This window comes from Sesamum indicum, linkage group LG7, assembly GCF_026168435.1.
Source record: "Sesamum indicum cultivar Baizhima isolate 11 linkage group LG7, ASM2616843v1, whole genome shotgun sequence".
Classification (NCBI taxonomy): domain Eukaryota; kingdom Viridiplantae; phylum Streptophyta; class Magnoliopsida; order Lamiales; family Pedaliaceae; genus Sesamum; species Sesamum indicum.
In genome coordinates, this window is record NC_142663.1 from 5,432,894 (window position 1) to 5,535,327 (window position 102,434).

Below are 102,434 nucleotides of genomic sequence, written 5' to 3' on the forward strand. Positions count from 1 at the left end.
CATTTATAACTAGGAACAACATGTATACATAGGTTGCATTAATTCACTTTAATTTGTAGAAAATAGAGTATCTATGTAAGATTATTGCAATCTTACCATGAAAGTAATTAAGGTAATTATGACTGCATATTTAGGGGAAAAAATGAGGTATTTATGATTAAAGACCAACAGAATGTCTGAACTGAACTTTTTGTATAAAAATTAACAACATAATGCTTGGATTACGCACTTTTGGTTCTTGTAATCTTGTCCAGTTTTGAATATATATAGTGTAAAGCGGATTGGGTTTGATATCTCAAAATTGATGTACAGAGATTAGGTCATTTATTTTATTTTAAAAAAAAAGATATTAATTATACACATGAACATATATGTATTAAATGAAACACAAGTTACAATAGGATTTGGAATAAAACTTTCAATTCATGTGTTCAAATTCAGGCAAAAATAAAATGTTTTACTTGTGTTTGCTCATTTTATTTTTCGATCTTGTCGGTGATTACATTAATTATATGCAGGAAAAATTGTAAATTTACTCGTGTAATTTAGGGTTGGTATTTTAGTTCTGAACAAATTGATTTTCACAATTTAGTCCTGTAACTTTATAGTTTTGACAATTTTAATCCTTTTCCGACTAATTTAACCGAAAATTACAATTTACTTGCACTTTTTGTCCTGTAAATAAATTCATGAAAGATCAAAAATGTCAACTCTTCCAAGTTATAGGACTAAAAATGCCAACGCCCTCTAAGTTACAAGACTAAAATTGTAATTTAATTAGGTCATGTGCAAATGATATGCAATTTTCTAGCCAAATTGACCTGAAAATGATGAAAATTGCCAAATTCTTAAAGCTATCAATTTGTGCATGACCAAAATCGCCACACCCAATAAGTTATAGGACTAAAATTACATTAATTAAATATGATCAGACATATAAAAGAACTGTAATTAAATATGATCTGACATTTTCAATATATATATATCTCTTGTCTCTCCAAAATTTAAAATTAAGTATAGCATTTTCTTCAAATATCTAAATCCAAATATATATGGCCAAATAATTTTGTAATAACTTAACTTTTAAGGTTGTCCTCAACCTCTACATGTTCATAAAGCAAATAATTAAATTCTTGATTAGGGTTTTCCAAGACAGCTTTTTCCAGAACGAGGAATAATAATAATTCTCGAGTTTTTCGAAGATTATTCAATAATCTGTAATTAAGTAATTAATTAATGACATTAGGTATATGAATGTGGTGATGATGGTTGACTAATTATTGTAATAGTTCTGGAATGACTTGAAAAGTATGTGTGGAATTAATGATGAGTGTCCTGGGAAATCTCTGTAATGTAACCTGAAGAAATCATTACCCCAATATACATTCATTTTACCTAATTAAGACATGTTTAAGACCTAACATTATCGAATTTTAGCAGTGTTTAATTACTCTCTCTCTCTCTCTCTATATATATATATATATATTCATTCTAGGGTTTGTTGCATAATAATATTGTCATACCCAAAAGGCTGCTGGCTATTATGATCTTGTCTCCAAGCTGATGGTTTAAGAAACCCTACTCAAGTTTTAAGGAATCTTGGTTCTGGTGTCCACAGAATATAATTAAGAATGTTATCATAAAATTACAATTTATTTTTAATTATAGAGATAATTACACCGTGCTCTCATAAAATTTAATAGAATTATATATAAAATTCTATATAATTTAAAAATTGCATCTAGTAACTATGACGTTTGTTTTCGTCTAATAAATAGATCTCACAGTTAATAAAAAATTCAAGAAATTTGCTGAAATTAGCAAAAATATTGCATGAAAATTCATATCTAAGTCAATGGACTTATTATAAGTTAAATAATTTTTTTCCAATCAAACTATCCTTTTGAGGGTCAAGATATATCTCTTCACTGCGCGTGAAGATGTATAATTGTAGTTTGATGAAAAAAATATTTGTTGGATCTGCAATAAGTCAGTAATTAGTCAATTCGAGCAAATATCTCATTCAATTTTTTACTAGTATCAACGAACCTGGTGAATTTTAACTAATAAATAAATTTATTTTATTAAATAAAAATAAATATCAAGAATATTAAATATAACTTTTCAAACTATAAAATATATATATATATATAGATTTATTTCAAACCTCGTAGAAAGGGGCAATATAGTTATCCCTTAATTATATTCATTAAGTGATAATAATAATTATTATTATGACTTTTAGTATTAATTGAATTCGTGGTGATAAATATCGGTATTTACTCTTAGATTAGCGGCGATATAAACAAATGATATTTTAATATTATAATTAATTATATATATAGTAAATTTTTATCGCAATAATGATTCTTTTAATATTAATAGTCATTATCGTTTCGTGAAAATTATCATTAGCCATAATTAATATACAAAAATTGTGTAATAATTACTAAAAGCAAAAACTAACACATGTACAGTGGCGGCCTAGTAACATAATTAATTGTTGTCACTATATTTGTATTGTCACTACAGATGTATCACTAATTATTTATATTGACAATTTTATGTACAAATTTTATCACTATACCAAAATTATTATCACTTAATGTATAGTTTTAGTGACAATTTTGAAATTTTTATTGATATTTTATTGCTAATATTATATTTTTATTATTTGTGAGCGTCTAAATTTTCATATAATAACAATAAATTTGTCACTATAATTTACAATAAGTTATTTTTATTGTTATATGTGTCACTAATTTATTTACTCTGATAATTTAAAACATTTTGTATTATTAGACATGTCAAAGGTAGTATTAAGATAAAATAAAAATTTTTATCATTTGACATATATAATTAATTTTAACTCGTACTTACATTTAATGTTTTAGTATTAATATTATTTTTCTAACATATATTTGATCCAGTAGGAGGTCGAGATCGTTCCAAGAGTATTTTAGATGAAGTATGAAATCTGAGAACAGAGAAGATCGTTAGACTTGTTGGGAGGTCCTCAATTAAGATCATTCGATACTTAAGTCAGCTCCAGATTGAGATAGAATAGTTCGAACTGAAAATATTTAATGCTGGTAAATTGTAATAAATGTGCCTTATCATAAATAAAACATAACGAATGTGTTTATAAGGTCAAATGTGCCTACTTGCCTGGTCCACTTGACATCATCTTCAGTTGGGTGTAGTCAGATAATCAAAGGCCCTAATTTACGATTATTGGAGTGGGTTGGGTCGGGTCGGGTCGGACGACCAGACCCAAAATCAATATTGGCGGATCCTATGATGTATGTAGTATTTTCTTTAGGAAGAAGGTAATTATGTCCTTTTATTGATAATTATAATATTCCCCTACATATCAATATTTTGTTACAATCAAATCAAAGAGGTTTATTATTATTATTTTTTAGCCATGTATAATTTATTATTCATCATGCCTGACAGCTACATACCTCGGAAAGACCGGGAGTGAGCAGCTTGTGGACTCAGCCCAAACAGTTTGCATGGGCTCAACGTCCGGCCCAAATTGCCTAATCTAACCGACTTTTCTGCCTGATAATAATGGTTTGCGCAGTTGGGCCACTGAGTATTCAGACCGCCAAATCCAGTCAGGTAGAGATTTGAGTAATAATGATTCAGTGTAATTACATATAAACCTCTTATAGTTGGAAAATTAATATTTAGTACTCTTAAAATTTGCTTTCATATAATAAATATAAGTTTTTTATTAATTAAAATTTATTGATACCAATAAAAAATAAAATAAAAAATTATATTTATTTTAAATTAAATTATTATTAATTTATTGTAAATCAAACATATGAAAACAAAATTGAGATGGCATACCAAATGGTCAACGCATTTGTTAATCCAATTGAATCTCAGTTGCAACTAATTCTAAGTAAGATAGTTAGCTGGCCGACAATGACAAATTTAATATTATTATGACTATGTGATGAGCTCTTTTATTTTTTAAAAAGAAAATAATTTTTGTTTCAAATTTTATTACACCTTATATCTTATTTAATATATATATATAATATATTTCTAAATAAAATACATTATATCAATTTTATATATTAATTAAAGCAAAAAATGTAATATGATTTAAAATAAAAAAATCAATATACATTTTCCCAGTCTTCCACGACCAAATGATTCAGTAGTATTAATTTATTTGTATTAAATGTATTTTGTATTATAATTGTATTAATGAGAGAGAGAGAGGGAGAAGCCTATTCATTCAGTCAGAAGTCGTGAATCATTTTCTTTATCCATACTATAATTGCTATTTGCGTTTTTCCCAAGAGCGTCTCACGTGCTAGTAGCAACTCTTGCAACTTGCAACCCATACATTAATATTTTTTTATTTTTTAAATGATCAATATCTTAATTTAAAAAAAAAAAAGTTTCTCACAGTATAATTTTAATATTTTTTAATAATATCGTAATTATAATTTTGTTTTCTTCTGAACCTAATGCTCTCACCTATCTTTTCCATGTGTTCTTTTTCTCACAAATCGTTATATATTTTTTTGTTTCATCCTTACTCGATGTTCTTTTTCTTCTTACAGATTTTTTTTTCTTTTTTATCCTCTCACATTATGATTGTTTATATATATATATATATATATATTTTTCATTTCACACCACAGTTATTTTTTATATGTTTGTGAAGACTGCATGTGGAGACGACTAATTAATACAAATATAAATACATATTTGATGATAAAATATATAAGTGTTCACATCTCAAGCCTTAATGGTGGGAAGGAGGGGACCTGAAAATTGATATTCATTACAGTGATGTCTGCATTCAAATTGTCAAAGCAATAATAATCAGGACAGAAGTTTCATAGATGACAATATCCTTCATTGATGAGGATGGGGTGGATAGTAAGTTTAGCAACTACCTCATTCTACCAGGGTAAATATCACTTTTAATCCTTCAATTCTATTATTTATTTGAATTTAATCCCCTAAGTTTCAGATTCATCACATTTAATTCCTCATGTTGAAAGATTCTATCGAATATGGTCATTGACATTAAAATTTCGTTAAAACTTATGAATTGCCAAAGGAATTGAAAATATATATATATATAAATCCTCATGCCCATGGAAGAGTAATACGACACCAACACACCGAATATATATTTATTTAATTTTTTTATTCACCAGAATTATTATATATAGATGTAACACAAACTCATTACTTTTATGCACTACTATAACGGATTTTTTTGAAATTTATCGTAATTAAAATATCTCATCATTGTTTGAAATTACAAATATCCGTCTAAATTAATGCCCATCAAACAAATATATTTTCGTGGCAGTACATTGTAGAGGGTATTTATTAGATAATAATTAATTTAAAAAAAGTATTTATAATTTTTTGAATAACGATGATATATTTGTAATTATTATAAATTTTAGGAAAATTTGCTGTAGTTTACCCTTTTTTTAATTGTATATTAATATTGCATATGATGTTTTACTTAGAATAAAACATAAAATGCAAGTGAATTAATAATAAAAGACGGTGACCAAATTGTGTAAGTTAAAGTCGTTAATTAAAGCTGCTAAGATTCAAGCGCTTTGTAAATCACCACAAAGCAAGGCAGAATCGCCCTTGCATTGAAAACGTACAACTCCTCTAAATTCGAGTATATCCCTGCGTAGCCGGCGACGGAGTCGTAGGCGCCTCCAGCCGGCGAGGCCGCTCCATCTTCATCACCCGACGAACACTTCACCCTCCCCGCGATCACACGGCACACCAGCATCGCCCGCCGCGTGCCGGAACGGCCGAGGCAGTCGTGGGCGCGTCCGCTGCTTGCGGTCGTGCGGATTCCGTTTATTTTATTACCTTGGAACCCGTGTCTGATGATGGTGCAGACGCCGCAAGCCGGTATGGAGCCGCACAAGCTGGAGGAGCCGCGGTCCCCTAGCGAGCACGTCAGCGTGGCGGAGTGGAACCTGAGTAGCTCGTTTCCGTCGGCGGCGCACCTGGCGTTTCTCTTGGGGACGTTAGTGGCGCGTATCTTCACGGCGTCTCTGTAGTCCTCGAACCGTTGGATGGTGCGCTGCGTGTTGTGGACTTTTAGTATCCGTTCGATCTTGCAAATGGGGTTGTCCTTTTTGAGCCAGCTCGACTTGAAAATTATTTCCACTATGTTGCGGCTGGAATCCTCTGCTCCCAACTCAGATACTGCAACAATTATCATTTTTCTATTTCTTATTTATTTTCTATTAATAATTGCAGAAAATGTAACTAAAATGGTAATATTTTTTATCTTATATTTATATAAAAATTATGTCTATTAATAATCTGTAGTGATGAAAATCGACAATTTTTTTTAAAAAAGAGAGTAAATTATAATTATTTATTTAAAAATTTGACGTAATTATAAGTATTTATTTATTTAAAAAACTATAAATAATAAAAATATATTTCTAATGAGGTTAAATTTTCAGAGAGGCGCCTGTAATTTATAAACTAATAATAATTGGTTTGGGTTAAAAACCTGATCTCCTCCTGTCGGTGGGGTACCAGTACCTAAAATCTAACAATGTAAGGGCCACCCAGGGAGCGACACGTGGTGCTGAGTGGTACTTTTCAGTTTTATGATTGAAAGCTGTAATAGAAAACTGAAGTGGCAGAATAGAGGGACAGAGAGTGCTTGGAGAAAGAAAGGCAGAGATTTATGGGAGATGAAAGTAATGCACCAGATAAAAACCCGCTTTTCATCTTTTAAGATTGTCTAAGTTGCAGCGTAATGCCGTTTTGCCTCCACTTTCAATTTGTCTGAACTTTTTTCCTTTTAATTAATATTTTTTATTTTTTTTTATTTGGTTTCTACTGAGATTTTTTTCCTTCAGTAAATTTATTATAATTATATAATAAATTTTATTTATTAACACTTAATATATATTAATTATTAATATTAAATATATACAACTAAGCAATCACTATTTATAGACTAATAACTATTATTAAAATAGACGAATATTAATACGTTGGTGAGAGTCAAATCTATAATTTTTAACCATAAAATTTCAAATCGATAATTTAAGATAGATCTCATTAACAATTTGTTCTGAAATGAGATATTGAAAACTGGCCAAAATAATTGAAAATGAAAAAGAAAATGAAGGGGGCAGCTAGGCCATGTAATGATGAAGCAACTTGCAAATAGTCAAACATAGATGGCCCTTCAAATGTTTTGGTCATTAAAGGAGAAAATGAGAGGATAAAGTGGTAGTGAAACTTGTAAAAACTACACCAAATCCTTCATTAATTAATTACTCAATATCATGTAATAATTAGTTAACTTAATTACCATTGGATAGTTTAGAATGAACTTTTTTACATGTATCAGGTTATGTTGAATTAAACCAATAATTATAGAATAAGTGTAATATATATGTTATATGATTAATTATTTTTTTAAAATTGTATGCCAATCACACGACAATAAATATATTGCACTTATTGTATAATTAGTTTAGATTCAATTAAATATGATATGAGATAGAATTTTCTATCATGAACCTCACCCATTATTTGTAATTAGATGATGAGGGTAATTCGAATTCAACCAATATATGGATATTTATTTCTATAGTTAAATTAAAACAAATTGTTCACAATTTTATTTAAAAAAAAAAAAAAAAAACTCAAGAATCTGAAAAAAGAAGTTTACCTGCATGCCTGACGGCTTGGTGATGCTCCAAGCTCTCAATTTTTGGGAAAACCTCTCCACATTCAGAGCAAGCACATACGGTTGTCCTTGGCAATGGATACCGGGTAGGATCAACAATGGCGTGGCACTCATAACACCCAGAAAACTTGCGCAGCTGCATGCCTCGGCCGGTGTAGGAAGCAGCGCCGGCACTCGATCTCAGGGAGGCGGAGTTAATAGAGCGAGAAGACGATGATCCAAGGCTAGTAGTGGTAGTAGTCTTCTTGGGGAGCAGCCGGGTCTCCTGGCCGAGAGAGGTAGCGTCAGTGTCGGGTGAATTGTCGGCGCGGTGTACAACCCTGGTGTTGCCGTGGACAACATCCCTGAAGGTACAAATGGAGGTGCAGGAGGAGTAAAGGTTATTGGGGTTTCGTGAGGGGTCGTGGATTTTAGAGTCTTGAATCTGTTTGCAGGTGAGCAAGTTCTTGATTTGATCCCATGATGAGGGCTGTTTGTGTTTGGCTCGTTGCTTTTTCTTGTTCTTGGAGGGGTTGGAATAAGCCTGTTTCTTGGGCTCTGGGGTGAAACTCAGGACTGCCATGAAAAAGGATCAGTGCTAGGAATTGGAAGAGGAGTGCTCGTGCAGAATTACTTCTCTCTTTCATGGAGAAGAAAACACACACATTTCTGAGTGTGTGTGTGTGAGAGAGAGAGAGAGAGAAGGGGGGTCTTAAAATTTGGGAGGTGTTTTTTAATGTGGGGTGGGATCCGAGATGGGGAAAGGAGTTGGGACGGGGTCTTTATGTAATTTTGCTTTTTTAATAGGTATGTTTAGATTAATTTGTCATTACCATATTTAAGTCTCCGCAAGCATATAAAAATAAACAATAGAGTGAGACAAAAAAAAAACAAAAAAACAAAACTATAGTATGTGATGAAGAGAGATTTTTTTTTATAAAAATAAACAATCGTGGTGAGAGGAAATAAAAAATAAAAAATAAAAAAAGTCCGTGAGAGAAAAAGAAACATAGAATGAGGTGAAACGAACAATATAAATTATAATTGTAAATTTATTAAACATTTGAAAGTTTGTGAAAAAAAATGAACAAGTAAGGTAAAAGAAAAACGTAAAGTATTGGATTGAGAGAAATATATATATATATATATATAACTGTGAGATTATTTAAAAAATATTAAAATTATTAATCTAACAAAAAAAACTATTGAAGGAATTAAAGAAATTAATTAATAAGTGAATTTGGTACTCGAAAATTAGTACGATAAAAGATGTTCTTTTATAATAGTATATATAATGTCTTAGTTTAATGGTTAAGTTTGAAATTTTATGATTAAGTTTGGATCATGAATTCGAGTCCCATCAAATGTGTGGTTATTTGTCACATTAAATATGTGTTTATTATAATCTCAATTTATTAATGGAATCGATGTATTATTTAATTTATTAAAAACTAATATAATTATATAGTCACAATAAATTATATATTAAGGAAAAAAGAAGTATCTTTTAAAAAAAAGAATGAACTAATTAAAGACATATAATAATCTACTTTACAATAGTGTCTGCGAGTGGAATAAATTATGATGGAAGTCGGTGAAATAAAACCAGAAAAGTGAATTAAATTATTCAAACAAAATTAAGATTTTAATTGTGTGCCTGTGCAGTGTTAAAATCAAGACAAAATGTTGGTCTAGTACCAAGATGTCCAAGTCCAGATTAATATACTGGTGGTCTTATCTTTTCTTAATTATTTGAGGATGCTTTCATTCTTATCTATCAACCAATTATTTCACACACAAAAATAAACCATCCATAATATATAAAAGATATGATAAACTCTATTTATAATTAATCACACAAACGCACATATGTATGTCTACTGAGACTTTTTTCTCAATAATTCCCATCTATATATAGAGAGAGAGGAAATACCATTTTTAATCTCATATTTTAAAGTTAGTAGAGTATTTTTTGGGTAAAATGCTTTTTTAGTCCCATAAAATAAGAATATAATTTTTTTTTGTACCATAACTATGGCAAGTGACGCTTTTAGTGAAGAAAATTATCTGTTCTACTTTTCATTGCTGGTAATCTAGCATTGACTTCGGTTGCATATATGTTTTTCATCGGATTTCCTGGTAGCACATTCTAGATCTGGTGAATTTTCCGCCGTTCTTCTTGTTCTTCCTCAGTAAGAGGTTTAGGATCATGTTTTGTGGCATTCTTTAGAATTTCTAAGACGAAATTCTTTCTATGCTTTTCCAAGATCTGGAAATACTCATCGTTGTCACTCGAACCATCATTTGATGTTTGGAGGTAATCTTCTCCCTTTTCTAGAAATTCTATAAAGAAATACCATCTATGATCTTTCAAAATCTGAAAGTATTTTCTGTTGTAACTCGAATGTTCGTTCGATTGCATTGTCTTAAAAGTCTCATCCTTAGTGGATAAAATATCTAAAAAAGTAATATTAACACATATATTTTTTCAATAAACCTAGACTCTGATACCATTCTCAAGCGATGGAACTAGATATGTGAAAATCCAAACTTTTTGGGACTGAAATGATATTTTTAAAAATTAGGGCATGATATTAAAAGTGTCAGATCAGAAACTAAGATATTATAATTGCAACATTCGTAAACTATGGTATCAAATATGTTCATTTTAAGAAGTATGGTACCTGAATCGCAAAGTGGCCTATATTCTGGTACCAATTAATTCTGCATTTATCCCTATTTTGATAGAAAAGATCACATGGTTGTTAACTTTTCAGCGTTCAGGATAACATCCATGTAATCTTTTTCGTTAAAATACTAACGAAAGAAAGGACTAAAAGTGAGAATTTTTTTAATTTTTGAGATCATTAATGAAAATCTTATAACTAATGAGATGAAAAATGTACTAGACTTAAGATACAAACAAAAAAATGCAATTTAATCTATATCTGTATGGAAAAAATTGCCCTTTTAGTCCTGTAACTTAAGGGGGTCGCATTTTCGATTTTGTACGAATTAATTTTGGCAATTTAGTCCTATAATTTTATAATTTTGAAGATTTTAGCCCTTTTTTGACTAGTTCGATCGAAAAACTGAATGTGACTTGCACATGACAATTAAATTGTACTTTTAACCCTGTAAATCAATTCATACAGGACCAAACATGCCAACTCCCCTAAGTTACAGGACTAAAAATGTCAACGCCCCTTAAATTATAATTTAATTTGATCGAGTGTAAGTCACATGCATTTTTTTTTGGCCAAACTAAGAATAAAAATACCATAATTTACATGGTTAAAATTAAGTTTTATTTGTATGTAGGTGGAAGTTGTGAACTGATCAGACTTTTTCTCTGTAGGGCGATGTTGAGAGAGCATCAACACGACATCATCAACACTGTGCTTGTACTCTTCTAATAATTAAATAGACAAGAAAAGAAAACGAAAAGAAACCAATCAACATCTGATCAACTTGTGATCATGCTTCACTATATATTTGCAGTAGCAGGTCACGAATTAGATTTTTTTATTGCAATTTTTATTATATATATATTACCTATATAAAAATTAAATCATCAATTTTACTTAAAAAATTTTTTATACGTATTACGTGTATATTAAAAATAAAATAAAAGATATATAGAAAGAAATTACAATAAAAAATCCAATTCGAACCGGTCAGGCTGGTTTTGAAGCAGTAAAGATTGATGTAGTGAACAGAGAAATTGGGTCCAAATCATGTTAGAATGAATGGAAGTAACATGGGATGCATGTTGGCTGGATTGGAGTTATTGTCTTGTTCCTTCTCCTTTCTTTTTCTCCCCCTAAAGTCTGTAACTTAGCAAGCTCAAATTGTGTGCTCCAAACCCTAATTAATGCCTTTCTAATTTTAGTAAAGTGAAAGTGTGGGGTAATATTTCTGTACCACCACACTGGCGTTTGGATTTCACAATATCAATAATTTTAAAATTGTGAAATTATATTTTTTTTAAAAAAAATTAAAATATATTTACACTTTCTACGAAAATTTTTCATTTACATCTAACCCCATTTTATTATTGTTTGAACGGAAAAAATACTGATTCTAGCAAAAAAATTATATAAATTTTTAATTTTGCCCTTCATTTAACATTTTTCATGTATATTATATTTATAAAGAGATTAATGCAATACTTATATATAAAGTGGGGTTAATATCATTATATTTTTCTTCTTATAAGTATAAAATTATTAATATGAGAATATTAATATGGTGTAAAATTGGGAATTTATATAATATTTTTTGCTAATGTCAGCATTTTCGTTTAAACCCTTTTGAAAGATGGTTAGATGTTAACAATGATTTCTTGGAGCGGTTGCAAGTGTAATTCTAAAACTTCTTTGGGGTTTAGTGTAATTTGCATTTTTCAAGGGGGTCTATGTGTAATTAACCCTAATTCTAAATAGGAATAATTATATTTATACTTCATGATCTATATTCTATTTATACAAATTATCTTTGTCTTTTGTGTAATTACATAAACCACCACTGACAGTAAAAAAATAGGGTAGTTTGTGTAATGATGTCGACGTTTATGGGGTGTACGTGTAGTTTTTTTTTTTTTCCAAAAATACTATTGATTTGTGTAAATGATATTAACATTTTTTTTGTAGATGTATGTATGATTTTTTAAAATATAGGATAATTTGTATAAATGGACCAGACGTCAAGAGGTGTACATAAGTGTAATTATCCCTTTAAGTATTGACAACTTAATTTAATAGGAATTAAATTATAACTTATTGAAAGCAAATTTGGATATTTTTAATTTTTTGATCAATTTTGTTGATGTGATATTTTTTTCCTAATAACATTTGAACTAAAAACGATTATTTTATTTCAGGAATGATTACTCTTTCTTCCTCTGAGGTATGGTATAATTATACATAGATTCCCTATAGTTTGAAAAATTACATCTAATGCCTCTGAGGTTTGTCTCCGTCTAACAAATAAGTCCATCCGTTAGTTATAATTCACTGGATTTGCTGATGTTGACAAAAAAATTAAATAAAAATTGATATTTACCCTCGATTGACTGATTACTGACTTATTGCAGATCAAACAATTTTTTTTCGAATTACACTACTCTTATGATGGTGAAGATATATATACCTCCTCATATGCATTAAAACATGAAGACGTATAGGGTAATTTGCCCATAAAAAGATTTTTTTAACCTGCAATAAGTCAGCAATAAATCAATCAGGATTAATATAGATTTTTTCTTATTTTTTTTGTTAATATCAACAAATTCGATAAATTTTGACTAAAGGAGGGACTTATTTATTATACGGAAGCAAACCTAAGGGGTGTTAGATGTAATTTCTCCAACCACATGAAATTTATATATAATTACACCAAATTTCAATAGAGAAGGGTGGAACTATCCCATTATTTGAATAATAATTCTCAATTGATAATTCAATTGAGCATTTATTTGCCTTCTATGCTTCAAGTGATACAAAAAAAAAGTTAATTTTACCAGAATCTTGTCTGAATCTCCCATTTTTACTCAAAAAGGCATAATCGCCCTTAATTGAGTGTTGAAGTCTATTTTTATCTTCACCTTTTCAGCACTTTACTATTTGTTTTTATCAAAATTTATCGTAACAACGCCTAAATCTTTTGGTATAATAATTGTAGTAGTTAGAAGTCGGTATTGGGTGGCCCAACTATTCCTTTGGCACATCGTTGTGGTCTGTGCTATGACATATGTTTGTTCTAACAATACATGTTGAACAATTGAGTTGGTGTTGGTGCCAACACCAAATCAGAATCTAATTGACTAAGATTTTTGTCTCTCCTCCCCTTCACATCAAATACATCTTTTAACCCTTATCTCATTGAAACATTATTAAGATTCTTACATATTTTTTAATATCTCAATTGGTAAGAACGAATAGCTTTTGGGCCGTTGGTTGTGAGTTTGATTCTTTATATCGATGTGAGATTATATTGATGGATAGTTTATAAGTACCAACTGAAATAATTTATAGTTATAGAGGCATCCTCTGCCCCGTGTTGGTAATGATAGAGGGAACCACCAGCATTTTTGTACAAAAAGAAAAATAAAAGATTGCTTTGATAAGTTCATCGTGGTTCTTTCAGTTCTCTGATTTCGGATAAGTTTTGGAATATATAATTTTTAAAGAATGATTAAAGTTGATTTTTCTGACATCTTTTTGGACTCAAATTAATGACCACTCTTTCACAGAAAATAGGTGCCGTATGACCCTAATTATTTGTGAACATTGAAAACATCATAGATTAGGGGTAATTAACAAAAAAAAAATGAATAAAAATTAATATTTATACTTGATTGACTGATTACTGACTTATTGTAAGTTAAATAATTTTTTTCGGACTAAACTACCCTTATAATGGTGAAGACATACCTCCTCGCATGCGTTAACGCGTGAAGACGTATGGGGATGATTTAATTATAGAAATATTTATTTGACATGCAATAAGTCAAATTGGGGTTAATATAGATTTTTTTTTTAATTTTTTTATTAATATAAATGAATTCGGTGAATTTTGACTAATGGAGGGACTTATTTTTGTAGGTGAAAGCAAATTTTAGGGATGTTAAATGTAATTTTTTAAATTATAAAAAATTTGAATTTAGAGACGGGGGTTGTAATTATCTCTAAAGGTTAATTTGCCAGTAGAAAATTAGGTGAGATTCTCTTATGTTAAAAGGTCTAGTTTGAAATGGGTATAAGCTTCTATGGAAATAGCTCAGTGACCTCTTTCTCCATCTTTTTATGGGCTTCTCACGTGTGTATTAGATGGGCCTCTTCTATCGAAGCGCAAATCCTATTGGCCCATTTACAAGACGCTGTCGTTTATGGCAGTTACCGTTTCTAGGGTTTTAACTTTCAAATTTCTGCGCCTAAAACCCTTGATTCAAGTCCAATCTAATTGATCGTGTAATCATCTAAAGTTGCTCTCTTTCCGTAAGAAACAATACTGCGATAAAATCAGGAATGTCTGCTCAGAATTCAGAAGAAAGTTTGAGCAGGAGTCAAAACCGTAGAATCACCTGGGACGGCTGCAGTGTCCTGCTCGACATCAATGATGGCGATCGAGTGCTTTTCGCTCGCCTCACCGCCGGCTCGTAAGCTGTTAGATATTCACGTTATTTTTACCTGTGCAGGATGAGTGTAGTAAATTGACATTAACTTTTTTACTGCTCCAATTTCGTGTTTTGTAGGAAAATAAAGATAGGGAACAATAGTTGCTCTCTGCAGCCCCTAATTGGTTGCCCGTTTGGATCGTCGTTTCAGGTAGAGGTTGGAGGAGATGGCCCGTTTCTCGCTCGAGTTATTCCCTCGACAGAAGGTTTGTAATCTCTCTTTAGATATTCTGGTTGATGTTAGTTTGGTGGACGCCAGATATTTATCATTTCACCTTATATGAACTCTCTTTGAAGTATGCTGAACGGTAAAGATCAATTTAGCTAATTCATTTCATGCACGTGATGGAAACGTCAGGTAATAATCTTGTGGAGAAAATGGATAGCCAAATTATGGAGGAGAGCAGAGATAATCGTGCAATAGTCGATAATAACACAGCCCAGACCCTCACTGGTGAAGACATAGATGACATGCGGAGGTAAAGTTTTGCAGTTCCCAGGCTAGAATAATTACTGTATACATTCTTACACCTAATCTGAGATGTTCTTTACATTTGGAACAGGAACTTATTCCATTCAATTTTCTGACTGTAAGATTGTTCGCTCTAAGTGTTCCTGTGAGGAACCATAAGAACATGGATATTGAAGACACTTTTGTGTGTTTCAAGTTTGTTCTAATTCAAGTTCTTTGCTGTTATATTCTCGGATGGACTAATAGGATGGCATTTGAATGAGCTTAGTGGAGAGGTTATGCCTTTTGCATGCCTAACTTAAACTCCTAACTGTTGCCACTGGTCCATTATTAATTGATGTATTTCTGCTGCTTTGTCTAATAGGCGATCAATTGCTGATAACACAATTTGTCTTCTACCCATCTCTAGTTGATTGAAAGATTGAATTGCATACTGAGTTTATTTTTTAAGATGATAGGATGTCACAAAACTTAGTAGTTTCATATGAGGTTAGGGATTGAAATTTGATTTATTTTTCTCGTAGAAGGGAAAAGAATGTGGAGATTTTTATCTAGTCTTTTGCTATGAATGAACCATGAAAAATTGTGGTGTTAGTTGAGTCAAATTTGACATGGCTATTACATATGATGAACCTAGTCAATTTTGTTTTGATTGGACTTTTCCTTGTCCTTTATTTTACAAATTGCATTGCAATATTTTGCACTATGATATTCTTTTATATCAATCAATTTTTGCCTCTTGTCACTGGATGGCATCCTATGTATGTCTTGTGTTTGACAGTTTATATTATGTACAGAAAGGGAGTAACTGGAGATGAAATTGTTGAGGCCCTTATTGCAAACAGTGCAACATTTGAGAAGAAAACAGCATTCTCACAGGTGCATGACTAAATGTAAAATGAGAATAATCTATTCTCAAAGCAAAACTAAATATCATTCTGTTTTGCAGGAGAAATACCGGATCAAAAAGCAGAAAAAATATGCACCCAGGGTACTTCTGAGACGTCCATTTGCCCGAAGGTCGGGTTCAGGATTCTTGACCTTTTGTAGTTGGTTTATAATTCTTCTTATAATCCGTATTACAGATTCTGTTTCTTTAACCGAGTATGTTTTTTAATTAAAACTATTGATCTACTTTGCACATAAATATGTAAATTAGAGGTGCAATCCACTAATTTGATTCAGAGAAGTGTTAGGTTTGAGGAAACCAGGATCTGCAATCACTGATTATTGCATTCATCTCCTTTAACAATGACATATAATTGGAACTGTATCTAAATGTGGTAGCATTGTAGGTTTTATTGTCTGAGGCAAAATAGTTCAGTTTCTGTTTTCCTGTGCTTAGCCAACTGTAACTACCAAAATCAGAAAGCATCTGTCACAAGGCAGCGATTGATTTGATTTATTATCCTCTAAAATGTCACTGACTGTATTTTCCATTAGTTTCTCATTTGTTGGGGCGCATACAGGAGTCTGTTATCTACTAGGCTCAAATGTGGTGGACTTGACAAGTAACTGATACTTAGCTTAAACTTGAGTATCTCTAGTTATTGAGATCACATAGACATATTTAATGCATAAATAGACCTTGTTGCTCTCTTTTCTAGCTAAGATAATCTACTGTCGATGTTTACTTTTCTGACTTTTAAATGTTCTCTATTTTCATTTTCTATTTCCACTTTTTTACCCTGATGCTGTGCTAATGTATCGTGTCTTGGTCCTTTCAGCATATGTGAAGCATACTTCAAAAAGCACGCTGAAAAAATTGGGTAAATAACTTGTGTCTTCTGATGATTAATTAGTGTAGTAAGTTGCAAATAACTTATCTTCTGTTTTTTAATGAAAAATTTTGCTGCTTTTTAATTTCATATTCCTTTCTCGGAGAAGTAAATGGAAATTTTTAACCAAATGTCGAAGTACTCTTGTAAGGAAATTTATCGTGTTGAAGTCTCATTCACTCCTTGCAAAGTGCTGCTCCTATTTTCCACTTTAGGCAAGAGATGCTTCATGCTGAAGTTTTCTTCACACGGAAAATAGTTTTACACTTGTCCTGCAGTAGCAATTTTATTTTATTACATCTCCTCCCATGTGCTATCTTCCTAGTACTAATACAAAAATCCTTTATCAAGAGGAGTTATTCTCATTATTTTTTTCTGAAGTCTTGGAAGTAAGTTTACATATGTTAACTATAGAAGCATTAGATATCTTCTATTGTTGTCAGGTTTTTGCGGGTGGACACATTGTCTGTTATGCTTTCCTTGGCTAATGTTACCGCGCACTCAGATGTACTTGTAGTGGATATGCTTGATGGTATAGTTACTGGTGCTGTCGCAGAGCGCTTGGGAGGTATCTGAGTTCTTTAGTTCAAATAAATTTATGTCATACTAGCTTTAGTTTAGGCTTTTCTATTTCTACAGAAGAGTTATTGATTGCTGTCCACAAGTACAAATATATTTCCAGGACCAAACAAGATTTAGATGCACTGCAGTTAATCTATTTTGCCGTTTCTATTCCAAGTAAACCATTCAAACATAGTTGTTGCTATGAACTCAAGAAATTTCGATGCGGGAATTGAGTATTGGCGAAATCATGCCAAAAGATAATATACTGAAATATATGTGTAAGGACTGCTGTATAGATGGATATGACCAATCTAACGTGTTTCAAAGTCCATGCTAGAGAATTACATTGAAATCCTTCGCATTCTTAACTCATTATCAAGTTCTGAAATTTTATTCTCTTTACAGGAACGGGTTATGTATGTAATACATATTGCGGAATTACTCCATATCCCATTAATATTGTGCGAATGTTCAATTTCAGTGATCAGACTTGCAAAAGGTGCATCCTATTATTGTTGGACTGAAAATTGTTGCTTTAGTTAAGTGAAGAAGTGTCTGATATCTTCCTAAACATTGATGATGACTCATATGCAATTTTTGCGGTGGTTTGAGTTAAACATTATGACGTTTGTGGTCTCTTTCATTGGTCAAGGATATTGCACGCTTCACTTGCTGAATTACGACCCACCCCTAGTGGAACTTCAGCATCCATTGATGAGGTCGAAGATGCCTGTAATGCCAACAGACAGCAAAATGTGTGATGGGTTTTTTTTCATCTCTATTTGTTTTACTTTTTTTAAAGCTAACAATGAAGATTATTTTGATGCAGACAGAAGCCTTGTCCCCTTCTTCTGCTATAGACTTGGTCAGTATGGAAGAAAGCTACAGCGGAAATATGGAAACTGCAACAATTGTCGCTGCTTCTCCGAAGTCTAGCAAGAGTATCAAGGCTGGTGAGAAGGCTCCCTTGGAGGCTATTAAGTCCTGGAAGGAAAATGGCTTTTCTAGGTAACTGCGGTTTTTCATTTTTTCTTTTTGTCCTAAATCATGTGAAGATAAGTTTTTGTTTGGTCTTCTAAAAACTCTAACTTCTGTCCTCTCTCTGATACTTCTATTTTCAGTTTGATTATTGCTGCTCCAGACTTGGATGTTTGGGGCATAGCAAAAGAACTTGTACCACTTTTATCATACTCAGCCCCATTTGTCATTTATCACCAGTATCTCCAGGTAACTCTTTGAATATGTCAGGATCTGTCTTCATGGCTTGCTCATGGGTTCTTTTATTCTTCAAAGGTGGGCTCAGATTTACGTATTGAATGCAAATGAAATCATCCAATTCTTTTTCTTGCAGCCACTGGCCTCATGTATGCACAATCTTCAGATTGAGAAAATGGCCATCGGCTTGCAACTTTCAGAACCTTGGCTACGCGAATATCAGGTTTGCTTAATCTTCCATCCATCAAACACATTTTTTGATGTCTTACTGGAGACAGGTTCATCATCTGCAATGTATGTGTGGTTGGAATATGACAAAAAGGATAAAGTTTACACTCAAATGTTGTAAAAAGTCATTCAGCTACCAACTAATTCAAGATTTGCCTAATGATACAAGATCCATCAGCATGCAATCCTGCTTGATTTTATATTCAGTCAACTTTTTTTTTTTTATATTCAGTTATTAGTCACAAGTATTGGTTTCTACATGATATTTCTTGACATTTCCTCACGTTATCATTGCCTGAGCTATTGCGGATATTTATTAAAATTTGCAGGTTCTTCCATCAAGGACTCATCCACATATGCAGATGAGCTCATCGGGGGGCTATCTATTGAGTGGCACTCGGATAACTGGCAGTGATCAACCCCAACCAAATTAGTTTATCTCGAGATCTTTACCTTTACCAAGTTTTGATTTTAAACGTATTCCAACGTTCATTGGCAAGAAGTGTATAGCAATCCCAATTCTCCATCATCGGAGTAAATTATTTCATACGTGCAAGTCCTTTTGTATCACTAAACCCTGCCATTGCTCACAAAAATGACAGAACAACTTTTCCAATAGTTTTTCTAGACCACTATATTACAAGTTTTTCATTTGGTAGATTGTCTTTTAACTTCTTCCTCTACTTGAGTAGTTTTTAGTGTGTGCGTTTATCAGATTCACCCGCACGATCAAGATCTTAGCAATGCTGGGGGCCGGGGCCTAGGTAAGTAGAATGTAGTTTTAGAGAACGATTCAACGTATTCTAACCTATATTTCTGTTATATGTTGCTACAAATAACAAATCGAGTTTAAACGTGGAACATAGCTGGGTCTTTTTTTTATATATATAAAACTAGTCGTTGTGGCATGTTGTACTTTTGTATGGATAATAAATAATCTTGCATATAAATTCCAACTCAATGAATATATAAACCAAACTAGATTAATACCAAATCAACATCAACTCAATTTATTTATACCTTAGTCCAGATTCAGTAGTAGTAGCATTGCAAGTAAGAATTTTTAAGATAAAATTTTCGATTAAAAAAAAAAATTATTGTACGAACTCAAGTTCTATAGAGAGGAGCACTGGGTCAGCTCAATCGAGGATCATATTGTTGGTTCAGTTCAGGCTTGCTTGGGACTGGGGGCTGGTCTCCAGTAATGGTACCTGAGATCGGCCCTATCTCGTGGCCCAAGGCCATCTGGTCTCGAGTCGGACCAGCTGTCCTTTTTTTTTTAATAATAAATGACATATAAATTTTATTTTATTATTTTAAGTTGACTATTCTAGTATATTTTTTTTATACTTTCGAAATTTTAAAATTTTTATTTTTATTGTTCAACTTCTAAATTTTTAATACAACTTATTTTATTTTTCTCGAAGTTTATTTTAAGTCTTTCTGAATATGTTACTATCTAAGTTCATTGTTGTATATTTGTTAGTCAAACTATTATTTACGTTTATTATATAGTCTTAATTTTTTTATGTCATATTTCTTATGTATTATTTTTATTTTATAAAATAATTATAAATTTAAGTAATAGTTAGAAGACCAGACACATTCAGATCTGGTCTGGGCCTCAATTGGACCGATCCAGGGTTTGGGTCTAAGTTTAAGAAATGGATCTAATTTAAACCCATTTAAAATGGGCTGAGGACCGGCCATGAACAATAGATGAACCATGAATTAGACTTTTCTGAGCTGGTTGGTGTCAAAGTGCAGCTTGATGTACCACTTACAGAAAAGGAAATATAAACAAAATATTATGCAAGGGATTTGTCATGTTATTGAAAGCACGTGTCATAGGACGAAAATAGGCCCACTGGAAGTTGAAGCCCAACGCCTTTACGGGGATATGAGGGCCCACTTAAGGCCCACACAAACCGAATAGGAATATTAGTAGTTGGAGAAATTGAAAAAAGGGCAGGGGGCGGGCGGGCCGCGCCGCGCTGATTCGAACTCACCGCCTCCGCTCCCGCTGTTCTGCAGTACAAAACGCCAAAACCCCTCTTCACGCACATGTTCTTCTCCTATTAGGTTTTCTTTACTTCTCCTCATTGTTTGCTTCAACCCTTGTACCTTTTTTCTTCTGCTTCCACACCAACACCGGCATTGAAGTCAAGTGGTGTTTCGGTGGTAAGTTAAATTTGATGATATGTCGACTTCCGGTGAGAATTTGGACCTGAATCTGAGCCTCAATCTACCGTTATCGAGAATGCATTTGGCGGCACAGTCTCAGTCTCAGTCGCCGGTGCCACGCCTCGGGTATGTGCGGCAGAACCCTTTTGCCGTCCTTCCGCCACCTTCCAGCCCTCTTAAGCTCCCCTCTGATAAGTTTGTGTACAAGAACGGTGTGGAAACTCCGGCGTCGCTATCTGTGCCTTCTAAGCTTATCTCTGATAAATTTGTTATGGATTACAGCAATGGAGTGAACACTCAGCAATCTCGCACATCGCTTCCGAAGTTGCATTTGGTGCCTCAGAACAATGCTGTGCGTACTTTTCTAGTCATTCATGCTAAATTTCTGGATCGGTTCCTTTTTATTTATTTATTTATTTCTTATGTATGTATTGTTGTTTGCTAACTGCAAAAATGGATTCTCTAAAGTATGAATTTCACTTCACTGAGTGTTTATGGGTACATGGGTCACGAGGTCTACTTTTGGAATGATTATCTAAAGAATGCTGTTTTCATACTGTTGATATCAATGAATTTGAAAGTTTTTGGAATTTCTTGCACAGGAAAACAAAATCAGTGCAAACAACTTGTATTAGTTGTTAGTGTTTAAATATCTCAAGATGACAATATGATCCTGCATGTCAAAGTTCCTGAGTGTTGCAAATAAAGGGTGAGTTTCATGGACTATTTCTCTGCATGACCGGGCTTAATGGAGTGTTACCTCAATTATCAAGGAGGTCCAGCGTTTCCCCTGCTTGATTCAAGATTTTGATGATTCGCCTTTTAAGTTATCAACAGTTATTGACCCAACCCTGCCCCAACTGGCATTTGTTGAAATCTAAAAGTTGCACTATGAGCTTTATATTGTGCTTCAAGCGTAGGTGCAGCCTTCAGTTGGATATGATGAATGGAAGAGAGTGGTAATTGAGAGTTGAATATGGACCTTTTACCATTATCTACATGAGAGGGAGTATGTTGCTACCTGGAATAGAATATCTATAGAATGGGTTAGCGTCTGAGGCATAAATTGAAAAAGCTAGTAGAAATCTATGTTAGTGTCTCCAATGTTCACAGCACTTGTGCGTGATATAGGTGCAATTGCATCACTTATTTTGGTCATAATTTGAATAACTCACTTTTCTTGGGTCAATTACATTTTTTATGTTAGTCTCTTTAGACTTATAGAAATCAATTTATGAGTGTTCTTAACTATTCTTGAAGCAGTCAAATGAACTTGGAAGTATTGCGCGTAAGATAAGTGGAGATGCAAGTATCCAAGTTCCTAAACAGGAGGAAGCTGTGAACAGTTTTTCACCTGGACCTGTGTCTTCTTATATGGGAGCTAGACGCAGCACCAAAACTAAATCTTCAAAACATACCAAAAATGTTGTTCAGCAAGCAAAGTTAGGTGAAGTGATGTTACAACCTGTCGCTGTTTATGATTGATTACAAATTAATTGGAGTAACTTTCTCACTGATATTACTTTCTTGCAGAACCAGTTGATAACTTCAATCTAACTGGCTGCTGTCGGTATGACAGTTCTTTAGGTGCGCCCTCTTCAGAATCGCTATAAACCAGCCCTGTATTCATCTACTGTTGTGTGAATGAAATTTCTGCTGCAACTATTTTTTGTAAAGTGAGATGAATAATTAATTTTGGCAGGCTTGTTGACAAAGAAATTTATCAAACTGATCCAAGAGGCTAAGGATGCTACTCTTGACCTAAATAGAACGGCAGATGTGTTGGAGGTAATCTATTTTGTATTATACAGATACAGACACGTCTAAACCTGAATCCAGTCATTGATGGTCGAAGACTTGATTGGGATGCTTGTCCAGATATAAATCTTGCTTATTGCTATTGATTATTGTACAGGTCCAAAAGAGGAGAATTTATGATATTACAAATGTTCTTGAAGGAATTGGATTGATCGAAAAAACGACTAAGAATCATATACGTTGGAAGTATGTCACTATCATCTGTGTGAAACTTTTATTATCCTTTCAATTAGTTATGTTCTTAATACATGGAGCTCCATTGTGACAGAGGATTTGGGAGCTGTGGACCTAAACAACTGGATGACGAAGTCTCTCGCTTGAAGGTGCAATTATAGTACTTCAATTGATGGAGTTTTCTTTTTGATGAACAAGTGTACTTTTAATCTTCTCTTGCCCTCGTACAAGATAAGCATATTGTTTTGCTTATGATTTTTAAAAAGTAGGTCCATAGAGGCTTTTGGTTTTTTGGAATAATGTTTCTGTTTCTTAGTGGGCTGTGTATATGGAGGCATTGTAAGATTTGTATTTACCAACTCACTATTATTTATTGCTATGACAGGCTGAAGTAGAACATCTATGTGCAGAAGATTGCAGGCTTGATGATCGCATAAGGTTTGAGTAATTGAAAGGGAGAAAAGATCCTTCATAATTGAATGTTGAATAGCTTGTGGTGCTTTGCTAACACCGGATTGTTTCTCAGGAACAAATTAGAGAGCCTGAGGGAACTAATGTTCAATCAGAATTCTCAAAAGTATGTGTGGATGTTTTCTTATATTAGTAATGAGATTGATTTCTTTCTTAACTTTCTCTGAATTTGGAATTCTGCAGGAATCTTTTTCTGACTGAGGAAGATATTATGAGCCTTCCACGTCTCAGGGTATGCAACTTGCATGACTGTAGATTTGTTCTTATACCTCATCCATGCTCTTCTTCTAACTATGCATGTTCAACTGTCTCAGAATCAAACTGTCATTGCCATTCAAGCTCCGCATGCAAGTTTTATAGAAGTGCCAGATCCTGACGAGGTTGGTATCTTGAAAAATCGTGCTCCCAGATTTGCTTTTTTGTTGGTCTTTTACCTGTATTATTTCCACAGGACATTGTTTTTTGTCAGAAGCAGTACAGACTTATTGTGAGAAGCACCACTGGACCAATTGGTGTTTATCTACTCAGGTATTGATCTTGAAGTTATGAGATAATGAAGCTATAACTTAAAAACATTTTCTTGAAGCATTCTATTTCTCCATATGCATGTCTATGTCTGGGTATCTCACATGATGCAAAAGAGAAACTACTAAGAAAACCTTTGCCCTTTAGATGAGAACAAATTACTGAGTGCTGACTCATGAATTGCTGTGAACATCTCAATAGAAGGATCTCATACCCAATTTATGAACCTTTCAGCAAAGATCTAAGGAAAAGCAAGGACCCATCTGTCAAGCGTGCAAAACTATCAGATCCATTAACTTGGACTAGTAGCAGAAGAGTCGATGAAGGGGACCTGTCTTCAAGTCCTTCTGATACTCCAACAAGCTCAAAAACATCCGGGTTCCAGAAAATAGTCCCCTTGGATGGTGGTGTAAGTTCATTTTAGGACTTGACTGATTGCTATACCTCGCTCCATGTTAAAGGAGCTTCTACATTTCTAATCGACGATGTTTTTTCAACGTGCAGATTGATGATGACTACTGGTTGAGATCAGATCATGAGGTAAGTGCATCAGATTTATGGAGCACAGGAGAGTTGTAGTATACTTCCTGATGAAGTGCTGATACTGGGAGTTTCAAATAATCAACCCACAGTAAGGAAAATGAAGGATAGATTTATTCAGGCATTGTATATAATTTATCTATAGTTGAAAACCCTGGGTTGATGTTCTGACATATAACGGTTTTCTAGATAGAGAATAAGCAAGGCTTTTGCTAGAGCTTTCCCAATAAGGGCTTTTTGATTTGAGAAACTGGAATGTAAATTTTAGCTACTAGTTACTTACCAATTTTGCCATTATTTTCGTGTCTCAAATGTTCCAGGTTCCGTTTTTGCATATGGAGTACTTTATTTGACATATCTTTGGTGCCTTATTGCTTAAATATGCGATGTTTTCGTGGAATAAATTCCACATCTGAGAAAATCTTGGAGCGTTGTGGGTCATAAATAAACAAGTAGCTTTCAAAAGGAAAATCAGGGTTCCATGTTGACGTAGACCATTGAGCATTAGCCAATCTGATATGGCCTTCTTTGAGCATGAACCGTTTGGGTCCATTGTCGTGCGCTCTATATTATTATTTCTATTCAACTATCATTTTCACGCCCCCAACATGGGACCCCAGACAAACTCGATTGTCGCAATCACTCATAAGTAAATGCTGCATCTTCCCCTGAAAAAAAATCACAGGTCTGTTTTTCAAAGAACTAAGGATATTGGTAACTGAACGTATCATATTTTCGAGTGATGAATCATGAAACTATAGCAAAGTTGGAATTGACAGTATGTACATTGGCATTAATAATCCACTTATCTATTCATCTACCTTCTAAAATACATGTCGCATCACCACTCTTTATTCAGCGACCTAATGCAGCACGTGTTCTCCTGGACCTTGCTCGTGTGACTACTCTTACGGCATCTTCCAGTGTCAAGTCTGGTGGAGGAGGTTGAGGATTTTCATTTGCTGTAGGAGGCACTGAATCAATTTGCATTAACTGCACTTCACTGGGCCTTGAAGTTTTGCTGCTCTGGACAAGTGATGGTGTTGGTGTTGTTTTTTGTTCGTTCAAGGATGCTGGAGCAGTAGCTGCTTTTGGATCTTCTGAAGGAGCTGTTGCTTCCGTTGTGTCGTCCTCCTGCTCACTTGCAGAGGTACTAGAAGCAGGAGAAGACGGTTGTCTATCCTGGGGCTGTGTTGTAGCAGCTGATCTATGGTTTGGTGGCACACTGGGTTTCTGGACTCTACTGCCTTGCTGTTGTGGCTGCATCATCAAAATGCGAAAATTGAGGAAAAGAAAGTAAAAAGGATGAAACAAGGTCGGAAAAAGTTTGAATGATCCGGTGACAGGAATCTAAAAATAGAAAACAAAGAAAATAGTAACTTTAGACTTATAACTAGATGACAGTTATGCTTGGAGCGGTACAAAAGTTACAGATTAGAGTGAGCTCCCATGAGGCTTTAATTAATCACAATCAAAGCACCTTGAATTGGAGAAAAAGAAAGGCAAAAGCAAGTGACTTGCATGATCTAATGGCAGGTATAAAGGCAAAAGCAAGTGACTTGCATGATCTAATGGCAGGTATATATGTACATGCTGGAAAAAGAAAAAGTACTTTTTACATGGTTAGCATGTATTTTTAAGAACCTAATTGCCACGAAATGGTGCACAAAGTAACATTATGATAGTTTAGAATGAAGAAGTATCGTATTGGATCACAGAGAAACTTCATATACCTATTGAAAAGATTGTGAAATTCACCAGCGCCAAATCTAGAGACGGAATAGCATACTTGAATATAATATACTTGTATTCGGATGCATACCTGAGCTGGTCGAGTGGGCGTAGATTGTGAAGCAATATACTGCAAAATCTCAAATATTCTTGTCTGACCATAGTTCGCCGCCTTCTGCCAATACAATACTGCCATATCTCCAGCTCTTGTCCTCAGTTCTAACAAATTACGATCAATTTCTGTCTCATGCTGTGCAACATAGGGTCTAAAGAAGGAGTCATACACATATGTTGTTCCCTGAAATCAATTAGTAAAGAAAACATATAATTAGAATATGCAATGAAGATACTAACTGAACTCCACACTAGGATCCATAGAAGAGAACACAGACCTTAGTTTTAGGAAACCACAAGTATATGAAGAAGGCCACTTTTGCTTCAGCATACATCGGAACCCTTCATGAATTTACAAAACAAGATCTTTAAAATGAATATAAAGGAAAGCACAAAGCTTTTAGTATGTGAGCCATTTGAAATATTTACCAGCCAATGAACATGTCACCAATTCTTTCACAAACTGTCAAAACAGCCACCAAAATCCTGAAAAGTTGAAGATGAAGTTAAACCTGAAAGCTTGCAATTAATCATCTGAAGGATAAGTAAACATGTAATATACCAATACTGGCACCAAAAGCGAAGTTGCTCAATGTCAGGCTTGTTCATTTCCACAGTTTTAAAGCATTCATAAGCAGGATAAGCATAGCCAAATATCAGCCTGCATCAATTAAAGAAGCTAAGAAACTTGCAATGGAAATGATGGAGACAAATTTATAATGGACAAAAAAATGGATATTGCACATACAGAAGCCCCCTAGTGATTAGAGATCCAATCATCTTGAATTCCTGTCACAGATATAAAACAATTGTTAGGTCAAGTCAAGCACTTCACTGAGTTAGGAAAGGTAAGAAAAGTATATAAGCTTTTCTAGCATTGACTTTGGTCATGTGTAGACTTGTATTTAAGTAGGTTACCAAGAGTATATAACCTTTACTTGTTACTAGAGTCAGGGAGACATGATGTAAATAGGTGCTATATGTGTAAAAAGAACAGCAAGTTCACAAAAACAAACATCCTTCAATTTCCTCTGATTTTATGCCTTTTATTATTCTCATTATAAAATTAAAAATCTAAGACCGTGCTCAAAACTTACATAGAAAATCAATTATCATCTCCTCTACTCTCCTCATTCCATCACTGAAAACCAAGACCAAACAAAGCCACAGAATATTTCCATTTCTTTTCCTCTTCAACTTGTTTATATTCAGTTGTCTTTCCAACTACAATTCCTAACTGCAAGATAGTAAGGAACAAGAACACAATATCATTTCTAATATATAGTTTGTAAAAGAAAATGATATTCTTTTACATGCCGTCCCACTGTATCAAATAAATAATCAACAATTCTCCCCTTTGCTTAATCTAGACCTCAATTTTCCAAAGCATGATTAAAACAAGCACATCATACAAAAGACCAAATAAAATAAACCCCACTGAACCAGAGATTTATACATTGTGGATGAACATAACCTCCCTAGAAGGAGATGGAAGAAAAAGAGAAAGCACTATGCCAAACCACTAAGCTGCAATTTACAAAATCATGCCAGTCTAACACCATAAACATTCATGAATTCCTCACGAAGAGGCACTTAGTACTCATTTTTGCAAAGAAAATATCTCCACAGATTTATCGGAAAACACACAAAACATAAAAAAATGAAAAAAACAACAATAAAAAAAAGAATCAAACGGTAACAAAACAGTAAATAAAGAATGAAGGCTCGGTAACATATGTGATCAGTACCAACGCACAGCAAAGATGCTACGGCGAAAAGATAGGAAACAGCCGTTAATCGAGCTCCGCCGAGAAAGTGCAGAGCTCAATAACTGAAGTCGCTTCTGAGAGCTTTGGACGATTCTACCTCCGCACGGACAAGCGGCGTCGCCACGGGACGACGGTGAACCGTTAGTGCGTCGGCGGAGAGAGTGAGAAGGCAATACGGGGATTTTGCAGTGGGTGTTTTCTATAATTTTCTATTTCCTCGGTCTTGTATTTATTTGAGTTTTAGAGGAGACTTATTGTGCGGAACGGTGCACGCTTTTAGCGTGAGCTTTTGCGTGTGTAGCCGTTGGATATTCATAGTTCAGCATAAAATATTTGGAGGAAGCAAATCTTATCCGGTTATCTTCGAACGGCACAGCTGCGGAGTTAGGTGTACAATCATCTTGCCTCAGAGCGATCCTTTTTACAAATTTGCCCTTGCGGTTTGAGAATTTCCAACTGCATCCAAATTTCCGGTATATATTTACAAATTACTCCTCAATTTATTCCATTAATAATATGCAAATCCAAATCCAAATGACCGTTAATTTTGGTATATATCTCATTTCAAGAATATTTATATATATATATATTATTTTGAAAATTATCAATAAAATTATAGAAGCATTCCACTCCAAGTCGAGCATAGAGACTAATAACTTGTTGAAAAATAACCTAAAATATTGACAAGAAGATAAAAAAAGTGTCAATATTTCTCCCGACGAAAATATTTTGACGACCAAATTAGTAAGCTATTGGTGGAATGCATTCATTTACACCCTTTGTTTAACATTTGCCAATATTTTATTTGGCAAAACAATGAAATTAAGTCTTAGTCTTGAAAAGTTTTAGTTTGGATTAAATTACTAATTACAGAAGCAAGTGTAATACACTTATTATGTAAATGATCATTTTTTTTTAAATTGTATACTAATTGTATAACACTTGTCATATAATTAATTTCAAATTAAAATTTCGAGTGTCTTATGGGAGTATGTGGGTATGGTGTATCAACACACCATAAGCATACTGCTATGCTTATATTTTGTTAATGTGGTTGCTTTTGAAATAAGATTGACTTCCTGGAGAAAAAGAGATAATCATTTGATTTGCGCGTTTCCTTTCCCATCACCAATAATTACTGCTATTTCTTAATAATAAGACTGCACATGAGATTAAATGATATTTAGTTGATTGAATGTAAGGTGAAAATGGCACAGCTTGAAATTGAATCAACTTCATTATGCCAAAATAGTTGCAAACTTTGACCAACATAATTGAGTGCAACACCACAAAATTCTGAATTCAGAGCCGGGGTCATAATGATATAATCCCAGAGTTAAAGTAAAACAAGTCAAATTTCAAGATTTTATATGATTTAAATGGGGGTTGAGGTGATTTTAAGGATAACTTGACTCAAAGATAATTGGAATATGAGAAAGACTGACAAATCGCTAGATTTGTTGGAAACCCTCAATTAAGACTTTTCAATACTTAAGTTAGTTGGGCGCGAAATCAAGAAAAAAGATGAATAGTATTCTTTAATTGGTAAAATAATGTGCATTAGCCTAAAACAACTCTGAGGTATTTAAAAGGGCCACTAACAACACAAACACAGGTTCACATATTGTGACTCAACCTTCCAAGTATGAAGCAGTTGACGTGTGTCCCAACTAGCCCAGTAAAAAAATGCACGGACCACTGTCCTATACTTACTCGTATTTTTTGTTTCTTCATTATTTTTCTTTGGTAGATACCCGTCAAAACCTTTACAAATTAATTTAAATTGCATAAAAAAAACTTAAATTTATAATTCTTGAATTTTATAAATTCTTATAATTAAAAGATTATAAATTCGAATAAGAAAACAAATGGGTAGATTGAAGCAATGATAAGGTAGTGTTTAGGTATGTAATAGAAGTGGATGAGGAGCAAAGTATATTATTTAACCAACAAAAAAGCAACACAAACTGCAGATTCTCACTTTAATAAGTTGTCTTAAACAATGCCAATCCTTTGCACTTTATTACTTCCCCTTCTGCTTGCTTTCTTCTCACTCTTTCACCTTTAATATTCTATGCCCTCCCTACATGCATGCACCACCTTTTCCCAAACCCTTCAAAACACAAATCATACGGATACAACCCTTATTTTATACTTCCATCCTCATCCATTCTTCATATTTTAATTTTCAAACTATTTAATGTGATGAATAATTTTTAAATAAAAAGTTTTTTGGGAGCAAGAATATTTAATTTTAATCATACTATGATACGGGAATTAATGAAAGGAATTCATTCAAGAATTACACGCAAAATTTGATGCCAAGAATTTGAGGGACTGTTTGCAAAAGCACTTATCAGCTTATCGTTGGAAATACGCTGAAACGAATGTTCTTGTTCTACATCTTCTATTTTTGAACCGTTTAAACTAAATCAATTTATGTAAAAAATTCAAACAACTCCCAGTATTTATTACTGTTTAATTTACAACTTATTCTTACCATAAAAGTAGAAATTATTGCAAAGACGGATTGTGTCTCTCTTTGACCATTAGATTCTTTTAATTAATAGCAACTTTAATTTTTATTTGGTTGGTTTTGATTAATTTATATAGTTATAAGTTTTGGTTGATGGGGACCAAATGACCCTAATTTTATAGAGCAAGAATCTTCATTGATTGTCACGCCAGACCATTGTGGCATGTTATACTATCGAAGTTTGTGGGCCTTTTTGTAAATTGTTAATAATTTATAGCAACGGCTATATGGACTTTAGAACCACATTGGTGGGCTAGGAACAAGGTTTCACTATTATTATTATTTTTTACTTAATTTAAAATTAAATACTAAGTAACAACAAACTATGTTTTATCTTAAGAGATGAAACTCATAATAAAAATAGTATATTTGTTGGGATTAACTATTTTGATCAAAGTTGGTTAACAGTCTTCCTAAATGATAAAATGAAATTTGGTAAGTGTACGATTAATATTCCGGTCACCAAAGTCTACCAAATGTTAGAGGATGCAAAAAGAATACCAATTACATAACTTGTCATGTGATTGATCACTCTTATTAAATTGTACGTTAATTACAAAATAAATATAATATAATAGATTTCGATCTGACCAGAACGGATGAAGACCCATGAAAAAAAAGGTTGGCCCCAAAGCCTCGGATTCTATGTTTGTTCAAAGTGTGAGGAGAATTGTTGATGGGCATTGGTAGCCCCTTTGCCCACATGCTGCACAATCATGAGAGGTGGTTGGGTTGTCATTCTCATGCCCGCTTCACGCTTACACACCCATTTTAAGTCCAGTTTCATTGTGGGGTGGGGGCATCCTAAACTCTTATCTATCTCCATGTAATAACGTCTTATAGAGTTACAACATATTCTCTACTGCGACATGCATTTGCTTGTCTGTTTTTAATGATTTTATTAGGTAGAGTCCTTAATTATGTCGAGTTTGTACTTGTACTTTGTCGTTTGTTTATGATATATGAGTATGAACAGTTCATCGTATTAAATTTAAGTGTTTGTTTTTATTTAGAAATTATAGCAATGTACTACTTATATTATTTAATAGGCGTACGATTCAAAATCAAAATCTCTGTTATGTTTAATTCAAAGTTAGCTTTAGAAAATGAAATAATTTAAAAGTGAAAGTGGAGTTTGAGAGAGAATAAGAGTAAAAAATGACGTACATATTTGAGATGGCGTGCAATTCGATTGGTGCTTTATTGTATGAGCATGGTCGACTCTAGTTGTATACATTATCATAATTTTGATATGAAAAGACGCTTCACTTGGAAAAGGACAATTGGAACTTATGCAATGGATGTGGAACACATGATAACATTCATATCCATTTTTGTAACTGATGGAATTGGATCCGGGCCTCAATGTGGGAAGAGCTTACTAGTTATATTTGGACTGCCCGCTGCTCCTAATTAGTTCGTGGGCCTACTAACGTTGGGCTATAAGCATTACATGTAGCCCACTAGTTAAGCCGAAAACCCAACTTGTGGGTAGTCCAGAAACTTCAAAAACAAGCCCAACAAGAACAAAAAGGCTGAGGCCCAAATTGGCATCTCTGCAAAATAATAGGAAATTTTGAAGAAAACTCTGCTTTTAATTACCTGGTGAAGAATGAAGCTGAGCCCACACAATCCAAAATCCGCCATTGAAACAACAATACCAGAAATTCAAGATACTCTCTCTCTCTCTGATTCGAATTTTCTGCCACATTTGAAATATATAATTCCCACAAATATAGGGAGGGAAAATTAAGGAAAATGAAAATGTTAGCTGCGCCTTCAGCTTCAGTTTCAGCTTCTCGCCTCAACTCTCCATTTCTCTACTGCCCACTTAAGCTTTCTTCTTCATTTCGTTTTTCGAGGAAGGCCCTTAAAATTCAACGCTCTCCAGCTTCATATCCATGCGTCAGGGCCGCTGATCTTGACCAGAACACAGTAACTACCCTTTTTCTTTACATCATTTAGTTCTTTTGTTATTTATTGGTGTTCTTGATTGCTAATTTTGTTTTCCAGATAGTGGCGATAACAGTTGGTGTGGTCAGTGTTGCAGTTGGGATTGGGATTCCTGTGTTCTATGAAACCCAAATTGACAATGCTGTAGGTTTTTTTCTGGGTTGTACTTTCTTTCTCTCTTTCGTCTGCTTTGTTATTTAACATATTCTGTGGAATTATGCACTATCTGTTTGTGAAAATGTGTTGTTGAATTGAGGCATTAATCTTACGTTTTAATTTTGTCAGTCCAAAAGAGACAACACTCAGCCATGCTTCCCCTGCAATGGCAGTGGTGCTCGTAAGTACCTTCTCTTCTATTCTGTCGGTGCAAATTGGTATAATATTGAGGTGATGCTGAGATGATTGCCTGTCATCAAAGATGTGCAAATGATAGGTTTGATGTTGTTCGGATAGGAAAAATCAAGAGGGATGGTGAAAATGATTCTTCTAGTAATCCATACAAGAGGGGAAGAGATAATGTTTCATCAAAGATGGGAGCCTAGTATATATGAATTCATTTTTAAAAGAAAATGACTTGAAGATGAGTCTTCCGAACTGAATAGTTAACCGGAATCTCCATCTCGTGAGTTACGCTATAGTGAAGATCCGCGTCATCCTAGAATCACATCTTTATGTATCTCTTAATGGTTGTACCTTATGTTCTCGTTTTCCAGGAAAAGATTAACTAAGACACCTAGTCGCAGTGTTTCTGTAATGTAAATTGCTTATAATGTTCATAAACCCCTCTGGTCTTGAATTTCTTGGCACCATAACATAGTCCTTAAACATAAGAGCAACTTTCTGTCTCTATATCACAATCTGTGTGCTGTCTCTCGCTACTCTCTATAAGTTCATTTTTTGGGTTCCCGTTGGTGTCTTCCGCAGATATTATTGAAATGAATACCTCAGTGGTTAGTAATGATGAACCACGGACCCTTAGTTGCAACCTGGCTTGCCTATTTTTACGACTGTAACATAGTAGGCCGTAGAAAATTTAGACAAAGAAACACATTATTAGATGGATAAGATGTGTCCTTATATCTAGGAATATCAATTGAGTCTATTTTTTCTTCTACAGTTTCATTATGGATATATGATGAAAAGCATGCATTGATGCTGGAAATTTGATGATCGTGGAAATGAAGGGTTACGAAAGATTTCAAATGATGAACACGAGCTATTAAAACTTGATTGCAATTTACAAAATGTTCTGCAGAGAAATGTAGATTTTGCATGGGTACTGGCAGTGTGACAGTTGAACTTGGTGGAGATGAGAAAGAAGTCTCCCAATGCATCAACTGTGATGGGGTTGGTTCTTTGACATGCACCACATGCCAAGGCAGTGGCATTCAACCACGATACCTTGATCGCAGGTCGGTCGTTTAATCTCATCCAGCCATTAAATGCTTCCCTGTCCAAATAATGCACATCAATGCAAAAGACACAATTCATAGAATTGCCTTGTTCTTTTTGTTAATGAATGCTTACATAAATGTTTTGTGTGAAACAGAGAATTCAAGGATGACGACTAAACGCTCTAGACAACAGGGCAACATGTGGAGGAATTCTATGATGCCTTATTAACTTGTCACTGAGTTACGTCGGTGGGCATTAACACGTTCTTTTACACGCAAACAGCTTCTTCTATTTATTTTCTTGCCTTAGATGCGGAAATCATTCATTACATGTATCAATAACAAGGAAATCCATGGCAATTTGTCAAATCCAGTTGTTTACTTGAAAATAGTTGGTGTTGATGTATGTTGTTGGATTCCAATAGAAAGGAAGATCAAGCGTGTTTCTATCTGTGAATGAGAGAGTGGTTCTAATCTTTCTTCTCCATTATTGATTTTAAGGGAATAGTTCACCAAAAGAGAAGTCCGGTATATTTCAAATTCTATTTACTTTTAATAATAAGCTGATTACATGTATTCTTGAAGTCTATGTACTTGTAGAAAAATTTAAGCCTAAGACTTGTTTATTTTATTTTAAAGCCGATTTTAGTTCTTTACTTTATGGTGTTAAATATTATATATTTTAATTTAATGAGAATATATATAAAAATAATATATATATATATATATTATAGTTGTATTGATGTCACAACGTATTATGATATTTTGATATTTTCTATATTATATTGATCACATCGTATCTGTATTATTATGTCCGTGTTCGTGCATCATAGTTCGAAACGCGTTTTGATTTTTATTTCTTGCAACAAATCAAGTCTGCTCTTTCTCCTTTAGATTTGTGGAATTCTAATTGTACGTTATTCATATGTTTAAGGTATTTCTACCCAAGAAAAAAAATAAAAAACCAAATTTTATCTAAATAATAATTCAAAAATTGGCTGTTAAATAAAGAAAAGGGATAGTTGCATTTGCGCCCTTGATTAATGATCTGCTTACAAAAATCACTTCTACTTTTTGCGTGATAACACAATCATCTTAACAACAAAAATTGAGGGGTAATTTGTATAATAATATTGCCATTCTTTAGGATAATAATTTGCAAAAATAGAAAAATTTGTGTAAATAATATTGACATTTTTTATGAATATATGGATAATTATTAAAAATAATATGTATAATTTACGTAGGTTAGAAGGTATAAGTATAATTATCCATAAAGCAACGGTGATGTGAATGTGATATAAGGATGAGAGGACAAAATTTCCGAACGAAAGAAGTAAAAAAAGGGATCGTCGACAGCAGGGTTCGAACCTGCGCGGGCGAAGCCCAACAGATTTCAAGTCTGTCTCCTTAACCACTCGGACATATCGACTTGTTGACAAATATTAGATGTCGAAATTGTTGTTTCCCAGGATCTGGACCAAGTTGAGCGTGATAATCTCCAGGCAAAAGTCTATGGGAAACCAATTCTGTCTGCAGACAGCAAAATGCTAGACAATATGTTGTGAAGTCTAAACTATCATTCATAAGTCTACAGATACTGAAATTGAGATGGACTTTGTTAGCACGAATTTTGCATATTTCAGCAAATGAGCTGATGATTTTAACCTGGAGCTACTTGTAAGCAAAGCTCTCTGGGTTCTGAAAATGATCATTTTTCACCACATGCCAAGATGGGCGGAAGAACTACAACACGGTACATTCTGATCAAACATATGTTATCTACATGAATCATGACCTAAACATTTCCAAAAACCACCTGAAGGTGTAGCGATGCTATATACTTGTGTTTATTTTGATCCCTAAAACATATTACTGCTTTCCACCCTCATGTGCCAAAAGACTAGCTACAATTTACCAGCAACTGATCCCCTCCGTCAAAACCTGTACTACTAAACATATGAAGACCTATATGTCAATTGCTATAATGGGTATAACTGCCACACTTTCCCTGCAACCATGTTAAGCGGACATAACTGCTATTGAGTGAAATGAACATCTCCCTAAAACTAGGATTCTCGAACAGATCCAAGGCAGCATAGTATAGATTGTCTTCAATGCCTTCGATATCATCCAGGGCTTTTATGCAGCTGCTGATTGAGAATCTTTCATCAACAAGAGGCCCTGTGACTTGTCGTGACTTTAAAGAATTGATCATATCCCAAATGGCTTCTGCCATCGTATCACTTAATTCTTGATTCCAACTGCTTTGTTCAGGTGTCGAGCCTGCTTCTGATGGCCGCTTTCTCTTTTTATCAGCCATGTTCTTGGTCACGTTTTGGGGTGAAGATTCATTCCCTTCAAGGAGTTTTGATGTTGATGGAGTTTTTGGATGTTGGTTTACACCTTCTGGACCTAAAGGATCAAAACCTGCAGGCTTGTCCAACTCTTCGTAGTGGCTAGATTGGGCATATTTTCCATCCACGCCCGTATCTGCAAATATTGTGCACAGTTGCTCATAAATAGGACACTCTTTGGTCTTTGCTGGTTCGATCTTGGATGGTGCCTGCAATATGATTCAAAACGTAAAATTGTGTAATTTGCTGTCTCAACAGACATGCGTTGCTTCAGCTATACAGATGAAGAAGCAGAGGAAGAGTGCTACCCCAATGTCTTCCCATAGATCAAATCCCACATAGCATGGATCCTGCATTGCATCATTTTGGATAACAGTTGATTGTAGATTGTGGTAACGTGTCCGCAGAACATCAAGATGTTTCCTCAGTTGGTTGTTATTGAAACTGAGGTTGGTCTGTCTATTAAATTCCTCCCGGATCTGGTTCCACGTTTTCTTATCGAAAACATTATTTGGTCTGTTCCCTTGTTGAATCTGCTCCACAACTATGTCGACAAAAATCTTATCAAGAGCTGGTGTCCATCTTGTCCTCAAACGCTCTTGCTTGGCTTGGTGGTCATTAGCGTCAATATCCATCTGTAGAATAAGGCAAAGCATTTAATAGAATCACTTACTACCATTAAAAATTGCAGGAAAATTTTGAAGAAGATGAGCCAAACATTAAGCTGGTAAGCTGGTACTACCAAACACAGAATACCATTCAGAGAAGAGTCAATATGTTTCATTTAGGAGATACTTGAGAGAAACGTACCTTGGCTTGATCTTCACCCCAGAACTTGCATATGCGATCAAAGTGTTGGCTCTGCTCCTCAGCAAGTGTGTGCCACATCACACTAATCTAGTTGAAAGTATACCTTATTAATTTGCTCATACACTTGATAGATTAAATTTCCTAGTGACATTACAAACATATCATTTCGAGGAAATAACAAGAGAAGAAAAATATAAAATTTCTTATTGCATGTATTATCAAATGCAAACAATTAATTAGTATCCGCAGGATATTCATAGTTTCTTTTATTTCATGACATATCGTGAAGGAGCCAAAGTGGGCAGTTGATTGAGCTTGAAATGGTAATACACTATTATGCACATATTTCAATACACTTTCCAAATAATGATCAATAATTAGTCTATAAGCAATGAATAGTGCTGCTAAACAAGACACAGATCACATAAAGTGGGTAGAGGACACAAAGTATGATAGTGTCACGATGAGAACTGTGCTTTGGCATAGGCTTTAAATCATTGCTATTTTCTTCATGAGAACACCGACATGGTTATCTTGGCTGCAGGCTGATAGCCCTTCCTAACACTTCAACACCTCAATTCCTTGCAGTTCTCCTGTTCTTAACCACTAATATATGTTGGTAAAGAATCAACAGGTTTACAGCCTCCCGTTTCATCAGATAAAGATCACATGCAGAAAATTTAAAGCTCTTGCTGTTCGTAACACATCAGTTTATGCATAAATTGCTCTAGTGTGGAAAAAACCCTTATATTAGGTCAGAAAAGACTTATAACTCTGCTTCTCCGAGCAAGAAAAGATAAATTTCATTTCTTGGTTTCTCAGTCAAAGTATTTGTATTTCTCTTCTCCAAAGGATTCATTTTTCGGACTCAGAAGACTTTTTGAGAGTATAATGGGTATCGCTTTGTGCTTCTTCTAATTCTCACAGGATATCAAAAGGATATATGAGACTTGGCTTGGTCTCCAACTCTGCTTAAAAAGATTCACCACGTGGTATTCCCGTAATCGCTCACCAAAACTTGCTTGTAGTACCCATAACGAACAGCATAGAAATAAGACACGTGCTGCAGACTGGGAGGGCCAGTAATAACGCGATTTCTTTGACTCACCCATTGCCTCATCTATAGACTATAGTTGAATTGAATTGCTAATTTTTTATCTTTTGTCTGAAGGAATCACTTATTTTCCATGTTATACTGCAGTTTCCATATCGGACCATGATACGGACAGCATCTAGAACTCCCCAAAGTTGAGTAATTTGATTAGATACTTGCCTTAATAGAAAATAAAAAGAAAAACACACACACCCACGAACACACAGACAAATCACACAATCCTTGCCACAAACCAATCTCCCTCCCACAAAACAGAAAATCGGTACAAGCAAATGCCTCACTGTTCACTAATACTACATGCAAAAAGCACATTTTCTGCACAATTCATACCAAAAATACTAGTAATAAAACTTGCATTCTACCCTACATCCTAAAATTACTGTGCCAATGTTTTCTACGTGCATGTTCTTTATTCAAATTAATCATTCACACACAATTTTCGCAATCATAGAACAACATTCACTCTTGAAATAGACAATATGAAAGTAAATAAAGAGCAAAATTGAAAATGCGGGAAAAAGCACAAGAACATATACCTCATCGGAGGAAGCCCACGGAAGATCGAAATTCCAATACAACGGCGACTCAGTCGAAAATTTGAGATTTTAGGTTTAGCTTGAGAGCAGTGAGATTATGTGTAAAACAGGCAGAAAATCCCAGAGTAAGTGCATCAGATACGTTCTCTCTCTCCTTAAAAGAAAATTTCCTTTTCGTATTTTGGATTATTGGGCTTTGGGCTCTACAAAATAGAGTGTCAATGGGCTTATTGGGCCACATAGGCCCAGTTAATTTTTAATAAGGGATGAGGCCCAATTTTTAACATTTCACTTTGGAGATGTTGGATTCACAATTCATTAGGAGTGTGTGTGAGTTGGTGTGTGACGTAGGGTTAAAAAAAGATTGCTTAAATTTGGTTGTATCATGCTTGAATTTTTATTTTTTTTTACTAATAATAATAAATAAATTATAAAACTTTAAAAAATACATCAATATCTCGATATATTGAGTAATATTTTGATGCACTGAGCAATATATTTGTTCAATTAATGCATTAAGATGACTAACAACGATAAAGAAATTATAATAATTAACATAAAGTGATATAAATACCCACACGTTTGGTGAGACTCGAACCCATAACATTGAACTTGTTCATAGGATCTCAACTTTGGTCTTTATCACTAAGCTAAGACATCATTAATGTTTGAATTTTTGTTTAACACTTCAAAAAATTTATTTAATTTCTTATTCATTCTCTTTTATAAATTAATAGGATTAAATTCATTTTGACCCCCTATGATATGTAAAAATATAAAAAATCCCCTATAAAAATTTTAATATCAAATTCACCCATATACTATGAATAAATAATCACACTGCCCACTGGTCAATTTGAGCCTATTTTTTAGAAATAATAACTAAAATGTCCCTCCTAATCAGTCGGTCAAATTAGACGTATTAATATATAATTATTTTAATTTATAATATATATAATTTATAACTATTAAATATACTTATAATATATAATTATAATTCATAAAAAAATATTATTTCAAAATTAATCATAACCTACACCCACCACCCCACCCCTTACCCACACCCCCCTATTGCCCCCTACTTCGCACCCTCCCCCCACTTCCACGCCCAATCTCTTTTCCTGCCACCCCCACCCAACCCGACTTCCTCCCTCTCCCCTTCCCACCCTCCAGCCGCGCACCCTAGGCTTGGGAGACGTTGGTCGCTCGTCGCCCTCACTGTGTTGGGCAACTGTGTCACCCAGGGATGAGGAGGGCATGACCACGCCCTCATCTGTTTAATATATTAATTAATTTAATTAAAATAATATTTTATGAAATGATTATTATATAAAATAATATTTTATTATTAATAAATGTATATCATATTATATATATTAGATGTGAGAGAATGACAAAAATATTAAAGAAAATGTACTTTCATAGCCGATTTGTAGTCAAAGGGCATGTGGCCCAATTTCTGTATGGAGGAATTTTTTTAACTTTATTTTATATCACAGGGGGAGTAATTGATACTTTGATTTTCATAGATTTTTTTTTAATATTTTTGTTATCATGGGTCCCTGGATTATTTCCTAAATTAATATGCATCTATATCAAGTATGGTTTGATCATATAATGATTCATATGCCAACTACTAACTCCTAAGGAGAAGGAATGCCAAAATGGGTCGAGTTTCAAGAATCAAGACCATCTAATTACCTAACTTAACTACCTTAGTCTTCTCACAAAAACCTGCAAGAAAGGAAGAGAAAAGAAATCATCGTTCATCGGTTGCTCTGTTTTCCCGCCGCATAATCCCTCCCTATGCCAACATCTTTACATTTTTCAACTCACCAAAACCATCCACATTTTCTTTCATACCTTCCATTTTCCCATTTAGATTTCACCCTCATTCCCCTCTATAACAAGACTCCATCTCACCCTACCCCACCCCTCTCCCCGCTCCCATTCAAATCTTTCAAGAAAGCTTCAGTTTTATCAAACCCCTCCATCTATTTCTTCTCCCATTGATCAATGCGGGGGCGTTGTATTTTTTCATCTAATTTTCAAGAATCAATCTTTGCATGAGATTCTAATCCGGGCATTAGAGAAAATACTCATTCGTCCTTGAATTCGCATACAAGAAATTTCCTTTGATTGTTGTGAAGAAATGAGGCAGAAAAAGAAATCAAAAGGCGTGTGTTGTTGGTCTATGCTAGCGTTGGTTGTGTTGGCAATTGTAGCTGTAATTTTACTGGTTGTGATGGTCAAAACAGATGAAGGGTCTGGCTCTCCAGGCGCCCCCGTAAAGAAATACGCTGATGCTCTTAAACTTGCAATGCAGTTTTTCGACGTACAGAAATGTAAAATCTCTCTTTTTCTCTTTTTTTCGATACCCTTCTGATTTGATAATGTTTCTACCCTTTCATTATTTATGATCTTGCTTCAATTACGTAATAACCAGTTGCATTTTCATTTCACAGTTTGTTAATGTAATTTATATCTGTGCTGCATGTTTATATTTGACAGTGGATTGTCTAGTTGTATCATCATATCTTAAATGATAACGTGGACATTGATGAGCAATGGTTGTTGTATTAATTGTCAAATTTTGTTCTTTTATTTTTTTCCGAGAAAGATGATATTTTTAGGACGAAATGGGGTATAATCTTTAGTCGACCTTCATTTTTGTGTTTCTTGATTTTATAAAGAGATTTCACATTGTTGTGTTGAACTGTTGAATATTGCAGCTGGGAAGTTGGAGAAGAATCAGATAGATTGGAGAGGGGACTCGGGATTGAAAGATGGAAGTGAAGCAAAACTTGATCTTTCAAAGGGAATGTATGATGCCGGCGACCATATGAAGTTCGGATTTCCGATGGCTTTCACTGCCACCGTGCTGTCATGGGCCATTCTCGAGTATGGGGATCAAATGCAGGTTGTTGATCAGTTAGAACCTGCTCGCAGCTCGCTGAAGTGGATTACCGACTACCTCATAAATGCTCATCCTTCAGAGAACGTCTTGTATATTCAGGTTAGTTTCTCTAGTTAATAAGCTGGCGATAAGATGTTTGTGCACACACTTTGATCTTTGCAAACTATAGAGCTAGTTTCATTTGATTGTATGGAAAATTGGCAGGTAGGTAATCCTAAACTAGACCATAGTTGTTGGAACAGACCAGAGGACATGACGGAGAAAAGGCCTCTTAGACAAGTCAATACCTCTGCTCCAGGAACTGAGGTTGCTGCAGAAACAGCAGCAGCTCTGGCATCAGCATCTCTCGTCTTCAAGTCTGTCGATTCTACATATGCAAGTTCACTTCTCAAGCATGCCAAGCAATTGTTTGCGTTTGCTGATAAATACAGAAAATCTTATAGCATCAGCATTCCTGAAGTCCAAAGTTTCTACAATTCTACCGGCTATGGGGACGAGCTCTTGTGGGCAGCTGGCTGGCTGTATCATGCAACAGGGGAGAATTCGTATTTTCAGTTTGCAACGGGAAAAACAGCCGAAACCTTTGGTAATTGGGGAAACCCCACATGGTTTAGCTGGGATAACAAGCTAGCTGGAGCTCAGGTCAGATATTTCTCTCAAATTTACTTAATAATTGACTTGTATATATGTGATCTTAATTTTAAACATATTTTTTAGCACAATCAATTGGAACCTTTGTTAATTAGAACGTAATTGAGTGATCACTACAGGTGCTGCTGTCAAGAGTAAGCTTCTTTGGGTCGAAAGATGTCTCAAACAATGATGTTCTTGGAAAATATAGGGAGACAGCAGAAGCTGTCATGTGTGGTTTCTTACCAAAATCTCCGACTGCCACTGAGAGTAGAACTGAGAGTAATCCCCTTCTGATGCTTGAATTTATCAAAATCTCCCATTTTCTTTGTCTATGCTCTTAAGCTTTGCTTCAAATTATAAATACAGATGGTTTAATATGGGTAAGCGAATGGAACGCTTTGCAGCAATCAGTATCATCAGCCTTTTTAGCTGTCGTTTATAGCGATTACATGCTTACTTCTCGAACTGCACATATATCGTGTAGTGGAAGCACTTTTAAGCCCTCAGATCTCCGAGATTTTGCAATCACACAGGTACACTTGCTACCTTTGCTACTTACTATTACAATTAACGTTAGAACATACTGATCTCTCATCAATTTGCTCATCTTACCACATTTTACATAGGCAAACTATGTGTTAGGTGACAACCCTATGCAGTTGAGTTATATTGTGGGCTATGGCGATAACTACCCACAACAAGTCCATCACAGAGGAGCATCTATTCCAGCTGACGAAAACCCTTCATGTAAAGATGGTTTCAAGTGGCTTGAGGCGGATACACCTAATCCCAATATAGCAACCGGAGCACTTGTAGGCGGACCATTCCTTAATGAAACGTACATAGATGTTAGAAACAACTCGATGCAAGGCGAGCCAAGCACGTATAATAGTGCACTCCTCGTTGGGCTTCTTTCTGGTCTAGTGACCACGTCGTCTGTCGTGCAATCATTCGCATAAGGTTCCGTTTCGAATCACATGTTAACCGATGGTGCGTATAGGCCTCAAGTATGTATTGTGGCAGTATTGTGCTGATATATCCAAACCAAGTGCGGCCATAATATAATTTTTGCAGCGTTGCTCACATTTTTCACACATTTATTAACGTTCATTTATATCATAAGTAAAAAGTAAATGAGGCCTAAATGAACTTCAAATTATTCAAGTATTTGATTGGTATGGGTAGAAAAGCTAGACATATTTTTGAGCTTGGGGTTTGACTTTGGAAGTGAAAATTTGATATGATTATTTTGGGCAATTGACACTTTACACCCTTCAAATTCCAATGTATATAGCACTTTACACCCTTCAAATTCTAATATATATAGCACTTTGCACCTTCAAATTCCAATATAGCACTTTGCACCACTGAATTATATTCATGTTGGTACATTGCACCCTCTCAATTATAATGTGAGTGAACTCACTTGAAGAGATGAGTGGTGAATTAGGATAAGTTAAAAACATTACCAAAAAATAGACTATTTTTTCGTATTATAAATGACAATGACTCTCATCACGAACTAATAATATCCATCATGGTTAAATAAAACGATGTAAAAGCTTAATCTCGTTTTTACCACGATTAATCAACTTTGTCATGTTGTTAGTTATGATCTAAATAAATGCCATGATTTTTTCAGCTACAGTTAATGTTTTGAAATCACCTACAAAAACAATATTTTTTTTAGGTGAAAACAATAAATTGTAATTGAAATAAATAAATTATAATCATTTATGTCGAATATCTATATCTTTATCCCTTCAGTCAAAGCCCCAAAAAAATAGGCCCTAATCAACTATTACAGATTTGTGGGTATTTCAAACCCTCAATAATACAAACCACTTTTACAGAATGAATAATACAAGAATTAAATATTACAACAGAAAATAAACAGAAGCAGTAGAACGGCTCAGGATCCGAGATCCGAAGAGGCAAGACACGGACACAAAGGCCAACAACCAATCTCATGGTTGCTCCAAGTATTCTCACCAAGAAATTGCTAGGATTGTTTACAAAGAACCTATCACTTAGGAACAAGAACCAACCACTTAGGAAGATCTCAAAACTCTCGACTTTTGCTTTTTTTTCTTGTATATTTTTCTTTGATCGAAGGAAAATTTATACCTTAGAAATATGAGTGAGAGAGGTTAATTGGGGGGCGGATTGTATTTCAAAAGCTATTGAGAAATGGAAGAAAGAAAAAAACAGAGAGGAGGAATGCGCCGTTGCTGAAGACATGAAGAAGAAGAAGAAGAGAGAGAGAGAGAGAGAGAGAGAGAGAGAGAGAGAGAGCAACAAAAGATGGTATATTTAGGAGTTTAAAATGGGACCGGGTCAGGTCGGGCTTTTGGGCTGGATAAGATAGTGGGCTGATTTTGTTAGTAGGCCTAGCAAATTTTGGTAAATACATGGGAGCCATCCAAGTGAGAGAGATGGGCCTTGGGCCTACCTAAAAGGTCATAGGCCACTCAATTTTTAACAATTTTTCCCTTGGACTAAGACCCCCAGAAAAAAGAAACCAGGCCCAAGGCCGGATCTCGGCTATCATCATAGCCATGAACTTTTTCCTGCAAAATAGATGTTAGTAACAACATTTGAAAGATGGTATCTCAAGCACAAAGTATAACACACAGCACATTTAACATTTTTGCACACAACAAGCACCTTTAATATTTGCACACAACAAATAACATTAAGTTAATAATAATCAAGTTATAGCCCATTTCCACCAAAGCACATTCACAAAGACTCAACCAACCACTTAGGCACAAATCACAAACACACACTCCACCAAGGTGACACATAAGCTCAATCACAAAGACACTTAGCCACCAAGGCTAAGTCACAAGGACATACAAGCACAAAGGCTAAACCGCACCAAGGCAAAGTCACAGACTCGTCCATAAAGGAACATTTTTAATGCACTTAGCATAAAATTGCACATAGCGATCCAAAGCAAAAAATTTATGGTTTGATACAAACTCAATAAACCATTAATTCTTCTTCAGAAGTTTCCTCAAACGCTATGTTCGCTTTTTCTTTATTTTATTATATCTTTTTTGGCATTTTACAATCCTTTATAAAATGATTATTTTTACCACAATTGTAGCACCTCCTATCTTTATGTTTTTCATCCTTAGTTCCTTCTCATCATCACTTGATTCAAAACCACTTTGACCTTTATTCTTTTCTTTACTATGTCTTTTAGGAAAAGAATTTTTATATTTTATTCTTTCTTTAATAAAATTAATCATATATTGGTCCTGACTAGGTTTATTAGCATTCAAATCTATTTCTTTGCTCTTTAAACCACTAATAACAACTTCTAAATTTATATTGTCTCTTCCATATTTAATTGCAGATTTAACTTCACTATATGCTTTTGGAATTGCATTTAATAAAACTATGGAGAATAGTCATCAATATTTTTATCTCCAATCAACTTAATGTCTTGAATCAGTTTTGTAAAATCATCAAGATTATCCTCAATATTTTTTTTAATAAATCCAATTTGTATCTGAAAATTTTCTTAAGTAAAAACAACTTACTAGACAATGAAGTTTCAGAATATAATTCCTCCAATTTATTCCATAAATCTTTTGCAGAATTTCGCTTTCCAACTTTTCTCAAAATAGTGTCTAACAGATTTAAAATAATAGAGGAACAAGCAAATTCATCATTTGCAAGCTTTTTCTCTTCTGAAATATTTTCTGTATATTTTTTATCTATTGCTTTAAAAATTTTTTGTTGAATTAAGAATACCTTTCAATTTTTGTTGTCAAATTGAAAAATCAATTTAACCATCGAAAGGTTGCAAAATTATAACCAGTCATTTAACATAGACAAAAAATATATAACAGAAATATTATCAATAATTGACAGAAAAAATTAATAAATCACAAATTATAATTTTACAGTGAATAACCAAGGATTCTCAGGCCAAATTTCGACTAGATACCCAATGACCTCAAGGGTCCGGCCAGGTGAGGGATTAGCAAGGAGTTAAGCCTCGATTTTAATAAGAAATTTTTACAGTCAATATTTCAATAGATGCACTTAGCAGAATAATATATTGCAAAAAAATATTTTGCACCAAGCGAAAAATAATAACAATATTATCAATAATACTCTTCAACAGTTAACTAAATCCTCAAGGAAATATTTGAACACAATAGGAATTTTGATCTTAGCAAAATTATTAACAAATTTTTTTCACTAAACAAAAAGCAATTTCAGAAATATTTCCCACAATTTTCAGAGAATAATATCCAGAAAAAAAATCCGCACAAAGCACAGAACAGAAATTTTAGCAGATTTTTGACAAAGAAAATAATCAGAGAGATATAGCAATTTCACAGATATAAGTACAAGGTATCAACAGTAAAAACTGTAGAAAATTAAGGAGGAGGAGTTTAGAGGTTACCACCACTAAGGCGAATCAGAGACCAAGCTCTGATATCAATGTTGGAAATTTATCCCTTCAGTAGAAGCCCAAAAAAATAGGTCGTAATCAACTATTATAGATTTGTGGGTATTTCAAAACCTTAAAAATACAAACCACTTTTACAGAATAAATAATACGAGAATTAAATATTACAACAGAAAATAAACAAAAGTAGTAGAACGGCTTAGGGAGCCGAGATCCGGAGAGGCAAGACACGGCCACAAAGACAGGCAACCAATCTCACGGTTGCTCCAAGTATTTTCACTAAGAAATTGCTAGGATTGTTCATAAAGAACCAACCACATGGAAAAATCTCAAAGCTCTCGATTTTTGCTTTTTCTTCTTGTATATTTTTCTTTGATCGAAAAAAATTTATCCCATAGAAATATGAGCGAGAGAGGATGATTTTGGGCGGTGGATTGCATTTCCAAAGCTATTGAAAAATGGAAGAAAGAAAACAACAGAGAGGAGGAAGGCGCCACTGCTAAAGACGTGAAGGGGAGAGAGAGAGCAGCAAAAGATGGTAGATTTAGGGGTTTAATGGGACTGGGTTGGGTCCGCCTTTTGGGCTGTTGGGTCGGGTCGGGCTTTTGGACTGTTGGGTTGGGTTTCTTGGCTGGATAGGATAATGGGCTAGTATTGTTAGTAGGCCTAGCAGATTTTGGTAAATACATGGGAACCATCCAAATGAGAGAAATGGGCCTTGGGCCTACCTAATAGGTCATGGGCCACTCAATTTTTAACAAAAACAACTATAACAACTTTACTCGAATCAACAATATTAGATAAATTATATGTAAACAACATTTACTATTATAATAAAAAGACAGCACTTACTACATAATAAAACAACATCCCATACATTCACAATCAATTGATATTCGCCATGCTTTTTTACTTTTGAGTTTTGACCATGGTACTTGTCTATAAGAACACTAGTTTGTGACCCCCAACGTTGCGACAGTCTCATTATATTGGTAAAGTTTGACAATTTTTAGGGAAAGTTGGAAGCTACTACAGTACTAGGAGCATCTTAAGTTGCATCATGCGTTCGTGCGTTTTCTACCAAAGCAAATGCTGCGTGTGCACATGCAGTAATTGCACTGTAGTCTGTGTTCTTATCTGGTTAAGAAAGAAACTATATATGCATGTGCACAGAGCAACAGGGCCACTATTCCCACTTTTATCTGTTCTTTCATGCGTTTGCACACTCATTGTTGCTTAGCTCTACAAGTGCGCTTTTTGACCATTTGATCGGCTCTCCACTGCTCGCCTTAACAACCTAATGTTCACTCATCTTCAACGATTTAACTATTCTTTTTTTAAAAATTTAACTATTACGATGAATCTGGACAGAATCGTGTATTGCACGCATCTTGTGTGCGATTTTATTTATTTTTAAAAATAGATTAAACAACTAATTGGGAATGTCTTTAACACACGGACGCACAACGTTTGGAGCATGCATACATTAAACTAGTGGAGCTAGCTAGCATAACGCACGGGTAAATTCTAGCTCGAATCGAATTCTGTTGAATCTAATCAATAGTAAGGGCGGCAGTACACTTGCTGTGTGATTGTTGTACAATTTAAAAAACGTGATCAATCATATAATAAATATAAAGTATTTATTTTGTGACTAATTTAATTCGATAAAATTTAAACGCACCGAAGTGTGTAGTCTATTTTGTGTACTTTTGTACTGCTGCTAAGTGCTAACAAAAGAAAGTGGACCTTTCAATATTAATTGTGCCTCATCCATAATGGAACACTTTCTTGGTTCATTCCTCCTGGACCATACACACACATTCTTAATTTATCCACATGTTTATCATGCACGTGCCTTTGTAGAAAAACCTCAATAGTCACTATCACTGTTAAATATTAAGTTATATAAAAGTGAACCCCCCCCCCCCTACATATGTTATCTCGGCTGTGATGGTCTGAAGGTGGAAATCATTGTCTGAGAGTACGACTACTGTAATAAAGTCAAAGAAAATATCGTATTAAGGATCATACGACGACTAGTTCTTGGACAAGTAAGCAAATATAGAGTGAGTTGGTTCATTATTTTGAAGTTTGATTCATTTTTGGATGTAAAGACTGTATTGGTAAATTATTCTAAGTACCCAGATAAACAGCTTCATTCTATACTTTGTAATAGTAATTGCAGCCGAAGCTACTCAGACTTTTCTGTACCAAAAAATAATAATAAAAGAATTACTTCACGTTATGCATCAGCAAATACAAATGGGTAAACTTGTTTGTTTTGGTCCCCTAGGTTTGAAATATTGCATTTACACCCCAAATTGTCGGCAAGGTCAACTTGTTCAATTTTAATAATCTCGACCCCATAGCTTCCAACTTGTACGTTTACACTCCCATTTGTCGGCAGCAGGTTGTCTTGGTTTTGGTGATATTGTTTTAGGAGTATTAGATATCTGTTAATTGGTTAAGGTTTTATATATGTTTGTAAGATTTTTGAAGTAATTATGGTGCAATTAATTAACTAATTTTCTTAACATATCCGCACTATTTGATATTTTTTAAATCAATCGAGTATATATAATTCTAGTAATACATCAATTCGACCAGTCTATCTATAAACACTCGTCAAATTGTAAATAAGTAGCAATATATACAAAAAAATGTAGACAAATGTCATCTAACAAAAATTGAGTCCTCGTTGATTGAGGTTAGCCCTAAAAATGGACAAATCAATCAAGGGTTACATAATTTGATGGATAAATAACATGAAAAATCTGCAATGAATTATGTTGTTTTGTTTTGTTTTGTTTTGTACCACACTGACAAAAATGTCATGTATATACGACGTCGTCTAAATACTTCAAAGTTGCAATGGATCAAGGTCAACGAGCAATATCTGACTTTGCAGTATAGCCCAGTTGCTGCTCCATTTCCCAACTCAATTTGGTTGCAGACTCATTATGCATCGGATTATAATCCTGTACCAAATAATGAGATGATCATGCAATAAAATTATTAATTTTGTACTAGATATTTACTAATTTTTTTAAGAAAAAAGTTAAAATGTGGGGCATATACTGAGTTATAATTTTGTAATAAAAAAGATTAAAAATATAAGGGTTCTAACGATTTTTTAATCAAAAAGTAGTATATAATCAAAAGTATTATTTTTTAAAAATTAAGAAATAAAAAATAATAATTTTATAGATACTAAAATAAAAATTAAGAATAGTCTAAGTTAGGGAACCAAAATATTATTTTGGCTTACAAGTGAAATATGAAATTAGGTGGTGAGGGAATTGACAAGAGTAGTAGAATGTTGGGAGGATGTAGTACCTCAAGCTTAGAGATGAGGTCATGGGCAGTTTGGGCAGAGACAATAATGTGACGGGCAGATGGCGTAATGAAGCCCTCATCAACAGCCTTGTCTATGAAAGAGAGCAGTGAGTTGTAGTAGCCATCCACATTCAGCAACCCCACGGGTTTGTCATGAATGCCTAGTTGAGCCCAGGTGATGACTTCCAGCAGTTCCTCCAATGTACCATACCCACCTGCAACACATGCCCAATTTGTCAGTAAAAATTAAGCAGAGTTGAACATGAGCAGTTAAGATATATGTAGTAGTACCAGGCAAGGCTATAAAAGCATCAGCTTGTCTGGCCATTTCAGCCTTCCTCTGGTGCATACCAGATACTGCTCTTACTTCTCCAACAGGCTCTCCACTTATCTGAAAATATAATATATATCTCAGCTGCCTTTTAATTTAAATATAGAATAAGGATAGATCAAATGGTAATTAATTATATACCTCTCTGGGCATTAGAGTTGTGGGAATAACCCTACGTAGAAAAAGAAGGTTAACTGATGATCATGTGTGTTAATTAAAATGAAGCAGCAGAAGGGTATGTAAATAATGAATATACCCTAAGACGTGGCGACCACCATCATAGACAGCTTGAGAAACGAGACCCATCAACCCGATGCTCCCACCTCCATAAACCAGGTCTATCTGCCTTTCCACCTGTACGTAGAGTAGAAATTCTTGAAGATGCAAACAGATTAGGACATTAATGAATTACATGCAGCAGGAGCTGGTAAGTACCAGTTGTTTTGCAAGATGTATAGCAGCAAGGCGGTAGGTAGGGTTCTTCCCTGGGCTGCTCCCACAGAACACACATATTCTCTTGAATCTTGATGATGCCTTTCCGCCCTCCTGCCCCTGTCCCTCTCCCTCTCCCTGCTGCTGCACATTAATGTTCTGATCCATTCAACTCTAGCACTACTACTTGGAATCAACTCTCTCTCTCTCTCTCTCTCTCTCTAGTGTGTGTGTGTGTGTGTGTGTGAAGAATTAATAGAGAAAGTTGTGTTGATTCTACTGATCTCTGCTGCTCTGTTGAATATATAGAAAAATGAAGAGAGTGTATGGAAAGGAATGAGGAGATGATGATGGTACTACTTGGGTTTATATCCAAATGCTCTTGCCCACCTCCTATTCACCACCCCCCCCCCCCTACCCCCGTTGTTAATTGTGAACTTTGTCTTATAATTATAGATGCTGTCCTTTCGCATTTCTTTTTATTTGGTCTTTTTTCTGTTCACGGGATTATGGATTTTGCCTGCCCAATAAAAATCATTCATATATACCGAGGTTCAGCCGCACCATAATATTTGAAGTATTTTTACAAAAATTTTAAAATTAATTAAAAAATAATCAATTGCAAAATAGAAGTAAGCTCTTCGATATTTAAGTGATTAATGATTTATTGTGAGTTAAATAAAGAGAAAATTTGAGAGAATGTGAGAATAATGAGGAGTATGATGATAAAATGATGAAATTCGTGCGGCGTGTAAAAAGTAAGTTAAAAGTAACTAAAAATCGAAAGAGAATTAAGTGTGTGAGTAAGAGATACTCGGTTACCAAATAACTAATTATATAAATTAATATTTTTAATCTTAAAATTTATCCCTATTATATATTGATTCATCTTATTGGATTAGACTCGTTAATTTCTTGGACTGTCGAATAAATAAGGATAAAACAAGTCATGGACTTAATACCTTACTCATGTGCTAGCCAGGCCCGACCTGCACGGCTGTTTGGTAGGGGCTCATTTCCTTTTTTGTGAACTTTAAAAGAAATATTTGATGGGCATCAACCATATATATTACTTCTTATATATATATATAAATATATATATATATATGTACATGTGATTCATGATCATATTATTTGATATATTTAGATATACTAATAAGTAATATATAAATTAATATTTTAAAATCTATAAATTTATCTAAATAAAATACTAAGAATAAGAAATTAACTATATATATCAAGAAGCAGATATATATTTACCCACATTTTGTATATAAAATTTGAATAAAAAATCTTTTGATTTGTAGTTTCGTTAATTAAAAAAATTAATAAGTGGTGGGGCTATATATATATATATGTGGAATGAGCAAAGAATAAAGTCTTTCCACTTTATTATCTCCTCTCTCTCTTAGTAATTTAGGGTTTTTATAAAATAATGCCATGTGTTTTGTGTTACTATTCTGGAGGCATACATGAAGGAACATTTTTGGAGTAAGAAATCCCTCAAACAGAATGAGAGAATTGATACTAAAGTAAAATCGCATTTCAAATGAAACGATAAGTTATAATATATATACATACATATATATATATATATAGGGAAAAGTATTATTTTAGTCCGTTAAGTATGCCTAATTTTAATTTTAGTCCGATAACTATGTTCATTTTTGTATAGGTCCAGTAACATACAAAATTGCTTACTTTTAGTCCTCTGGCAGATTTTCGGACAATTTTACCCCTATGAGTGCATATGATCTAAAACTGTCTTTCAAAAAGTTGCATAGGGGTAAAATTGTACGAAAATCTGCCAGAGGACTAAAAGTAAGCAATTTTCGTAAATTATTGAATCTAAATAAAAATGAATATAGTTATCAGACTAAAATTAAAATTAGACATATTTAACGGATTAAAATAATATTTTTCCCATATTCTTTTTTTGAAGTTTGCGTGCAAAACAATACAATCACATAATGTGTAAGCAAATATTTTAGGACAAGTGGAGTCTACTTTGACTGTTGTGTCCATACTCTACGGTGAGAATCAAAGTCATAAACTTTAATTTGATGCCACCAAATTGGAACATCTTTAGGCCTCTTGTAAAGTAGTTCTAACAACTCAATTTTATTTCTTAAAGAAATATGAAAAGATAATATATAGAGTTTGGGGTAAATGACGGAATTTTTTAAAATTTAACGTAATTATAAAAAAATATTTTATTATTTAAAAAATTATAAATACCTTTTGAAATTAACGGCTATTTAATATATACCTTCTGTATTGGACTGTCACGATAGAGTATTTATTAAATGATAATTAATTTTAAAGGGCATCTGTAATTATATTAAATTTGAGAAAAAAATTATTATAATTTATTTTAAAAATTATATATATATGTGGCGGATGATATGATTTTATACTGGGTCAAGTACTACAATTCAAATGTGTGTATAGTTGGCCACTCGAAAATTATGAAATTTTCAGCTAAAGAAAAAAAATTATATTTTGGTATTATTTGCAAAAACAACAACGGATAACTGTTGCGGAGTTATTAAAATCATTACAATACTTATTAATCATAATAAAAATTCATATTCTTTTATATGACTAATTTCATTAAACCTGAACTATGACATCAGGGTTTCAAAACTCTTATGAACTGTGGAGAATTATCTATTTTGACTTATATTAATTTTGTTTTGAAAAAATATGTTACTCAAAAGAAGATGTCTTAAAACTTATAAACCTCAATCTTTTGTCTACAATGAATGGGAAAGTTGGCTGCAAATTGACGCACCTCATCACCCAAACAAGACTTGGAACAGGGAATTTTCATCATGTAATGGGACTGGACAGGAAGGGGTGGGGTAATGTGAGATGTATAGAGGTGCACGTGCGCCCACACCCACACCTTTGACTGGACAAGCCATGGAATTAAAATCCCTTCAAAACTCTCCTCGTCCCACCGCTTCGCCATCCAAATATCTTCTACATAAACCATTTTCCCCCTTTTTCTTTTTAGATGGACTATAATAAAATATATTATAAATAAAATAAAATAAAATAAAATATGCTATTAAAAATATAGAAAGAAAAGAAAAAAAATAGTTTATTAGTTACTTGAAATTTAAAAAAATTGAATAAGTTAGTTATCTTATTAGTTGAAAGACATTTTTGTATTCACATAAAATTAGTGACGCGGTGTCATTAATGGTCATTTGTGAGTGTCGAAGGCCTTTCATTTTTATATTACTATAGATTATAACAGGTTCTTTTAAAATCTAAAATATTATGAATATTTTTTGTTATTTTGGAAATTATCAATATCACTTTATATTTAATAAAATTATGTATTTTAGATGGAGACTTGAAATTATCTAGTTTGTGTGCAGTAATTTTTTTTTAAAAAAATTAAAAATTATAAAAAAAAAGCCTGAGGAGGTGGATAGAATTTTTAAAAAAAATAAATTATAAAACATTGTCCACTTAATCATAAGAATTTTTTAAAAAAAATAAATAAAATTATAACTCATAATTCGTAATTGCATTTCAATCAATTCACCACAAAGAAATAAATCAAAACATCACGGAAATAATAACATAGGCCAATTGTTAGATGATCGTTAAAATTAGGATGGTATTAATGATTTTTTCAAATAATAAGAGAAAATTTATAATTATACCAAACATCAAAAGAGCTTATTGTAATTTACCCTTTCTTATTTGCAATTTACACTATTAGCTGGAATTATGCACAAGTTAAAATTGCCCATAGTTGTAATAACAAAAAAAAATTCATCAACGGATGTGAAAAATCTTGATCAATTAAATTTATATACTCATTATATGTTCACTATAAGAAAAATGATCAATAGCTACGAAAAAAATTAATGCTAAAATTAGCGTCGAGCTAATCAGCAAGTAAAAATTTTCGTTGCTAATCTCATTATTTAATATTTCTTTTAAACAATTTATTGCTAAATTCGTAGCAAGTTAATTTTTTCATATATCTTTAATCACGGGTATTTTTTTAGGTAAGATCGTGTAAAACAGTGATTTTGAATGCATCAGATCAAGCAGAAAATCTTATGTTGTAAAATAACATTACATTCTATATTTCATAAAATTCTAAATCCGGTCGGATTTAGCCAAATTTAAACTAAATAAGTGTAATATGCTTGTGATGAGACTGATATACATTTTATAAAAGTGATTAATCACATGACAAGTATATTAAATTTTATATTTAAATAAGAATTTTTCTATATTTTAAAGACAAAAGCTTGTGGGAAGTTGAAAGTGTTGGGGTCAAAAAGAGAAAATAAAATTGAAATAATTAGAATATGATATGGAAACTTAGAAAGAAAGGTACTGAGTTTGGTGTAAAAATTTGAACCCAAAAAAGTAGCGAAAAATAAGGAATATTCTGACCAGTTCTCATCTCTCTTTGCTTACTACAACGTCAGACTTTGAGAGGATATTCCAACTGAAAAAAACTTTTAACTCTTTTTCCATCCTTTATCAACCTTATCTTAAACTCAATTTGCCTTCTTTTTCCTGACAAAGTTTGATTATGAGTTTAGGGCCATTTGATCCTTGCAATTCTTTTTTGTCAGAAAAATCGAACTCAACTTTCTTTTTTTTTTACCCCTTGAGGGATTGTGTTGTCTTTTTTTTTTTTATTTAAAATAATTTTGTATTATTATATTAATGACAGCAAAATTGATGAGGTGGGGTGGAATGGAAGTAGGTGGGGGCAGTTGATAAGAGTGTGCACGTGGTGATATCTCTGTCTGTTGGTGTTTACAAAGTGTTGTCTCCTTCAATGCAGCCCACCCCACCCAAATTACTCGCATCTCTCTCTTTTTATCTAATAATAATAATAATTATTATTATTATTATTATTATTCTTTTCTTTCAGTCATCAACTTTGAATGTTGCTTCCTTCCCTCCTCAATTCAAAGCTTCTTATCCACTCATACTCCCACACGCTTTTTCGACCACTGATTTTCATATTTTTATTTGTATATTTTCTATTTTAATTTATCACCACTTATTAATTATAAGAATTCAAATATTGAACTGCCATCCACCTCGTCTAATTTTTTTATAATTTTTATTTTTCTTGGAATGAAAAAAATTCAATAAGAGTAAAATTGACAATTTCTAAATCTCTTATCTACAGATTACATAACTTCGTCAAACATCGTATGGGTATTTGTAATTTTTTTAACAATAAAGGGGTATTTGTAATTATACTAAACTTCAGGAGAGCTCATTGTAATTTTTTTTTTTTTTTAATTTGTCAATGTTCAAAGTCTTAAAAATCTTGAAACTTAATTATATTTATTATGACGCATGGGTGTCAAGATTTTGAATCCCGTAGACTATTACAACATGAAACTTTAATTAATTCTTATCCACAATATATATATTTGCAAGTGTTTGTTTTCTAATTAATAACCTATCAACTATTAATTTATTAATTAATTGATCCCTTGGTTTGCTTGTGAAGTTGATCATTTCCTTCTCGTGGCCTAAAATGATGCACATAAGCATGAACCCACATCATCCATCTCTCTCTAAAATATCTACATTATTACATGTAATAATACATACATGTGCATACGTATACGTATACAAATATGTACGGTGACTCACTCATTGACAAAACTTTCACAGAAAGTGGGCTTTGGTCAGTCTTTTAGCTAATACACAATTGATTATCTTGTGATAAGTATTGATATTGTGTGAATATTTGTTGGTTTAGTCGGTAAGAACGAATTATTTTTAGTTAAATTGTGGGCCCATTCTTTTATTGATGTAATGATTGTATCGATAGATAATTTAAAGTATCCCTATAAATATTATATAATTCCAAAAATATGTTCTGGTACATTGATTGCAGTGCTTGAAAATAAAATCCCTCAAACTTTTTTCTACTAATATAATGATAATGTTAATTATTTATTGTGTGTGATATGGGTAAAAGCACATAGCAATAGAGTAGCCGTTTTGTCCCCTTAAGTTAGTAAAATCCCTTTAAAGGCATAGACCTGCATCTTTTTTTGTTGTCGGATCGGACTTGACCTGAATACCTGTTATACGGATTATTATTGTGTGACACGTGGCATCATCTGAGAGTCTCAGAATGACAGTCGTACAGTAGATGGTGCCTATCAGCCTATGAAAAAAAGATTCATATTAAATATCAACAGTAGTTTGTTTATTAGACATGTTTATTCAATCTCTTTTATAATACTGTTCATAATTTAACCTTTAGGACTACTCCAACATCTCTGACTCCTATTGTGAATTTTAGACTTATATTTCAAAATTAAGTGTGGTTAAGAAAAAGTACACATCTTATCATCTTTTAGGATATAAGGTAGAAGAAGAAATCAAAACCCCACCCCAAAAAAAAATGGAAAAAGGAAAGAAGTTGGAATATTCGATGGGATTACATTAATTGGTGAGTAGAATAAATGACAAAATGCTTTTGGAATATTTGATGGATGACATTTTATTGTATTTCATTTTAGAATAATTATTTTAGTAGAAACTAATTTTGAGTAATCTTAAATGTAAGAGATTTTTTTGAATTTATGTTTGATAATTATCTTTTTTTGTTTTTTATACTTTTTCAGGCACGTTGTACATTTGTAATTGGTTGTAGGATTTATATCTAAAACTTGTCAAGTCATCATCTCTTGATCAAATGTATGATGTTTCTTGCACTAATTTGACTAGTTAGTTCGATGTTTCTATCACATAGTACTATTATTTAATTATCATCAACATCAAAATAGTCAATGTATGTCTAAAAAAATTATTTGAATTAAAGAATGACCAATGTAACAATCATTAGGGATGGGAGATGGGACGGGTAGATGTGGGCTTTGACTAGACACGCTCCAAATAATGTGGGTTTAGGTCTAAATTATTGGGTTCGAGTCCGATGATGTGGTTCTAAAGGTGTACTTGTGAATCAACACCCAAACACGAAATAGGCACAAAGAAAGAGCAATAGACCAAATCAGCTTACAAGATTCGATTATTTCTCTATGATTTCTCTTGTGCTAGACTTATTTTAAACCCATCTCCTTAATGTTTATAAAACTCATCCGAACCCGTTTATTATCATTCCTAGCAATTCCAAAGTTCTCAACACCGTAAAATATTTAATTTGAATCATAATTTACATATTAATTAAAGAGACAGCCCTTCATCAACTTCCACATTATCTCATTAATTTAATTTTCTTAGTTTGGAGAGATGATGAGGCAAGCAAATTAAATTAAATTATGCTTTTGTTGTTCACCTAATCTGTAACATTCTTGTCGCCATTAAGAAGTAGTTTAATTCCTCGTCAAAGAGTAGATGCAGGAAGGAAACAGCTGCTACGCTATTGGCTGCCTAACAAAATTATGTAATAAACACAATCACATTACAACAAGTTTCCTCGTTCCTGACATGCCAAAATTTTATGTTCCATGATATAAAATAATATATTTCAAAATTAATCATATAATTGCACGATATATGAATTCGCCAAGCAAAATGACCAAAATAACCCTGTAAAGGCAAAATATCCAACAAATTCAAGATTCTTGTGTTTTTTAGTTGATGGTTCGGATTCAGAACCATTAATCACTCTATAGTTGAAAGCTCAAGGTCACGTCACGTTGATTTATATGCTAATACAAATACAATCTCACAACTATTTCAGGCCATAGTACGTCAATTTATTATTTTAAAAAATCAACTTAAGTATCAAAAGATCTTTATTAAGACCATCCAACATGCCTAACGTCCAAAACCCTCGATCTTTGGAGTACCTCAGCACCCGAACCTGATAAAAAATAAAAATTAATGAGCACTTTGTATTGGTCTCGAATATTCATTTATTAATTTAGTAAAAAACAATGCGTAAGCTGTGACTTCACGTACGTATATTATTAGAACATGAACTCTTCTGTTTCACGTCTTTGTGTTTATATTATAATTTTGTTTTTAGATAGGAATAATATGACCTAACTTTTACTAATAATTAAATAGTCAAGAGAAATGAATTGGGGCAAGTGATGGAAATAGATTTGAATTATTTTCTTTAAAATAATAATTATCCCCACTATAAATTTACCAACACATATAAACAACAATTCACTTTTATAATAAGTCCTCTTACGTCTGCTAATAGAAACTTCGAAAACTTCCCTCCAAGAACAGATAAACTTGAAGCTATGTGAATGCATAAAACTAAAACTCTTGCGGATGAATTTTCTGGCATTTTGACTTCAAATTATCTCACCTTTTATATTAATTACAAGTTATATACATAGTTCTATTTTTGGTTCTGTAACAAGACTGATTTGGACATGACAAGATGCATTATGGCGGTAGATTCATTATTTGATTAAATCCATAGCTCTTATCGAATATTTCATAATAGTGGGAGACTATCACATTCAAAAAATATTATTACGATGCTCGTATTTTCTTTATTAAACGAATTAAATTTGAACATGAAAAGGTATATTGTGGAGATGGATTCATCCTTTAAAAAATAATTGCAGTTTAAATCTAATATTTGATAGTAATAAATGACTCGTATGAACACATTATAATATATATATATATATATATCACCATAATCATTCTTTCTCTATTTCTTTTAAGTATAAAAATAATAATAATTTGGATATGAAAAGGTATTTCAAATTAAACATAAAGTAGAACCTTAAAATATTCAAAAAAACAAGGGATTTTTCACTAGTAACATCGACGTTGACTAGTATCAGGTGAGATGCACATGCACACGCTTGGATGGTATGTAGGAGTTGGTCCCACCCATGTTGTTTCCCTTTGACTAAGGAGCTCCCCCCACCTTCATTAAATGAACCTCTCCATCCTATTTTTGGCTTTTTTCTCTGTTTCTCACAACTTTTTTGCTGCATTATTTCATCCCTCTTTGAATTCTTGCAAAAAGGGTTTGGAATATTCAGAAAGATGACATGTTTTGATTTATCAACGTAGCTTGGTCCACTCTATTATTGATTATGCGCATTCCATGTGTGTTCATTCATTCACCTGCACCTAAAAAGAAAGGGCGATTAAGTCCAAACATCATAATGTTTTGGATTCGAGTTGCATCAGAACATGATTACTCATCTTGTAGTAATTTTTTGGATTGTTCCGACTGTTGTAATAGTCGATTGTTGATATTTATGGCCAGACAACAATGTGATGAGAAACTGAACTATTTTAAGCTTGGTTAAGTAGTATAATTGAAATGGAGGTTTTCTTGCCACTACACTTGATGAATTTGTGATATGAACAATGGGCTCACCTTGTTATGATATGAAGTCACTTACTTTTAAGACAAAGAACAAACAATGAAATGATAAAGTTCCATCATACTACTAGAATTGAGTATATCGTAATCTCTGTTTTCATGTTTGACGATCATTACAGCTTTCTCCACCAACTGCAATTCCCTCCAATTATAAATAATTGATTACACGAAATTACTTTTGTTAGAGTAAGGCCGTGATTGAATAAGTGCTCCAAATTTTTAACTTTTAACAAACCACAAATTAATATATCAAACCAACCCGGAAACAACTAAAAATTAAGTTACCAATTGCGTCCTAAATCACAACTGATGAGATTATTTTAATATAGATCATCACTAAACGCCCTCTCACCATTATTTAGTTTCAAAAGTAATTTTTACAAACTCCAATCCTACAACTTCAAATATTTTGTTCTCTAACCGGGCAAAAGATAATTTCATCTCCAATGTGGGATCAAAAACTAAAAAATGAAAAAGGAGAAAGTCACACAACCAAACACAAGTACACATCATCTGGAGAATACTTGACACACACAAAGAAAAATTTGCAAAGGCTTACAGGTATATTATACAACACAAGGGAAAGAATACATGAATCTAACACAAAGAATTAGAAAAAGGCCAAGCTATTCCTGAGTATCAGCCACTCAATCCTATAACTGACTTTGGCTATAACCACTGTTGCAGTAAAGCTGTCCCCTAATTAACCGAGTCCGGCCTAATCTACAATGTCGAAATACCAATATATGGCACCATTGAACTTCTATACCTTAATCTTGTACACTCTTCACCTTCGTGACAGCCACAAGCTAAGTCAGGGAGAACCAACAATGCCCCTATCTCCGGTTATCTGATTGTGGGGCTCGCCTGCCTCCTCCCCTACCCAAAGCCGAGAACTGGTTGCCTGATTGGCGAGGATGGTTGAATCCTCTGCCAGCATTTGAGTTAACTGGGGGGGCCCAGCTACCACCCCCCTGGTGATGACTACCCCCGTAGGATCTATCAGCCTCTGCATTATTGTATCCACTGGATTGGTGATAATAAGCACCCTGGCGAATTGGTACTTGAGGAGGATACGGAGAGTAATCACGCCCTCCATGTTGTGGTGGACCCTGTGCATAATATCCAGGTCTGGGGTTATCCCTAACATGAGGGGCAGGCCTATTGTTCGACTCATGTCGAGGATTTTGGAATCTATTATATGAGTTGTTGTGAACAGGTGGAGGATATGGTTGTCTGTAACCCATGGAACCTGAAGGTCTATGGTGAGGATAGCCTGAAGTGGCTTGCGGCATGGCATGTTGCGGACCGGGGTATGCATGGTTCAGGTAAGGCTGATAGTGCAGTTCATATCCAACGGCATGAGGAGAATGTGGAGGATATATTTGACCAGGATGGCCGTTCCTCTCTCCCCTCGACTGTAAACTATTAACAACAAGGCGATGAGCAGCCTCTCCAAGCTGTCGTCCAGATATGCCTCCATTTGTCTTATTATTGTTATTATTGTTATTATACCTGCAAAGAGAATCATAAATGAATAACCACTTCATGTAATTACCAAAACTGTTGCGAGTCTCTATTTATCTGCATCATTAATATCAAAATCAACCAATTTACCTTCCATTGTCAAATGGCCTCCTTCCAGAATCCTCATGCCAAAGTACAGGATCTGGTTTTAGATCACCAGTTGTCACAGTCTGCACGTAATACAGTAAAGAAGTCAGAAAGCAGATCCAGTTTGAGTTCAGACATGTAAACTTCACTACATAACTGCAGAACATCCATTCCACCAGACCACGTGAAAAAAGAGCATAAACCAACAAATTTCTCAGGCAAAGAATTAATTGGAATTTTAACTGCAACAAGAGCATTTGTCATGCATGCAAATATTACAGTAGAAATTGATTCCATAATTTCAACCGTATAAATGCATGTAATCAATCCATCAAATTACAAAAAGAAAGAAAAAAGAGTTTGGCACCAATTCAGGCAAAAGCAAGGATGTGTCTTATGAACTGACACCCAAATGAATCTTCAGACAAGATATGCAGAGCACAAAATACAACTCAAGAACACATCCGAAAATACATAAAGACAACATTATTCAAAGTAAAGACAAACAAATTCAACTGCATTCACCTTCTTTGGAAAAATTACACCGGGCGGCGGTCGAGTAATGTGGTTATGGATGTCTGGAAGTCTATATATAGCACATCTGAATACGAAAATATTAGATGTCAAGGAAGCTGATGGAAACAGTTTAAACATATTAACTTCATATTCTGATGGTTTTTTATGCCTAACATAATATTGGAGCTTACATGACTTGGTTGTTCATAATGTCTTCCATCCCTTGAATAGGTGACCTGAAGACAGGAGGGCAAGGGTCCCCAGCGCAAAGGGAAATATAGCCGTTCATTCCACCACTGCATGTAGCCCTAATTAACATCAGAACAGGAGTCCAGAGAGGATTTCAACTTATCACTGGATTGCAAACTCATTTCACAAGTAGCAATTTACTTCCAACATTGGCAACGTTAAAATTATAGATCAACCATATAATATACCTTAATTGCTCCCAACTATGTATCATTTAGATCTTCCTAAAACACATGCAAACACTTGGCCATAATGTACCTTATACTTGCTCGCGATTATGCATCATTTGGATCATTTCTAATACATACTGAAACTGCCCAAACATAATACACCTCATAATTGCAGGCATCATCTAACAACATACATTAGAATTGCTGGCAATTGTAATTCATTTGAACATTTCTAACACACACCTAATGCATGGGTCTTACATACTTAGTAATTACTTGTAATAATGTATCATTCAGGCAATTCCTAAGATATGCTTTGTAAGTTTGTAACACAACCAAATGCCTGTCTATTATACATCTCAGCCGTCGACTATATATCATTCAGATCGTTGTAGAATATTCCTCACAATTCCTGGCAATATTATGTATGCCCAAACGCCTAGCTATAGCATACCTAGTAGTTAACAGAAATGTATCATCTGGATCACTTATATAATATAACTCAGAATATTTGGTGATAATGCATTATTTGGATCATTTCTAACACATAAAAAAATATAGCTACAAATAGAGCTTACAATTGCTTGCAATTATGTCTTGTTCGAATCATATCAAATATCACATCTAATTTCACACCAGGTTGAATATGCAAAATAAAATGGTCAAAGACTCTGTTCTTTTCTAAATTTTTTGGTTACAGGTATGCCAAACCATATAAAAAAATACAAATTAGATTGGGTAAATTACATCTCCCAGAAATTTGATTTGGTAACAGCAAATGCACACCTGTAACATTACCTAACTCCAACAGATGTTCTCCAATGAAACAAGTAGTTTGATTTCAAATCATGTAAGACATAGTGTAGATATTGATTTTGTAACTTACTAATATTATCCTTTAGGTTTTCTCTATCCATATAAATTTAGTTGACACGTATATGTATCATATCAGCACAATGATTCCCAACCTCCTCAAAACTTTTGTTTGTCTACCCATATGCCCCAATATTCATGATCACCCAAATCTAAAAAGACAAACCTGGCTCCTGGATCAAGTCGTTCCTTAACCTGCACTCTTTCTTTATCAGGCAGCTGCTTACAACGATCATCAAGAGAGAATATGTATGGGGATAGAGTATGAGATAATGACACAAAAAGCATGTCAGACATCACACTGTTTCTCCGTGCTTCCTCTTCCTGCATAAAGTTAATCTAAGTATTGGCAGATATATTTTACATACCAAACTAGGTTATAATCCAAAAGCGAGTGAGTTATCATACAGTAAGTGTGTGCTCAATTTTTGCCACTTCGGCCAGTAGACGGCGCTCATCAATGAAAGGCAATTTGGCAATACCCTGAGACCAGGAGAAGCCAATGAAATATGGTAGCAAATTCTTGAAGTTATAGTCACTTGTATATAAAGCAAATCTGTATCCTAGAAATTATTTATACCTACCTGCCAAGAGAACCGCTTACCATTCATATCCACTTCAAAGTCTGAAAGAGCAAGACAGTAACAGCATTATCTACTTGACATAAGGATAATAAGAGCATATGCTCATCAGGTGCAAAGCATTTAACCATACCAGTAGGATAAAAATCAATTATAGGTGAGTTCGGATCAGTCATCAGTTTCCTATACTGCTCGGGTAAAGCATGAGCACTGCAGATAAACCCAGTTAGAGCACCAAAATGGCACAAGAATGAACAAAGCATACAAGATAAATTGGCAACCTTGCAGCCGGGAAGACCCCCAGCAACTGATTGAACGGTTTAAATGGAGTCCCTAATTCAAAACTTATGCTCAACTGTCCAAGATCCTTTAGATCTGAAGCAAATGGTGCATAATGGTATGGATAAAACCTGCATAGAGTATATGCCATGCTGTTAGAATGATATAGGCAAGAGTGAGTAATTTAAACATCATCGCACATGTAGAGATGTGCTTGGGAGAGGGAAAAGAAAGCAAGTGTAAGAAAATAATTGTATATACACAACCAATCAAGAGTAATGTTCCCATGGCAAACAATTGGTCTGCATGCGACAGTTAACCAAGTGATGTTTTTGAATTATCAAACTTACGCTCCTAAAACTTAATGATAAAACATTTGCAGGTCATGGGTCCATGGGTGATCCTTCAACACGGAAAAGACATGTACATATTGTGTCATTATTCAAACACATACATTTAGCAGATACGAAAGTGGAAATAAATTCTTTGAACCATGTGGAAGGAAGGGAAGGAGTGTCTTTTAGAGATCAAGAAGCCTTTAGGGGGAAGATGAAATTTCCAGACAAATGAATTGTTTCTTGAAGTATGTAGTCCATCTCAAATCTGAATAAGATTCCTAGATAGATTTCTGAACGAGTTCCAAATGTGGCAATTCAAGCAATCATTCTGGACTTGAACATAAGGTGCTACTCCAAATGTGATTAATAGAAATTTTAAAACAAGTGATTCCTCAGATCCACAGTTGCGAATGAGAAAAATGAAAAATGGTAAGTGGACCAAGGATCGAACAGAAGGGAGAAAGGAAAAATGGTAACGGGACTAAGAATCAAACAGAACAGCTTCTTTTTGTTTTTGTGTTTTTTTTTTTGGGGGGGGGGGGCGGGGGGGGTTGCTTTTCTCAATTAGGAAAAAGAAGGTAGAAACAAAACCAACAAAGGGCAGAAACTTTCCATTGCCATGAACAGACCCCTTCATAGTAGTAGTGCATAACCCAACATAACCCTTCGGTGTATTTCAGAACCTGCAAGAAACCAATTCGCCAGTTAAGTCATTACTCACATGACACAAGTAATTAATCATTTATGATCAGCTAGGTGCAAATACAACAAAAGGGAATCCATATAGTTTTATTATACATGCACATAAACACACATATAGGTCAATTGTATCTTGTATATCTATTTATATACAGCATCTCTTCCAAACTTCTTGAACCTTAACTGTTAATATTATATGATAATAGAACCTATTCCTCATTCAACAAGCACTTTTCAGGAAAGGTAATAAAGTTGAACAACTTACTACATCCCTTCGTACTGCTTCAAGTTCCTCTGGAGACTTTGCAGAAAACTTCTCTTCATAGTACCTCTCCTTCCAACCCGGTTCACCCAATTTGACCTAGAGAGGGAAACAGCAAATTAATTCTCAAATTGATCCCTAATACCATTGGAAAATCTACACTTTATCTTTAATTCAAGAGGGGGTTTCAATATCATAGGAAAAAGATAAATATGAAAGGCGAAGTTGTGAAGCAAGTTTATCATCCATGAAATTGGGAACAATGACAATAGCTGCTTAAAAAATAAACTCCTAATGGTTATGCATGAACTGAGCTTTCAGTTATGTTCTCATCAAAACTGGATCTCTCACTATAAAATTCATCAAATTCTTTCTTCCACCTAACAACATATTATGTGCACCCTATCTCATCTGGTAGTTCACACAATACATGTACCAAAAATTCTCATCCACAGAAGAGGATTTGCATATACACCGACTCATATGAAGAAGAAAACAGGAAAGTGTAGCTAATGCTTAAACCTTATCCTCCTCTGGATTGTCCATATTAAATACATCGGACTTCTCACGAAGCAATTCCTTGAGCTTAGACTTCAACTCTTCTTTGTTTTCTTGTATCTGATTGGCAGCATGCATAAAAAACCAGTTAATGAGTAATATATTCTGCATAACAAATTCTAAATTCAAGAGAAAAGACTATCCAAGTGATTAGCGTATATAAACACAACACACGCATATATCTCAGTTCCTAATAGCAAAACCATCAATGAAAGTGATCGATAGAAACTAATCCTAGAAAACGGATAGAACAAAAATTACATTAAACTGCCTCTCCCTAAGCAGGAAAACATACTTCAATTTCTAGATTGTTCTCAGCTTCAACAATAGCTGCCCCTATAGTGGCTCCAGGATCCATCCGTGCAACTTTTTGGGCCCTGATGTAGGTTTTCTCGGTTGTAGCAGATTGTTTGCAATTAATGTCAAGAACGGAAAATCTTGAGGTAGCTTGGCCAAGTTGATCGTACCTAACAGAATTTGAAAAGTCCTTCTGTTGATAGGGTGAAGGTGAAGGACCAGAAGCAAGGCGAGAACCATGGAACCGAGCAACTGGAACAAGCGATTCAGGTCTATTTGTAGGTTCAGAATCATCTCCTCTTTTAGCTTGAGACTTGTCACGCTTGATTCTCTCAGCTTGCCTCTGTATAGAATAGCAGACCATAATAGTGACTAATGCAAGTCAATTGAGATCAATAGTGCATATTGAATCTCGTGCTAACAGTCTATGTTAAAGTAAAGCAAAAGGCATACAATTAAGACACAAGTTCTAAATAAATAAATAAAAGCAGAAACCCACAAAGTCAACCATAATCAAATTTCAAGAGACGACCTTTTTCCTACTGGGTTAATAAGAATAACAGAAAGATTTAGACAATTCATAGACTCTGCAAGAAAAGGATCACCAAGGCTCGCATTTGTATTCCATAATTTACTTCCATGAAAAATCAAAATTAATGACCTCATTAGATGGATGCTTAAAACATCAAATAAAGGAAGCAAAACCGGAACAGTAAAAGTGTAAATCTGTAAATTAAAGTTATGCACCATCCTAACCGCCTGAAAAGCGTTCCTATGTCATCAAATAATCATCATTACAGAAGTACAGAGGATAGGGCAGATAGTCCTACTATCATGGCTATTCACATGCCAAAGTTCCAACTCTGGCTGTGGGAGGAAAATTAGACTCACTTATAAGTTGGTACAATGGATTCCTAATGGCTAATCATTTTTGCGAAGAGGGGGCAAGCTTGAAGCAGTTGCTAGCAAAGCTCATTGCACTGTCTTGCAGGCACCACATGTGGGCCCGATTTGTCACAAAATTGTATCAGAGCCAACCCAAGAACGCTATGCGCAAGTCCAGCCTCATGTGGATTGGGACAGTGACAATCCTTGAAGGAGAACAATACTACTGGCAGCAGGTCCAGCTAAATGAGCATGGCAGGTCCACATAGGGTGATAATGATATCCCACATTGGAGGAAATTGGAATATTTCTGTGTGTAGAATTGACTTCTCTAGCAAATTAGGTTGATCATTTTCATAAAACAAGGACAAGAGCAAAGAGTCCTGCTTACAGGGCCCCAGCACATAGCCGAGGCATGATACTAAGTAGCAGCACTAAGTTACTGTAGCATAAATCGTAACTTGTGTGCATTTCTTGGTGCACAGAAAAAGGCTGCCACTCATCACCATGAGTTTGTTTCGCATGTTCATCAAGAATCGACTTGGGTGCATCATTAGAAAATCCAAGTAATAAAATTGAAGAAACACATTCTAGTTGCTTGCTGAGTGGATCTCGTGAAACAAGATTATACTGAGCATACACTTCAAGCTCACACTTTAATGCAAAAGAATATAATGTGGCAAAACCCATGGAAATAATAACTGCAAAGTGTAGGACTAAAAAAGAAAAAGAACCAAGTTACCGACAAGCAATGAACAGAATGAGGGGGAAAATAAGGGAAGAACCAACCTGATGTAATCGGGCCCTTTTAAGAAATATTTTATCTTCAAACGATCCCACAGCTTGAATAAAGTGCTCGACCCTGCTCAGGTTCGGCTGAAAAAGAAAGAAACAGAATATAAGATAACAAGCCTGAAACTATTAATAATTAGGAAGATAACAGCACTAAAACCATGTTTATCCAAACAATATCATGCATACCTTGCATCCATCAGTCAAATACCCACCCAAAACCCTCAACTCCTTTTTATACACAGCCATCAGCAAGTTGATTGCACCCTGTATAAGAAAGAAAAGAAGTACATTAAAATCAACAGCACCATCAACAATTTTGTCTCTTGTAAAAAGCAATCGAACACCAGAAATCCAGCAAGTGTACTCACAATATTCCTAAATCAAGAAAATCACACTGTCTACTATAATTTCTACCGATTTTACTAAGAAATTCTGGATGCTGGAAATCACATAGTAGAGCAGATGAAATCACATATAATTCAACAATAGTTCCAATAACATGTTGTACAATCATCAATCAATTTCACATCTTATGAAAACGTGAACACTCGCCAACCACATATAAGAGTTTGCCAACATCAATGCCCTATACATAAGGAAATAGGTTACCCAACCCTCAACCAATTATTTACCAATTACAGTCTGCAGAGTAACTCTTACCCACATCTTAGCCAGCTTTTATCAAAACATATCTGTATTTATTCATTCAGCTTGATATTACAATCCTCACTTGGTTGTCAACATTATGCAATGCCTCTTCTCTGACAAAGGGCTGCTTCTGGAATTAATTTCAGCTTAGCATGCATTATATTGGCAGCATTGATTGATTATTAAAACTTAATTAAGCCACCTAAAAGATTCAAGTGTGGTTTTAATGTGGTTTATGGCAAGGAACTAAAGAAAGGAGAACTCTTCGCTCTTTAAGTTCCTGCCTTTGGCTCAGGCTAATTTCAACTCTGAACTGTCAAGTAAGAATGCATGCCAAGCCTACAGTAACTCAGAAAGTCGAAGATTAGAATACAAGAGAATAAACAATACTACCAAACAACTGTAAACAAAAAGCATCTCTTAGACACACCTCACGAATCTCGAGCGTGGGCATATGCGGCAAAAAATCATTACCGACAAAGAAGCATATGAAAATAAAATCATCAACAATGCGTTCAAAGTCAATCTCGAAAGGCAGGTTAGGAATCCTCATCTCATATTCCAGATATTCACGAAGAGTCCAAATGTTTAGAAACTGCAAAATGAGACAAGTTAGCTTTAGTATCAAAAACACATATCTCTGTTTAATGTTCTTTCATATATGTTATTATTACCTGATAAGGTTTTTTAGGCACAATTTCAGCATCACCTTTCTCATCAAATTCACCTGCCTTTCTCTTCGCTTTCCCTTCACAATCTGCAGCTAAATGACCCATTTGACCGCAAAGAAAGCATTTGTCTTGTTGCCCTGGAGTAAATACAACCTTGCAAGAAAAATTAGAAGAAACACCTGTCATCACGAAGAAAGTTCAAAGTTGGGGAGACACCAAGCAGAATATCCAAATCTCTACATAACCCCATCCATTGAAGCATAAAATTTGACTCAAACTCCCACCCCCATTTGCCAGCAATTTTTTACATGAAATCATTAGTTCTTTCTAAAGGATCCTGAATCAAAAGACCCCAAACTACTAATGAAATAAGAGTTGGGCAATGTCACAATGCCATTCAACAACAGGTATACCTCTCTAAGTATTGAAAAATGAACTTCATGAGTGGCCAAAGCCAACATGATCAGATCAGCATCCTGTACACGCAGCACAGATTAGTCAATAATTGTGAGAGTGCACAAGAAAGTGAAGATATACATACAACAATTTCAACATATATATCATCTTAACACCTACCAATCCATACAGACAATGGCGGGTGTTTGGATCATAACCAGGAAGATTCCTTTGGAGACGGATGTACGACATGATCTTGTGTTCCCCTTCACCAGGAACATTTGCATCAGAAAGAATAACCTTCATGAAAGAGAATAGTTTGCATAAATTGATGCAGGAGTTGAACACGTCTAGACATGCTAGAGACCAATACACATTAAAATTTGCGGTACAAAGTAATTGGACTAATCTAGAAAAAGAACTGTCGTTGAGGGCCCACAGAAACAATACCTTGACATTTTTCCATCCAGGGTCATTGTTCAGTCTGAGGTGAATGTAGTATTGCAGAGCAATGGATAGAACAGCCATGAATGGTGTTCCAGGTGTAATAACATTAGAATCAAAAAGCTGTGATTGCTGTTTGGGGGGAAGGTTCCTGCCTTCTTGCTCAAACTCCGCACGCAACCTTTCCTCTTCAGCCGCCTACAAGCAATATTGCATCCATGAAAATAAAAATATATTATTTACGCATTAACTGTGTTCAAAGTGAATCACTACAAGGATGCACACCGCATCAGCTGCATCTTTGGCAGCTCTGAAACGCCTTGACCGCTGCTGATTCATCTTAGCTCTTGGCGCCACACCATCTATCAATCAATACCAACTTGAAGTTAATGAATTTGACCCATGTCAGCTTGCATTAACTTCCATTTACTACTACCATTGTTAACCTTTTACCCACCAATAGCCATGTAAAGCAGTTTCCGTGGTCGCACCATAACAAAGAGCCTATCAATATAATCAAATATGCATTGAAACACCTCATCAAAAGTGGTTGGAGAAGGCTGCATAAGAAATTAGGTTTGTCAGCACACTTATCTAGACAAAATGAGGATATTATATTATGTAGAAGACATGTCACAACTCATATTCAGTAAAGCCTAAGAAATCAGAAATGAATTCTCAAAATTGCATCATATTTTCAAACACCTCTCCTGATTTGGCAGCCTTCAGAACTAGTCTTCTGAACTTGTGACAAAAACATAACAAGGAAATTGGGATAACTGTTCAATGCAGTCCATAGAAAAGGAGAAGCAGGAAAAACCTTATAAGTAAAATGCCAATTAAATTCATAGATTATAGTATATTTAATCCAGGGCATCGCAACAACTTGAAGAGTGTAAATCTGAAACACCTTATCAAGTCAAGTATTACCAATTAATAATTGCCTTTTTAAGACTCTTCCTTGCTTCCTGGAATAGCATATTATTTCAATTCCTTTACAATAACAACCCCAGCTATTACTTTTTATCTTATTATATCTAACCCATCAACAAAATATTACAACCACAAATCTACCATTCTGCATGGATATACTAATAAAACAAACTATATGACATTTGGAATGTTCATCAAACTTCAAAAGTACCCTAACATGTCTTAGACATCACAATTTCTTCATCTAGCAGATTATCGCTCAGGGCACATGACCTATAGTCATAAAGCTTCCTCTTTTTTCCCCTTAAAATCAACTATCACTCATAAATTTCGATACAAGTTTTATGCCCGTTGTTTTTTTAAGTTACCAAGACAATGTTATAATTTGAGGTATTTTACAACCATGCTTTTGAGAACAATAGAAAATCAAAATGCCAATAAATTTGAGATCTGCGACATCCCATAGTTCACAGAAGATTTCTACGAATAATCATAGTCCATCCAAAGCTAGTCCAAATTAAGGTATACCATGATATTAGAAGCAAAATTTCAATGCAGTAATAACTACAAACTCACCCACATCATATAAAGGTGGGTAGTGAGAAATGAAGAAACATTGAGATGGAAACTAATGAGTCAAGGACCTTTGAATAAACATCCTTGAGACATTGACAGGAACTATGAACATCTATAGATTGACTTACCACACTTTCTGGACATGAAATTGCATAAAATATGTAGGTCGTTATGTCTCAAGTAAGAAACCATCATTGGATTGCCAGCATCACCATGATTCACCCATCACGTTTTCCCCCATATGAGAGACAGTAAAGAGCCCATATTGGCTTAATATTAGGACAGACACAATAAGTTATCAGCTCCATGAAGGAGGGAACTGAAGCATAGACATAGTGACCATAGAACAGTGCTGCCACTAGAAAACATAGAGCTAACAGCACAAAGTGATGTTCTGTGGAAGCTGCAATTACCAATGCTTCACAGTATCGAGTTTGGATATACTTATCATAACTCTAACTTACTCAAACAGCAACTAACACTAGTGCCACACTGACGCTGGAAGCCCACACTCTCATTCTTAGTGTTTGTTCTTGTGGACAGATAATTCAGTCTTCAAAATAGAACCCCAAGACAAACTTACTTTTGTTGTCTTCTTAGTAGAAAACAACATACAACCACAAGCTCCATCTCAGCACTAGAAACATGAAATATATACAAATAAAACACACCCGAAAAACCATCAAGAAACAAGCATGCAAGTAGCACCACTTGTCTAAAAACAGAAGTACTAAAACAAAAAAAAAATACCAGACCAGAAAATCAAATGGTGCAATTCAAACAATAAAACCACCAAATCCACGAAAAAAACTTAATGAAAAGCAGGTGCTTGAAAACTTACGCGGTCTTCAGGATGAAAGCAAGGGTGAATAATTCCATTCATATCCAGGTACAAGTTATCGTATTCGATGTTGTTAGGATTCGGCTTGCTCGTATCCACCGGGATTTTAACCCCTTCTATAACCACCGCCTCTTCTTCAATCACATCCACCACCACCATCGGATACTTCTCGGCCAACCACCGGTAAAACGCCGGAACTCCCATTCTCAATCAAACAAGACAAAAATAAAAATGAATTGCCCCCAACGAAAAAAGAGATTTATCAGAAAACCAAAACCGTATCAAAACTAAACAATAAATTCAGCTAAAATGCGGCCAGACTGGCTTTCTGCAAATTGCAGTGCGGGAGCTTCCAAGTACACAACAACAGATCGAATACAGTCCAGAATATCCGAATCCAAGAGAAGAGAATTAGGGCACGATTTTAGGCCAAGTGGACGAAGATACCCTCAGATTTGAGGAGCTTTTCGGTAATTCCTTCTCTTGCCCGATTTACTGTGTGGGAAGATATTTGAAATATCCCAAGATATTTTTTCATGTTCACAATTATTATCTAAATAAATAATAACTGACGGGCCGGGCACAAATTCATCGTATACAGGACCAAGTTCATCTTATCGAGGCCCACACTTATGAGCCCATACAAATCAGTAACATTTTATACGGGCTTGTCCCTTTAGGCCCAAATTGGTAGGCCAATGGGCTCATATGTAAACTATTTGTGCCTGGACAGAACAGTAAATGCTGACAGCTTCAAGCAGTTGAACAGACATCCTTTCAGTCTTAAATTGCTGCGCTATCAGCCAACTACCCCTTTTAGGATGCAGACACAGAATTCACTATTACTTCAACTGCAAAATTATGAAATCTTTGACGTATATCTAATTATTTAATTCAAACTAAAAAGTTAAAAGTTAAAAATTCAATATTGTATACTATATTAGTTATATTTCCGACACTTATAATGAATATTTTTGTACATAAAACTCGACTTGTTAGATATTCAAGCTCAAACTCTGCCTGCTTCCCATTCTGACTTTTCCGCATTTGAAGTTGGAAGAGAAGCTCGAGAAGGAATACCAAACACTTGTCGGGTTCAGACCAAAAATTAACTCATTTTTAGAGAAGAAGAAAATAGTACGTTGTTTTATGTTCCGGTAAGAGGATGAATTATATACGTCAATAATAATTTTAAGCCAAATTACATTTTTTTGTCATGTAACTATAAACCGTTAATATTTTTTATTATGTAACTTTCTTTATTTACATATTTAATCCTTTTTTACAGAATTAATTCTGAACATCTCACATTTAGTCATTTTTTGTAAAATTTAATTATTTGTTGTCAATTTTGATCCCCTTCATGCTAGAGTAGATCTCATATTTGGTCTTGTATTGTAGGTCGAACGTTAGTACCAAAATTATCAACACATGACTAATATAAGTTGTATTTCATGCAATTATGCTAAAACTCCATTTCAAGGCGGTTGATGTTGCGTTCAACGATACCTTAGCATGGTGTACTGCATCCATTTTGACTTTCTAGCATCGCGATTTTCTTCTTGAAAACACGCCTCGTTAGGGATAAGAGACGTTGGGCTTATAAACTGCACAAATTCACTCTGCATTTGTAGGACGCATGGCAGCATCACAACAAACTAAGACGTGTGAATGGAGGGTTGTTATCCTGAAATCCTTAAAACAACTCAATTTATCCAGCTAGGTTGGACCCTGCAAACAGACTGCTGTTGCTGCCTTAAATATGCATGACTTGACATACAGCACAAACGCAAAGTAGAACACACATAATTGGTCCAAAACCAGACACTAATCAAACGTGTAAGAGGCGATAATCTATGTACTTGTTGCTGGGCTGCAGTACATGTGATGAGGTATCAATGGTTGAGGTACATCCGTAAGTCCTTTGTTTCTCCGGTTCCCACAACCTTAGCTGTATTGGCCCACGTACATGTCAACCTCTCAACTTCCTGGAGAAGGCCATTTGTTTTGTCTTCAAACCTAATTCATCAAGATACCCATATCTATACTTCTCTTGACTTGGAGATTTTCTTTTTCCCAAATGTTTAAGTAGTTGGCGACGAGCCGTTTTCAGCTACCCGATGCATGTTCTTCGCTGCCTAATCGAGACGTCGCCTTGACCGACCCTAATATAACATACAAAGTCTTTGCAAGTATACGTAATTTTGAATTTTGATCATATATAGAAAAATTGAGTGTGTTTGTAGAAAAAAAAAATGAAATTTTATCAAGTATTTTGGAAACACCCCTTTAATTATTTACATATTAAAATTGAATAGCGAGCAGTAGAAACCCTCCCAAGCAACCCCATCTCCCGACGTAATCGGAAATGTGGAAGAGTTTGTTGTAAGAAATGGAGGGACATTGCCTGAAAATGCAAGAAAGAAGCTAAAATATGTCTGATGAGTTAGAGCAACAAGTGCATTCCCATTGGGAAAATTCTTGGATTGAATGAGGCAGGCAGGCAGGGAGGTTGGCTGGCGCCAATAGGTACATTTGCTTGTTGTCTTCACAAGAGTAAAGGGGGGCAAAGGTAACATGCCCTTCATCTTGTCAACCCAATTACTTTTTCTCCCTTCTGCCCAATCATTGCTCTCAAACATTAAATATTTTTACGACATATATAGTTAAATCAACAACATATTTCCCTTTTCCTTTAGTGCAGGTAGGAAAAAGGTCAGCCGTCAAAACAGCCCCATCAAGTTCTAAAATCAACCACAACTGCTCCTTGTAATCTCAAGTCATGAGTATTTTGAAGATCTGATCAGTGTAATTTACATGGAGAATTTAGAAAACTAATCTGATCCCTCAAAATAGGGGTTGGCAAGCAGATGTGGTGTCAACTGGCTTTCGGTGAGGAAATGGTGGGGCAGCCCTTCTACTTCTCAGTGTTTAAATGTCACAAACAGCAACACATTTCATTCACAGAACATGGGATGGCATTCCAAACAGCCTTTTCATGACCCCACTCCTCTTGTTTGCCTTCTCTACTTCATATTGACAACCCCCCAAGAATTCTTACATATATCTTCCTCAAACAAAGTCGATACTTACCTACGGGTATTACACTTGCTATGTGATTAAATATTTTTTAATTATCTAATAATGATATGATAAAAATAATCGGCTCGCTATGTTGTTAGTTTGAATCTGACTGAGTGAGTGTTTGTAAAAATTTCTACTTTTACAGAAGTGATTTTTGTAGACAAAATTCAAATTTTTAATAGAATCAAAAGAAGGTAATGTTTGTAAAAAAAAAAGCAAAGAGCAGTTGAAAGTGATAGTGTTTGAAAACAAATTACTTCTGAAACAAACGTAATTAATTAAAGACAATTTTGTCCTCTATGTATTTAAAATATATTATTATACTATATTGCACTTGTTGTTTATCAATAATAATTATTTTTTCCCATTTTATTTCGACTAGTATGTTTCATATTTATTTTTTTTAAATATTAATAAAAAAATGAATGGTCAATATGCAATCGATGATTCATACATAATAATTAAAAACTTGCATAATTTCCAAAAAAAATAATTTTATTAATTACTCATATATAGCCATTTAATTTATATTTTTTAACAATAAAAGGAATAATATAATCATATAATACAACAAATAAAATATTTAAATACGTGAAAGTGCAAATCTGATTATTGTTAAACTATTCAAATAATTTAAAATTTTAAATATGCAATTTTAAAAATAAAATAAAAACCCATTTTAGAGTAGATTATGTTGTTTGATTTTTGAAAAATTGGCCTATTAATTTGATCAGTCGTTTTCCACTAACTGTGTAGTAGGGGACTAATGAATATTGTTACAATTTTATATCAATGATATCACTTTTTGTGTATAGGTAGCATCACAGTAGTGTAATTAACGCAATTGATACACATTTGTAACAATCTTTGACTCATCTTAATAATAATTATGGAAAGTACTATTCCAGACGCAAAAGTTGTCACATTATATTAATTTTAGCAATTAATTTATACATTGATCGCGACTTTTCCTCTAGGGAGGTGCATAGTTACGATTTTAAAGGACCACATCGCACGTCCTTTAATACGGACAACAATATGTAAGGTAACTATAAACAAATATTTTTCACATTAAATTTTATTAAACTAGTCGTTGTGGTACGTCATTTTTCGGGTACATATCATAAAATATTTTTTGACGTTTTAAGATATATCATAAATAAGAGTAAAATATATAAACCCATTAACAAAGATAAAGAAAGAAAAAAATAATAACTTATCAGTTAATGTAAATTCTGAAAAGTTGAATAAGTTAGTTATTTTATCACGAATGGCATTTTTTACTTCAACAAAAAATTAGTGCAGCGATGTCATTAACCGTCGTTTGAGTGTGGAGAGATTTTTCTTTTAATATTAGAGATGCATGAATCTATATTGACCATGCCTAAATTCATATTTCAAAATAGTCGCTCATAAATAATCCGCATAAATTAAATAATCACTTATAGGGTAAAAATTACTTTAAGTAAAATAGACATAATCGGAAAACTTCTACGATTGTGAAATGACTGCTTGTAATAATCTAGTTATAAGTTATTATCATAATAAAGTTCATATTTACATCGACTCAATTTCATAAAATATCTTATGAAAAAAAAATACAGTGTATTTTTCTTAAATTATAATCTCGACGACGATAAAATATCGTTTTATATCAATAAATTTGTTGAAATAAAATGAGATGTGAATAAAATTACCATAGAAAGACAAAAACAACCTTCCAATGGTGCCAAGCCACAAAAGAATAACATTACCAAATACATCCCAAATCATTGATCGTTGATCTATAACTTGTTATGTAAAATTATTTTTATTTTTTATATAATTATAGAAATTACTCGTAATCATGAAAAGGGTTTAATGTAATCTATTTTTTTGTAATATTATAAATGAGCAAATTATTTTTATGATAAAAAAAATAGCAATTTAAAAAATATAGGAAGGTTTATTGCTATTGTTTTTTATAGAAGCGCAATTTGCTCGTTTACAATATCATGGGAGTTGCTTACATTTTACCCCAATAAAAAAGCATGATAGTTTGCATAACGGTGTTGAAATTTTGGAGGTGTGCATGTAATTTCCAAAAATAGGGATGATATGTGTAAATGTGGTACATATTTCTGGTGGGTGAATGCGTAATTATCCAAAAGCAGGAATAATAATTTGTGTAAATACACAATATATCACGATGTGTAAATGTAATTATCTCTTATAAATACTTTTTACAAAACGAATACTTGCCCATCTTATTCTTGGCATATGTTTTATGGGAAAATTGCAAGCAACCCTTGTAATATTAAAAATGAGATGATTACCCCCATATAAAAAAAAATAGCAATTTAACTCCCCTTGTTTTTTAAAATATAGCAATTTACCTTTCTATATTTTTTAAAATGAAGCAATTTACCTCCCTGTCTAAAGAGGTAAATTGCTTCATTTTAGAAAGTACAAAAGGGCAATTTGCTATTTTTTTCATGAAGGGTTATTTACTCATTTGCAATATCACATTGGAGAAAATTGCAACTAACCCAAAGTTTTCTCATGTCTTTGTAATATTTTACTTTATAAATGTCTTTTAGTGAAATATAAATGTGAAAACATAAACATTCTGGCCGTACCTAGTTAAATTCGGTATTTTTTTATTTTTTCTGTGAGTTCCTAAGTGTATTTTTTTAATTGAATCATAGAGAAATATTTTAGCCACGTCAGGAATAAGATTAAACAAAATCAATCTAGCCCAAAAAGAAAGGGAATTTTTAAGGATTTAATGCAATTTGTCTCATAATATTGTAAATGAACAAATTATTTTTCTATAAAAAAAATAGCAAGTTATTGTGTTTTTTAAAATAAAACAATGTACCTCGCTATAAAAAAAGACAAATTGCTTCATTTTAAAAAATAAAAGAAGATAAATTGTCATATTTTAAAAAACATGGAGAGATAAACTGCTAAAAAAATGATAAAGAGTTAATTTACTCATTTGCAATATTATAAGGGAATTACTTGTATTTTTCTGAATTTTTTAAATCAAAATGGAATTTGATTGGACGTAAATTAATTACAGGGAGAATTATACTCACCTCTCATAAGGTTTGGTATTTGTTTTTGTCTAACAAATAAGTTTTTTTGTTAGTTAAAATTCATTGAATTTGTTAATATTAACAAAAAATTTGAATAACAATTAATATTTATCCTTGATTGATTAGTTCCAGATTTATTGCAGGTCAAATATATATGTTTTGGACTAATCTACCTTATAACGATGAAAATATAGGTCCTCAAATACGTCAATGTGTGAAAAATGTATGAGGGTAATTAGGTCATAAAGATTTACTTGACTTACAATAAATTAATGAGGAATAGATATAGATGTTTTCTGGTTTTTCGTTAATATCAACAGATTCGGTGGATCTTGACTGATTGAGGGATTTATTTGTTAGATGGAATCAAATTTCATGAGTGCTAGATATAATTTCTCAAATCACAAGAAATCTACGTGTAATTACATCAAATATCATGAAATGAGAATGTAATTATTTCTTATTTATATAGCAAACTTAATACATTTATTGTATAATTATACATAATTAAAAAAAATGATCAATTATATATTACATATATCATGAGAATGATTTGGTCGGTAAAATCTTATTTAAGTAAGAAATTTTTGAAGAGGGTGATAAATTTGTTGGAAAAAGAGGTTAAAACAGAGAAAGAGGGACCCAATTGTCCGGAGGAATAGGAGCAAGAATTCGTAAACCCGATGGCTTCGGCTCCCTTCATGTTTTTTTCTAACATAAATACACAATGCCCAAAAACACCCGTGGTCTCTACTTCCCCCCCCACAACCCCACATGCCCCTGTTTTTCTTCTGACTCAACACCCCCCCCCCCCCCATCCCCACCCTCCTTCTTTTTATTTTTTATTTTTTATCTTTAAATATATTAAATTAAATAAATCTCGAGCTGGTTTATATATAGACTGAACTCCGCTTCATTGCTATCTCACCACTCTCTCTCTCTCTCTATAAAAAGAAGGAAGAAGAGGAAAAAGCAGAGAGAGAAGCTTAATTTAATAAGCACAGCATCAAATGGGTATGACAAAATCCAATAAGCTGTCCCAAAAGGCGGTGATCAAGCAGATTATGAAGCGGTGCTCGAGCTTAGGGAAGAAACAGGGGGGGTACGAGAACGACGAAGGGCTGCCATTGGACGTGCCCAAGGGGCATTTCGTGGTGTACGTAGGTGAGAACCGCAGCAGATACATTCTCCCCATCTCAATCTTGACCCGACCCGAGTTCCAGACCCTGCTCCGCCGGGCCGAGGAGGAGTTCGGCTTCGATCATGACATGGGCCTCACCATTCCTTGTGAACAACACGTTTTCGAGTCTCTAACGTCTATGCTTAGGTAGGAATGATCATCAAAATTTTTTTTTTTTAAAAAAAATTACTGCTGGAGGCTGCTGTAATTTTATATTTTTACCATCCCTTGTGGGATTTTTCTTTTCTTTTTTTTGTGGGGGGGGGGGGGGGACTAGTACGTTAACTAGCTGACTAGAAATTAAACCCTTGATGATGTGGGTTTTGGGAGATATATGTGTATATGTATAATTGTAGGGAAAAAGTTTTGATTTTTCCTCGCAGTGGTGTTTGGTTGTAACTAGATTTATGACCTTGTAAGTGTACCCTGTGAGAGTAGTACTATAATATCAAGGCTATATTTGGGGACTCATATCCCTTCTTTTCTCACATTTTACTTTTTGTTTTTTTTTAATGCGCATCTAGAATATTATTTTTTCGATACATGTTCAGTTTGAATCATAATTACTATTACAAGAATGAGCCCGTAATTGTATTGTCTCCAAATTACTATAATTTATTCCCAAATAGTCAAATAATGTGTCGATTACTGCAAACTAGCTCGTGCTTAGACCACTTCCATTTATTTACGGTTAATTGCGTGTATTTCTTCTCCTTTTCTTCTTCTTAAGACCTAGTGATGGTTATCGATAATAGTACATTCATCGGATCATATTAAATATGTGATCTACCTTTCGTACGAAAAAAGTGTCACCGTTGAGCCAATGAATCCGTCATGAATTATTTAGAGTTGAGGAAAATGAAGGGTGAAAATTGACCACCAGATAGAAACAATAGAGAATGAAAAGGAAATAAAGTATAAATATTCTATCCGACTAAGATGGATGCATAATAGCGTCACATGTCAAGATGTCAAAATTTTTGGGCATTTTGTTTACCATGTGATGTGCTAGTGAAAGTCACTAGCTAGTGGCTTTGCTGTGATTTTTTATTTTAATTTCATCATTTCAAATTATTGAAGAATTTTTAATTTGTAAGTTAGGAGATAATAATTTAATCATGTTTAAATTAAAATTTGTAATTTAGTTCAATAATTTTAAAAAATATGATAATTTTAGTCATTTTCGATCAATTTTGTCAAAACGATTTCTCGTCATCAGTCATGTCATCAACTAAATTAAAGTTTTCAGCGAATTTAAGGACGTGGCAGTCCAAATTATTTTTTTTATTTAGGAAATGACTTGGCAAAAATTAAATTACCACTTCATGATATGACAATTTTTTTCAAATTTTAATTCTCTTTTTACCAAACCATTTTCTAAATACATATAGATATATTGGACTGTCATGTCATTAAATTCATTCTAAGTCCCAAATTTAGGTGTCGATATAACTGATGACATAAAATTTTTCGACAAAATTAGTTCGAAATAACTAAAATAACCATAATTATTAAAATTACAGAACCAAATTATAAATTTTAATTAAAGCAAAATAAAAAATATCACCCTCCAACTTACTTAACTAAAATTACATGTTTCCCATCACTCATTCATATCACAAATACTATTATACGGACCATATAATTTGTTATATTATATATTTATCAGAATTAGAGAGAGACAATGAGTACAAAGCCTGATCATGTACTATATCTATGTCGCATGCATGCACATGCAATTAATTAATGTCTATTAAAGAAAATATAAAATCCCCTTCCGATGCTTAATTTGATCCACAACCATGGAATGTATGGCAATATTTTCAGACCCGAACCAGACCGGTTGATTCGACAGGGAATCAGTCCGGCAACCGGTTTGGGAGCAATGAATCGATACGAATCATTACTGGAAAAAACTTATTTAAATAATTCTCGGGAATATGTGGTTATATTATATATATATAATTAAATTACTATATATATATATCACATCAGAAAATGGGATGACGACGTTGTCTTTCTTGGCACCATGCATGTATTATCATCACAGTGGTACTGTTAATAAAAATGGTTGCCACATATCATGGCAGTAAATAAGTCTACGGACCACTACTGACTACTTGAATTAATTAGTAATGCTGCAACCAGTTAAGTCAAACTTACATTCATTTCCAAATATTAATCCACCACATTCGAACAACAACATTTGCAGAAATTGAGATATTTAATTATGATCCTATATATAGGCCGGGCTTGGGTGGTTGGGTTTGCAGATCAGATCCAGATATATTGTGAAAACCACAACTTTTAATTCTATTTAGGGATAATACACCTTTTTTTTTATTTTTTCTGAGATTTGTCGTAATTACATGTTGATTTCTTGTGGTTTGAAAAATTATATTTAGCATCCCTAAATGTTTGCTTCCATCTAATAAATAACTCCATTCGTTAATTCACTGAATTTGTTGATATTAACAAAAAAAAGAATTCTATATTTACCCCCAATTGAATTATTACTGATTTATTGCAGGTTAGATAAGTCATTTTATATATGACCAAATTACTCCCACACGTTTTCACACATCAATGCATGTAAGGAGGTATATCTTCACCATTATAAGAGTAGTTTAGTTGAAAAAAATTATTTGACTAGTAATAAGTTAGTAAATCAATCGAGGGTAAATATCGATTTTTGTTTAGTTTTTTTTTTTTTTTGTTAGTATCACTAAATTTGGTAAATTTTGACTAATTGAGGGACTTATTTGCTAGACGGAAACAAACCTCGATAGTGCTAGATGTAATTTTTCAAATTATAGGAGGTTAAGATATAATTACACCAAACCTCATGGAAGGAGAGTATAATTACCCCTTCTATATATGTATGTGTATCACAAATTTTAATTTTCCGTGTCAAACACGTCTAATTAGGCGCCTACGAAGCCCATAGAACTTGATTGGAAAATTCTAGTCCGAATTGGTTCTAATTAATTCCATATTAATTATATAGTAAGTCTACCATACTTGTTAGGTACATGATCTATAATTTTAGGAGAGTAGTTAATAAATAGGTAGATTACAATGAGTTTTCTTGAGCTTAATTTGACATAATTATGAATCCTCCATTATTATTTAAAAAATTACAAATATCCTCTTGATGCAAGTTAACCCCCTCCCATTTTTCAAAACACAGAGGGGTCCACATATGCTTGGGCTTCGGACAACGGACAAGCTCAACAGTGTTATTATAGAGAGGCAATGGCATTGGCCTCTCGTTATGGACATTGAGTGCTTGGAGATTTTGCATGTATTGTCAATAATTCATGCGAGACAGATCGTATTATTTGGCGATTTGAGACTGGACGACCTACAATTGCATCTCTTTATAGGCTATTGGACCCACCGGGACCCAAAGTAGGTTGGTCTTCACTACTCTCGGGTTCTCTGAAGATCCCCAGACATAATTTCATCTTATGGCTTGCGATTTTGGGGAAACTATCCATAGCTGATAAACCATGGCTATCATATCTAGGCACCTGTATATTATGTGATGAGGGCGCAATGGAGACACATACTCATTTATTCTTTCGATGCCGTTATGCCAGAAGTTGTCTGACAACGATTCGACGGATTGTTCGATTTGAATGGCCTAATAAAGAGTGGTCACGGGACGTTGAGTGGGCTGCAAGGAAATGGAGAGGAAAACATATGATTAACTTGGCTTATCGTGCACTCCTGACTGCTTGCATTTACCACATTTGGAGGGAACGAAATTTGAGACGCTTTGAGCATACGGAGCGACCACCGAATATAATAGCCACCATTATCGTGGAAGATATTAGACAGAGGATTATCAGTGTTAATTTATCTCGTTCTGTTAGTTCATGTGCGTTATATAGATTATGGCGTATCCCTTGGCCTATCGAGGGAGAAACCACCAGTTGAGCACTGTTGTATTGTACGATCTTATTTTATTAATAAAACTTACAGTTATCCAAAAAAAATTTACAAATTTTATTTTATTTTTTTCTTATTTATCATATCATAGGGGGTAGATGCGAGAAAATGCTTCCTAGTCCACGGGTAAGATTTGAATCATTTATATTTTAATAATTGAAGTTCAATTATTATTATAATTTAGTCAACTCAGGCTTCAAGTTTCTAAAGAAGAGCTACGAATAATTTATCTGAAAAAATAAAATAAAACTCAATGGATAATATATAAAATAATTTAGCTAAGCTATATAAATAGATTCACTCAGTGAGTTATTAATTCATATATCCTACCTATCTGCTGATGTTGTTACAAAATTCACTTCATTCCAGTCAAATTATTCATCATGTCTGAAAATTTTACTGCAACTGATGATAGATCTACGGTCCGTGTTTGATCAATGTCCTCATCATCAATCAATGTATATGATGCGCATGCGCTACATATAATGAAGGTGGTCCTTCCACACCTTTTCTTTTCTCCCCTGATTCAATTTAGATTTTAGATAATCAGGTGGGCCAAAATTTATCCGTACCGACCGGACATCCCTAACCGCTTGATCTAAGCTTTCAAACGTCTACAACCAACTAATACGAAAAGATAGTCGTATTTGGCTATACTAATCAGTCTGGCATGTGTGTATATAATCAATATATTTTATATTTAAATATATTATACATAAAAATAAATATTTAACATTACAAAAAATTTGAAAGAAAGAAAAAAATATCAATTAATATAAAATTTGAAAATAAGTTAATTAAGAAGAGTATTTTTTGCTCCATACAAGTTTGGCGCGGCAATATCATTAATCATCATTTCTCAGTATGGAAGGTCTTTTTTTTTTATATAGTATAGATATTAATTAATTAATTCTCTCAGTATAATAATTTTATACTACGAAAATAATGTGCATCAAATTCTTATCCCTTCTGTCTCTATAAATATATATCAAGCGATAATTTTAATATTTTCTTTAGTTATATATATTCAATTACGAGATTCTTAGTTGTCACCGCAACAAGTTCTATAATTTTTTAGTAATTGTTATTTTATAAAGGGATGATTACATTTATACTTTCTGATATGTGGTCTAGTTACGTACATTATTCTTACATTTTCATAAATTACACATATATTTATTAGAAATGTCAATATTATATACATAAATCATCCCTATTTTTTGAAAAATTATACATACACCTCTAAGAACGTCAATATTATTACACAAGCTATCCCTATTTTTTGACTGTCATGGGTGGTTTATGTATTTACGAAAAATATGGGGATGGTATATGTAAATCAGAGGGTATAAATGTAATTATTATGTTTATAAAAATTATTATTAACAAGAGCTAGTGACCAAAAATTGTAGCTGAAGACAATCGATGACACATATATATACCGCGCCAATCTAGTAACAATAAATAATTACTAATTGTCAAGTTATGGATATATCATTAATTATCTATAATGATAATTTTACGCAATTTTTGTAACTGGTAACGAGATAATGACATTATATTTATATTTCCTGATATATGATATATTTATGTAAAATATTTTTACTTTTAAAAACAAATTATATATATATTCCATAAGAACCGTCAACATCATTTACAAATTAACTTTATTTTTTGAAAACTTAAACATACAATCCCAAAAACATCATAATATTACACAAATCACCATATATTTAGCTGCTAGAAGTTGTTTATGTATTTACACAAAAAATATGGATAGTTTGTGTGAATATACCATAAATCAGAAGTGCAAATATAATTATTCGAAATATAAATATACACTACTTTTAGAAGGTATTTTGGAAATCTACGTATGTCAAAGGGTGACCAATAATTATAAGTTTATTTGTAAGATTGAAATAAACATAAGGACTTATTGTACTTATTTAGATGATTTTGAGTCATAATAAATTTTAAATATATATTAATAATATCTCTGCATATGTTATTCACTAGTTTAGTCGAAAAAAAATATTATTAAAAAATCATTTGACGATGGATTCTTTCTTCAAATTCAAATAATGATCGATTAAAAAATATTGTGTATTTGAATTTGCAACGTCGTCCAAAAACTTTTCGTCTTGAAAAAAAAATCAAGAAAAATTATAAAAGACTTGAAATATATCGCACGTTAAAATGAAATTGGGCAAAATTTTTAGCATGTTGAGAAGAATTGCCTTTTTTCTTCTATAATAAAATGATTTATAAAAACTTAATGGTAGACCACAAGAATAATTCATAAATAATTGCCCAACTACCAACTAAGACCAAAATAAAATAATATAATATAATATATAGCAATTTGTAATAATTGAATCCAATAAATTATTTTCTAAGACCATTTAAACTACATAAAAACATCCACCACTCAGAATTGATTGAAAATTTTAAATCCTAACTATATATAAATAAATAAAAATCACGTGATAACTCGTAAAAGAAAAATTTTATATTGCAATTATCATAATATATATTTTATCACAAGGTACGTATCAATATGGACTTGTCCAAGGTATTGAAGAATATTCTTATTTTTAACATAATAAACTATACACACAATTTGTTACTACTTATTACCACCAATTCAATTATGTCTTGTTATTCTTACGAGGGTCGCTAAAACATTTGTCATAACTAAATGCTACAATAAATACTTTTGTCATGATGAATAAGGTAAATTTTTGTATCAATTTTATTTAAATAATAATTATTTATCATGGCTTTTAGTCCATATATAGTTTTAAAAATATAGGCAATAGTAACTCTTTTTTCTAGTGGATCTTGCATTCTAGTTTGAACGATAAAAATAAAAAATTGACATGCGTGACAGTAATTGCTCTCCTAACATAGCTACAGTACAAACGTAAAAAAATTCGAATTGCATGATTGACGAGGACTATAACTATTGCTATATGTCTCTCTCTCTCTCTCTTTTTGTGATAATAACCGCATATATTAGGACAACGAATTTGACATAAACCTCTAACCGTTATTGATTCAAAAACAACAAAATGATATCCGTACAATATGAGAACACGAAGTATACATAAATAAGAAATAGGACACACATCAAATTAGACTTTGTAGTTTTATCTAATCTACTCAATTCTAGCAATTCAGGAGCTCTAACGGGGCCTGCTACGTGTCCTTTGTACATATACTTTATTATTTTTCGTTCCCAATATTTTTTTCTTAACACAATATTTTAAATAATAAAAAAAATTAAAGACAAAAATCTAAATCAAATTAAAAAAAAAAAAAAAAGACAACAATCACATGTGTAATAGGAGCAAAATATCAGCAGACCTGAAATCAGATGAAATGTTCCCTTTCATTTTTATTGCAAAAACATCAACTCCCTACTTATCTTCCTTCCTTTTCATGTCTTTTCAATGTTTGTGTTGGATTGAAATTATTGAGTTCTCTGCTTTTCAACTACTTGCCATTTTCATACTCTAAATTGACATTTGAAAACAAACGATGCACCAACTCTTGCCCTTAAATTACACTTTCAGTCCCAGAAAATTGAGAGTTGAATCCTTGTTTTTGCAATTATTCTTAAAAATGTCTTAAAATTAAATAAATTCAACTCATTTAATCATCTGCTTTATGAGATTTATGGGACTAAATATGTTGAGCTTTCCTAATTTTAAAATCATTTTCTAAAAATCCCGTAAATTAATGGACTAATTTCTTAATTTTTGGACCATTTAAAAAATTTCGTAAAGTAAATAATTAAAAATATTAAACTTCCATCCTACGAGAATTTGGACAACTCTTGCAGATTTCCACCATCTCTTGCAACTGGTGTGAACCATTGATGAATGCTACTACAACTTTTGTTCTAATTTTGAACTCATCATTATTGTCAATTGGTCAATTTTAGGATCAAATTGAACTCTTCAAATCATCGTCCTGATGGTAACCATATCACATGCAGACCATAAAACAAACGTCGTCAGGTGACCCTTTTGAGATGTGACCTGCATGTGCCTCCAATCACATCCTGACATGTGCTCGTAGTCCTCGTGGAAATTATTTTTTAAATTAAATAATTATTTAGCAGTTATGGAGTATTTGAAAAAAAAAAAAAAAAGCATTTCTTATCTTATTATTGAACCTTTTATTTTATTTCTAAAAATATAGTATTTTTGTCTTTAAATTGATTAAATTAATTTGATTTAAACTAAAAGTTATATCAATTCTGTAGCTTATTGGTAAAACTGTAACTACGAAGCCGTTTTTCTCTAAACACTCCAACTTCAACTTTTAATTTTTATTTTTAAATATTCTTAATTTTTACTACTGTTTATCATGAATAGATAATTAATTTATTTACAATATCACATAAGAATAAATTGCATTAGTATCAATAATACAACGGATCCCGGAAGATCGTTACCATCGTGTCTTTTGATGTAATTAATATAGAGAATTTGGAGCGTGATATCAAATCCCATCGTGTCTAACGTAAATCTCGTGTAACCAAGACCAAGAGAAAAATAAAACAAATTCATGGGTATGATCCAATGATGTTTCAATTTAGGTAGCTCCAAACATAGGAGCACATGGACAAACAGTTGCCTAATATTTATGACTTTTATTACAAAACAGTTGCCTATATGCGTAACCAGAGGAGTGGGCTTCACCAAAACGGTAAATTAACGGTGCATATTGGTTCAATCGATAACAATAAATCGATATGGTTTAACTTTTATTACAGTTAAATAATCTTAATTTTTTATACAAATAATAATAATAATAGGAAAAAAAATACTCAAATCAGAAGATATGGTCACATAAAATCACTCGTATTACAATTTTTTTTAATATATGTAATTAATTACTTTTTTTGAAATGTAATGCATTCGTCTGATTAAGTTAGAAAAAATATATCAATTTGATAAATAAATTTATAGTACAATAAATTTATATTAAATGAAACAAATACCAATTACAACAAAATTACATTGAGTGCGACAAATACCCACACGTCTAGTGGAATTCAAAATCAGTACTAAATTTATAAAAAATTCTAGCTCGAATCAGATTTGATCGGATCAAACCAATCACAAAACAAATGTGATAATGACCTGAATTTACTTATTCGGTGGCTTTTTACTTGTCACCTGTCTTAAAAGTCATTTCTTGAATAATTAAGTCATTCGCTTTAACGCAATAATTAAGGGGATAATGACTTAATTAACATCCATAATCCAAAAAGCTTAACTCTACCATTATTCACGTATCTGCTAACTCTTTTCAATTTTTTGCAGCCACAACCTTAATTAATCACATTCCTTTTTTTTTTTTTAATTATAAAAATTGATAAGTACATGATCGCATCAATATTTCATTAAACTGAACCGTACATCAATTTAACTAATAAATTACAATAAATCTATGAGACAAATATCGACATGTGAGCTCAAATTTGTGCAACTTATATAAAAATTTATTATTTATGAGCCAAAAAAGTATTTGGGGTAGTTCACTGCAAATATTAGATAAAAAACTAATGTATGATAAAAAAATAGACATTAAAATCGAGGGAGTACTATTTGTGATTTTTCAAATAATAAAAAAATATTTATTATTATGATAAATATTAAGGGGGATGATTGTAATTTATTCTTAAAATAATTATGACTTCTAAAACTATATAATTCATTATTATAACAAAATAAAAATTTTCATCACTGAATATATATAGTCTCAGTCACAATATTACAATTGCCACTTGATCTTTATTTTTGGTAGCGAAAGCGATTCTTTTAAGTATAATAGAAAAAAAATAAATTCAAGAGAAGTAAGTCAAATTTTTTTGGTAGTTGGAACAAAGATTATTTAAATAAAATCCAAAGTTTTTAATATTCTTGTTCTTGTAATATATATATATATATATATATATGGTGGACACTGGTCTTATCTGTAGGGCATACATGCTGCCATTTCAATAATTCTAGTACCACAATATTAATATTATTATATATATATATATATTAAAAAATTAAATGCTCCTAACTTTTTCGATCGGATTTAACCGGATGCGAACTAATTATATGCAAATGTAACACACTTACGATATAATTAGTGTATAGTTCAGAAAAAGTGATCAATTATATAATAAGTATATCACACTTATTATGTCATTGATTTGATTTGACCAAAGGGTAAGAATTTTTTGAGAAATTCTAGTTTGGACCCGGTTCGGCTAGACTTAAACCAATTATATGGCAAGTGTAATATATTTACAGTGTGGTTGGTGTACAGTTTAGAAAAAATAACCAATCACAGAGTAATATATTACACTTACTTCATGATTGATTTAATTCGGATACAAATTTTTTGAATATTTGATAATATCTTGTGTGTTATTGGATGCTCCAATTCTGTATTACATGAAGAACACTCTCTTCCATTCACACGTATCTCCAAAAACAGTGTGTCCACTGCTGCTTCTTTGCATCATCATCTGTCCCACTCAACATATACCCAAGACTACTCAACACCCCAACACCATTTTAATTCATTTGTTTCACTTATATATATACACATATGTGTGTCTGTGTGTTTTTATTTTATATATAAATTATTATTGATTTTTGGACATGCATGGGATTATTATTGATTTTTTGCATATATTGTCCGGTCTAATTTCGTCTGGTTGGTTGTTTCTTTTTCCTAGATTTTAGAATTATTAAGGTTTTAGATTCCTAGATTTTTCCTAACTTTTTGGATTTTTGTTTCTTTTCCTGTTTTGTTATACGATACTCGGTAATTAAATTCGGTCAGAAAAATATCATTTTTAGACAAACAAATAGGGCGTAAGAGGTTGCCGTAATAATATCATAGTCAATTATTATGAACGATCAGATTCAGTCAAATCAAATCAGATTAAAATTTTTCCCAAATATTTGGGGAACGTTTCATTTTTTTTACACATACTAATAGCAACAAATTGATAAGTCTTTTACGTAGCCATAAATGTGTTTTTATATAATTTTTACCTTAATAGACTGAATAATTAAGGCCATTTGCTTAATTAGTGGGCCTAATAATTTCATTAACTTGGTGTTAATCTAAGTTAGTGGGCCTAATAATCCAAATGAATGAAATGGGCTTTAGTGAATATGGGCCTACGAAATAGTAAAAGTCCAAATCAAGGGCCCAAATAATCAAACAGGGGGTGGGGGGCAAGAAAAGCTGAGGTGGTACGGTTCTCTGTGGGTCGTTGTCGCCTCGCCCCGTAGGCATTCAATTTCAACCGTATACTCGAGACTCATCAAATGATGGCTAAGAAGGCTGCGAGTGGAGGAAAATCTAGGTTGTGGGCCAGGTGAATTCACACCGCTGCGGGTGGGGATGCGCAGCACGTGATCATTCAACCTTTCCCTGCTCAGAAATGATGGGCAGATGGGCCATTTCCCACGTGGGCTGACTTGCATCTTTTTCTTCCAGTCTGATTTTTTATTACTAGATTTTTTCAAGATAAATTACACTTTTTTCTTTTTTTTAATAAAAAACCACCTAGAGGTAGAGTGCTTTTCGAAGTCCCCGATCTTTTTATATTAAAATATATAAAATAATTATAGCGAGAAGATCTACCTCCCTAAAATTTTTAGTAAAGTCATAAATAAGGAGTATTACTCCCTTACAAATAGAGCAACATTAAACAAGAAGTATCATTCTCTTACAACAACAGACACAAACAAATGTACAAGAAATTAAGATAAATTACACTTACTTTACTAGATTTGACATACCGTCTAATAATGCGTCATTTCATTAGTTTTCGTTAAATTTTTATCTAATTTTTGTGTTGAACTGATCAAAATATCTATTTATACTATATATTAAAATTTTATATATTCTTTTATAATTTTTAAAATTTATTTGATATTCTTTTAAAAAAATTTCAACAAAAGTAAAATAAAAATATCTACTTCACCATCTAAGGATTGTATCTTTCTATTTGAGGGGAGTATATGATTTTTCAAACATCGATGGAGTATTTATTATTATACCAAACTTAAATAGAGATAGTTATAATTTTACCCCATTTTTCTTTAACCTCAATGCATATCCAACGGTGGTGTGCAAGCAAGAGTTAATCGACAGCTTGCATGCAAAATAGCCTATAACTTCAAAAAATATATTTATAATTTTATAAAAAAAAAATAAATAATGTATAATTAGACGTAATTTTAAAAAATGCCAATATAATTTATTCTGCAAATATAAACTAGGTCCTCTTAAGAATTTGTGACTGTGTTGGCGATATATTGATTTTCTAGGATTGAGATTATTTATCGATATTGATATATTAGAAGAGAGCGTAATGTAATATTATTTTTAATTGTGATTAAAATCTTGAAAGTTGGTAATAGATTGACAAATGATTTAATGTGGGATGTGTTAATAATTATATCGTGTTTACTTAGTTATATCGGCTAATTGAGTAAAAGTATCATACTGATATAATGTGTAAATACCAAATTATCCTTAATTATATCCTACAAACATTGTTCACTTGAGGGCAAGATTGACATTTCACAAAAATGACCATGGAGGACAAATAATTCAAGTACAAAATCTACGTAAGTATCAAGCAATGTTGTTTGTGAGGGTTTTTATCTTATAAGATACTTCTTCATCAAATATAATATGCTATTGAATGTAAGAATTTTCTCAAAACAGAATTTAAAGACATTTCACTACTATTAAAAAAGGGGTAAAATCATGTTAATTTTTGCCTATTTTTAAAATATAGGTGGTTTTTAGCTGAATTTTTAAAATATAAGGGATTTTTATATTATTTGACCTTGATTTTTTAAGTTTTGATATAATTATAAGTATCTCAATCTTGTTCAGGAATATGGATATTCCCTACTAATAACGTCCGTCCAACAATTGACCCACCCATTAACTTTCATTAAGATCTTATCCAAATTTTATATTGGATTGCTCAAAATACCATTTTGAATCATGAATTATAATTTTATGTTTTTTTATAATAACTTCCGTGTAATAATATATTTTTTAAGTAACAATATATTTTTCTTTTTATAAAAATAAAATTCAACAACTTTTCACTTATCACACATAGGTTACATATTGTGTCACATATTAAGAGGACATCGATAATTTTTCAACAATATGGGCGTATTCACAATTAGTATCAAACTTCAGAAGAGCTCGACATAATTTATCCATTAGAAAAATATATCATATCAACTATAATCATTACTTCTTATTTATCTAACACCATTTATACAAACTTTTATCCCATATTCAATGGCACACTAAAAAATGAATGTTATCTCAACCAAATCCATTTCATCTCATTTTTTCTCACCGAGATTAAATGAGATTAGGCACAATCACTGCCTATTTTTAAGCTCAAGTGTTATTTCTTTTTTTGGAGAATTGCATGATATTTACATCTTTTTACAGGTATAATTCTTTCAGAACAAAAGGTATATTTAGACATAAAAAAGTGTAACTAAATGTATCAATAATATTAAATCAAGGTATATCCATACAAAACACAAACAAACTAGAAGCTTCAGTAAATAAATTATGTACTGACATAATTGAAATCAAGTAAATAAAACAATTTCAACTGAGAAAAAATGAATCAAATAATAGGTACATAATCAGGTCCTATTATGCAGCACAAAAATTATATTACAGACATCAGATAGCACCAATTTTTAGACCCAAAGTATGCTGAACAGCACTTGAGATGAACTTCCAAAAAGAAATGAGATTTTGAATCAAAACAAGGAATAGGTTTATATGGCATGATATGAAACGAAAAATGATACTTATTGTGTTTCTTTGCATGCCTTTCCCCTCTCAGTCTCAGTAGACAGGTTGGGGATCGGTAGCTGCTGTCAGTTCTCTTTAGAGCAAAACCCACCCACACCTTCAAACAGTAGCTGCGGATTGAATGACAACTTCAGAATAGAACCCTCTCAAAACTAACACCAAATTACAAGTATGACAAGTTAAAAAGGATCTTGATCTTTATTTACAGAACAGCTTAAATTGCTTCAGCTATATATAACTATTAAACAGCCTGCTGAGCACATACTGATAATTAAGGGAGTGAATGCAGGCACTACTGACCATTCTTTCCTTTTGAGGAAAAGAATCTGCTAAATCCACGAGCGTGTTTCTCCGGTGTAGGGGTAGATGAAGCAGAAGAGGAGCCCGACTTTGTGGGGCGATGTTTTGGATACTTTGAGCTGACTGGTGACCTGAGTAAGTTGTTTGCTTCAGAGTCGGATGGACTGAACTGAGCATTGAACACATCCAAGGGGGATTCGGAGCCAGCTCTGTGCAGATGGAAAGAAGTGGCACTGTGGCTTTCAGATGGATCCATATCATGCAAATTCATGCCACTTATAGTTGGTTCATCCTCAACATAAGCTTCAAGTTTCTGAGTCCTTCCGTTATTTGGGGAACTGACAATGTCGGTTTGGGGACGCATAGCCTTCAATTGCTTACCAAGAAGAAATATGGTTTCTTGACACTCCGCCAGCTTCTCAGCTGCAGCGGCCAACTCCTTTTCCTGAAATAAAAGAAGGTCGGATGCGTTTAGTTATAGGAATGTTACAATTGATGAGGAACAAATATAAGGAGCTTATTGGAAATATAATACGACTATCATAGAGGTGGTAGTCAGCATGTGTAACAAGGAGTTCATCGACTTTCTAAAGAAGTGGCAAGAGCTATGTACTAGTATTAGACAAGTTTGCTGGAGTTCTGGACACCCAAAGATTGAGCAATAACATCTCATTCAATGGCTTGTGAAAGAAAACTGAAGTGTTAGGAACTATTTTGAAAAGAATTAACTAGAGAAGAAAAGGTTGCAGTAGCTAAATCTGTTACTAAAGACTGCTATATTAGCACCATGATATCAATATCATGGAAACAACTATAGCAAACATGTCTTAAGCAAAGTTTTTTATAGCAGGTTTAGTAAACAGTTTATGAAATAAGGTCATGGTGATGGCAGCAACTCTAATGCTCAGGAACTCAAGATCTTTTTATAAGCCTCACCTGGCTAGTCTTGTCGTCATCAGCAGCAGCTGCATTTTCTATCCTGTCATGAGGAAATCAAGCATATTCAGATTAGAGATAAAATAAAACTTTGTTATAACAATATTATCTAATTCTAAGCAGCAAAATCAAATAGATAAAATTGAAAACCTGGAAAGAGATGTGGATATACAGAAACTAAAAGAGTTCCAGCAAGCTCTACGCCAATAAGTAACACCAGTTTCAATCAACCAAAAGATCCCATTATAAAATTTTCTATCCATGAAATTACGCCATGTAAGAGTAATAGTATAGCCTTAATGCTTCTTCCATATATTCAGTTCTCAGGTGTATGTAACAGCTTGAAAGGATTTCTTCATACACCTGAGTGAATTTTAAGCCCTTTTGCGAAATATGCCAGAACTATCCATTTCAGCCATTTCAGAAATCAAGTATGTCCATCAGGCCTGCAACATAAGGAAAATTATTTACTACCTTTCCAGGTGCTCCTCAAGATCCTTGCATCTGGTAAGGGCCTCCTGGTGACCTCTTCTCTCCTCCTGAAGCTCGTTACCCAAACTTTCTAATTTCCCTTGGAGGAGATTTACCTCACTTTGTAATTCCTCTGCCCTTGTTTCAAGTGATTTGTAAGATTCTGCCATGCATTTGAGCTGTGTCTCAGCCAAGCTGTTGGATTTCTGAGCTGATGCTAATTGTGACTTAACCTCAGCGAGAAGCTGTTCAGTTTCTAGCAACTGGGACTTGGTACTTTCAAAGTTTTCTGTGCATCTAGCAAGATCAACTGCTAGGTTATCCTTGTCCATTTTCAATTGCTCAAACTCCTCCAATGAACATTTCCATGAAGGGGCTGTTGATTCAGAGATCGGGACAAGACTCCCATCATTTGGAACATCAGCATCAGATGCAGAGTCAGAAAAGCGGCCACAACCATTTGGATACCCTTCTCCTAATGAATCCACTACAGCTTTGTTCTCTGCCAGCGCAATCTTGTCTATACAATCAGAACTACCAGTTTCAACTTCAGAACTTTTAAATCCCAGGACATTGAAGTGCAACTCACTTGCTTTGCTTAATACATGAGAAATGTCTAGGATAAAATCAATTAGATTAATATCATTGTTTATAGCCTCACTATATTTGGCAGAGAACGTATTGAGTTTTTTATTTAACCCATCTCCATCAGGAGTTGTTGCAGGGACTGTCTTTGCTTCTTTACCAAGAATCATTATAAAGTCATAAATCTGGAAAATGGCAATTTGTAATTCTGGATTGATGGTTCCCACAGAGTTGACGAATGAGTTACCATCTCCAGAAGATATCTCTTTAGGGACTGTTGTCTTGGTAGCCTCAGCAAGATTACTTGGATGACTTACTGCGCCAGAAGAATGATCTGCCTCAAATACACCATTAACCGACTGCTGACGCAAAGTATCCTCTATATCCTGCATAAGACATCTGATGTCCTCTATAACATTTTCCTTGTCTTTCTCATTAGACATTCTCTCTAGTATCATGGAAATTTTTGATTGGAGTTTCACAAAAATGAGTGGATCTGCTTGCAGGTGAGGATCAGTTACATCTTCCTGAGGAGACACTTGAGGTTCCAGACCATGCTGCTCCCCCAACTGGGGATCTGTGCTCATGGCGACTTCTGCTGAGGCTTCACTTTTTACAAATTCAGACCCTGTATTGCCTGTATTACCTGAAAAGTCTGCTCTTGAAGCTGTTCCATTGGATCCATTTGATAGATATGCCAACTTCTCCATCTCCAGAAAGTCATCCATAAGGTCCAGATGATTTGCACTCTCAGATTTGTGCAGACTGTCAACATTCTTTTCCTTCTTGAAATGGGAGAGCTCAGACATCAATCCAGTAGCCCATGAACCAGCACAGCTAATATTATCATCATTTCCATCTTCGGACAGAGAGGTGAAACTTGAAGGATTACTAGCTTTTTGACCAGAGATGCCTTCAGTTGGGACCTGAGTATTAGACCTCAGGGGAGTTCTCTGTTCACCATTAGCCTGCAGTTGTGCTTCTAAACTTTGAAGCTTGCTGGCTGTCTGTGCACAGGTACTTCTAGAAGCTTGCAATTCACTGTTACGCTTTGCTAATGCTTCCTTCAGCATCTTTGTTTCCTCCTCCATTGCTAGTAGGCGTTCTGTGAGTAACTCATTCTCTTTGAGGTACTTCTGTGCGTTGTCAAGTGAAAATTCGGGCACTTGGGAAAAGTGGGGAGTAGAAGGCTTCACAGGAGACTTCCTTACACGAGATTCTCCATAGTCTCGGCCCAAGTTCTCAACTTCAAGTTTCATTTGTGCTAATGCAGCTGGACCAGGCAATTTCTTCCTAACAAGACCTCGTAATCTTTGACACTCTGCTTCAAGCTTAGCAATTTTCTTCACCCCTTCCAGATGCTGCTTGTTTGCTACTTCTGCAGAACGCACGCTCATGTTCTTTTCTTCATTACGAATTTCCACCTCTTTCCTAGCAATATGCAGTTCATATTTGAGTGAGTTCACTTCTTTTTCACAGGACTCAATAGTGCTCCTCAAACGTTCTATCTCAGCCTCAGCTTGTGTTTTTTCTTCATTCAGCTGGATCAGCATATTAGAGCGCTCTTGCAAAGATCTTGATAATGCCGCATTTTCAGCAGCAGACCTTAGTAGCTCTTGGTCCAAATTAGCTAATTTTGTTTCAAGCTCCAGCTTCATCTTTTCAAAGAGCTTCATCTTGTTAAGAGCAACTTCATGTAATTTTTGTTCGTGTTCTTCCTTCAAGTTTCGTATCTGCCTCATGCATTCCTTGAGGGCACCATCCAAATGTGCTGCCCGGTCTTCGGCAGTAAGCTTTAGCAGTGTGACAGATTCCAGATGATTTTTCAGTGCTGCAGCCTCTGCCTCAGCCTTTTCCCAACCTGTGCAAAGAAGTTGTGGCATTTAAGTTCCACCATCTCCAATTTTCACGAAGAAAAGAGATGTAGCAATAAGTTGAAACCTGAGACAGCTTCTTCAGCAACTTTAGCATGTTGTTTCACCAGGTTTTCTTTGTTAGTCATCTCGGAATTGGCTTCAGATAACTTTTCATTAAGTTCTTTTACTTCATCCTCTAAGGTCTGAACTTGTTCTTCATAAGACTTCACTTGATCCTCCAATTCAGTTAGATGTGTATATGATTCCATAGAAATCTGAACATACTTTGGCTTTTTATTATTGTCTTGTTTCACCTGTTTAAGAGGACAAGAATCGATGCACGAGACATGGTGAGATGAGGAACAATGAATCCAGTCTCGTAAGTTCCACTTGAAACACACAAAAATTTGATCTCTAATAAGCACACTATTAGTAAAGAATAGTAAACTATGAGAATTAACTGCCCAAATATAGGGAAAATGAAAAAGGAGTACAGGCAACTAGCTCGTGGGAATTATTCAGGCAATCAATACTCTGAAGTAAAAGTTTTGGGGATGGAAAGTGTAGCCAGAATGGATGTCAAAGAACTTCAGTCTCCAGAACAGTTAAGATGTTGAAGAACAAACTCATCTCTTGATGAAAGAAAATACTCTTTATGAGAAGTATCACTCGTCTGAGAAGCACACAGAACGGAGAACCTAAGCTAACTACCAGTATCCTACTACAAATAGAGAATTCAGAGCTGCTATTGATTGAACTGCTTCTGCATTCTTCTCTCCAAAAAACAATATTTCAGCAAGTTGACAAAGAAGAATTGGATATCTGCATGATTCCTTCTCAGTTTCATTCTTCCATAACTTAATAAGGAACTTCTTCCAAACAGACCCAGATTAACTGATAGGTTAGGGGGCTTCATATTTGATTGATATGAGCATCAAAGAAAGGGCAGGGATGGGATCCTGTAAATCAACAATTGCACTGAGAAGTAAAAGAGCTTAAGACACGTTAAACTTCATTGATTGAGTAAAGTTAAGTTGCTATTTTAGTAGTGTTTAAGATCAATAAGAGCCAGACTAGTAAAATTATTGAACATGTCCAAGGAAAATTAGTCAAATAATCGAAATGCCTCAGTATATGTCGACAGAAAGGAATAAAAGAAATTGTCACACCATATAAACGGCAACTGTAGCCACCAAGAGTCATAATCAATCACGATAATATGTGCAAACCTTGTCAACTTGAGCTGCACCCATGTCTGAAGCAGCTGTGGAAGATTCTGATGCACTAGCAGCAACTTTCTCTGCTGCTGCTTGCTTATCAGCTGATTTTTTCTTCCAGGGCCAACTCCTTTTATCCATTGTAGGCTGTTGTCGATCCAGACGAAATTATGCAAGCGAGGCTAAAAGTAGATGCAAATGCACAATTAATATCAGTCGAGCAACAAATACATCTACTCAGCCATTAATACTAACAAATAACACACGATAGGCAAGGACACAAACCTCAGTGGTTTATATACCAGTTTATTTTTACAATGCTGGTCTTTCAAGTCCAAACCCACACACACTTGTTCCTCTTGTACCAATTTGTTAACGATTTACAGAGTACATATTAATGCTTCTAGCGGACATATCTATTGAACTAACATCATCCGGGAACTCATAATAGAAACCTACTACATACCTGTCAAAGATACAGTACTGTGTACTGAAGCAAATGTACTAGCCGAAAACTCCTCCTGTATTAGAATTTAAATAAGCAGGTTAAAAGTATGCCCCGTCATGCCAAAAAAAAACATGAAAAGTATTCTGCATAAGGATTAGCAGGCATGATACCGGACCAACAGAGTTCTCTTAAAACAGCAGGTTAGAAAGGACCAGAGAAAAAAACAGAGTTTGCTTTATGATCTTTAATAACCTGCAAAAGTAATTGTATAATTTTGTAGCTCTTTTGACATTTCTAACCAAGGGAAACCATCCAGAGAATATCTTGAGCAATTTTTAACTTGAGTAAGAATTATGGCAAAAACGACCAAAGAAATTCATACCCAGGAAGTCAATCAACAACCCAGATCATAAGATTGACATCAAGGGCATAAACGGAGGGTGAAATAGTAAACACATGAGATATTCCAGTCAAATCTTACAATGCAGATTCTGCATTACTAAGACACTTAATTTTTTAAGGCATGAAACTATGCCAGAAAAATTAAAATATGAAAATGAAGATGAAGAAAAGGACAGGCCACCAGAAACAATCAAGATGTACCATGAATATGACATTGCCATAATCTAACAAATATGGAAAAAGAAAACGATAAACCATACAGTCTGGCTACTCTAGTGCAGACGTTTGGTCTAACTGGGTATATTATCAAAAATATAAAATATTAAATATCATTTCAATTAAGTGAATGATAAATCCATTGAATATTCATAGTCACGAACAACCATGTTCTGGCCTCGATCCTAGCTCCATGTAATAGTTAAAATTTCCATGTTATCAAACATTTACAAAATTGTAAATGCTTAGTAAATCATTATCTTCCAGACTCAAAACATTAATAACTAAATGATACATAAAGAGTAGAGATTCAATAGAACACAGCGATATGTAATCCAGAACGACGACAACAAATTAGCTCAGAAAACGTATAGATTTATTCTTAAATTAGAACTTAATGAAAACATTGACTACCCACTCCAAGAATTTCTTAAATTGCAAAGAGAATAGAAATCAAACATGAAAAGAGCTTCTCGAACAAACAACCAATGATTTGCAAGCCCTTAACACAGGGCCACAACTCTGAAAATCCTCGACGAAAATTTTAAGTAAAAGAAAAAGGAAGATCCCCTCAAAGAACAAACCTCCGGAGCAAAGTAAGCAACAAACAGTAGATAAAAGCAAAAGAAGAAATACAAACCGACAGAAAACGGAAGAGATAAATGCTCTCAAGTTATACGGAGTCAATAAAGAGGAAGAAATTTCAATACGAACAAAACAAAAGTAGTGCTCTCCGGAACACAAAAAACCAAAGCAGTCGGCGAAACTCTTCAATCACTCACTCACAAACTCAGTAACGCCATTCACTCCAGAAAAAGGAAAAGTGAAAATCAAATGCAGACAAGATCAATCAGATTACACATACAGATATACATACATGCACCACTTCTCCACACTTACCAGCAGCGAATGCAGTGAAGTTGTGATTCAATTAGAAGAATTAAGGATCTGGATTCCGGAATGCAGTTGATTCAGTGCGTGTTCCTCCTGTTTTTGTTTTGTTCCTCCGGAGAGAGGAAAATGGTGGTGGTGGAGTGGTGGTGGGTGGGTGGTGGCGTGGTGGGGGAATGCTGGGGTGGGGGTGGGGGTGGGGGGTAGGGTAGTGAAAGTGTTTCTGCGTTAGGTGTCACTTAAAAGGCAAGACGTTGGAAAGCTCCAAAACATCAGCCTTTTAAATTTGAGACCTTAATTTCCGAGAAATAAAATATATTTGTTTTTTTTTTTAAAAAAAAAGAGTATTTATAAATATCTGAAAAAAAAATAAAGCAATTATAATATGCGAGTATACATACTGTAATTTTGGGAAGTACAAAGGTGTTCCTCCGAGCATTAAATGACGAAACTACCCTCGGGAAATCCGATATTGGCAAGTGGGTGACAGAATAAAAGATGAGCTGTACTTTTGATTTGCGGGTGCTGGACCACCGTCACTTTGTGTGGTGAGTCAGTCCAGCTCATAATTTGAGCGTGGAGCGTCTGCGTCTGCGTCTGCACTTTTTTATGGTGTGCGGCCGTTGTATCTGATTCCTTCCCTCCGTATTCTGTATTCTTCTCTTTAAGGAGAAAATAAAAA

The 102,434-nt window shown here is 33.7% G+C and overlaps 11 protein-coding genes and 1 non-coding gene across 20 annotated transcripts; 5 read left to right on the forward strand and 7 right to left on the reverse strand.

The window, feature by feature from the left end:
• Window positions 1-5,543: 5,543 nt before the first annotated feature.
• On the reverse strand, window positions 5,544-8,464 carry LOC105166030 (C2H2-like zinc finger protein). The gene is made up of 2 exons (XM_011085229.3): window positions 7,721-8,464; window positions 5,544-6,225 (listed from the first exon to the last, which is right to left on the reverse strand). The coding sequence occupies exons 1-2, from the start codon at window positions 8,298-8,300 to the stop codon at window positions 5,600-5,602; spliced, it is 1,206 nt and encodes a 401-aa protein (XP_011083531.3). The 5' UTR covers window positions 8,301-8,464; the 3' UTR covers window positions 5,544-5,599.
• Window positions 8,465-14,655: 6,191 nt separating this feature from the next.
• On the forward strand, window positions 14,656-19,769 carry LOC105166029 (eukaryotic initiation factor 3 gamma subunit family protein). The gene is made up of 13 exons (XM_011085228.3): window positions 14,656-14,876; window positions 14,973-15,100; window positions 15,253-15,373; window positions 16,164-16,245; window positions 16,316-16,386; window positions 17,094-17,135; window positions 17,588-17,712; window positions 18,114-18,207; window positions 18,361-18,463; window positions 18,538-18,716; window positions 18,830-18,935; window positions 19,060-19,146; window positions 19,481-19,769. The coding sequence occupies exons 1-13, from the start codon at window positions 14,746-14,748 to the stop codon at window positions 19,583-19,585; spliced, it is 1,374 nt and encodes a 457-aa protein (XP_011083530.1). The 5' UTR covers window positions 14,656-14,745; the 3' UTR covers window positions 19,586-19,769.
• Window positions 19,770-21,095: 1,326 nt separating this feature from the next.
• Window positions 21,096-25,160, forward strand: LOC105166028 (transcription factor E2FC). Of its 2 annotated transcripts, XM_088882739.1 has the most exons (14): window positions 21,096-21,461; window positions 21,618-21,687; window positions 22,599-22,782; window positions 22,869-22,922; window positions 23,038-23,123; window positions 23,251-23,339; window positions 23,422-23,476; window positions 23,713-23,765; window positions 23,854-23,904; window positions 23,982-24,030; window positions 24,113-24,178; window positions 24,250-24,326; window positions 24,558-24,732; window positions 24,828-25,160. In XM_088882739.1, the coding sequence occupies exons 1-14, from the start codon at window positions 21,352-21,354 to the stop codon at window positions 24,900-24,902; spliced, it is 1,194 nt and encodes a 397-aa protein (XP_088738865.1). In that variant the 5' UTR covers window positions 21,096-21,351; the 3' UTR covers window positions 24,903-25,160. The 2 variants fall into 2 exon arrangements, with proteins under 2 accessions (XP_088738865.1, XP_011083529.1); XM_011085227.3 differs by having other exon boundaries at window positions 21,097-21,687.
• Window positions 25,161-25,572: 412 nt separating this feature from the next.
• On the reverse strand, window positions 25,573-28,696 carry LOC105166027 (putative HVA22-like protein g). 2 transcript variants are annotated; one of them, XM_011085223.3, is made up of 7 exons: window positions 28,457-28,696; window positions 27,457-27,497; window positions 27,271-27,369; window positions 27,138-27,194; window positions 26,987-27,050; window positions 26,686-26,892; window positions 25,573-26,123 (listed from the first exon to the last, which is right to left on the reverse strand). In XM_011085223.3, the coding sequence occupies exons 2-7, from the start codon at window positions 27,486-27,488 to the stop codon at window positions 25,719-25,721; spliced, it is 864 nt and encodes a 287-aa protein (XP_011083525.1). In that variant the 5' UTR covers window positions 27,489-27,497; window positions 28,457-28,696; the 3' UTR covers window positions 25,573-25,718. The 2 variants fall into 2 exon arrangements, with proteins under 2 accessions (XP_011083525.1, XP_011083527.1); XM_011085225.3 differs by having other exon boundaries at window positions 28,465-28,684.
• A 3,926-nt stretch (window positions 28,697-32,622) lies between these two features.
• Window positions 32,623-34,817, forward strand: LQY1 (DnaJ/Hsp40 cysteine-rich domain superfamily protein). Its single transcript, XM_011085222.3, has 5 exons — window positions 32,623-32,948; window positions 33,027-33,110; window positions 33,252-33,303; window positions 34,222-34,378; window positions 34,516-34,817. Exons 1-5 carry the CDS (start codon window positions 32,772-32,774, stop codon window positions 34,535-34,537), a joined length of 492 nt encoding a protein of 163 aa, XP_011083524.1. The 5' UTR covers window positions 32,623-32,771; the 3' UTR covers window positions 34,538-34,817.
• An 893-nt stretch (window positions 34,818-35,710) lies between these two features.
• Window positions 35,711-35,792, reverse strand: TRNAS-UGA (transfer RNA serine (anticodon UGA)). Its single transcript has one exon. It is a non-coding gene; the product is annotated as a tRNA-Ser (tRNA).
• A 267-nt stretch (window positions 35,793-36,059) lies between these two features.
• On the reverse strand, window positions 36,060-39,318 carry LOC105166025 (L10-interacting MYB domain-containing protein). 3 transcript variants are annotated; one of them, XM_011085219.3, is made up of 4 exons: window positions 39,178-39,318; window positions 37,528-37,609; window positions 37,026-37,352; window positions 36,060-36,926 (listed from the first exon to the last, which is right to left on the reverse strand). In XM_011085219.3, the coding sequence occupies exons 1-4, from the start codon at window positions 39,180-39,182 to the stop codon at window positions 36,336-36,338; spliced, it is 1,005 nt and encodes a 334-aa protein (XP_011083521.1). In that variant the 5' UTR covers window positions 39,183-39,318; the 3' UTR covers window positions 36,060-36,335. The 3 variants fall into 3 exon arrangements, with proteins under 3 accessions (XP_011083521.1, XP_011083523.1, XP_011083522.1); XM_011085221.3 differs by having other exon boundaries at window positions 37,528-37,614; XM_011085220.3 differs by having other exon boundaries at window positions 37,528-37,668.
• A 1,701-nt stretch (window positions 39,319-41,019) lies between these two features.
• GH9B7 (glycosyl hydrolase 9B7) lies at window positions 41,020-43,792 on the forward strand. Its single transcript, XM_011085218.3, has 6 exons — window positions 41,020-41,522; window positions 41,910-42,193; window positions 42,299-42,736; window positions 42,865-43,006; window positions 43,094-43,260; window positions 43,354-43,792. Exons 1-6 carry the CDS (start codon window positions 41,330-41,332, stop codon window positions 43,684-43,686), a joined length of 1,557 nt encoding a protein of 518 aa, XP_011083520.1. The 5' UTR covers window positions 41,020-41,329; the 3' UTR covers window positions 43,687-43,792.
• A 6,000-nt stretch (window positions 43,793-49,792) lies between these two features.
• On the reverse strand, window positions 49,793-51,641 carry LOC105166023 (cytokinin riboside 5'-monophosphate phosphoribohydrolase LOG1). The gene is made up of 6 exons (XM_011085217.3): window positions 51,265-51,641; window positions 51,086-51,183; window positions 50,971-51,001; window positions 50,790-50,889; window positions 50,499-50,713; window positions 49,793-50,140 (listed from the first exon to the last, which is right to left on the reverse strand). The coding sequence occupies exons 1-6, from the start codon at window positions 51,427-51,429 to the stop codon at window positions 50,045-50,047; spliced, it is 705 nt and encodes a 234-aa protein (XP_011083519.1). The 5' UTR covers window positions 51,430-51,641; the 3' UTR covers window positions 49,793-50,044.
• Window positions 51,642-61,127: 9,486 nt separating this feature from the next.
• Window positions 61,128-73,720, reverse strand: XRN3 (5'-3' exoribonuclease 3). Of its 5 annotated transcripts, none has more exons than XM_088882520.1 (24): window positions 73,239-73,720; window positions 71,346-71,448; window positions 71,174-71,250; window positions 70,895-71,086; window positions 70,625-70,744; window positions 70,462-70,524; window positions 70,052-70,201; window positions 69,808-69,972; window positions 68,916-68,993; window positions 68,724-68,810; window positions 67,220-67,392; window positions 67,048-67,129; window positions 66,717-66,812; window positions 66,198-66,293; window positions 65,845-65,916; window positions 64,898-65,025; window positions 64,750-64,826; window positions 64,620-64,660; window positions 64,444-64,518; window positions 64,202-64,359; window positions 62,935-63,051; window positions 62,753-62,828; window positions 62,231-62,310; window positions 61,128-62,128 (listed from the first exon to the last, which is right to left on the reverse strand). In XM_088882520.1, exons 1-24 carry the CDS (start codon window positions 73,440-73,442, stop codon window positions 61,450-61,452), a joined length of 3,189 nt encoding a protein of 1,062 aa, XP_088738646.1. In that variant the 5' UTR covers window positions 73,443-73,720; the 3' UTR covers window positions 61,128-61,449. The 5 variants fall into 5 exon arrangements, with proteins under 5 accessions (XP_088738646.1, XP_088738648.1, XP_088738644.1 ...); XM_088882522.1 differs by having other exon boundaries at window positions 62,935-63,039; window positions 73,239-73,718; XM_088882518.1 differs by having other exon boundaries at window positions 67,048-67,392.
• Window positions 73,721-80,314: 6,594 nt separating this feature from the next.
• On the forward strand, window positions 80,315-81,072 carry LOC105166021 (protein SMALL AUXIN UP-REGULATED RNA 51). Its single transcript, XM_011085210.3, has one exon. The coding sequence runs from the start codon at window positions 80,413-80,415 to the stop codon at window positions 80,731-80,733; it is 321 nt and encodes a 106-aa protein (XP_011083512.1). The 5' UTR covers window positions 80,315-80,412; the 3' UTR covers window positions 80,734-81,072.
• A 13,273-nt stretch (window positions 81,073-94,345) lies between these two features.
• On the reverse strand, window positions 94,346-101,950 carry LOC105166020 (filament-like protein (DUF869)). Its single transcript, XM_011085209.3, has 7 exons — window positions 101,762-101,950; window positions 100,262-100,316; window positions 99,808-99,977; window positions 98,664-98,892; window positions 96,141-98,583; window positions 95,667-95,709; window positions 94,346-95,175 (listed from the first exon to the last, which is right to left on the reverse strand). The coding sequence occupies exons 3-7, from the start codon at window positions 99,934-99,936 to the stop codon at window positions 94,723-94,725; spliced, it is 3,297 nt and encodes a 1,098-aa protein (XP_011083511.1). The 5' UTR covers window positions 99,937-99,977; window positions 100,262-100,316; window positions 101,762-101,950; the 3' UTR covers window positions 94,346-94,722.
• Window positions 101,951-102,434: the final 484 nt, after the last annotated feature.

What these genes read in the sequence shown, in the direction of transcription:
- LOC105166021 (XM_011085210.3), top strand. Translation starts at nt 80,413, where the DNA reads ATGGGTATGACAAAATCCAATAAGCTGTCCCAAAAGGCGGTGATCAAG.
- GH9B7 (XM_011085218.3), top strand. Translation starts at nt 41,330, where the DNA reads ATGAGGCAGAAAAAGAAATCAAAAGGCGTGTGTTGTTGGTCTATGCTA. An exon ending in GTTTTTCGACGTACAGAAAT is followed by an intron (nt 41,523 to 41,909) that starts GTAAAATCTCTC and finishes TGAATATTGCAG; the next exon opens with CTGGGAAGTTGGAGAAGAAT. An exon ending in ACAAGCTAGCTGGAGCTCAG is followed by an intron (nt 42,737 to 42,864) that starts GTCAGATATTTC and finishes TGATCACTACAG; the next exon opens with GTGCTGCTGTCAAGAGTAAG.
- LOC105166030 (XM_011085229.3), bottom strand. Translation starts at nt 8,300, where the DNA reads ATGGCAGTCCTGAGTTTCACCCCAGAGCCCAAGAAACAGGCTTATTCC. An exon ending in CCAAGCCGTCAGGCATGCAG is followed by an intron (nt 6,226 to 7,720) that starts GTAAACTTCTTT and finishes TAATTGTTGCAG; the next exon opens with TATCTGAGTTGGGAGCAGAG.
- LOC105166023 (XM_011085217.3), bottom strand. Translation starts at nt 51,429, where the DNA reads ATGGATCAGAACATTAATGTGCAGCAGCAGGGAGAGGGAGAGGGACAG. An exon ending in GGTGGTCGCCACGTCTTAGG is followed by an intron (nt 51,002 to 51,085) that starts GTATATTCATTA and finishes TTTTCTACGTAG; the next exon opens with GGTTATTCCCACAACTCTAA. An exon ending in TGCTTTTATAGCCTTGCCTG is followed by an intron (nt 50,714 to 50,789) that starts GTACTACTACAT and finishes CATGTGTTGCAG; the next exon opens with GTGGGTATGGTACATTGGAG.
- XRN3 (XM_088882518.1), bottom strand. Translation starts at nt 73,442, where the DNA reads ATGGGAGTTCCGGCGTTTTACCGGTGGTTGGCCGAGAAGTATCCGATG. An exon ending in ATTATGAACAACCAAGTCAT is followed by an intron (nt 62,829 to 62,934) that starts GTAAGCTCCAAT and finishes TTTCGTATTCAG; the next exon opens with ATGTGCTATATATAGACTTC. An exon ending in AGGCCATTTGACAATGGAAG is followed by an intron (nt 62,129 to 62,230) that starts GTAAATTGGTTG and finishes TTCTCTTTGCAG; the next exon opens with GTATAATAACAATAATAACA.
- LQY1 (XM_011085222.3), top strand. Translation starts at nt 32,772, where the DNA reads ATGAAAATGTTAGCTGCGCCTTCAGCTTCAGTTTCAGCTTCTCGCCTC. An exon ending in CTGATCTTGACCAGAACACA is followed by an intron (nt 32,949 to 33,026) that starts GTAACTACCCTT and finishes TTTGTTTTCCAG; the next exon opens with ATAGTGGCGATAACAGTTGG. An exon ending in CCACGATACCTTGATCGCAG is followed by an intron (nt 34,379 to 34,515) that starts GTCGGTCGTTTA and finishes TGTGTGAAACAG; the next exon opens with AGAATTCAAGGATGACGACT.
- LOC105166020 (XM_011085209.3), bottom strand. Translation starts at nt 99,936, where the DNA reads ATGGATAAAAGGAGTTGGCCCTGGAAGAAAAAATCAGCTGATAAGCAA. An exon ending in CTTGAGGAGCACCTGGAAAG is followed by an intron (nt 95,710 to 96,140) that starts GTAGTAAATAAT and finishes TCCTCATGACAG; the next exon opens with GATAGAAAATGCAGCTGCTG. An exon ending in ATGACGACAAGACTAGCCAG is followed by an intron (nt 95,176 to 95,666) that starts GTGAGGCTTATA and finishes CTTTTATTTCAG; the next exon opens with GAAAAGGAGTTGGCCGCTGC.
- LOC105166028 (XM_011085227.3), top strand. Translation starts at nt 21,352, where the DNA reads ATGTCGACTTCCGGTGAGAATTTGGACCTGAATCTGAGCCTCAATCTA. An exon ending in TGAGCCTTCCACGTCTCAGG is followed by an intron (nt 24,031 to 24,112) that starts GTATGCAACTTG and finishes CAACTGTCTCAG; the next exon opens with AATCAAACTGTCATTGCCAT. An exon ending in TAGTCCCCTTGGATGGTGGT is followed by an intron (nt 24,733 to 24,827) that starts GTAAGTTCATTT and finishes TTCAACGTGCAG; the next exon opens with ATTGATGATGACTACTGGTT.
- LOC105166025 (XM_011085219.3), bottom strand. An exon ending in GGGGTGAAGATCAAGCCAAG is followed by an intron (nt 37,353 to 37,527) that starts GTACGTTTCTCT and finishes CTTATTCTACAG; the next exon opens with ATGGATATTGACGCTAATGA. An exon ending in ATCTATGGGAAGACATTGGG is followed by an intron (nt 36,927 to 37,025) that starts GTAGCACTCTTC and finishes ATCATATTGCAG; the next exon opens with GCACCATCCAAGATCGAACC.
- LOC105166029 (XM_011085228.3), top strand. Translation starts at nt 14,746, where the DNA reads ATGTCTGCTCAGAATTCAGAAGAAAGTTTGAGCAGGAGTCAAAACCGT. An exon ending in GCTCGCCTCACCGCCGGCTC is followed by an intron (nt 14,877 to 14,972) that starts GTAAGCTGTTAG and finishes CGTGTTTTGTAG; the next exon opens with GAAAATAAAGATAGGGAACA. An exon ending in AGAAAACAGCATTCTCACAG is followed by an intron (nt 16,246 to 16,315) that starts GTGCATGACTAA and finishes TCTGTTTTGCAG; the next exon opens with GAGAAATACCGGATCAAAAA.
- LOC105166027 (XM_011085223.3), bottom strand. Translation starts at nt 27,488, where the DNA reads ATGATTGGATCTCTAATCACTAGGGGGCTTCT. An exon ending in CTAATCACTAGGGGGCTTCT is followed by an intron (nt 27,370 to 27,456) that starts GTATGTGCAATA and finishes TAATTGATGCAG; the next exon opens with GCTGATATTTGGCTATGCTT. An exon ending in GGTGACATGTTCATTGGCTG is followed by an intron (nt 27,051 to 27,137) that starts GTAAATATTTCA and finishes AAATTCATGAAG; the next exon opens with GGTTCCGATGTATGCTGAAG.